Source organism: Cervus canadensis, chromosome 1 (genome assembly GCF_019320065.1).
Source record: "Cervus canadensis isolate Bull #8, Minnesota chromosome 1, ASM1932006v1, whole genome shotgun sequence".
NCBI classification, from domain to species: domain Eukaryota; kingdom Metazoa; phylum Chordata; class Mammalia; order Artiodactyla; family Cervidae; genus Cervus; species Cervus canadensis.
This window is the reverse complement of record NC_057386.1, coordinates 26,426,748-26,543,176: the sequence shown is the minus strand read 5'-3', so window position 1 is coordinate 26,543,176 and position 116,429 is coordinate 26,426,748. Positions and strand designations below refer to the sequence as shown.

General features: G+C 54.9%; 6 protein-coding genes and 1 long non-coding RNA gene across 12 annotated transcripts; 4 read left to right on the top strand and 3 right to left on the bottom strand.

Moving 5' to 3' along the window:
• Window positions 1-3,315: 3,315 nt before the first annotated feature.
• LOC122445269 lies at window positions 3,316-15,878 on the top strand. Its single transcript, XR_006270502.1, has 3 exons — window positions 3,316-3,335; window positions 14,473-14,475; window positions 15,822-15,878. It is a non-coding gene; the product is annotated as an uncharacterized LOC122445269 (long non-coding RNA).
• Window positions 15,879-21,986: 6,108 nt separating this feature from the next.
• SHMT1 (serine hydroxymethyltransferase 1) lies at window positions 21,987-48,210 on the top strand. Of its 2 annotated transcripts, none has more exons than XM_043472835.1 (12): window positions 21,987-22,135; window positions 39,201-39,315; window positions 40,173-40,318; window positions 41,829-41,944; window positions 42,253-42,413; window positions 42,796-42,877; window positions 43,275-43,487; window positions 44,452-44,568; window positions 45,393-45,515; window positions 46,382-46,498; window positions 46,964-47,074; window positions 47,291-48,210. In XM_043472835.1, the coding sequence occupies exons 2-12, from the start codon at window positions 39,220-39,222 to the stop codon at window positions 47,461-47,463; spliced, it is 1,455 nt and encodes a 484-aa protein (XP_043328770.1). In that variant the 5' UTR covers window positions 21,987-22,135; window positions 39,201-39,219; the 3' UTR covers window positions 47,464-48,210. The 2 variants fall into 2 exon arrangements, with proteins under 2 accessions (XP_043328770.1, XP_043328763.1); XM_043472828.1 differs by lacking the exon at window positions 21,987-22,135 and adding an exon at window positions 33,397-33,546.
• On the bottom strand, window positions 48,026-57,088 carry SMCR8 (SMCR8-C9orf72 complex subunit). The gene is made up of 2 exons (XM_043472818.1): window positions 54,225-57,088; window positions 48,026-51,927 (listed from the first exon to the last, which is right to left on the bottom strand). The coding sequence occupies exons 1-2, from the start codon at window positions 56,582-56,584 to the stop codon at window positions 51,474-51,476; spliced, it is 2,814 nt and encodes a 937-aa protein (XP_043328753.1). The 5' UTR covers window positions 56,585-57,088; the 3' UTR covers window positions 48,026-51,473.
• A 91-nt stretch (window positions 57,089-57,179) lies between these two features.
• TOP3A (DNA topoisomerase III alpha) lies at window positions 57,180-77,022 on the top strand. Its single transcript, XM_043472813.1, has 19 exons — window positions 57,180-57,518; window positions 63,220-63,279; window positions 64,298-64,371; window positions 65,198-65,273; window positions 65,976-66,084; window positions 66,592-66,735; window positions 66,837-67,007; window positions 67,163-67,263; window positions 67,668-67,742; window positions 68,828-68,910; window positions 69,433-69,640; window positions 70,487-70,672; window positions 70,752-70,881; window positions 71,809-71,922; window positions 71,998-72,163; window positions 72,798-72,938; window positions 73,524-73,646; window positions 74,193-74,881; window positions 75,915-77,022. Exons 1-19 carry the CDS (start codon window positions 57,339-57,341, stop codon window positions 76,091-76,093), a joined length of 3,009 nt encoding a protein of 1,002 aa, XP_043328748.1. The 5' UTR covers window positions 57,180-57,338; the 3' UTR covers window positions 76,094-77,022.
• A 2,422-nt stretch (window positions 77,023-79,444) lies between these two features.
• On the bottom strand, window positions 79,445-83,681 carry MIEF2 (mitochondrial elongation factor 2). The gene is made up of 4 exons (XM_043472841.1): window positions 83,550-83,681; window positions 81,863-82,020; window positions 81,529-81,709; window positions 79,445-81,140 (listed from the first exon to the last, which is right to left on the bottom strand). The coding sequence occupies exons 2-4, from the start codon at window positions 82,007-82,009 to the stop codon at window positions 80,086-80,088; spliced, it is 1,383 nt and encodes a 460-aa protein (XP_043328776.1). The 5' UTR covers window positions 82,010-82,020; window positions 83,550-83,681; the 3' UTR covers window positions 79,445-80,085.
• Window positions 83,682-84,209: 528 nt separating this feature from the next.
• FLII (FLII actin remodeling protein) lies at window positions 84,210-96,172 on the top strand. 2 transcript variants are annotated; one of them, XM_043472782.1, is made up of 30 exons: window positions 84,210-84,416; window positions 85,894-86,004; window positions 86,345-86,416; window positions 87,499-87,579; window positions 87,897-87,982; window positions 88,065-88,226; window positions 88,380-88,483; window positions 88,722-88,897; window positions 88,983-89,140; window positions 89,697-89,781; window positions 90,123-90,270; window positions 90,432-90,568; window positions 90,715-90,927; window positions 91,063-91,242; window positions 91,843-91,925; window positions 92,019-92,093; window positions 92,308-92,391; window positions 92,496-92,667; window positions 93,161-93,265; window positions 93,354-93,545; window positions 93,812-94,000; window positions 94,077-94,216; window positions 94,299-94,530; window positions 94,652-94,806; window positions 94,900-94,960; window positions 95,039-95,167; window positions 95,283-95,389; window positions 95,483-95,588; window positions 95,682-95,747; window positions 95,830-96,172. In XM_043472782.1, the coding sequence occupies exons 1-30, from the start codon at window positions 84,354-84,356 to the stop codon at window positions 95,962-95,964; spliced, it is 3,807 nt and encodes a 1,268-aa protein (XP_043328717.1). In that variant the 5' UTR covers window positions 84,210-84,353; the 3' UTR covers window positions 95,965-96,172. The 2 variants fall into 2 exon arrangements, with proteins under 2 accessions (XP_043328717.1, XP_043328724.1); XM_043472789.1 differs by lacking the exon at window positions 84,210-84,416 and adding an exon at window positions 84,781-84,805.
• LLGL1 (LLGL scribble cell polarity complex component 1) lies at window positions 96,133-111,067 on the bottom strand. Of its 4 annotated transcripts, none has more exons than XM_043472810.1 (23): window positions 110,901-111,067; window positions 107,637-107,734; window positions 105,749-105,830; window positions 105,528-105,658; window positions 104,335-104,493; window positions 104,072-104,234; window positions 103,859-103,994; window positions 103,511-103,565; window positions 103,266-103,420; window positions 102,961-103,184; window positions 102,734-102,801; window positions 101,625-101,778; window positions 101,438-101,542; window positions 100,775-101,067; window positions 100,493-100,637; window positions 100,264-100,417; window positions 98,638-98,933; window positions 97,983-98,247; window positions 97,787-97,901; window positions 97,474-97,577; window positions 97,164-97,284; window positions 96,932-97,018; window positions 96,133-96,698 (listed from the first exon to the last, which is right to left on the bottom strand). In XM_043472810.1, exons 1-22 carry the CDS (start codon window positions 110,979-110,981, stop codon window positions 96,940-96,942), a joined length of 3,183 nt encoding a protein of 1,060 aa, XP_043328745.1. In that variant the 5' UTR covers window positions 110,982-111,067; the 3' UTR covers window positions 96,133-96,698; window positions 96,932-96,939. The 4 variants fall into 4 exon arrangements, with proteins under 4 accessions (XP_043328745.1, XP_043328742.1, XP_043328740.1 ...); XM_043472807.1 differs by having other exon boundaries at window positions 97,474-97,583; window positions 103,859-103,991; XM_043472805.1 differs by having other exon boundaries at window positions 97,474-97,583; window positions 110,901-111,066.
• Between the last annotated feature and the right edge of the window lie 5,362 nt (window positions 111,068-116,429).

The window sequence follows — 116,429 nt, the reverse complement described above, 5'->3', positions numbered from 1 at the left end:
CCTCACAGTCCAACCTTCTAATTTACAGTGTGGAATACAAGCATCTCTATTTACGAACTATAAATTAAGTATAAAATGCTTTCTGATATGGAGTCATTTCCTTTGCCTGACAGCTTTACAGGGTCTTACCTCTGTGAGCAACAAGGCTGGTGAGCCCACAGACATATTTGCATACAAAACTGAATCCCCTTCTAGGGTGCTTTCGGTTCGCCCACTGCCTCTGCACTGACCCAACCCTGATGCATCTCACCTCCTGGTTTGGGTCTGCATTGGCTCCACCCAGCATTCCACGGTCCAAGTGACTGGATCTGACCAATCAGGGCCACTCATCCCTCTTAGATCCATGATCCTCTCCAAGGGCAGGCCTTTGAGCCAATCAGTTCAGTTCAGTTCAGTGGCTCAGTCATATCCGACTCTTTGCAACCCCGTGGACTGCAGCACGCCAGGCTTCCCTGTCCATCACCAACTCCCGGAGTCTGCTCAAACTCTTGTCCATGGAGTTGGTGATGCCATCCAACCATCTCATCCTCTGTTGTCCCCTTCTCCTCCTGCCTTCAATCTTTCCCAGCATCAGGGTCTTTTCCAAGGAGTCAGTTCTTCGCATCAGGTGGCCAAAGTATTGGAGTTTCAGCTTCAGCATCAGTCCTTTCAATGAACACCTAGGACTGATCTCCTTTAGGATGGACTGGTTGGATCTCCTTGCAGTCCAAAGGACTCTCAAGAATCTTCTCCAACACCACAGTTCAAAAGAATCAATTCTTCGGCGCTCAGCTTTCTTTCTAATCCAGCTCTCACATCCATACACGACTACTGGAAAAACTATAGCTTTGACTAGATGGACCTTTGTTGGCAAAGTAATGTCTTTGCTTTTTAATATGCTGTCTAGATTGGTCATAGTTTTTCTTCCAAGGAGCAAGCATCTTTTAATTTCGTGGCTGCAGTCACCATCTGCAGTGATTTTGGAGCCCCCCAAAATAAAGGCTGTTACTGTTTCTACTGTTTCCCCATCTATTTGCCATGAAGTGATGGGACCAGATGACATGATCTTAGTTTTCTGAATGTTGAGTTTTAAGCCAACTTTTTTACTCTCCTCTTTCACTTTCATCAGGAGGCTCTTTAGTTCTTCACTTTCTGACATAAGGGTGGTGTCATCTGCATACTATATGTCATCTGCATGCCATAAGGTTGGTGTCTTCTGCATCTGAGCCAATGGGAGCGCAGAAGATGCTCGAGCCGCAGTGGGCTACCTCTCCAGTTGATGCAGTAAGAATAACTAGAGGATCCTGAATATGTAACACTGAATTCCTTCCCTCCATCCCTGAAGTCAGTGTGGACTCGGTTTCCATCATCACAGGGGCCTGGGTGTTCTCCCCTGTTTACTTCTTATTGTTCTTTCCCACCAGCCTGTTCCCCTATCCCTGAAATACAGGGCCTTTGCATATGCTGTTTCTGCCTCTGGGGACAGGTTCCCTCCTGCTGCCCTCTCCTCCATCAACTCCTATTTAAACTACATCTCAGTGCAATTGTCATTTTTAAGCCTTTCCTAAACCACTCATCTTCTCAAAGAAAAAAAAATTCGTGCACTTTTCCATCCTCAGGCTTATCATGATTGCTAATTGTGTATTTGTGTGTATGGTCATTTTATAAATATTCCCATCCCAGACCCTGCAGGCAAGTTCTTGTCTCTTCTGTTGATCACTGTTTCCCAGTACCCAGCACAGTGTTTGGCACAAGTGTGGTACTCGAGGAATGTCTGAGAGTGACCTCAGAATTACCTCCACCCCTGATGGAAAGGAGGTGGGCAATAGCACCACACAGGGACAATATTCCTGATAATTTAAAAATTGTCTCTGCTGAGTCAGTATGAGCTAGCTCCCACATATCGTGCTTCCAGGATTTGGCAATGAAATTGCCAGTTTCTCATCAGCTTCTCCTCATTGCAGGCATGTAGTTTTCAGTTTCCTTTGCTCTGTTATATCAGATACCACTTATCCATCCACTTTCCATTCTCCAAGCTCTTTTGAAATCCCTCATAGGCTGATGCCTTATTTCCCCCTCCTTCTTTATCCTTGGGGTTTAGGCCATGGGAGAGAGCCACGATGGACATCCAGCCCAGATGACCCACTAGTGACTGCAGCCCCAGTCACGACCTGACTTCAACTATATGAGAGACCCCAAATGAGAACCAATCAGCTGAGCAAACTCAAGCCACAAAAAAATTGAGAGATAATAATAAAACTTTGTACTAAGTTGCTGCGTTTGGTGGTGTCTTTTTGTGACTGTGTGTCTTTTTTTTTTTTTTTTTCCTCTCAATGTCTTGACACACATCTATGGGTAATGAGCAAGAAAGGAGCAGAACCAGAATCTAAAGGTTATGGTCAGTTTTACTCTAATGAAGTTTTGGTTAGTCTATTTCTGAGCTTGATAATCGCTTGCAGAGCCTGCACATGATGGATGCTCAGTTTGCCTGCATCATGTCACTGACCACATTCAAGGGCACAGAGAATATGAATCAAGACACTCAATCCTAAGACATTGCCCTTCAACATTTTTTAAAGGAAAGAAAAGCATCTTTGCTAAAGTTTTATAGAAGGTTTTCAGCAGGGTGGTAAACCAGAAAACACAGACTTCTTCAAATGACTATTGAAACAAAAACAGAGGGACTTGACTGTCAGTCATTTTGACCAGGGTCTGTACCTAGCTTCCTCCACAGAAATGACCTCAGCCAGAGAGCTGAAGGCTCCTCTCTCAGCTAAAGTTTCCTCATCTGAAAAATGGGCGCTAAGATTAGCAGCCACATGGATTCCAGGTGGAGGATGACTTTTCCATGGAGTCAGAGAATGGAAAGGCCACCAGAGGAAGCTGTTGTGCAGCTGTCTCCCCACCCTCATATCTCTGGCTATCAGGAATGAACAAACGAAGCTTCAGTTTTTCCGCAAGTGGAGGAGGATGGCAGCTTGTTCAGCCGGGGGAGGCTGCAGAGGCCAGGGGCCTGGTTACTAGATAAGGGAAACTTGGAAGTTTCCATCTTTGTGTCCTTTCCTTCATCCTCTGGATTTTCTCCTTTTTAATACACAACCCCCCATGGTGGGGGGGGGAAAGGCTTCATTATCTTTCATGATGATTAATATTTACATATTATAAACAATTCAAACAAACCAGAAGAAAAAATTAAACAGATCTTTGTCATTATCTCATCATGGAGAGATAAGCACTTGACTTTTTTTTAACCCCCCTTTTCCCCTTAACGGTCCCTGGTCAGGGAATTAAAATCCTACAAGCCATGAGGTGCAGCCAGAAGAGAGAAGGAGACTGCAGACTGTGTGATTCCCTTTGTGGGGATTCCCTGGAAAACTAATCCATGGTGACAGGAGGCAGGTCAGGGAGGCCTGCAAAGGGACAAGAAGGAATTTTTCACAAAGATGCAAAAGTTCTATCACATCATATAGCATGACAGCAGTCCACACAATTGTAATACTGTATTTTATGTAGAGTTATTGTTTGCTGTGGTTTAGTCGGTCAGTCATGTTGGACTCTTTGCAACGCCATGGACTGTAGCCCTCTAGGCTCCTCTGTCCATGGAATTTCCCAGGCAGGAATACTGGAGTGGGTTGCCATTTCCTTCTCCAGGATGTCTTCCCAACCCACTGATGGAACCCGAGTCTCTTGTGGCTCCTGAATTGGCAGGCAGGTTTTTTTTTTTTTAACCACTGGGCCACCAGGGAAGTCTTTTTGTAGAGTAGTTGCTGTTCAGTCGCCAAGTCAAGTCTGACTCTTTGTGACCCGATGGACTACAGCATGCCAGACTTCCTTGTTATTCACAATCACCCTGAATTTGCTCAAACTCATGTCCATTCAGTTGGTGATGTCATCCAACCATCTCATCCTTCTCCTCCTGCATTCAGTCTTGTCCAGCATCAGGGTCTTTTCCAATGAGTCACCTCTTTGCATTGTATGGCCAAATTATCAGCTTCAGCATCAGTAGAGTATGCCTCCATAAAGTGTATCTAGAGAAACCTGCTGGCCCCAAGGGCAGACCCTCTGTCCTACATGCTAGTCCCAGTGCACTTGTCCCCATGCATTTCCTGCCTGTTCCTTCCACACATACACCCCACCCCTCCACCGCTGGCTTCCATGGCCTCTGTGGCTTTCCCTCTGCTATTCTTGTTTATGCTCATCCCCTCCCTGCTCTGCTCTCCAGGGGGTCTTCCTGACTGAGAGACTGAACCCAACCCCACTGCGAAACCAGGTCTTCAGTGCTTCCTCATCCCACATGACTTCCCTGTCATGTGACTTTCACTTCTCTCCGGGCACTTAGAGGCATAACCTGCCAGCCAGGCCACCACGGTGAGTCAGTGGACTGGGCAGGAGAGGGAGGCCTTAGCTGAGGAGAGGCTGGGCTACAAGGGACCCAGAGCCAGGTGCATGGAGGGACAGGGCAGTAAGCATCCTGTCCTCCTCCCCAGAAAAGCTGCAAGCTACCGGACAATCAGGTGCTCACGAGGAGCAGGTTTGTGTCCAGAGGCGCTCTCCCAGCCCTCCCTCCTGAGTGTGGTGTCCGGTGGCATCCACAGGATGCCTTCAGCTCCATCACTAAGGGTGACATACAAGTCTAGAAGGACCTATCTGCCTGCACTGAGCTGTCTGGTGGGACCACCGTGTACATCGGCATCATGGACTGGATGCAGAGGGAGATCAGGGCCCTGGCCCCAGGCACGATGGAGATCACGACCCCCACTCCTCCGGACACAAGTACGTGGTGGGGAGTGGGCTGCACCCCAGCCTCACAATCCATCTTCCAGCAGATGTGGGTGGACCAGCAGGACTGGCCTCTCCACAAACGTTTCTCAATAGACTGTGAGCAGATGCATAGCACTTGCTGTGTAAGTTCATTCAGGATAAATTTGCCACACACCTTTGCCAGGCTCCTGAAACTGGAATAAGTCTTTGAAAATAAATTTGTCCTTGAAACTTGTATCTGAGACTGTAGAACTTACTGCTGATTTTGACGTTGTATTCAACACTTCCCCTGGTGTATCTTTTGTTTGTTTGTTTTTGGCTGGGCTGGGTCTTTGTTGCTGCACGCAGGCTTTTTTCTAGTTGTGGCAAGAGGAGGCTGCTCTCCAGTTTTGGTGCTCAGGCTTCTCACTGCAGTGGCTTCTCTTGTTGTGGAGCACTGGCTCTAGGCTTCTCAGGCTTCAGTAGTTGCAGCCCACAGGCTCTGGACCACAGGCTTAGTAGTTGTGGTCCACAGGCTTAGTTGCTCGGCAGCATGCGGGATCTTCCCGGATGAGGGATCGAACTCATGTGTCTTGCATTGGCAGGTGGATTCTTTACCAGTGAGCCACCAGGGAAGCCCCCCTTGGTATACGTTTAACACCTTCTGTAGATCTTTAGTTTAAGCCCCTAGTTACATATGATTCTGTCACTTCGTGGCTGAAATGAAAACATGTTTCTGGAAGAAATATCGTTGGCTGGATGAGAATCTGTGAGACCTCGAATCTCTCTACCTGTGTAGAGGATTAATATGTCAGAACTGCCGATCCCAGGGACTTCCTTCGTTGTCCAGTGGCTAAGACTCTGCGCTCCCAATGCAGGAGGCCTGGGATAGATTCCTGATTGGGGAACTAGATCCCACATGCCGCAATAAAGACCCAGTGTAACCAAGTAAATAATTTTCCTTCTTTCTTTTTTTCTAAAGCCTCTTATTCCAGGATTTCTCTAGAGGCTGGCAAGAGTCCTGAGCCAATCACTACTTCTCTCCTGCTGGCCTGACGATGTCCAGGAAGGTCTGAGCCTCGGGACCCGCTTTCCTTTCACACCTGCTCTTTTCCCTCCAGGGCACCATGGACTGTACCTTCCTTCACTTGGAAAATGGTTTTCATTTACCACTGTAAACTTATTCACCCTTTTAACTTAGGCAAGATTTTTGTACTCAATCCTCAGTTCTTAAGAAATGACAAGAAATTTTGGTGTTATATAGTCGTGTGAGAACATGAGGTCCAGCAACATGTTACTGTGAGGACAAGTGCTGCAGTAAACAAACAAAAGACTTTCTTTCAAGGCTTTCCCTTTGGACATTTGCTCCACATCCGCTATTAAATATGTAAAAGTCACCCACATATTGCAGAACATATAACCCTTTGCTGCAAAATAAAATTTGAAAGGATTTTTATGGTTTTGCTTCCTAAATCATTTGGCACAAGTGGTCCAATCAACCTATGACTGACTGTGATTTCTTTTTCTTTTTTTTTTTTGACTGTAATTTCTAAGGAAACATCTTTCATCTTATTTTATGAGGAATTCTGGCAATGTGAGAAAATCTAAGCCACATGTTTTTCACTGTCCTGAAAGTTTTATGAATATGAGATTTAATGATGAGAAAATTGACAATAATGTTATATTTTATAGGCATTTAATTAAACATTTATTAATCTTGGTTTTGCAGTTTTTTAAAAAAAATTCATATGTGTTAATTTTTTTAGATATCAAATATAAATAAAAGCTCTGAAACAGTCATTAAGTCCTGGACTGTGTGCCAGAAGAGCTTGCCAGATGAAGTGGGAGCTCTTCCCGAAAGCAGACAGAGGGTGTGGACCATGCAGAGGCTCCTTCGTCTATACATCATTGCAGGGCAATCCCACGGGAGGGAACAGCTGGGCCCTATTCATGGCCAGGGCTGGAGCTGGGGCCAAGGCAGAGACTTCAGGGAAACAGGTTCTGTCTCAGCCTCAGGAAGGTGGTCACAGCAGCCAACAGAAGGCTTTTCCTGTCGAGGAGGCACCACTGGGATGGAAATGAAGATTTCTGTCTAGGTCAGGAAGGGCTGGGCTCTGCTGCAGAAGCAAATAAGCCCCAAACCACTGTTGGTTTCTACCAAGATTCCTTCCTTCCCCACACTCTGAGTCCTTCATGAGTCACCTGGGAGCTGAATCCACATCACCTACACTCAGTGCCTAGTCTGAAGGAGCAGTGCCTGTGCGGGGCACAGTCCCTGGTACAGTGGAGGGAAAAAGAGAGAACTGTTGCTAGTTGTGTGTCAACCAGTAGAGCTTCTGCTGGGAAGTGATGCATGTCACATTTGCTCACATCTGACAAAGATTCTCCCCTTAACCAAATTCTGCTCAGATTCCTCTGAGTTCTTTTTCTACTAGGTTTTGATTTTTGGACTTCCATGTTCATCTCTGCATTGTCCAGTTGTAGCAAGAATCTTGCTTAAGTCAATTTAGCCAGAATTCCCCATCCTCCATATATGACTACCCTCCACATCTAATCAAGTTCTTCATCCTCCACCAGACCCCAGGTGATGTGCAATCTCCATGACCTGGCTCCAACAAAAATCTTGTTTAATCAGAAACCTCCTGTGGGCTTCCCAGGTGGTGCTAGTGGTAAAGAATCTGACTGCCAATGCAGGAGACACAAGAGATAAGGGTTCAACCCCTGGGTCGGGAAAGTCCCCTGAAGTAGGGAATGGCAACCCACTCCAGTATTCTTGCCCGGAAAATTCCATGGACAGAGGAGGCTGGTGGGCTACAGTCCATGGGGTCCCAAAGAGTTGGACATGACTGAGCAACTGAGCACACACACACACAGAATCCTTCGGTACTCCTGTTTCCTTTGATTAATTTTCCATCCAGTGACTCCACCCTGCTCCTCGGTTATAAATGTCCACTTTTCCACTCAATCAGTCCAACCTCTCTCTCCCATTGCAAACCCCCACTTATCCCGAGAACCCCTCTTGAATAAAGCCTGCCTTACCACTCTTTAACAAGAGTCAGAGTGAATCTTTTTTTCTTTAACTCATCTCATCCATTGGCCAGAGGAAGGCAAGTGACTAAGATGGTTGTTAACAGGGCTGGGGAGGAGAGTTTTCCAGAAAGTAGCAGTAGGTGCTTGTGAACAGTAACACAGTCTTTTACCATTTTCCTCTGACAGAGAAACTTGAAGACAAACCTCTGTAAAGCAGGTCTTACCCAAGACAGCTGTCTTGCCTGTTAGATCTCAGGCAACCACATCTTGGGGGATGGGGAGGGGAAGTCACGTGCCGGAGGTCATCAGAAATACTTTCTCCCTCCCCTCCTTGAACCTCTTCATCCACTGTATCATTTCTGATTCACACACCTGACCCTCAAGCTGGTGTGAAAGGTCACCTGACTCAGCTGGGGTCGGGGTGGGGGAAGGCACAAAATCTCTCTTCTGGGGTAGCCTGTTTGCATGAGATGAAGATAAGCTGCCTCAGATTGAACAGACATTTTATGCATGAATCTTGATTAGTTCCTTAAAAAAAAAATCACTGTCACAACTACTGAGCCCACATGTCACAACTACCGAAGCCTGTGCACCTAGAGTCCATGCTCTGCAACAAGAGAAGCCATGGCAAAGGCTACAACTAGCGAGAAGCCTGCGCAGCAACAAAGACCCAGAATAGCAAAAAAATAAGTAGATAAATAAAATTTTTTAAAAATTACTTTCACACGTTTATCATTTATAAGTGACATTTACTTATGTCATTTGTCTACGTAAGAACCTGTAATGGCTTCTAACTGCCAACCTCACAGGTGGAACCTGAACACCTTGTTCCCTCTCCCAGCTGTACTCAAAGGCAGGCTCAATTTCCCTCAGGATACAAAAACCAGGGTAATATTAGGTGGGGGACAATGGGTACTAGGGAAGTGACCAGCAATAGCCATTAATATTCACCACTGTGATTTGTTCTTCCTGCAATAAAAGTGACACCTCCCAAGTGTCCTCACGGGCACTCAGATAAATTACATTTCCCAGTCTCCTTCCAGTGGGACTGTGTGACTGTACTCTGGACAATGGAATGTGAGCAGAAGTAATTTACACCAATTTAGGGTTTGGTCCATAAAACGCTCCAATCTCACAACATCAAAGAAAACCAGAGCCTGCCAGTAGTTAAAGTGGTAAAAGCAGATTTTACTCAGGAACTATTGCAGCAGGGGGAAGGAGGTCTCATCATAAGACTGGGCTCAACTCAGAATATGAAGAGGAAGTCATGGGAACACAAGGGTGGGGGTCAGTGGATGGAGAATTATTAAGGAAACATCAGGGATACAGAAGTATTCTGGCTAAACAAGATTTATGCTGAAGGCAGGCAGGGGTGATCAGGCATCACTTCAGTGGAGAATGAGAAGTTTGGTCAGATAACCAGGGTGATCAAGGGTGGTAAATTCTGGCCAAACTGACCTGGCAGGATTCTTGCTAAAACTAGACTCTTGGAAGACACGCCCAAGGATGGGGCCAAAGAGGACTCAGAGGAGCCTGAGTAAAGTTTGGTCAAGCAGAGAATCTTTGCCAATATTCCTTTGGATCCTTATTTTTAAACAGCAGCTATAATGAATACTTCGGGAACAGTTGTGGAAACTTGAAAATAAACTGGTTGTGAGGTGGTATTCCAGAATTTAAAATTTTCCTACTTGTGATAATGACACTTTGGTTGCGTAGGACATCCTTACATTTAAGAGATGCATGCCCGAGACTTCCCTGGTGGTCCAGTGTTTAAGTGCCTGCCAGTGCACAGACACAGGTTCAATCCCTGCTCTGGGAACTAGATCCCATATGCCATAGGGCAACTAAGCCTATGTGCCACAACCACTGAGCCTTCGCTCTAGAGCCCAAGAACTGCAACTACTGAAGCCCACTTGCCTAGAGCCTGTGCTCCACAACATGTCAAGCCTGCACGCCACAACTAAAGAGTAGCCCTGATCACCACAACTAGAGAAAGCCTGAGCACAGCAACGAAAAGCCAGCCAAAAGAAAAAAGAGAGAGATGCATGCCTAATTAGTTAGAGGTGAAAAGTCACACAAGACCACAGCAGTGGGTTTGATTCAGGGCTGACATCCAAACTCACAATACAAACTGCTCACGCAGCACCTAGCTGTCTTAGAAAGGAAGTACAGCAGCATTCCATACAGCTCTCCACGGCTCTGATGACTGCACATGGGTTAGGTTCTATCCCCAGAGGATTCAGCAAAGAGGACCCACTGGCTCTGTGGCTCCTTGCTGGTCTGGTGGCAACGTGATGGTAAGAGGTCACATGCATTCTTCAGCAGAGCTATGGCCCATACATTACAAGTTGCACCAGTAGCCACCAACAGCAAGCCGAGAGGCAGCCTAAGGTCGGTTGAAGAGCACACGCAGGTCCTACAGGAACGCCATCTGAGTTCAGACTACAAGTCAGCTCCTGGAGGAGGGATTCACAGCTGTGAAAGCTCTCCCTCTAGTCACGGATGTCTGCAACATTCGAAATCACTGGACAAAAAAGTTAAATAAGACAAAACGGCTGACACTTGTTGAAGCCAGATAATGAGTTTATCAAACTATGCTTCAGTGGTTGAAAATTTTTATTATAGAAAATCAAAAGAAATAAAATCTAAAATGGAGGTGTTCACCACCTGCTTTCATTTCCTATGTGGCTTACCGGTGAGTAAATTCCTTCTGTTTAAAGCTCCCTGCTCTCAAGTCAGCGCAAATCTCCCCTCTTTTATGTAGCTCCCCTCCCCCACTCCGACTATAGGATCCGTCCCTCCCTCCAATCCAAGTGCTTATTCTTCTGGACTCTTACTGTTGCCTTCTTTCAGTTGCAGGGCACAGAAAAAGAAAAAAAGGAAACTGTGCCACATAACCAAACAGTCTAGATTCCATGTCAGGCAGGCTTGGACCCAGGGTTCCAAGCAGGCGGTCAGGCCCCGCGGCTGTGGCCCTATCACATGGCTGTTGCTCCTTGGGGGTAGCTTCCCTTTGCAGACACTACACGAGGTAGCACCTCCCAGCTCCTAGGCAGGCTTCCTTCTGGAGGGACTTTTGGAAGCCTTTGCCCCAGCATGCTCAGCAAAAGTCCCAAGGCTTGCTCTCATTGGCCAGGCTTATCACATGCCCACCAATCAGGGAATGTCTGGCCCTGATTGGTGGGTCTGGGTCACATGCTCCACACCTGGCTCTGAGGAGAGTCAGTGATGGCATTGACCCGCGAAGGCTCGGAAGCAGGTGACTCTGGGAGGCAGGTGACTCGCACTGGGGTTCCGGTATCAGTGAGAGACGAGGCCAGAAATGCAGTGGATGGTGGGGGTGGGGGGCGGGGTTGGGGTGGGGGACCTGGTTGGTGACATGGTCCAGCCCACCTCAGAGGCCATTAGGGTGCTCGCTGGTTCTGAGTGGCTTTTCGTCCTGTGAGTCCCCAGAATGATTTTTGGACACCAAGGGGCTGGATTTGTCTTCTCCTGAGAGTTCTGGTGAACGCGCTTCCTTTCGGCTAAGAGAGGCTGTCAGGGGACGATGGAGAGGCGAGAGGCAAGACTCCATTCAGTCCTTTCAGTTCAGTTCAGGTGCTCAGTCGTGTCTTTTCCGGACCCCGTGGACTGCAGCACGCCAGGCTTCCCTGTGCATCACCAAGTCAGTCCTTTGAGTTTTGTGTTTTAACTGTATATGGAAAAGCGCCTCGTGCAGTCGATGAGTCCTCACAAACTGGACGAATCAGCTAGGCCAGCGACCGAGGCCTCCGGAGCCCCCCCCCCCCCCCCCCCGGTGCCGCCCGCGCTCCCCCTCACAGTGTGTCACTTACACTGGCGCCACTCTAGTATGGACTCCTTTGTGAGCTTCCTCTGCGCCGTCGTATGTAGTTGTGTTTCCGTGTGAACACATTTGTTCTCAGGTTCTGTTGGTCCCCGCGTTCATTTGTCTGCTCTTGTGTTGATGGGCATCTGAGTAATTTCTGGTTTGGGCCATTATGAATAAATAATGCCACTGGGAACCTTTCACATATGTTTCGGTGGACACATATATACGCACTTTTGTTGGATACACACCTGTGAATGGGATTGCTGGGCCACAAGTTGTATACATTTTTTAGTGTCAGCGGATACTGATTGCCACACCCTTTCCAACAAGGCTGAGCGGATTTGCACTCAGGGTCCAGTTGCACTGGGTACTCTCTGTCTTTTCCTTGTTAGCCATTCAAGTGCAAACAGGTTTTCTTTGGCGGGGGTGGGCAGTAATATTTATTTGGCCACATTAGGTCTTGTTTGTGACATGTGGGATCTAGTTCCCTGGTCAGGAATCGAACTTGGACCCGCTGCATTGGGAGCCACTGGACCACCAAGGAAGTCCCTCAATAGGTTTTTTAAAAACAGCTTGATTGAGGTATAATTGACATACTGTAAAATTCACCTGTTTTTATGTGTATAAATAAATGCTTTTTAGTAAACTTGTGCAATCACCACAGTGAATCAATTATGGAACATTTCCATCATTCCTAGACCCATTATGCCCTGTTTAGTTTGTTTTTTAACCTCATTTTCTTCAGCAGTCTTTGGGCACTTGTCTGGTGCCAGGCATTTTGCTAGGCGATATGAATAACTGAAAAATGAGGAAAACCTGGTACTTTCAGCCTAGAGAGAGTCAGAAATAACCCAATTGCTGTAATCTTGGGGAGGTACAGAGTAGCGTGGGATGTGCAGTGACCCAGAAAGTGACAAGGGTTTCTGACGCTTTAACTGCAAATGTGGGGAGGGAGCAGGGGCAAGGTGTAAGACAACAGGGAAGGACATCAGCTTGACCACCAGCTGGGAAAATGTCCTTCCAAAGAAGAGCTCATCCTTCTAAACCTTGGTGATTTTCCCAACCACAGAGTTGGTTAGGAGTCTCTGCCCTTTACCCCCAGAACCTCCTGGGCTTCGATACAGGTCTGCCTCTCTCCTGGAGTGAGGGCAGTGAGGACAGGGTCTTGACTTTCTTCACTATGTATCTCAGGCTCTGAGCAGTGTCTCAGAGGCTTTCAAAGTGCCCCAAGCTGGGGGGCCTAAGGTGACAGAAATGTATTCTCTCATAGTGCTAAAGGCTCAAAGTCAGAAGCCAAGGCGTGGGCAAGGCTCTTCTCCCTCTGAAGCCGGCATGGAGGTCCTTTCTTGCCTCTTCTAGCTGTGATGGTACCGGCAGTCCATTGTGATCCTTGACCTGTAGCTGCATCACTCCAGTCTCTACCTTCTCATCACAGGGAGGTTTTGTGTATGCGTCTCTGTGTTTCTGCTGTTCTTCCAAGGAACCAGTCGTATTGGATTTAGGGCTCCCCTACCCCTTAATCTTAACCAAGTACACCTGCAAAGACACTGTTTCCAAGTAAAGTCACATGTGAGGTTTCAGATAAACAGGAATTTGGGGAGGGGCCACTATGTAGCCCAACACAGTGCTCAGAGAGCCTGTTGGAAGATGCCTGCCTTTCCTCGTACTCTGAGCTGGCACTCACTGTGGAGCCTGCTTCTGGCTTTGGTATGAAAATCACCTTAATGGGGTTGGGGTGGGGGTCCAGGAAGTCTGTTAGATCATATCTCCTGGGTGTTCAGTCTGTTTTCTTCTAGAATCAGCTCCTGTGGGTACACCCAGACCAGCCCCCCTTGGGAGGGCCAGGCCCTGGGCACAGAGTCACTACACCCCAGTTCCCCTCGCCTTTTCATTTCAAACATTTTTAAAGTACACTAATAACACATGGTGATTTTTATAAACTCAAAAAACTTTGTTTTCCTTTTCTTTCAAACATTTCATTGTGCATTTACAAATAATGCATGGTGATATTTTTAAAACTTTTTTAAACCTTATTTTTTGTTTCATTTTTCACCTCAAACATTTTTTTTTTTAAATAGTCAAATAATTCATGGTGTTGTAAAATGAAAACAAGTGCAAGGAAATAGCCCCAAAAGAGAGCTGTTGCCAACCCCAGGATCTGTTATTTCCATCTTACATCTCCTGATTTTCAACTAGTCAGTTTGTCACCTGGAGTAGAGGCTACACTTCCCAGTTCCCAGATGGTGAGGGAGGCTACATGACTAAGTTCTGGCCAGTGGGATGCAGTGCAAGTGTTACATGTCAGTTTCTAGAAAGTTCTCTCAAATGACAGCTCATGGATGCCCTTTGCCCTTTCTTGACTGATGCTTAGAAATCAGATGTGGTGCTGGAGTGCCATGAACCATGAAGTTGGACCATGAAGTTAGGGTTGCACCCTGGGGATGAGCGAGCAGAAACTGCTGAGTCAGCCTGAATCGTGGTTATCTGTGGAGATACCATAGCAGCCAGGGCAGCCAGTCCGTACTTGGACTCAGATGTGTGAGACACACCAGCTTCTGTCTGTGGCTGTGTACTGGATTGCCAGGGGTGGACTAAAGCCACATTTGAGTATTATCTCACAGTGCTGGAGGCCAGAAGTTGGAACTCAGCATCGCTGGGCCATGTCGGGGAGTCAGCAGGGCTTCCCTGCCTCCAGAGGCTTTAAGGGAGAATCTGCCCCTGGCCTCTGCCAGCATCTGGGGGCAGCAGCCTTTCTTGGACTGTGATCGCATCACTCTGATCTCTGCCTTGGAGACCCTGATGCTGGGAAAGACTGAGAAGGATGAGAAGGGGGCAGTGGAGGATGAGAAGGTTGGATGGCATCGATGGGCAGGAGTTTGAGCAAACCCAGGGAGATAGTGAAGGACAGGGAAGCCTGGCATGCTGCAGTCCACGGGGTTGCAAAATCAGACACGACTTAGCAACCAAACAACATGTTGCCAATTGTGTGCATATGTGTGTAATCTCCCCCTGGCTCCCACTCAGAAAGATATATTTGACTACATTTAGGGTCCACATACATAATCCAGGAAAATTTCTTCATCTCAATATCCTTGACTTGATCATTTCTGCTGAGACCCTTTTACCAAGTTAGGGAATATTTACAGGCTCCAGGGATGAAGACTTGATGTCTTTGGGGGACAGTGTCCAGCCACTGTTGTTCATATCTCTGTTACTTTGTGCTGAGAGGAAACCCTAGCGAACAGACAAGAATACATGAAAAGAAATGTTTTGGGCAACATTATGTGTTATAACTGAAGAATGGAAATGACATCCATGATCAGCTGACTTTGGAGAATGTAGATTAATGGTCTGGTGTCATGGGACCTTATACAGTAATGAAAAGGAAGCATTTATCAGCATGGCTAAGACCCCTGCAGAACGCTGTGCTGAGCTCCGTGCTGGGGCTTGAGGGCCCAGCCCTTCCCCATATGAGCCCCCAGTCCAGAACCAGTCTTGACAGCATAGAGTAGGCATAGCAGCAGAGTGTCCTGGACCTCTGATTGAGCTGGGAGGTTTGTATATTGGGGGATAATTAGGTTTGCACCAGATGGGCTTGGGGGAGGGGCATTCCAAGTGAGGAGAATTCCAGGTGCAAAGACTTGGCTGTTGGTTGGCCATGGCTGTGTGAGACGAGGGAGGGGAGCAGAGGCGGTGGGGTCCTGACAGTCTCAGGCAACAAAGACCTAACGAGAGGGGCTTCCTGGCCCAAGTGATGGAGTGGTGTGTCAGGCTCACCCCCTTGTGTCAACATCCTCCCTGACCATCGGCAGTCACCAGGGTGACAGCCCTCCTTATTCAGTCCAGGGTGGAAAGACATTTCCGCAGCCAGGGAAAACAGTCCTAGATCTTCCCTGCATGCAGCTGCTCCCCCTCCAGCAGCTCAGTGAACTCCGCACCCTTCTCTGCACCACTCTGCATCCTGGGAGCTACACTGGTGAATTCTTGCATTTTTGGTTTGTAACTCCTGTCCTTTTTATTCTCTGAAAAGACAACTACATCAGGCAATAGCTAGCAATCTATGCAGGTGGGTATATCATGTACAAAGATGCACTTTGTGACAACAACAGCATGAAGGAGGGGGAGGATGCAGCTGTTTAGGAGCAAAGTTTTACTAAACCATTGAAATGAACACTAATCTTGAAAACATTATGTAACATGAAAGAAGACAGATAGGAAAAGCAGCATATTTTATTAATTTAAGTGAAATGTGCAGAATAGGCAAATCCATAGCGATAGAAAGAAGATTAGCGGTTGCTAGATGTTGGGTTTGTGGGTATAGGAGGGGGCGAGGAGTGGGGATAACTACTAACTCCTTTTGGGAATTGTGAAAATGTTCTGAGATTGAATGGTGGTAAGGGTTGCATAACCTTGTGAACCTACTGAAAACCACTGCATTTTATGCTTTAGAATAGTGAGTTTTACAGTATACAGATTATTTCTCAATTTTTTCAAAAAGAAAAACAAAAACTTTACCACCCTGGTATTACTCAGCCATTAAAAAAAAATTGAAATAATGCCATTTGCAGCAACATGGATGGACTTAGAGAGTGTCATACTGAGTGACATAAGTCAGACAGAGGAGAAATATCATATGACATCCCTTATATGTGGAATCTAAAAAGAAGTGATACAAATGAATTTGCTTACAAAGCAGAGACTCACAGACTTAGAAAATGAATTGGTTGCTGGGGGTAGGGAAGGATAGTTAGGGAGTTTGGGAAGGTCATGTACACACCGCTATATTCAAAATGGATAATCAACAAGGACCTATTGAGCACATGAAACTGCTCAATGTTATATGGCAGTCTGGATGGGAGGGGGAGTTTGAGGAAGAACAGATACATGTATATGTATGGCAGTTCATCTGAAACTATCACAACATTGTTAATCAGCTATACCTCAATACAAAATAAAAGCTTTAAAGTTTGGGGGGGAAAAAACCTTACCACCCTGTATGTAGCAATAGGAATGTACTTAGAGGCAAGGAACAGACAAAAACAAATGGAGTTTGTTTGCCCACAAAAAAAGTGAAGCCAGAGCATCTGTGCCCAGGTGTCCACTCCAAGTAATGGCAGGACTGCCTGGAACATGGTATGTAAATGTGACTGGAAGTCAGGCTGCTGTGCAGATTTGGATTCTAAGGGTATAGTTCAGAGAACCTGACTTTCTCATGCTCTTTCAGATGATGCTGGCACTGCTGGTCTTAGGACCAAACTTGCTGTAGCAAGGTAGTTCTGGTTACCTCCTGCTATGTCACCTTCACAAAACCTAGAACCATGAAAAAGAATTGTTTCCGTGTCACGGTTCTGTGAGTTGACTGGGCTCAGCTGGGTGGTTTTTCCATGGAGGATCTCTCTTGCAGTTGTAGTCAGACAGATGGTGAGTGGGGCTGGAATGTTCCTAAGGCTGCTCACCTGTGTTCACCTGTCTGGTGCCCCGGCTGGGTTGGCTACAACCACCAGGGACTAGACAGGATTTGATCTCTCTCTATGCAACCTTTCCACGTGGCTACTTTTCCACATTCCGTGGAATAGTCTGCCCTGTGACATGGCAGAAAGATTTTCCCAGAATAAGTGTTCCAAGACACAGAAAGTGGAAACTTCAGGGTTCTTGTCTCCTGAGCCTAGAAATGGGTACGTTATCATCATTCTTTGGTGTTCTAATGGTTGAAGTAGTCGCAGGACCCACTCAAGTTGAAGGAGAGATCACATAACTCCTCAGTGGGAGGGATTTTAAAGAGATTTGGGGCATTTTTTTTTTACTTCCCTGGTGGTACCGCAGATAAGAATCTGCCTACCAATGCAGAGGACACGGGTTCCATCCTTGGTCAGGGAAGATTCCACATGCCACAGAGCAGCTAAGCCCGAGTGCCACAACTACTGAGCCCGTGCTCTAGAGCCTGTGCTCGGCAACAAGAGAAGCCATTGCTCACCACAAGAGAAAGTCAGAGTGCAGCCACAAAACCCAGCGCAGCCATAAAGAAAGAAAGAGATTTGGGGGCATTTTTAATCCTCCAAAAAGGTTCTGATAGGGTCCCTTGACAAGGGCTCGTAGGTACACTGCGCCCTCTTGAGTCCTTGTACCGTCATGACAGTTTCCCTGCCACCTGGCTTGGTTGTAGCTCTAGGTTGTGAGATTTTGGTGTGCTTTCCTGGTTGAACAGTTTTTATGTAGGAATTTGGGGATATTTAAATACTATTACTAACATTGCCACCATTATCCAGGACTCTTCCCTCTGGGCTTTAATTTGGATCTGCATATTTTTTCATTCCTGATACAGGTCGTCACCCAGTGTGGGAGCCACAGGGCTCATAGAAACTGTAGTAATGTTCTGGCCAGTGAACCCTCATCTGCTTTTGGCTATGTGACCTCAAGTGGTTTGAACTCTCCAAGCTTTTTTCATTAAAAAATGAAAATGCTCACTTTGAGGAGATGTGTTTAGAGATAGCAGATTAAGGCATTCGGCACATATTAGACAGTAAAGAGTAGGTATGAGAAAAATAAAAATAAGACTGTTGCCAACAGATTGTAGAGAAAAACAAAGAAAAATTGGAAGTGTGGGCGGGATGGTAAGTTGAGCCAATCCTTCTGGAGCAACTGTCAATATTTAACAAGAGCTGGGCAGCTGTTCTTTGCTTTAGCCTGGAAATTCCCCATCTGGGAATATATTCCAAAGAAATGATTCCCAAGGGGAAGATATGCAGTTTTTCTGCAGATGTTTTTAATAGTACTATTCATGATAGGAAGTAATTGGAAAGAAAACAAGTGACTAATTTAAAAAGTCTTGAAAAAGCAAAGGAAGAGAGCATGACAGCAACAGAAAATAGAAGTGTAGGGAGTTCAAGGGGTCAGTCCCTCCATGGAGCAACCGTTAGGCAAAAACCAATAGAACTAACTTATTTTGGAACTCTGGAATCCAACCAAGAGCTTACAGCAACCAGGGGAGTGCTTAATGAAGGGGGGGGGAGTTAAGTTTCAGTATGAGGGGATTGTGGTGTTTTGCTTCCCTTACTGCCACAGGTGGCTGTGGAAACCACAGCCCGTGTTCCTGGTGTGGCCTGTTGGGTAAGGGGTCAGTGTGGACTTTGCTCTTAAACACTGTGCTGGAATGTTTTAACCAGTTTGGCAGTTCCCTAAGGCCTTGGTGCCAAGATGTCTCTTGGTTTTACCCCCTTCGGGCTAAATCCATTTTCCAGGAAGAGACAGTCAAAAACATTTAAAGATCTAGAGTCCCCTAAGCCATCTGGTGCAAGGGTGAGTGGACACAGTGGCAGCAGATGGACTGAAAGGCCTGGGAGCAAGAGGGCTGAGAAGAAAGATGGTGGATGGAAGAAGGCTTTGAAGGACTGAGGCATGTATGAGGGTATTTGGACCACAAAGATCACGCCCAGGGCCAGATGCATACACAGAAAAGATCTCCCAGAGTCCTAGGCTTACAAATCTAGCAGCCCCTTGGGCTCTGCAGAAGCAGAAGACGAAGCAGAGTCCTAGGCCTGGCCAAGGTTGTAGACGCGTCCAGCTCAGATCCAATCTGCACAGATTGGGGGGAGGATTGTTTATTTTCCTTGACTCCAGTCATTTATGAAAATCTCTGTCCACTGACATAATAGAACAGAGAGTTCAGTCATGACACATGGCAAAGAATATAGTTTTTACAAAATACCTTGGAAAAGTCACCAAAAACAAGTAAACAGAACATGTCAGTTCTTAGCAATAAATAACAACAAACTCTGGGGAGAGGGAAGAATCTGATTTTCAGAGTTTCTACATTATAATACTAAAAATAGCCAGTTTTCAACAACAACAAAAAATGATGAGCAACGCAAAGGAAAAAAAAATATGTCCCATTCACAGGAAAAAAGGAATTAACAAGAATTGTCCCTGGCAGAGCCCAGATATTCAACTTACTAGACAAATACTTGTAATCAGTTGTCTTAAATGTACTTAAAAAGCTAGAGAAATCCAGGAGAATGATGTATGAACAAATGGAGAATATTACTTAAAAAGTATATATTATGAAAAGCAACACTATGGAAATACTGGAGCTGAATAGTACAATAGTTGAAATAAGAAGTTCGCTGGGGATCAGAACCAGATGTTAACAGGCCAAGGAAAGAATCAAGAATCAGCAGATGTAAAGATGGAGCAAGTGAAATCATTGAGTCTGAGGAGCATAGACAAAAAATCATGAGGAAAAATGAACAGAGCCTAAGGGCTGTGTGGGACATCACCATATATATTAGTAGATGCATGATGAGAACCCAGGAGGGAAAGAGAGAGACACAGAGACAGGGAGAGACACACACACAGAGTTAAGAACATTTAAAGATATTAAGGCCAAACACCTTCCAAATTTGATGAAATAATAACTTGCATATTCAAAACCTCAATGAACTAAAAGTATGACAAATTCAAAAAGATCCACAAAAGGCATATTATATTCAAATTGTCAAAAATCAAATACAAGAATTTGGAAAAGTTAGAGAGGTAGCAGAGCCAGAAATTTGTCACCCCACCTAGAATTGCCCAGGCAAACTTTGTCTCAGGTAACTCGTTTGGAACTCTGGAGTCTATTGGAGGCTTGTAACTTCCACATGAAGGTTTGGACAGAAAAGGGTGGCTAATCAGAGTCAATTTTAGCTCTTAGCAGAATAGCAGTTCCCACCTCCTACCCCCAGTGCTGTGGCAGGCAGCTGTGCATGGGTGTTTAGAGTCGCTTGTATGAGATTGGCAGGAGCCAGGCGGAGGGGAGAACCACATTCTTCAGAAACTGCACATCTGTCCCCTAATCACTGATTGCTGCTTCTGATTACAGACGTGCAGATTCGAGACAGGGTTCTTGTTGCTCCTCCACCTAGTGTTGCAAAGCTACATTTTCTCTGACTAAAGTGACTTTCAGGGAATGGAAAGGACCAGGCCTTTTTTCCCTTCCTTTATTCTCTTTTCCTCATTTTGTGACCCAGACGTTGAAAAATAAGACATCCAGAAGTTCCCTGGTGGCTCAGTGGATGAGAGACCACCTGACAATGCAGAGGACACAGGTTTGATCTGTGATCCAGGAAGATTCCCTCATGCTGCATGGAGCTACTAAGCTGGTGAGCCACAACCACTGAGCCTGTGCTCTAGAGACTGCCAGCCACAACTACTGAAGCCCGTGTGCCTCGAGTCAGTGCTCTGCAACAAGAGAAGCCTGTATACCACATTGAGAAACCTGTACACCACAGTGAAGAATAACCACTGCTCACCTCAACTAGAGAAAGCCCATGCACAGCAACAAAGACCCAGTGTAATTAAAAAAAAAAAAAAAAAGATATCCAAAAACAACTGCAGTACAGAGGAAATTAGAAAGTCATTGTGCATGCCCAAGGGAAAACACAGAGGTGGTCTTAGAGGATGGGGAAGATTTAGACAAGCATATTCCATGGAGCTGATCTTTGGGACTATCTTTAGTTTTTTTACAAAGGTGTTAAGCCCATGGGAACCATCCCATCTTTTTGGGTTTTCATTAAAGTAATGGACTAAAAGGAAAAGCTGTCCTGAGCTTCCCTGGTGTCCAGTGGTTCAGTCTCTGTGTTTCCACTGCAGGGAGCACAGGTTCCATCACTGATTGGGGAAGTCCCGTATGCTGCACAGTGCAGCCAAAACTAAAATAAAGCTGTCTTAATGTCCCTGTCTTCTAGCTTCAGTACCTCTGTCATTCTGCATCTGTTACTAGTCATTAATTTTTTTTTTCCTAGTTGTGGGTTGCCTTTTTCTGCTTCCAGTCATGCCTCCTAATTTTTTATTGGACATTGGACACTGTAGGTGTTACTTATTGAGTATCTGGACTTTGGTGTCTTCCTTTAAAGGGTGTTGGACTTTGCTCTGAAAAGCGGTTAAATTACTCGTGATGCGTTCGATCTCTTTGAGATTTTTAAAAATAGTTTATTTCAAAATAATTATGGATTCAAAGGAAATTTCAAAGATCATGCAGAGTGGGCCCATTGAACCCTTCACCCAGTTTTCTTCCACAACTGTCTGTTGTACAGTATCAAAGTCGGGAAATTTACATTGATACAATGTATGTATAATTTTGTGCCATTTTATCACATGTATAAATTCATATGTGGTTGTCTTCTTTATAATGGTTTTACTTTCTACGGTCCTAAGACACTGAATAGGAAAATTCCCAAAATGACTAATTCATAAGCTTTAAATCGCACACCATTGTGAGCAGAGTGATGGAATCTCTCGCTGTTTTGCCTAGGACGTGAATCACGCCTTTGTCCGGCTTGGTCCATCTGTTAGTCACTTAGTAACTGTGTCAGCTACCAGACCAGCTGCCGCAGTGTCACAGACCTTGTGTTCAAGTGACCCTTTTTTTTCTTAATAACTGCCCCCAAAGTGTGAGAGTAGAGATGCTGCAACTCAGATCTGCCAAAGAGACCCTACAGTGCTTCCTTAAGTGAAAAGGTGAAAATTCTCAACTTAATAAGGAGAGAAAGAAATCATACACTGAGGCTGCTAAGATCTACGGTAAGAAAGACTCCTTTTTTTCAAAATTGAGGTATAGTTGATGTACAATATAAGTTTCAGAAGTACAACATAGTGATTCACAGTTTTTAAAGGTTATATTCTGCTTAGTCATTATAAAATATTGGTGATTTTCCTTGCACTGTACAATATATCCTTGTAGCTTATTTATTTCATATGTAGTAGTTTTCAACCTGTTAATCTTCTACCCATAGCTTGCCCCTCACCTTTTCCCTCTCCCCACTGGTAACCACTTTGTTCTCTGCATCTGTGAGTCTGTTTTAGTTATTGTTGTTATCTTCACTAGTTTTATTTTTTAAAGCCCACATAATTGTTATCATACAATGTTTGTCTTTGTCTAACTTAATTCACTTTGCATGATACTCTCCAAGTCCATTCATGTTGTTGTAAATGGCAAATTTTCATTCTTTTTGTGGCCTAGTGATATTCCACTGTGTATGTATACATCTTCATCCATTCCTCTGTCAATGCGCACTTAGGTTGTTGGAGATTTTATTATTTTCCTGTTATTGACTTCTATTTTGGTTTCATTGTTGTCAGAGAACACACTTTGATTTCAATTCTTTTAAATTTCTTGAAGTTTGTTTTATGGCCCAGGATGTGGTCCACCTTGGTATTTGTCGTCACTTGAAAGCATGTGTAATCTCCTGTTCTGTTGTTAGGTGGCATGTCCTATAAATGTCAGTTGGATTGAGCCGGCTGAGGGTGGCTTTGGGTTCTTAGGTATTGTCTCCGGTTTCTGCCTGAGGCTTGTTTCAAAGTTTTGTTAGAGGAGAGGAGAGTAGCTTCCATCTGGGGTTAGTTTGGATTTACTACTCAGGTATGCTGGCTCCAGACTGTCCACCCCATGCCCCCTGCCATCACTGGGGAAGCTCCTCTGGCTGCTCAGAGTTTGAACATCTTTCCCTGTGAACTCTGGGGATTTGTCAGCTCACAATTCCCTGGCTGTTCTACCTCTTTGAAGAGTTTTTCTCTGTACATGCAAGTCACATACTCAGCAAACTCAAAGGAATTCTATACACAAAGAAATGCCTCATTCTCCCCAGCCCTGACTTCCACCCCTTCCACCCGCCGAGATCACCAGCTTCTGTGCCATCCCCTCATCCAGGATCATCTCCACACACCCAACCAGGGCAGACCCCACTTTTCCCAGAGTGTCTGAACCCCCAACCCCTGGTTGTTCAGTGTCTGCAAGGAGCTCTTTGATAGGTTTTGCCCAGTTCCTAGTTGTTTATCAAGGAAGGTTAAGTGCGATCCTTTCTACTATATCATGCTTAGAGGAGGAAGTCTGTTACGTATTTTTAACTTTCTGAGAATAATGCTTTTACATGGCAACACAGGAAAGTGATGACTGTGGAGTTTTAAGTTCCTTTTTGTTTTAAGTGTTGCTGAATAGGGAGAAAGAAAAAGTTTCAGAGGCAGCCTGATGTCTAGGAGGAAACAGTGGGTGGAACTCCAGCATCCCGCCTGCTCTTCTGTCCTGCCTACCTCCCTTCCACCTCCTTTTGTCCAGAGAAATCAGACCTGTGAGTCTGATGAGACCCTCCTCGGGGCAGGCTTCCTTACCCGCCACAGGCAGAGTTAGTGGGTCTCTTCTCTGCCAGCCCCTCCCACCTTGCGCTCCTCCCCCACCCTAGAGTTTCTCCTCCTTCTCCTCCAACACCTGTGACACTGACTCAGATGTCAACACCACCTGGGAGTAGATGAGCTGGTCTGGGAGAATGTAGGAGAATGAAGACCATAGATCATGTCTGGAGGGCCCATAGCCTAGAGGAAAGCAGAGGAAGAGAGGAGTCCAAAGTGGACGTGATAAAAGCCCAGAGGGGTCAAACTTCTTACTCAAGGCCACACAACACATTCACCTTGCATGCCTCGATGTGCCTTTGCACATGTGCCTTTGCAGCAAAATCAAAGGCGTCCACTCTCACTGAGCTGTGTGGCCTCTCCTAATTGGCTAGCATCCACTCTGAGTAAGACCTTCTCCCCTGGAAGGTGGTATTTTGATCTACTTACGTATGTGTACTCTTGTCACCCAGTGTTGGCTGAGACTCCAGCTCCTTGTTCCACTGTAGCATCAGGAAGAGCCAGCAGAGCAGGCAGAAAGAAGAAAGGTCTTAATTCTTGAGTTTCAAGTCATTTGGGAACTTCCTCACAGAGCAAATGGTTTGAAAGAAAAGAGTTTAGTGGCAGAGAAGAGGCCTTGGGGTTACAAAGGCCTCCTCTCCTTGTGATTTAGAGTAGGGAAGACACTGGTGAGTCAGACGATTTTCCATTCCACCGAGCCTCTAAAACAAGAGGACTTTCTCTGGGCTGGAGAGAGAAGCAATCTGGAGGGGAACAGATGGGCACATCAGTCTCCTGCGAAGGGTTCTGTCCCCCACTGAGCTGTGAGGCAGGCCGGTGTGGGCAGTGGGTGAATGGAGACCCCAGATAGCTTTGGATGGCCCTGGAGCAGGGAGAGGCAAGACCCAGGGGTCTGAGTCTACCCTTGGAGTAGAGATAGTCAGGGGGCTGACACACAGCCAGGGGGCACCGAGGGGGTGGGCACGGGGAGAGGGCACAGGGCATTACACAGCCAAAGAGGTGGGAGGGTACACATGGGGTACACAGAGTAGTCCTCAGGGATCAAGGCCATGAATGCACTGTGGACGCCCATAATGTGTGTAGAAGTGGACACAGGCCCCCGGCCTAGTCCATGCTGGGCACCGCGTGACCCTTGATCGTCGATGAAGCAGTAGTAGTGGACAAGGCTGTGGTTGACTGAGTTCCTAGAACTGCATGGCTTCCCTCTACTTCAATGCCACAGAGTGGAAGCATTCACAGCATTATGTGGCTGTCTGGATTTGTCCACGCAAAAGCAAAGAGGCGTTGGGAGTCTGGGTGCAGAAGAATCCTAAAGAAAGCATCCTTTAGATCTAGCTCTGGGAATCAGTTTACAATAGGTCTAGCTCTGGGAATCAGTTTACAGTCTCTGGAACTTGGTCAATATGGTGTTGTTATTGTTGTTGTTCAGTTGCTAAGTCGCATCCGACTCTTTTTGACTCCATGCAGTGCAGCACACCAGGCTTCCCTGTCCTTCACTATCTCCCAGAGTTTGCCCAAATTCATGTCCATTGAGTTGGTGTTGCTTCAGTATCAGTCCTTCCAATAAATATTTAGGGTTGATTTCCTTCAGGACAAATGTGGCTAAATGGCTAAGTGAAAGTCGCTCAGTTGTGTCCAACTCTTTGCGACCCCATGGACTGTACAGTCCATGGAATTCTCTAGGCCAGAATACTGGAGTGGGTAGCCTTTCCCTTCTCCAGGGAATCTTTCCAACCCAGGGATTGAACCCAGGTCTCCCACATTGCAGGTGGATTCTTTACCAGCTGAGCCACAAGGGGAGTTCCACAAGGGAAATATCAGGTGAACTGGGACTACTGCCTCATTAACTGCCCTTAAAACCAAGCTGGACTCTGTTGGGCTCCCAGGCATGGAGGTCTTTGTGTCCCCAATTTCTTGTAGGTAAGACTTCAGCCTCCCTGACCTTCTTTGAGTTCCAAAAGGCAGATTGGAACAGTTGCTAATTCAGGGAGGAGCAGCCAAGAAACAAGCTAAGGCAAGATTAAAGGAACTCGAGAAGCTCATCAAGATTGGGAGATCCCCAGTCTTGTCAGGCCCCACCTTTGACCCACTGTTATAAACCCTCATCCAGTTCTCTGAAGTAGAGGCACGCAGGTTTTTTGAGGCAGAAGCCTGGTGTGCCTCCCTTTGCCTGGCAAGGTAATAAAGCTATCCTTTTTTACTTCATCCAAAACTCTGTCTCTGGGATTTGTTTCAGCGCTAGTGTACAGAGAGGTTGGGCTTTCAGTAACATCCTCAGGACTTGAACAAACCTGTATTTTCCACTGTTTCTTATAAGCAGAATTGTTGCAGGCAAGGGGACTCCTTCCAGGGCCCGAGAGTGGGCTTTTGTCTAACACAAATGAATTGTCCAAATGGCAGGGTCATAGCCCATATTTTAAGAACTTGGTTATTAGAAGTTGGATACCTTGTTGGGCCTCAGGTATCAGAGTCTCTTGCATGGGTAATCAGCATTGGGTTTAACAGGCTCTGTTAAACTGGGAGCAGATTAGTAGCTTTCCCAGGGACTTCAGCATCCCAGACAGTGGGGTCCACTTGAGAAATAATGTGGGCTGGAATGGAGACCTCCTCTGGTTGGGACTGAGGCAGGTTGCCATGGCTGGGTGCCTTCTCTGTGAGGGTCTCCAGAGTGTAGTATCATTTGGAATAGAGTGAGCAGGTCCCTTCCCAGCAAGCAGCTTCATTCTTTCTGGAGCTATTAGTAATTGTCCTCCTCTCTTCCCCAGTAGCATACTGGACACCTTCCAACATAGAGGGCTCATCTTGTGGTGTCACATCTTTCTGTCTTTTTATACAGTTCATGGTGTTCTCACAGCAAGAATACTGGAGTAGTTTGCCATTCCCTCCTCCAGCGGACCATGTTTTGTCAGAACTCTCCACTATGACCTGTCCATCTTGGGTGGCCCTGCTTGGCATGGCTCATAGCTTCATTGAGTTATGTAAGCCCCTTTGCTATGAGAAGGCAGTGATCCATGAGGTGGGGTGGCACTCAGGCATGAGCAGAAACTGATGTGCAGAGGTAAAATTCCTAACAAGCAGCTGCATGGCGTGGGGAAGAGGGGATTCTGAATCGCTTGGTTTGGGGCCATACATCAATCCTGAGAATCAGACCAGATTGTCCAGGGAAACCAGTCAGCACAGAGCAGGCTGCCCCCATACCTAATAGAAAATAACCTTCCTACCTGCCACATCAAGGGCTACCACAGCTTCTCTGGAAAGTGACCAGGTGTCCTCTGGGAGCCAGGGAGGGTCCTGGGCCCTGTCAGTCTTCTGTCCTATCAGCCATCATTGGTTTGGGAGCCCTGAGTCCCCTCCGGGACTGAGGGTAGTCCTGCTTCCAGTGATCCTCCTGTTTATATTTTGGACAGAGTCCTGGTGGCCCTCTTCCCCGCGGGTGACATTCATCCTTCCAGTGGCCTTTCTGGCTGCACTTCACACACATCCCTTCTCCACAGGGCAGGGCTCCAATCCAGGCTTCCTGGACCCTGTCCTCCCATGAGTTTTTCACAAGGAAATGTAGTCGTGAGGTGATACAGGCATGGGAGCTGCAGTTTATTTTTCTCCCTGATAGCCCACCAGGACTTCCCTGGTGGCTCAGACAGTAAAGAATCTGCCTGCAATGCAGGAGACCTGAGTTAGATCCCTGGGTCTGGAAGATCCCCTGGAGAAGGGAATGGCTACCTATTCCAGTATCCTTGCCTGGAGAATTCCATGGACAGAGGAGCCTGATGGGCTATAGTCCATGGGGTCACAAAGAGTCAGACACATTTACTCTTCACTGATAGCCCAAAATGTAAGAGGAGTGTGCTGCCAGGGACTTTAGTGGATGGGGCTCTTCAAGGGATTGTCACAGGGATAAGTCCTATAGGCAGTTTATTGGCCTGACCCCAGAGTTCCAAAGAATAACAAGGAGAGATAAGAGAGACTTCCTAAGTGATCAATGCAAAGAAATAGAGGAAAACAATAGAATGGGAAAGACTAGAGATATCTTCAAGAAAATTAGAGATACCAAGGGAACATTTCATGCAAAGATGGGCACAATATAGGACAGCAATGGTATGGACCTAACAGAAGCAGAAGGTATTAAGACGAGGTGGCAAGAATACACAGAAGAACTATACAAAAAAGATCTTAATGATCCAGATAATCACAATGGTGTGATCACTCACCTAGAGCCAGACATCCTGGAGTGCGAAGTCAAGTGGGCCTTAGGAAGAATCACTACTAATAAAGCTAGTGGAGATGATGGAATTCCAGCTGAGCTATTTCTAATCCTAAAAGATGATGCTGTGAAAGTGCTGCGCTCAATATGCCAGAAAATTTGGAAAACTCAGCAGTGGCCACAGGACTGGAAACGGTCAGTTTTCATTCCAATCCCAAAGAAAGGCAATGCCAAAGAATGTTCAAACTACCATACAATTGCACTCATCTCACACACTAGCAAAGTAATGCTCAAAATTCTCCAAGCTAGGCTTCAACAGTTCTTGAACAGAGAACTTCCAGATGTTCAAGCTGAATTTAGAAAAGGCAGAGGAACAAGAGATCAAATTGCCAAAATCTGTTGGATCATAGAAAAAGCAGGAGAATTCCAGAAAAACATCTACTTTTGCTTCATTGACTACACCAAAGCCTTTGACTGTGTGGATCACAACAAACTGTGGAAAATTCTTCAAGAGATGGGAATACCAGACCACCTTACCTGTCTCCTGAGAAATCTGTATGCAGGTCAAGAAGCAACAGTTAGAACTGGACATGGAACAACAGACTGGTTCCAAATTGGGAAAGGAGTACGTCAAGGCTGTATATTGTCATCTTCCTTATTTAACTCATATACAGAGTACATCATGTGAAATGCTGGACTGGATGAACCTCTAGGTGGAATCAGGATTGCAGGGAGAAATATCAATAACCTCAGATATGCAGATAACACCACCCTTATGGCAGAAAGCAAAGAGGAATTAAAGAGGCTCTTGACGAAAGTGAAAGAGGAAAGTGAAAAAGCTATCTTAAAACTCAACATTCAAAAAACTAAGATCATAAAAAAAAAAAAAAATTAAGATCATGGCATCTGGTCCCATCACTTCCTGGCAAATAGATGGGAAACAATGGAAACAGTGACAGACTTTATTTTCTTGGACTCTAAAATCACTGCATATGGTGACTACAGCCATGAAATTAAAAGACGCTCCTTGGAAGAAAAGCTATGACAAACCTAGATAGTATATTAAAGAGCAAAGACATTACTTTACCAAAAAAATGTCCTTATAGTCAAAGCTATGATTTTTCCAGTAGTCATGTATGTTAAAGTTGGACCATAAAGACAGCTGAGCACTGAAAAATTGATGCTTTTGAACTGTGGTGTTGAAGAAGACTTGTGAGAGTACTTTGGATAGCAAGGAGATCGAACCAGTCAGCCCTAAAGGAAATCAGTGCTAAATATTCATTGGAAGGACTGATGTTGAAGCTGAAACTCCAGTACTTTGGCCATCTGATGTGAAGAACTGACTCATTGGAAAAGACCCTGATGCTGGGAAAGATTGAAGGCAGGAGGAGAAGGGGATGACAGAGGATGAGGTGGTTGGATGACATCACTGACTCGGTGGACATGAGTTTGAACAAGCTCTGGGAGTTGGTGATGGACAGGGAAGTGCTGTCCAGGACTGGCATGCTGCAGGCCATGGTGCTGCAAAGAGTCGGACATGACTGAGTTACTGAACAAACTGATTAGGTTAGGGGATCAAGGCAGAAGAGGTGTCTAATTAAGCAGGGAAAACTGGGCTTGTAGCCATCAGACCATGAGAAAAGGTTTGTTTTGCAAAGACAACAGTGAGGGCACCCAAAAATCAGTTTGGTGAGCCTGAGGAGACCCCTGGGGTTAGTCAAGGGGAGGAACAAGAGCCAGAAAAAGTGACTAGAGTCCCAAATCCTAAACCCTTCAGGGAGAGAGGAAGGAGACCTAGGCCGTGTCACTAAGCAGATTACCTTCATTTTCAGAGAAAGGAAAAGGTAAGCAAACAGACTTCCCTGGTGGTTCAGACGGTAAAGCGTCTGCCTACAATGCGGGAGACCCAAGTTTTATCCCTGGGTCAGGAAGATCCTCTGGAGAAGGAAATGGCAACCCACTCCAGTACTCTTGCCTGGAGAATCCCATGGATGGAGGAACCTGGTAGGCTACAGTCCATGGGATGGAAAAGAGTTGGACACAACTGAGCAACTTCACTTTCACTTTTCAAACAGAGCTGCAGGGTAGAGCAGAAGCCAGAAGGTAGTAACAAGACAAGGTCAAAGCCCTCCTTGGGAGGTTGTCCTTGTGCTGTTGAGGATGGGCACTTCTTTACATGAGCAGCACATAGATAACACCCCACCCACTGGGAAAGCTGGCAGGGAGGTGCAAGGACCAGTAGACAGGCTAAGAAACCAGGATGGGATGAGAGAAGGAGGATATGAGAGAAATCCAGGGTGAAGAGAGAAGGTGCCCAGCCAGGACGCTTCCTCAGCCAGAGATTCACAGGCCCTCTGCGGAGGGTGCTTGATCACTTCCTTTGCTCAGGGGTTGATAAAGTCTGAGACCCTCACATGTGACCAGGGGTTCAATGAGGCTGTGAGCCCTGAGAGGCACTCAGAGAGGGCTGGGCCACAGATGTAGTGGGAGACTCCCAATGTCTCCTTATTTGGGCCGCCGATGCAGTTCTGACATTCTGGAACCGGGCCAAGACTAAGAACGAGGAGGAAGGGGGAATCAGACTTGAGGAGCCTCGAGGGGAAACTAACCCAGTCAGGTTGCCAATTGCCACAGTCTTAATTTGGAAGTCCAAGTGGTGGACTCTGTGGATCTTCTTAGGTCCAAAGAAACAGAGTGATGGGGGAGAATGACAAACATGAAGAGAAGAGCCTTGGGCTTGGTGGGCTCCTTCGGGGCCAGAGAGCTGGTCTCCACCAGATCTCCCAGGCAGCATTAGCTGCCACCTAAGGGCTACTCAAATCTTCAGGACTAAGTCCCAGCTGTCCTCTGCAGTGGGCAGCCACAGCCTAGTAGATGGATCCAGGTTATGCCCTTTGATGTCCCTTTCGTGGTTGCCACAAAAGATGTTGCAGGAGAAGGGTGAGGAGGAGTGAACAAGGTCTCTAGCGAGTCACCAAGTGAGGCTCCTTGGCTTCATACAGGAAAGAATTTAAGAGTAAAGTGGTTGGAGAAGGGGCAGGGATTTCTAGGAACTGGGCCACTGCCCACTTTTTGCCCTCTTATGGTCAGCTTCAAAACTGTCATGCTGCCTGTGTGTGTGTCATTTAGATGCTAATGCATTACATTGAGCATAGACTGAGGCTCAGGGTCTGCTGGAAGTCGACTCTTCCACTATTTTGGACCTGATTGGTCCCAACTAGCTTTTGTTGTATCCTGAAAGTCTGTTGTTGTTGTTCAGTTGCTAAGTCATGTCCAACTCTGTTACCCCATGAACTGCTTTTAATGGTTGTGCCCTTCCCCTTCCTACCTGTCTCAAGAGGAATAACAATCTTCTCCTATCTTTATGACAGGAAGTAGTTCTGCATCTTAGAAGGAGGTTCTTACCCAGTGACAGACACTTGGAGATATGGCTGCTGGATCCTTCACATTTATGTTTCAAAGTGATGGCTCCCAGGTTCTTGACAAAGACATTCGTGGGTCATCAACTTGACAAAAGGCCTATCTAGTCTTCAAAAGGATTTATATATGTTTCAAAGAGATGTTATTAATATCTATCTATAGCATCATTGGCTCAATGGACATGAATTTGAGCAAACTCTGGAAGATAGTGAAGGACAGGGGATCCTGGTGTGCTGCAGTCCATGGGGTCGCAAAGAGTTAGACATGACTAAGAGACTGAATAGCAACAACAACAGACATTACCAAACCAAGCCTACATCAGTTCACCTGATGCACAGCAAAGTCAACCCCCTGGCACCAAGTGGTACTGAAGGAAAATACAACCTTTACCGCAGGGCCAAGTTTACTGCAGCTCATGCTCAAAAGACCCAACTCCCCAGTGGCTTTTGGGAAGGTTTTCAAAGACAACATTAGGGGTGAGGGTTCAAGGGTGTGTGATCAGCTCGTGATCATTCTTTTTAGTTGTTGGTGGTAACAGGGTGGCGTTTTGGGAATCTCGGTTATCAATTTTTTGGCTTTAACCAGTGTGGTGTCTACATGTTGGTGGTCAGCATGCTGTTAACTTCTTCCACCTTGTGGGGGTTTCAGTATCTGCACCACAGCTCAAGGATATGGCTCAGGATTTTATCTAGAGCCCTTGAAAAGGAACTAAATGTTCTTGACTTTCTTATGGATCCTTACTCTCTCACTGTCTTTCCCTAGACTTTTCTGAATCAATTTTGAATCCATTCACTGTCACATTTTAGCCACATTTGTTACAATATTTTGGAAATTGTTTGACATGGTAAGAGGTAAAGTGTTGTGGGTACACTGAGTACTGAAAAATCCAGAGCTGTTAAAGAAAAAAATATTCAATGACACAGTAAGACAGACCTTATTTGGTGGGGGCAAGGTGGGCACATGATTTCAGTTGGTGTAGGGACCACTGGCATAGAACCTTGCAGTTTGGGAGAGAGGTTATGCTCAACTCTGAATACAGCAGGGGCAGTGGGAATTTATAGCAAGGAGCAGGGTGAGGTGGGTGGATGGAAAATTACTAAGGGAAACATCAGGGAACAGGGAATTCTGGCCAAGCTGACTAGGCCTGGGTGATCAGACATCACCAACCCTGGTAGAAGATGAGGAATCCAATCAGATGTGGAGAAGTGGGGGCGGGCTGTTCTGTTTAAACAGACTTAGCAGGATTCTTGCTGAAATCTGACAACACAGAGACAAGCAGGAAAGTCCAAAAGTCAGCCTTCCTTCAGTTAGAGAATCTTCGTCAGCTTGTTCCCTATATTGTGCAGGCCCTTGGCTTTGTTATTCTTAACAATGGTTTAATGTTAAGATGTTAACGTCTTAACAAACTCCAGGAGATAGTGAAGAACAGGGAAGCCTTCCAGGCCTGCTGCAGTTCAAGGGGTAGCAGAAAGTCGGACACGACTTGGCGACTGAATAACAACAACGTTTTTTTATTTATTGAGCCCTTGCTGTGTGTCAGGCACAATGTCAAGTGTTTTAGATATATCAACAAAACCTCCCCACAGCCCTGTCAGGAAGATATAGTTATCTCCAACTCAAAGATGAGAATATGAAACTCAAAAAGCGAAGCGACTGGTCTAGGGTTCCATATGTGCAGAGTAACAGCGTCGGAGTTGGAACCCCCCTTTGTCCTATTTAAATGTCCACTGTGCTAACCTGTAAGTAGGACAATGCAAAAGACAGATATAAGCAACAGAATTCACCTCTAAACCTCTTGTCTTCCCGGAAACTTCCAGCCCCTGGCCTGCAGTCTCAGGGGGTGGCACCATGCCCCCTGGCCAGGTGAGCAAAGGCACATCCCGTTGTACTGGGCGAGGCCCGACCCGCGGTAGCCAATAGCGCTGGCTCCTCTGGGGGCGGAGCTCTCCTGTCTCCGCGTCTTGATTGGGCTACTCGGGGGGACGGAGCTCTCTGGGATGCGCGCTCTGATTGGGTGTCTCTGGGGCGGGGCCGGGGCGGGGCGGTGCGCGCCAGGTTTGGGAGTGGGTCTCGCGCACGGATCACGTGGAGGCTAGCGCGCGGGTCCCAACTCTGGTGGTGTTAGCAGCAGCCGGGAGCTTGGTGTTTCTGACTGTGCTTCCCCCGCGGCTCCGAGAAGCGGGATCGGGTGAGTGAGGAGCGCCTTACTGGCGCCTGGGGTGAGGGGCCGGCGCGCGCGGCCCCAGGTCAAGACCCGTGCGGTTGGGTTGGCCGCACCTCGAAGGCTCGGTGCAGGTGCCGGCGGCCGCTTTCCTCATGGAACTCTAAATTTCAGTGCAGCGCGTCACCTCGTCCCAGTATCTTCCCGGCGCGGCTGCATCCAAGTGCTTCCCTGTAGCCCCTTTCGCAGACGGGGAAGGGGAGGCTCAGAGAGGGGGCCCGACGGAGCCCGCGCGTTCCCACTGCACTTGCGGCCACCCTGGGGTGGTGGGGGGCGGCGAGCCTGGCCTCCCCAACCCTCACCCCGGCCTAAGAGACAAGCGCTGCCCTGTGGGGTTCGCGGCCCGGGGTGCTGAGTGTCGAGGTCGAGGAAGTTAAGCGACCCTTGGTCACCTGAGGCCAGCACAAACATGCGATTCAATCTGGCAGAGCTGGCGGACTGGAAACACCAGTTCATATTCTTATGGGCTCATAATCTTTTTACTTGACGGAACGGGAAGCGGATGTGGGCGATTATGGTTTTGTTTAGCACCGAATCAGGGAAGAGTTCAGATTCCTTCTGTCACTATTATATGCCACCTAACTTCTGAGCCTGTTTGCTCCTTTGTAAAGTAGGGCACACACACAGACAGTAATTTCCTCAGCACCAACAAGGGGCTGATCCCATTGTGTGACAAAGACCCAGGAAAGATCTGGGGGTATGGGAAAGATGGTAACCCTGGGAAGTGAATTCGCTTACTCGGATTGTTTCCCTGGGCTTGAGGTGATGATCATGGACAGTGTCATAGGTGACGTTTCTCCAACAGAAACACCAACAGCATGACACAGTGACAGCTGCAGTGGGTTGTGTTTCCCGGGGTGCTTAGAGGTAGTAAAGATGGCCCTGAGGTACCTATGTCTCTTTAATAATAATAGTAGGTGCTCTCTCTCTCTCTCTCTCTCTCTCTCTTTAAATCTCTTGACCACACCACATGGCATGTGGGATCTTAGTTCCCCAACCAGGGATGGGACTCGTGGCCCCTGCAGTGGAAGCACGGAGTCTTAACCACTGGACCACTGGTGACGTCCCGTAGCTGCTGATTGTTGAGTAGTCACTCTGCCTGGTCCTGTCTGAGTGCTCTGTGTCTTACACCTCATTTAACTCCAACCAGCTCAGGACTGTCGTCATCCCTGTGTCATGCACAAGGAGACTGAGAAACAGGTGTCAGCAGCCAGGGGGAAGTGGAGAGTGGGAGTCAAACTCTGCAGGCTGGCTCTGCAGTGAGTTCAGCACAGCTCCCTTGGATGTGGCCTTCACTGATGGGAAGTGGGGCATGGCAGGGGTCGAACCCGTGGAACGTCCACTGCTCTCACGAAAGGAACCTTGATCTTCTCCAGTCAGGTTTCTCTAGTTGTTAGTTTCAGACAGGTATTTCTCAAACAGGTACATTGGGAAACGACATGAGACCTAGGTCCTTGAGCACAGTTTGAAACCTGTGAGCTCTATTCTGCCAAGGTGAGGATCTTCTCATCCCTGCACTGGCCTTTAGGCCCTCGAATCTCATCTCGTCTTTGTTGTGTTCCTCATTTCTGACCCTTGACAACTGAAACCTCTTCCCATTGTTGGGCCTTTGGACTGGTGTTTGCTGTTGCCCCACGGCTCACAAGCTTGGCTCCTTTCCACAGTTCCCACCTCAGCTCAGGCGCCTTCCATGGCATGTCTGAACAAGCCCTCTGACTGTTTATTGCCCTTCTAACAGTCATCACTCCCTGATGTTATCTCTCATGAACTTATTTACTTTTTTAGATCCTGCTTTTCATAATGGCAGGGCCTCTGTCTTGTTGACCCTTGTATTCTGAGCTCCTAACTCAGTGCCTCAGACACAGGTGTCACTTAATAAATATTTGTGAAAGGAACGAATGAATCCATTGTAGGTTAATGATAGTGAAGTAAAGCTCCTAAATATCAAAAGCTTATTTCTCATTAAATGTAGAATTACTATATGACCCGGAAATTCCACTTCTGGGTGTAAACCCAAAAGAATTGACAGTAGGGACTGGATATTTGTGCACCTGTGTTCACGGCAGCATTCTTTGCAATAGCCAGGAAGTGGGAGTAGCAGGATGGATAAACAAGAGGTAGTCTCTCCGAACAGTGGACTATTATCCAGCCTTTAAAAGGAAGGGAACTCTGACACGTGTGCCAACACAGTTGAACTTTGGTGCCATTGTGCTGTGTGAAATAAGCCAGCTACAAAAGGACAAATATTGTGTGACCTCATTTACAGGAGGTCCCTGAAATAGTCAAATTTATAGAGATAGAAACTAGCATAGTTGCTACCCTATGCTGGAAGGGAAGGGAATAGAGCGTGTTAAATGGGGACACAGTTTCAGTTTAGGAAGGTGGAAGCATTCTGAAGATGATGGTGGTGGAGCTGCATGACAGTGTGGATGTTTTTAATGTCACTGAGCTGTGCACTTCTGTCACAGTTCAAAAAAAAAGTGGAGAAAAGTGCAAGGTGTCCTGTTTCTCAGCCAACATCCAGACCTGAAGGATAGAGAGATGTTCAGTGTATCTTCCTGTCTTCCCTCCTATATAAAAGAGGACAGTCTAGGGATCTTTGTCTCACTTGTTTGCCAGCTGTCAGGGCGTCCCCCACAGGCCCTGCCAGGTTGATGTGTGAGCTAACCATCACATTCAGGATCTCTGCCTTTCTTACTGTAATTTAGAATGCAACAAGATATACATTATACTGTAATAGATATTACAGATTTAAGTTATTGTTTTAGTAAAGAATTCAGACTTCTTTGACTTTTTGTTTTTAAGAACTTTAAAGAGAACTCAGCTTGGGTGGATTTAATAAGAGTGTGAACTGAGCACTCCATTTGGCCGGTGGGGGTGACTTGACCTGAGTGGTAACAGCATGCAGGGTGGGAAACACCCCCAGAGAGCGGCAGCAGGAGCAGGGGGGCCCTGCTAGCCTTGGAGGGGGGCTGACCACACAGACAGCCCTCACCTAGGGGTTGAGAAGGAACTGGGACTCTGAGTTCGCATCTTAGATGAGAGGAGGGTTTGTTGGCACCTCCCGGGTGGTCCAGTGGTTAAAACTCTGTGCTCCCAAAGCAGGGGCACGGGATTGATTCCGAAAGATCCCACATGTTTTGCGGTGTGACCATAAAAGAAAGAGTTTGCTATGAGGGCAAAGGGCTGCGGGTGGCAATGCTACAGGAGATGCTGAGACCACAGGTGGAGGTAGAGCAGAGCGGATCTGAGTGCCTCTAGGAGCTGATGCAGATCTAACTTTCCTGGGAGAGGGGGGAGAAGGCATTCCAAAGGGACTTTAGTTATTTATTTGGTGGTTGAGAAATACTTGCTCTGTGTTTCTCGAATCCTTTTTAACACTGAGCAGTTGGAATTTCAAAGAAACTTTTCTCTTTGAAAAGACTGTAGGATGAGTGTACCCGTTTGGTCTCTGGTTTTCTGTGGGTTTGCCACCACCTGCTGAGGGCATGTGGGAAGCAGCCATTGAGTTCAGAGGAGCCATCAGCCAGGTGCCCAGACCACCTCGTCTCCCTGCAACTCTGGGGGAGTGTGGCGGAGGCCCTGGCACCGGGGCTGGAGCCACTTCTGCCTCAGATGCATTTGTGGCCTAAGTTCTGCACTCACTGCTGGTTTTGTGGGAGTGGCTGTGTTTCTGATTCCATTGTGCTCATGTTAAAATAATGGCTGCTTAAAAAACCCCAGTTTGGGATTTCCTGGTTAAAGCTTCCTGCTGGTAGATATTTGCTTCTCCAGAGAGTAAGGAGGATACTGTGACTGGGGATTGTGTGGCTCATTTATTTAGCGGGTATATGTGTCTAACAAGTGATACTGCATGTGCACTTGTGCAGGAGAACCATGCTTTTCCTGCTGTGTCTGCTCTTCACTCTCCCAACTGCTGTTGATGGCACCTGTGACACCAGACGACCAGGTGGCTTTCCCTCACCCAGCAGTTCTGCCCCACCAGGTGGTGTTGCTCATTTCAGCTCAGTTCTGATGTGAGCCAGAGTGAGCACAGACCCCGCAGGTTAGTCTTACCAGACAGCTGCCCCTCCCCACTGCAGATGCCAGTCACAAGTATCAGTCCCCAGGAGACCCACAGCTCCTGTCAGACTTGGCTCCCAGGACCCTCCTTGGACTCGAACATGTTCTAGAAGATCTCTCAGAATCCAGGCAGACACTAACTTATGTTCACCAGTTCATTAAAGGATATGACAAAGGACACAGATAAGCAGCCAGAGGAAGAGAGAGATGTTCAGGGAAAGGGCTGGGAGGGTTCCCGTGGAGTTGGGGTGCACCACCCGGAAGCTTCCTGAACCCTGTGAGGGAGTCATTAACTCCATTTCCAGCCCCCTTCCCTCTCTGGAGGAGTTGAGGCGGCTGAAAATGCTTCTCATCATGGCCTGGTCTTTCTGGGAACAGCCCCAACTTGGGAGCCTCCCACCCTGAGTTGCATCATTGGAACAAGAGATGCTCCTGTCACTAGGAAATCGCAGGGACCTGTGTGTGTGTATAATTATTTATATTCTCACGGTGCTCTCGGGAGACTGCGTCTGATGGGCCCCTTCTCAGCCTAGTGTCCTCTCCTCTAGTCACCACCCTCCAAGTCGACCTGCCCCCAGCGCTTGTCCTTGTCGGCCTGGTTATCTGTCTGCATTTAGTGTGCTCACTGTTTCCTGCTCACCTTCCCCCAGGAAGCTCCATGAAGGTTCGGTCTGTTTGGGTCCCACTGTGTTCCCAGTCCCGATCTGTGGCTGCTGAAGGGAAGGGCCTCGATAAGTAACTGTTAAGGGAATGAATTTGAAATGAAAGCTTATCTAATTAATAGAAAGTACTGAAAAGTTGCCAACCATCGATTAAAGGAGGTCAGTTCCTGTAAACATTTACGCTGTCCCTTTAGCTGAGATACCACTGAGCTCAGACTCTTGTTCTTTGTGGGCACGTATGTGGAGACACGAGCCTGCTGTATTGTGATGATGCCGAGTCCAGGCGTGTACCTCTGCCCGTGGTCCTTACCAGAGGCCCAGGGTCAACCCAGAGCATGCAGTTTACCTGCAGCCCCAGCCACGGGACACCAGGTGGTGGAGCCTGTGCGTGGTTTGAGGCTCTCCTCCAAGGCCGGTGGGCTGTGCAGCTCTCCACTAAGATACTTTTCTGAGTCTCATTTTCATTACTTGAGAAATAGAAAAAGTAATACATAAGTCAGCAATTTACTTGTTCATTTGGCAAATATTACTCTCATATGGCTGTGCCGGGTACTGTGGGAAATTTTTAAAAAAGTAACCACCAGCCCTTGCCTTCAGGAAGCTGGCTTAGTTGGAAAGCTAAGCCACAACCAGGAGAAGTTCAGGTAGGAAGAGGGGGTGCTGGGTTCCCCGAGGCTGGAGCAGCCTCGAGGCAAGGAGGGTGGGTCTCCTGCGGAGCCAGTGACCTGCAGGGATCCACAGGTGGTCCCACGTGGTCGATCTGCAGCAGAGCCCTCATGCCCTCCAGGCGGTTCTGGGACAAGGCCCACATGTGTGTCAGTACTTCAGCAACTTGGGAACTGACAGGTGGCTATGAGCTGTGACTGAGTTTAATATTTGAAGTTTTTCCATTTTTAGGCTCCTCTGAACCAGCACAATGGCAGCTCAAGTCAACAGGGCACCCAGGGATGCCGATTTGTGGTCCTCGCATGAGAAGATGCTGGCACAGCCCCTGAAGGACAGCGATGTTGAGGTGAGGCTGTGGGTGTTCTCGCAAGTTCGGCTGTTGGAAGTCCTTGTTCAGGCCTTTGATTCTCACCAGAAATGAGCTGTGTTTGGGACAGCCTTGTGGTTTGGATACAGGACAGGTTTATAGGCAGTGGCTGCAAAGTGGCTGAAAGTCCTTTGAGGGTGCATTTAAATCTGAGTTTCTGTGAAGAGCAGTGTGCTGGCTGCTGCTGAGGAAAGGGGAAAGGGTGGGGTCACTGAGACTTGACCGTCTCCTTACAGTTCAGGGGAGCATTTCTAGAAACATCTTTTATTTACGTATTTTCACAACAGCTTTACACATGAGATAAGTGAATGCACTTAACATACAAGTTGCCCATTTAAAGTACACAATTCAGTGATTTTTAGTGTATTCATGATCGCTTTTAGAACATTTTAATCCCCCCAAAAGAAACCTCAAACCCATTAGCAATTGCCCCCCATCCCCCAGATTCCCAACCCAAACTGGTCTATTTTCTGTCTCTGTGGATTCATCTAGGTATCTGTTATTTTAAGGAAAGGAATAAGGAACAAGGTTCAGGAGGGAAAATAACAAGATGGCGCAGAATTTTAAAATTTTGTGGTATGTTTTAAGGATCATCTTCTCTTCCATCGTTTTGTTCTCCTTAATTCACTTTCTATTAATTCCTTCCCATGTGCTAAAAGCTTTGAGGAGGATTTCCTCTGTTCCTTAGGTGCTGTGGGAGTCATCTTAGTCTGGTTACACTTGGCTTCTGAGGGCAAAATATGAAAGTATAAGCGTCTCTTCTCTTTACTCGGTTATTGCTCGGATCAGAGCAGATGTTAAACTGCAGTGTCCCCATGCCTGTTTTCTTTTGTCAGGTTTACAACATCATTAAGAAGGAGAGTAACCGGCAGAGGGTTGGACTGGAGCTGATCGCCTCTGAGAACTTCGCCAGCCGGGCTGTTCTGGAGGCCCTAGGGTCTTGCCTGAACAACAAGTACTCTGAGGGGTACCCAGGCCAGAGGTATGTGAGTGTCATCCAGGCCTGCCTCCCAGGAAGGGAGTGGACATTTCAGAAAACAATCAGGTTCTCAGTGGCAGGGCCTCCTGTCCCCTCCTCTCTTGTGATTCCTAGCGGGTGGTGGCACCCATGTTCTGGGGGCAAGATACTTGGGGTCACTTGCACAGTCCCCCTGGGCCTTCCTAGAATAACAGCCAGGCCCGAAGGAGCAGCTGCTGGCTGTGGCTGAGCCTCCAGGGGAAGGTTGTGCGAGCAGGGACCCCAAGGTGAGGCTGACCTGACACACTGGAAGCCGTGTCAGCGTTTTAAATGCTGGGTTTACCTACAAGAGACTTCGGTCAGCTCCTCCTCCTGAGAACCAGGAGTCATATTCATTTGTGTTTTTTACAGTTGTCATCAGGCAGAGATGGTGGTGACAGAGTTTAACATGTGGTTTTTGCAAAATTGCTCACTTGTGTCCCCAGAGGACATGGAAAAGGGAGGGTCACCTGCCGTTCTACACTGATTAGAGGGTCATAATTTTTGGACCCCCACACCCATCCCCCTGGAAGGGGGTTGTAGGGTCACAAGCCCTCCTGAACCTTGTCCTGTTCACAAATTGAGTCCTTCACAATAGACCAGGGATCACGAGTGAGGCGCTTTCCTGAGTCTTGAGTTTTTCAAGTGAATTACTGAAACTGAGGGGATCATTTGTAGCCAACTGGGGTAGCAGTGCTGGTGGCCCAGTGACCAGGGACTTGCCTTTGGCATCTGAAGTGGGGGGCGGTCTTGTGGGCCTGAGCCCTCAGCATGTGGGCCCGCACTGACTCTGGGTGGTCAGTATGGGAACCAAGTGGAATTGTGGGACACCCAGCTTGTGTTCAAACCCCAGGCTTCCCGGGGTCCTAGTGTTTCTAGTTGACCTTGGAGGAGATACTTTGGTGCCTCTGTTCAGAGATGTGGTGCTGCAGTCTTGCTGCTTCTTGCTGGGACTGAGGGCATGGTGACCATGGCACACCACCCCTGCCCCCAGCTCTGTTCCCATGACAACGGCAGGAGAGAGGGGCACCCATTCTCTGGCAGGTCAAGTCGACTTGAAGAGCATGGCTTCCGTCCCAGGCCAAAACTAGTCACAAATAATAAAAAAACATAAATGCATGATACATTGTGATATGCAATTATTAAATAAGAAATAAAATTTTATTAGAAATGCAAAGTAAATCCCCCCAAACCAGTAACTCCCTCTCCCAGCTTCTGGCAATCGCTGTCCTGCTCCACATGCTATGAACTGACCCCTGGGCAGCTGGCACAGGCCATCACATGGCTGTGACAGTGTCCTCAGGGTTCATCCGAGATACGGGGCCAGACCTCCCCACGGATGGCGAGACACGGCCACCTGGGCCTGGTGGAAGCCATCTCGTGGGTTCAGGGTGCGTGTTCTCACCCTTGCTCCTTCATCCCACCAGGAGCCTGGCCTCTGTCCTGCACGCAGAGGTGGCGCCAGTGGGCCCATACCTCCTACCTTCCTTCGCAGGTACTACGGTGGGACGGAGTTCATCGATGAGCTAGAGGTCCTCTGTCAGAAGCGAGCGCTGCAGGTCTATGGCCTGGACCCCCAGTGCTGGGGGGTCAACGTCCAGCCTTACTCAGGTAATGGCCAGGTCCAGACAGGCCTGGGTGGCCCCCTTCCTGCCAGCCTCCTGGGGCTCCCTGAAAGGGAGAGTATAAGCAGGACACCCTGCCAGATGGGGGAGATGAGGTCTCACCCCCATCCCCCTCAACTGCCTACTGCACGCATGCCTCCTGGGCACCCCACCCCTATTCTGAATGTCCCTGCCACTTACTCAGGGACACCAGGGTCCAGGAGAGGGCACGGCAGCAGCCAGGCTGTTGCAGCCGCTTGTGATCGATGGCCTTGTGGGCAGGAGTAATTGTGCCTCCCGGTCTGTCCCCTCCAGGCTCCCCAGCAAACTTCGCAGTGTACACGGCCCTGGTGGAGCCCCATGGCCGCATCATGGGCCTGGACCTGCCGGATGGGGGCCACCTGACCCATGGGTTCATGACCGACAAGAAGAAGATTTCTGCTACGTCCATCTTTTTTGAATCTATGCCCTACAAGGTACGGGCGTGTGTCTCTCCGTTCTGTGGCTTGTTTCTCAAAGCTTCCTCACGGGCTGTGCCTGTAGGAATAAGGAGCTTCATTTCCAAGTGACCTCAGGAAGTCCCACCATCACTGTCTCTCCTCTCCCTGCTCTGGGGACCCTCGGGTGTTCACGGCTCGCTGGGACCCCGCAGGGCATCCTGTCCAAGAGTGACAATACCTGACTGTCTTAAACACTTGTGCCTGTCTTGCCCTCAAGTCCTGGTCAGGGGCGAGGGCAGCAGAGGGGTCTAGGCAAGGGGAGGAAGTCCTCTTACCCTCATCAGCTGGGCGTGCTCCGGCGGAGCGGCCCGTGTGGCTGGAGGGAGCAACGTGAGCCCGGTCTCCGTGACATCCTCAGGTGAATCCCGATACCGGCTACATCAACTACGACCAGCTGGAGGAGAACGCCCGCCTCTTCCACCCAAAGCTGATCATCGCAGGTGAGAGCCGGGCAGGGCCCCAGCCCCCCACACGGGAGGTTTGCTCTTCCAGCGTGTGCTGGTCCCTGCGGCTCTGCTGCACAGCCGAGCTGCTCCGATCTGAGTATCTCTGTCTCTCTCGGGACTGTTAGACCTGCCCTGCTCTCCAGAAGCATCTGGACACATTGGCCCCTGTGAAGCTGGGGTGGTACCAGTGGGGAACCTGTCCCCCCGACCCTGTGGCACAGGGGCAGAGGGCAGGGGTTGCCTTTGGTACAGATGGAATTTCTCGAACCTTAGAGGGAGCAGCCCCGGCTTTCAGGCAGGCACACCGGGTGGGCGGGGCGGGGGCTCTGCTCTGCACTGGAGCTGACTGCCGGCCAAGGTCTCTGACTCCACATCACCCTTGCCATCTCAGGGACTAGCTGCTACTCCCGGAACCTGGACTATGCCCGGCTGCGCAAGATCGCTGATGACAACGGGGCGTACCTCATGGCCGACATGGCACATGTCAGCGGGCTGGTGGCGGCCGGCGTGGTGCCTTCCCCCTTCGAGCACTGCCACGTGGTGTCCACCACCACCCACAAGACCCTGCGGGGCTGCCGCGCCGGCATGATCTTCTACAGGAAGGGTGTGCTTATCCCTGGGGGATGTCAGGGTCCCGTGAAGAGCAGGGGGTGAGAGCACAGCAGTCCAGGTCATGGGGCAGGAGGGTAGGGAGGGGTCTGGATGATGGAGCCCTTGTTTGGGGTTTCCGTTCCAGAGAAGCCAGATGAGGGTCCCACGGTCCTTCAACCGTGGTACCGGTGACTAAGCTCTGTCAACAGAAACAACCTCCTCTGGGGACCAAGTCTCTTTGACCCCTGCAAGACCCCCTTGCCCAGCCCCTGGCTAGGGCTGGACACACCAACACCCACTGGGCCTCCAGGGCCCTGCTTCTCCTTGGAGGCCCCTCCCCAGCTGCTTTAAGCTTTCCAAGGCCAGCAGCCTTTCCCACCCACCTGGGAGACATTTGTTTTCCCTGCTGTATGTTGGTGGTATTTGAGTGACTCAGTCACAGAGCAAGGCCTGGCTCTGCCACGGAAGCGCTGTGTGATCTTGGGCTAGTTGTGCAGCTCCTCTGTGCCTTGTTTCCTCACCTCCAGATCATCACAATAGCACCTGTCCCTTGGGATTGCTGTTGTGAGGATTAAATGAATGAATTTAGGGAAACTGCTCAGAGCAGTTCCCGGCTCACAAGAAGCTCTGTGGAGATGCTGGCAGCTCTCATCCCTGATCCCTAACTTTTCTCAGAAAGGAAGCTTCTTTCCCGTTTCTGGCCCAGTGAGCCCCATCTCCTCCAGAGGCATCATCTTGGACGGCTCTTTGAGAAACTGCCCAAGGCATACTCCTTGTTCCTGTCTTGCTGGAGGGACATTTTCATCCTTCCTTTCATCTCTAAAGCGTGGTTCCCCCTCCCCTAATCCCTCGGGAGCAAGCACCCTCCCTGGTCCGCAGTGTCAGCTCCAGGAGTGGGAGCCGGGCCAGGTCTGTGTCCAGGCAGGGAGAAGACAGAAGGGAAGTCTGTCCCATGTCCCATGTTGTCCTTCATCCAGGAGTGCGCAGTGTGGACCCCAAGACAGGCAAAGAGACTCGCTACAACCTGGAGTCGCTCATCAACTCTGCTGTGTTTCCAGGCCTGCAAGGGGGACCCCACAACCATGCCATTGCTGGTAATGCACCCTGCCCCATGGCTTCCCTGCTGTTACCCCCCGGCAGCCCGATCCCCACCTTGCTCGCGACCCCACCCCACCCCAGGCAGAAGCAGTTCTCTGGTGGTACACAAGCCTTAGAGAATCTGTGATGATCTCAGAGTTACTTCTCCATCTTTGGAGAAAGGCAGTTGGTGGAAGAGCTGGGGTCAAGGTGTCACTTCCCTTTCAACCGGTGTTTGCCAAGGAGGGATGTGGAGGAAGCAGTGAAGCGCGAGTTTTAGGTTTTGGGCTGGGCGGGGTGGCTCCCTTTACACCCCCAGCTCAGCGCCCAGGTGCTCTAGCTCTGCGATGGTGGGGTGCCTATCCACTGGCCACTCCAGCCCTTTCCACATGCTGACTGGAGGCTCCTATGCCAGGACTCAGGCAGGTAGCTTGCATCCTCCTTCATCTTCAGTGCCCCCTTAAGCAGCCCTTGGGGTGGAATAAATACAGAGGAGCCTGGATGAACTGGTGGATCGGCCACTCCTCTCCTCAGCTCTGAAAACTGCCTCACTTTGCATCAAAGCAGTGGCAGCTAAGTGAAGCATGTCCCACGTCCACCTTGCTGGGGACAGGGAGCAGCTCTCCCGTGGCGATCTTAGCCCAGAACTTCATGCTGGACAGGGGCTGCCTGAAAAACTCTTGCTCAGAGAGGTCTGGAGGGCCAGCCAGGGAATGGCCGGGTTAAAATGGGATTATTTAGGAGGAGATGTAACCCTGCCTTGATGACACTGAGAAGCTTGGATGCCCGAGTGGAGACAGGTGTTTCTTGGACTCACGGTCTGCCTTTCTTCTCCTGCCAGGGGTCGCGGTTGCTCTGAAGCAGGCCATGACTCCAGAGTTCAGAGCCTACCAGCACCAGGTGGTGGCCAACTGCAGGGCTCTGTCCGAGGCCTTGATGGGACTGGGCTACAGAGTGGTCACAGGTACAGCAGGAAGTGAGCCCATGGGGTGGCCCTGCTCCTCGTCCCATCTCCGTCAGGGTGTGGCAGTAGGTCGTGGCCTGCGCAGGTGGCCACAGCTCTGGAGTGACTCAGGATTCCCAGCTCTGGACACATGACCTCTGGATTCAAACCTTGAAACAGCCTTGCGAATCACTGGTCTTATTTTACAAATGGGCATCTGAGGTTCCTAAAGCCACATGACTACTGGAGTTGGGGGCAGTGAGGGTAGGGTTGGGAGGATGGGTCGAGGGCCAAGGGTCAGCTTAGGCCATGAGCATCTTTGAAGTCAATGTCTGGGGATTAAGCAGGGTTCATTCACAGGAAGATCAGGTGCTTGAGAGATGCCTGGGAGGCCAGGGGCTGTTCCAGAAAGTTCTTCCATATCCTCACCTGCACCACTTGGAAGATACAGTCACCTTGGCAGGATTAGGGGTAATGTGCCAGTTACCCTGGCACCTCCATCGCCCCCTGCCCACTGCCCTGAGGCCCCTTAGAGGGAGCCTTGAAGATGGATCTAGAGACAAGTGGGAAGTTCCCAAGGGGGGTCGTCACCCCGATAGGCTTCTGGGAGCTGGTGGGTTGGGATGCAGCCATGGGCCTTCTGGGCTGGCCATATGCCCTCAGCCCCCTCTGCATTCTCAGGTTCCCTTTCTAAACTCCTCTGTGCATCATCTCAAACCCTGAGGCCCTGGGTCTTCAGCAGGTGATGAAGGACACACAGGACACGTGGTGGGGTCACCTTCCTGACCTCACCTGCTGTAGCCCCCTTGCACCCTGCCAGTTCTTTGGAAGAGGGATCCCTGTGCTCAGCAGAGGATCACCTTCCATGTCTCCCACCTGATTTCCAGGGGGTTCTGACAACCACTTGATCCTCGTGGACCTCAGCTCCAAAGGCACGGATGGCGGCAGGGCAGAGAAGGTGCTGGAAGCCTGCTCCATCGCCTGCAACAAGAATACCTGCCCAGGTGAGCATCCTTGGTCCTCTCCTGTCTGGACCTCTTGGGGCTGATGGTGACTTGCTCTGGGGACAAGATGTGCTGTGTGGGACAGGAGCCAGGCTTTTCCCCACTGCCTGCCCCTTGATGAGACACTTGACCCTGCCCAGGACAGAGCAGGAGTGGGTGCGGGAGGGGGGGGCCCTCTGGAAAACTGGATTTCTCAGCAGCTCATGAATAAGATGTGGGAGATGCATCTCAAATGCAGACATGAACGCCTGGTGTCAGGAGCAAGGACCACATCCAGGAGGCCACTTCCTCGAATTTAACGTAGTGCAGCTGACACCTGGCTCCACCTCCTGGCTTCTGCCTTCCGCTCTGGCCCGCTTGGGCTGTGCCCACTTGAGCTGGTATCTTCAGGCCCATTTCTTTTGCCCATGCATCCCTTTTCAGTTCAGGGGGATCAGTGGGGGATAGAGCCTGTTTATCTTGAAGGTGACAAAAGCGCACTACGGCCCAGTGGGCTGCGCCTGGGGACCCCAGCACTGACCTCCCGAGGGCTCTTGGAAGAAGATTTCCAAAAGGTCGCCCACTTCATTCACAGAGGTGAGGGGAGGCATGGCTGCTGGCCACGCCAGGCTGTGGGATGAGGGAAGGACTGCTCTGCGTCAGGGCTGGTGATGGGCCAGGGGACAGAGCCTTGCCCAGAATACGTGGGCAGAGAGGGTGGTGGGCATGGGTGGGAGGCACACTGGGGCCTGGACGGCAGAGCAGTTGGCCGGCTGCTGGGCACGTGGGCAGTCGTGTCTCTCGCTGGCACAGGCATAGAGCTGACCCTGCAGATCCAGGATGCCGTAGGGGTGAAGGCCACCCTGAAGGAGTTCATGGAGAAGCTGGCAGGGGCCGAGGAGCACCAGCGGGCCGTGGCGGCCCTCAGGGCAGAGGTGGAGAGCTTCGCCACCCTATTCCCGCTGCCTGGCCTGCCTGGCTTCTAGAGGAGCGCCCGCCCACCCAGGGACCCAGCGCCCTGGGGGCCCCACACAGGCCCTCCCAGAGGCCTCTTTTCAGAATTTGCTACCTTTTTTACCTTCTTTACAAATCAACATTTAAAGCTTCTGGGACAAGTTATGAAGGAGTATAAATCTGAACCTCACCTTCTTGCAGCTGCAAATACAGTTATCATGGGAAAATGGAATACAATTTAGCCATTCCACCTTAATTATCCAGACGAGTATGGGCACAGCTGCTGGGAAGACACTGCGACCTTTACCCCCTCTTGATCCCCTGGGCTTCCCCCCGACACTGTGACAAACAGAAGCACTGAGCTGCAGCTGGGAGAAGCTGCTGTGACGCCAGACAAGGGCTCAGCCCTGATGTCGTGGGCGAGGAGGGAGCGTCCTGGCCTGTGCTTTCGACCAGAATCCCAAGTTAGATGATTTTGTTCAGGTGCCACCTAGCTAGGTGGGAGTCTGGCTGGACGTGTGTGGTTTCCTCTCCCAGTCTGGAGCCACCAAGGTCCAGACAACCATCTCCCTCCCCTGATCAGGAAACCAGAGGTCACCTTCCCAGAGAAACTTTATTTTCCACAAATCTCAAGTGCAAAACATAGATGACCATTTTTAATAAGCACAGTCAAATTTTTAACCACAGGATGTCTACAAGAATTATAGTTTTAAAAAATACAACCAATTTTTATATTTCAAAAATATCTCAACTCAAATAAATTAATTTCTTAAAAAGTACACGTCTCATACTATTTGTTTGGCATGACTGGTTAAACTGGTGCAGCCACACCGAGAGCTGCGGGCACATGCATGTGCAGCGTGCTCTCGCCCTGCAGTGCCCAGCTCACCCCGGGGACCCACGCTCACACACGACAAGGAACATGCAATAATAAAATAGCCTTTAAAAAAGTGACAAATACGACTTTGTCACACCCTATGCTTCTCACTGTGGCCTGAACGCAGCTGTGGGTGGGGGCTCCAGCGCAGTGGGCAGGGCAGCCGCCACCTCTGGAGGCTGTGGGGTCGTCACACTGCCCAGCCTGAGACAAAGGGGCGTCCCCAGGCTGCCGCACGCCCATCCCACAGCCTGCTCCCTCCTCCCCACAGCAGTGGTAACCAAACCTCCTCAGTTAGGGCCAGTGTGCTCAAACCCTAGCTGAAGCTGGTTTTCCTTCTGGGCAGAAGTAGAGATTTGATGCTTTTCCTTTTTGCAGTCTGTTAATGCCGTCTCTCTCTTAAAAATTCCAGTTTTAGCAGTTTCTATCACAACACTGGGGAAAAGCCAGAAAGCCAGTTGGTTTGCTTCACAGCACAAGCCAAGGCACTTTCTCAAGCCTCTAGGGAGGTGGGAAAGGCTGTCCACTAGCCGAGGGCCCCTGTCTATGTGGAGACCACGTGGCAGCGGCAGCATCATGGGCTGAGGGGAGCAGCTGGCCGGGCAGGTGACATCAGGCTGGGGAGGGGGCAGCAAGCTGCGTGCAGGGTCGTCTGGACTGCTAGGCTTCTGGGGACAGGTCACGAGCTGCAGCCGCCCTGGCACTTGGGGGAGAATCTACCAGCCTTCCTGCAACTTGTCACTAGTTTGGGGGTGAAATTTACAATCTCTGCAAGTGGTAACTGACCTAAAACAAGATGTTAAAGAACCAACTGGGAAATGACCCGGGATCAGATTCTACTGAAGGAGCAAGACCCCCAGGGGCTGTAAAAGGGTTCGGCGGGTGTGGAGCTTCTGGAAATCTCTTAACTGCCAGCTTGAGTAGGTTCTTCATAACCTGGACTGCTTTAAAAGGGGGGCGGGGGCGCAGTGCACATAACAGACTGGAAGTGAAGCTGAAACCAACCTCAAGGTTTCAGTGCCTGGGCCTCCAAGGTGACACTAGGACTGAAGAAGTACTAGGGGCGCTGACATCCCGATTTCTTAAGTGTCTTGGTGTTTGAACACTTAATATTACAGGGAAAACAAGACAGGCTGCTGCACAGGCCACCACTGCTCAGACTGCGGGTACGTCTGACACTTCCGGCAGGTTCCGGAACTGTGGCCGGGCAGGGAGGGCCTGGTTCCCCTTCAAGATCCTCTGAAGAGAAACATACTTGCCATCAAGCAAGCCTGTGAAACAGCCACACTGCAGAGCTGGATTTTAACCAAAATTTAAATGCTGGAGTTCAACCACTAGTTAGCAAAGGCTACTTCTCAGTGAAGACACAGCTCAAAGGACTGGCTCCTGAGTGCCCACTCTGTGGCTGCCTCGTGGCCAGGCCTGCTCACACCAGCCAGGCTTGCCCTCCACACCCTGCGGGTCTCCTGACCACTTAAGGTGTAGCTTCTGCACAAATAACTCTCCAGAGTTGGACTTTTGCTTCAAGGAGGCCAGTGTGACTGACCTGCTGCCCCTCCCAGCTTCCCAAGTAAGAGGTATGAACTGCTGAGTCCATGCTGATGGCCCAGGAACAAAACAGGTGGGCCAGTGGTCACCTTGTATCTGGTCACTGGGGCCCCATGGCCTGCCGATCTTCCCTGGACATAAGCTGTCACAAAAGCTCATGTCCCAGGAGGCCCAAGTAGACACAATCAGCCACCTACCTCAAAGCAGCCTCAGAACACGAGGAGGGGGAGTGGGGAGTAACAGGAGAGCAGCCTTCCTGCCAGTGCCCACAATGCACATTTAAAAGCTGCCGGGCCATCCCCAGAGACGCCTCTGGGGGAACACAGGTGACAGCACAGGTACACAGAGCCGAGAAAACAAGGCGACACAATGCCCCCAAGGGGCCTTAGTCATAGACTCTGGAGCAGGATCAGCCCTCCAGTGGGAATGGAGACCCTGAGCAGAAGCCCAGGCAGGGAGAAGCCACCAGACTGAGGTGACACGGAGCCAACAACAACACGGAATGCGGCCCCAGCAGACTTGCACACACGTGCTCAGGAGCAACCATTGTGGCTGGTTCAGGTGTGTTTATCACAATTTGGGGAAACGTAAAGCAGTAACACCAAGAGTTCTAACAGCATAAGGAAAAAAAGGTACGAAAGTCTCAAGGTTGCAAAAACCATCCATATATATACATCAGGGGTAACTGTCAGAGCCTCGGGGGTCCTGGTGGGTGAAGGTGTGGGGGACTCGGGGGCAGGGCGGTGCAGCAGAGCAAGCTGCCGTAAGGTGCCCACGCTCCAGGCCGGCACAGCCCCTGAGGCAGATCACTGAGACTGCCACACAGCCTTCCTGGAGACCCCAGCCTGGCAGTTAGCTGAATATGACCCAGCGGCTGCCAGGCCCGCGACACCCCACGAGGTAGTGAAGTGGTTGCGAAGGTTTGCTGTGGGTGTGAGGACTGGAGTGACCTCTGCCAACTGAGTTCCAGCCTGTCGGCAGACCCTTTCAAAAGACAGAGTAGAATCACCCGGCCAGGGAAGGGTGGACAGGGCTGGCTCTTCCTTGAGGAACCCCGTGGCTTTGTCTCCAGGACTCTCCACCCCCGAGAACAGACCTGAAAATGGGGTGCCAGTGATTCCGCACATTCCTGCTGAGCTGGGGAGCCCAGCGACAGGTGCCTCCATGCCTGGTCAGGAGGTGAGGACTGGGCAGTGCCTTCATGGGCCTCCCTGAGAGGGCAGCTCCACGAAGCCGAGTGAAGGGCCTCGTCCTGCTTCCCACCATGTCCTCCAGGCAACAGCTGACCCCCTGACCTTGCTTGTCTGAGTGTCCAGAGAAGCTGCCTGAGACCAGTGTGGTCCTCCACATGGGCTCTGCCCCGCTGCCCTCATCCACCACAGAGACTTTCTTCTGTCCCAGCCTCTGGGCCCGACCCCAACCACTCTCCTCCAAGGAACACTGCCAGAGGGCCAGGCCCTCCACCCTTGCCCAGAGACACCTGGGAACCATGCCTGCTGCCTTGCTGTCCTTCCCGCTGACAACAGCAGGAGTCTGACAGCTCAGAGGACCGCCCAGTCATGCCAACCCCTCCCCAACCCTGGGTCACAGTTCTCAGTCACCGAGGCCGGGCTGGACTCAGATCTTGTACAGAAAGCTGGGCACGTAGTCGAACCTGAGGGCAGGCTGGCTGGTCCCGCGCAGCTCCTGCGTGTAGTGCAGCCGCAGCAGCTCTGCCAGGTACCGCACCACCTTGACGTCCTCGTGCACTAGACCCAGCGTCAGCTGCAGGAAGCTGGCCTGGCGACTGGAAGCCAGCTCCGGGGCCTCGCTGCCATGCGCAGGCAGGTGCAGGTGGTGGCAGAAGGTATAGAGGAAGGCCTTGGCACACAGCTGCGCAAGCATGCTCTGCACGTGCAGGAAGTAGGTGCTGCCCCGCCGGATGTGTGTGCGGTGGTCCGCCAGCCGTGGCACCAGGGTGCCCCTGTAGAGCGGGCAGCGCAAGGTCTTCCGGTCCAGGTCAAGGATGCTCGTGTAGCGGCTATAACGGCTCAGGGCGTGCAGGGCACCGGCACTGGCGGGGGATGCCACCCTGAAACACACAGATCAAGGTCAAGGGGTAGAAGCTGGGGTGGGGCCCCCTCTCAAGAGGCCAGCCCCGGCCAGCACCGGCCAGCCCCACTCGCTAATGCTCTTTGGAAGGCAAATGTGGTCATGACGATCTTCACGGCTCCTCAGCCCTCACAATGGAAGTCAAATCCTAGTGTGGCCCATGAAGCCCTGATGACCCGCTTTCTGCTGGTCTCTGAGGCCCAGCTGTTACTTCCCTGGGGACTCCCCTGAAGCCATGCCAAGCTTTCCAGTGGGGGGCAGGTTCTGCTCTGCATGAATACCAGGTCCTCTCTGCTGTGCCTGGCTTATGCCAACTCAAACCTCACCCAGCCTCCCTGACCCCTGTGTGCACCATCATTTCTTCCTCTGTGACTTAGTCAAGTTCCTTCACTTCTGAGTCTTGTCTTGTCTGTAAGACAGACGCTGGTCCTAGCTACTGGGTCACCACAAAGGCCGAGTCCGGGGTGCTCAGGACAGCACCTGGCCCTCACCCCCAGCCTGGTGCTGACCAGTATGGTGCCAGGAGCTTCTGCACACTTGGATCTGTAACCCATGCGGTACCCTGCATGTCAGAGGCGGGAAGGCGGGTCGGATTCGCTCAGCGAGGGAAGGAGTGCCAGGGGAGGGGGGCAGGGACTGTCCTGGGTCCAGCTCAGATTCCAGACCAACTTAGCACATGGGACCAAGCCCCGTGGACACAGAGAGGCACCCTCTGCTTGGACCCTCTAGCACTGACCCTCAGGGGCCTTGATCTGCCTCCCGTCTCAGTGTCCGACCTGCCTGCCGGGTTGGCTCACCACCCACCTCAGCTCTGAGCACCCCTGGGGCCCAGGTTCAACGTGCATCCCAGGAGGCAGCCCCTTCCTGCTCCGAAGGGCAGCTGCAGGACCCCTGCCCTAGCCTTGGTTCATCCCCTCAGAGTGCCCCTCACCTTGTCGCGGCTCACTGCCCGGAACACCTTCAGAGAAGCCACAGCAAGGCCAGTCCCTACTCTCCTCCTGGTCTTTGGGTCAACCCTCCAGCGACAGGTGCCCTGGAGGGCAAGGGCCCCAGCCTGTCCACTGTGGCTCACCCCCAAGCAGGACCCTCTGGGGGCACATGTCCCAATTCTTAACCCCTGTGCACTCAGGAGCTTTGGGAGGGAGGACTCATGGCACGAGTCATCAGACAATCTCCAAGGTCTCAGCTGTCACTGCTGACGGGCCTCCCACTTTCCCGGAGGGACCCTCCATGGCTCCAAGGCCAGGGCCCAGGGCCTGGCTCCGCTCCTGCCACCCAGCCTGCCTACCTCAGGGCAGGTCGTCACCCCGTGGGGACATGAAAGCAGCAGATGGGGATCAGACACAATTGGCCCAACACCCAGCCCACAGAGAGGTCACAGCCGGGGCAGGAGCAGGGCAGCCTGTCACAGGGACGCCCCACTGCAGACACATCTATAATCCAGTCTTGGGCACAGCAGCTGCCACTTAACAGCCTCAGTAAACATCTGGCAAATGACTGCGTAGTGACGCAACCCTCCTATTTCCCCAGAAGGGAGGAGGGCCCTGCCTGGGTGCCCACTGCAGGAGAGCAACTCAAGCATGCCCTTCTCTATGGTCCCAGGACTGAACTCCAGCTATTGCCCTCCTCGACACCCACATGTCGCAGGTGAGCAAAGGCAGGTGTGGGGACAGGAGCGAGGAGGCTGAGCCCAGAGCACACTCAAGGGCAGGAGTCCCTCAAGCCAGACAAACAGAGTGGAAAACCCCAAAAGGAACTGCTAAAGCACAAGGGAGGAAAGTGGAGACAGAAAGCTTTCAAGAGGTGAAGGAATAGGCTCCCACAGCCGACAGGACAGTGGAGGGGGGAGCCAGGAAGGCTGCCTCTCCCAGCACCACTACCCTCCTCAGACCCAGACCTCACCTCAGTCATCTACACTACAGTGTGAACTAGAGACTCAGCAGGGACCTGAGATCCAGAAGTCCAGTCATTCCCAAACCTTGCTGCAAACCACGTGACTCCACTTCATCCCACCAAGCCAACCTGATCAGAATCTCTGCAGGTGGGGCCAAGGAGCAAGTGATTCTAGAAAATGCTCCCAAACAATTCTGATACAAGGTACAGACCAGGGTTGGGAAACACTTCGGAACTGAAGTCCCTTTGGAAAGGATCTGCTAAAAGTGACACAGTGAGTTGGTGTGGGGCCCCCCACAGGACCCGTGAACCTCACTCCAAGGGACGGCCACCCAACACCTCATCTCTCACGGCCAGGGCCCGTCCCACCCCATAACCAGTTACCTCTGCAGGCCAATAAGCTTCCACTTCTGGAAGTCCGTGATGTGCAAAGGGGAGGACAGCCAGTGCTTCACGGGTTTGCCATGGCGGCCGTAGCCAGGGACAAAGATGGAGAGTGCAGTCACCAGCTTCCTGACCATGGCCTCCTCTTCCCCCAGGACCACCAGCGTCCTCCCGCTGAGCAAGGAGTAGATGGCTGGGTGGGCAAACGGGTACTGGCGGATGAACTTTAAGGCGTTCTGGCCCGCCCTCTTCTTGTGCCTCTCGGAAAAGGGGCCAGCAGGAGGCACAGAGGAGGGAGTCCTGTCAGAGCTGGTGGAGGCTATGCTGCTCCCATAGCTGGTGGCGTCGGAGTGATCATCCAGGCTGGTCTTACTGCCATCTCGGCTGGTCAGCAGGTGGCTCGGGTCTAGCTCGTAAGCAGGGAAGCCTTCACAACTGTTGTCTCGGGAAGGACTGGCATTTTCCACTGAGAAGTCCACGTGGAACCCTTGGTCCTTCTGCCGGTAGCGCTGTGGGGGAACGCTCACGACCCCGTCCTCATCAGAGACTGTGTGGCCTGGGGTGGAGAGCGGCACCAGCAGAGCACCAGCTTCCCTCCCGATGCAGCAGGAAGCGTCTGTCTGTAGCGAAGCAAGGCCCGAGCTGCCCTCCTCGGCCTCCCCCAACTCCAGAGGGCTGATGCCTGCCTGGAAGAGGATGGCCCCCTGGCCGCCCTCTGCGTAGGACTCCTCCTCATTAATGGCACTTGGATAGCTGGCCTTGAAGTCGTCCGGAATGAGGGCCTCAGAGGGGCAGGTGCTGAGGACTTCGATGCTGTCCCCGCTGATGGTCCTGTGGCTGACCGCCTTGCTCCGGACCACCTGGGGGCTCAAGGGCACCGTGAGGCTGGACTGGCTCTCAGACTTCGACAGCACAGAGGTGGGTTTCTCTGTGCCCAGAACCTCGATGCTCTCTCCACTACTAACGCTCCCTTTCATGTCCATCTCCAGGTAGTCCAAGTTCTCCTGGGGGTCAAAACTGCTTGATTCCGTCACTGCCGCTTCCCTTGATGCCTCATCCCCAAGGTCCTGCTCCATCTTGATGAGCACGGACTCCACGCTGGATTTGTAGGAGCCCACGCTGATTAACACTTGAGGAACCAAACAGTCTTCTGGAAACTCAGAAGGTGGCCCATAGAGATGGGGCTTAGAGACTGTGCTCTGCTGTTTCTCCACCGGTCTGTCGCCAACCTCCACCAAATCTTCAAAGAGGAAGCTGGTGATGTGCTGCTGCTTCAGGAGTGCTCTGTCAATCTGACTGGTCAGGAGGTAACAAAGGTCCCCTCTGAACATGTGCTCAACGTGGCGGAGCTGCGCCAGGGTCTGGGTGAAGTACTCGGTGTCACAGAGCTCCTCCAAGGTCTTGAGCTTCTTGTCGAAACACTTGGTGGACTTTGCTTTGATGAGTTTCGGGGTGTAGGAGGGTCTGCAGGCGTAATGGTCGGTGTCAGCAGACTCTTCAAGGTCAGAGGTAGCGGCTGCCTGGCTGGGCAGATCCTGGGTGTGCTCCGATTCCCTAGGACACAAATTGGACCCTCTCAACTTGCGATGAGGGTATGAGCGGATCTGCCTCAGAAGGTCTTGATGTTCGATGATGGACTTCTCCACGCTGGCCAGCTCATTGGCCTTCTCGATAGCCTGAGATGAGTAAAAGCCTTTGTCGTTGGCTTTCTTCTGGATCTCTGTCTCCGTGTGTAGCACTGTCCTGGTGTAATCCAAATCTTTCAGTTTTTTTTCAAGTTCCCCGGCAAAAGCCTTCCTGTTGCCTGTCTTCAAGCACTCTGATGCTTTGGAAAATTCAGCTGAGAGCTCCTGGAACTGCTGCATAATTTTGTGCTGGTCTGCCGAGATATAAGCCATACAAAAGGGCCTCACGAAGCCACGGGCCTCCAGGTCGTACAGGGTAAGATGGTGCACGTAGGCAAAGGCCCCTTCCTTGGAGTCTCCCAGCACCACCTTGGAGTCCTCCACGAAGTTCAGTTTGGGGTAGGCAGAGCCAGGAGGATGACCCACGAAGGAGGCCTGATAATCCACAGACATGATCCGCAAAGAGAAGTAATTAAGATCAAAAGTACCGAAAACTTTGGTGTCATTGGGGATGGTCAGTAAGGGCTGGGGTCCCACCTGCTCAGAGAATTCGGAAATAAGGATGAAGTCCCGAGAGAACTTGGCCCCGGACAGTTTGGACCATGGATTGGCTCCTTGGCTGGCGAAGGGGAAGAGCGGCACCGAGTACTCCTCGGGCAGTGCCGGTTCATTGTAAGGCTCCTCCTCGTACTCGTCCTCTTTGGTGAAGGCCACCACGTCAGGGGCGCTGATCATATTTCCAGGTATATGGGAAGAACATTGAGAAGAAGTAGGACACACTGCGGAGGGACCCAGGCCTCTGGAGGAGGAAGCAGAGTCCCTGCGGGGCAGTCTTCTTTGCGCCCTCAGGGGGTCCGAGGCTGCGAGTCACAAACCGGAGGTTCAAGCTCCCGCAGCCCCTCAAAGGTGTGGCTCCTTCAAGGCTTCCGGAGGCCTCAGGAACTCCGCAGATCAGGAAGACCCAGGAGACTGGTTGCCCTTCGCCTCCTCCCGCGGCCGCGGCGGGCGCAGGGCACCCGCAGCGAGGTCACCGGCGCTCCCCCGAGCACACCGCCACGGCAACAGCCCCACCTCTGGACGGGTGCCCAGTGCGGGGCTACGGGCTGCAGCACGGACCAGCCAAGCGTGGCGACTCCCACGCCGCGAAGGCAGAAACCGTCGCGGCTCCTCGGACGCCACAACCCGGATCCAGCTACCGCGGCGCCGCCATCTTGGTATCACATGACTCGAGCTGTCGTGCCGCGTGACCCGGAAGCGTCCGCGTCAACTTCCGAACCGGAGAGCGGCGTCTCCCGAGAGCGGAGCGGGTAGGCAGGGAAGTGAGGCGGCCGCGCGGGACGGCCTGGGAGTTGTAGTTCACGGGGCTGTGCTGCTGTCGCTGGCGGAAGCGGCTGGAAGGCGGGCGGAAGCAGGCTGTGCGCGGGATCGCGGACCAGCTGGAGATTCGCCTGTTCCCGGGGCGGGCACTGCAGATGCGCTGGGCCCGGGTATGATCTTTCCGGCCGCCCGCTGCGCTCTCCGGTGGCTGCCGCGGCCCGGTGCTCGGGCCCTGACTCGCGCCGCCATGGAGGTGGCCCTGCGAGGCGTCCGGAAAATCCTTTGCGTGGCCGAGAAGAACGACGCGGCCAAGGGCATAGCCGACCTGCTCTCCGGCGGCCGCATGCGGCGGGTGAGGAGGTCCCCAGGCGGGCGGGACGGGGATGAGCGGCCGCTGCTCCCTCCGGGCGTCCCCTGCTGTCGGGCAGGGCGTCCGGGCGCCTGCTGCGACCGACGGGCGCTTAGAAACGGAGTTAGTGTCTCTAGTTTGTTTGGAGACCTTGCGAGGCGGCGGGTCCCAAGCCGGTCTGAGACGCGGAACCGCCGGCCGAACTCCCCCAGCTTGCTCTGGAACCTGCGGGGTCGTCCGTCTGGGTGCATCCGATGGGGCGACCCGCCCAAGCCCCTGTCCCGCCGGGCTAGGTGGAGATCGGGTCTGTTCTGGACCATGGGAGGCGCAGAGGAGAGAGACAGTGAAAAGGTTTGGGAAGGGGGTGACCGGAGGCCTTACAAGTTGTTCAAGACGCTCTCAGTTACAAAAGTGGGCCCCGAAATGGTTTTCTGGACATTTCTCAGTGCGCGGGTGGAAGTCCCCTGCTCTCTTTTCTTTCACATCTCAGGGTCCTCCCTCAGGCCTCTGCTTCCCGCCTATAGGTGGTGGGAACTGGAGCAGAGGTTGTACGGGTGCTGGCTGACAGTATCACCTTTTCCCAGAGCTGAGCGTCCTGGTGACCAGCCCCAGGCTATGCCCAGGGGCTCCTAGGGCTCCAGGCTCCTTGAGACTGGCCTGTCTACACAGCTAACTTCTGTATCCTTTGGCCTTCGTTTAAGTGTCTCTTTTTCCGGGAACCTTTTCCTCACGTTTCTCTTCCCCTGAGGGGTCAGGGTGCAGTGTGATAAACTGTCACTGTGTCCCTTTCTACTTGGAAGGCGCCTCCTGGTTACAGTTCCATAATGTGCTGTGCGAGTTGCTCATCTCATCTGAGTCCCTGCCGCCCTTCCATGGACCCTCAGCTCCGAAGGAAAGAGCTGTGGCTGTTGGGTCCCCTGCTGTATCCCTCGTACCCAATATGTGTGTGGAGTACAGCACTTCTGGGTGCACGTTTGACCTCAGTCTTGAAGTTTCACCAGGCAGTGAGAACCACATGTAGAAAGGGCAACCCGCTGGCTTAAAACAGCTTGGCAAGTTCAAAATTGGGAAGTTGAGAGTGTGGGGTGCTGGGGGAAGGAGCCAGTGGGCATAGCAAGAGAGGATGAGAGAGCCACGTGTTTCATGGGTGAGTATCAACTGTCTTGAAGGTACAGTTCATCAGTGTTCACTACATCCCCAATGTTGTCCTCTATTTAGTTCCAGGTTTTATCACACCAAGAGGAAATGCCGTAGCCATTAAACAGTCACCCTCCTTTCCCCACTCTTTCCAGCCGCTGGGAGCCACTAATCTACCTTGTGTCCCCAAATATGTGTCTGTTCTGGATATGTCGGACGAAGAGATTCACGTGATATGTGGCCTTTTGTGTCAGGCTTTTTCTACTTAGCGTTTTTGGAAGCTTCACATTGTAGCGTGTGTTAGCACTGCATCCCTTTTTACAGCTGAATAATATCCCATTGTATAGACAGATCATATTTTGTTTATCCTTTCATCAGTTGGTGGGCATTTGGTTTGGTTCCACCTTTGGCTCTTGGGAATAGAGCTGCTGTAAACGTTCACTCACACACAAATTTTCATTTGAATATCCAGTTTTCAGTTCTTTGAGGTAAATTCCTAGCAGTGGTATTGCTAGGTCATAAGTTAATTCTATCTTCAACTGTTTGAGGAACTGCCAAACTATTTTCCACAGTGGCTGAAACCTAATATAGTTTCTTCATTGATGGTCTAGTTTTTTCATATTATGTCAACACTTTTTCTTTTTTAATTATCACTATTCTGTTTGCATGCTAAGTTGCTTCAGTTGTGTTGTGTCTGAGTCTTTGCAAGTCCTTGAACCAGAGCCCTCCAGGCTCCTCTGTCCATGGGATTCTCCTGGCAAGAATACTGGAGTGGGTTGCTGTGCTCTCCTCCAGAGGTTCTTCCCAACGCAGGGTTTGAACTCCTTCTCTTAAGTTTCTTGCATTGGTAGGCGGGTTCTTTACCACTGGCACCACCTGGGAAGCCCAGTTATCACCACCCTCAGTCAGTCCAGTCACTCAGTTGTGTCCGACTCTTTGCGACCCCATGGACTGCAGCACACCAGGCCTCTCTGTCCATCACCAACTCCCAGAGTTTACTCAAACTCATTTCCATTGAATCAGCATCCTCTGTCATCCCCTTCTCCTCCCACCTTGAATCTTTCCCAGCATCACGGTCTTTACAAGTGAGTCAGTTCGTCGCATCAGGTGGCCAAAGGATTGGAGTTTCGGCTTCAGCATCAGTCCTTCGAATGAATATTCAGGACTGATTTTCTTTAGGATGGACTGGTTGGATCTCCTTGCTGTCCAAGGGGTGGTACTCAGCTTCTTTATAGGCGAACTCTCAGTCCGTACATGACTACTGGAAAAACAATAGCTTTGACTAGATGGACCTTTGTTGGCAAAGTAATGTTTCTGCTTTTTAATATGCTGTCTAGGTTGGCCATAACTTTTCTTCCAAGGAGCAAGCATCTTTTAATTTCATGGCTGCAGTCATCTTCAGTGTGATTTTGGAGCCCCAAAATATAAAGTCTGTCACTGTTTCCCCTGTTTCCCCATCTGTTCGCCATGAAGTGATGGGAACAGATGCCATGATCTTAGTTTTCTGAATGTTGAGTTTTAAGCCAACTTTTTCACTCTCCTATTTCACTTTCATCAAGAGGCTCTTTAGTTCTTCTTTGCTTTCTGCCATAAGGGTGGTGTAATCTGCATATCTGAGGTTATTGATTTCTGCTGGCAATCTTAATTCTAGCTTGTGCTTCATCCAGTCCAGCATTTCTCATGATGTACTCTGTGTATAAGTTAAATAAGCAGGGTGACAATATACAGCCTTGACGTACTCCTTTCCTGATCCAGTCTGTTGTTCCATGTCCAGTTCTAACTGTTGCTTCTTGTCCTGCATACAGATTTCTCAGTAAGCGGGTCAGGTGGTCTGATATTGCCATCTCTTGAATTTTCCACAGTTTGTTGTGATCCACACAGTCAAAGGCTTTGGCATAGTCAAAACCATTACCATACTAGTGGGTGTGAAATATATTGTGGTTTTAGTTTGTGCTTCCCAAGTGACTGATGACACTGAGCATCTTTTCATATGCTTGTTGGCCACTGTGTCGCCTTTGAAGAAATGTCTATCCATGTCTTTTGCCCAGATTTGAATTGTCTTTTTGTTATTGAGTTGTGACTTCTTACTATACTCAGGATACTAGGTCCTCCTTAGATGTATGACTTGCAGATGTTCTAATCTATTCTATGGGTTGTTTTCTCTCTTGATAGTGTTACTTGATACAGAAAAGTTTAATTTTGATGACATCCAGTTTATCTAATGTTCCTTTTGTTGGTTATACTTTTAATATCATGTCTAAGAAACCATAGCCAAACCGAAGATCGTGAAGGTTTGCCCCTGTGTTTTCTTCTAAGAGTTTTAGCTCTTATATTCAGGTCATTGATCCATTTTGGGTCAATTTTTCTGTGTGATGTAAAGTAACCTGTTTTGTGAAGTCTTTCCTCAGGCTCCTCTCCATCCATTTCCGTCTCGGTTTCCAGATGCGTTTTCACAGCTCTTGGTGCTGGGGATCTCTGTCATGGGTCACGTCCTCCAGCTCCTTGTCCCTCTCTCCCATGTGTGTCACTCTCTAAGACAGAGATGGGTCTGTTCACTTACTTAGCCCTCACACAGGGGTTGCTTCCCATGACATAATTACCCTGCCTTTCAGGGACGTAAATTCTGAAGGAGGAGCCAAGACATCCACACGCAGAGCTCAGAATCAGGGGATGGCCTTTGCAGCTTAGTAATAGAAAAGAATGGAAGTAACAAGTAACAGCAACGGGCAGGGGTAAAATCAAGCTGTAGTTATGATAGGTAATTAGATACTCCTCATGGAAAAGACTCGTATGTAGAAACATATGTACATTTGAGAGAAGTTCACTATTAACTTAAGATAAAATCTTTTTTTTCCTTAACAGTAGTGCTTAAACGGTAGTAACTACTGCAGATAGTTCAGAGAACATAGATGTATATAAGCAGAGCAGCCCCACTTTGGACAGTGACCACTGTTAGTAGCTCATAGATCTTTGAGGATTTTACATTCAGAAGAAGTCCTATAAATTCAGTGGCAGCAACATGATCACTCCCTGCTGAGTGCTTGGAACAGGGACTGCTCTGGCATCTGGGGGGAGTTTGTTTGTTTTCTCTAATTTTGACGGCATGGATGGCTCTGCCGAGAGATCACTGAAGCCACCTTTTTGGTCTGTATACTCGGTTTTCTTCTTTTTCTAGGCTCCAGAACTCTGCTGGAATTTAAGCAGCCCACTCCCAAGCACCTCACCTAGGCAGTGGAATCATGCATAATTGAGTGCTGTCCTCAGTTGGGAACTTGGGGGCAAGTTTGAAATGTCAGAAAAATGTTTTAGTTCCTCAGGACTGTCCACTGGCAGAGACTGCCTGGGAGAGCCTTGCCCTGGGGTGCACACATGTTGTTAGACAGGTCATCCCCTGAAGAGGATTAGAACACAGTTTCCAGACTGTTCCCAGGGGGGTGGGGACCATGGACACATGCCACGGCGGCTGGGCTGGGGCAAGGCTGTTGGTTGGACTCAGCCTGTGGCAGCCAGAGAGCCTGGGCCTTGGTATGTATCAGAGCAGGAGTTTGTCTGAGAAGCTTTAATGCGTTCTTAGAAAGAGGTAGAAATGCTGCTGATTCAACTATTTATTTTCTCTGGACTAAAAGGGCTTAACCAGCAGTTGCAGTTTGTAGGAAGTGGCAACCCACTCCAGTATTCTTGACTGGAGAATCCCAGGGACAGAGGAGCCTGGTGGGCTGCCGTCCATGGGGTCGCACAGAGTCAGACACGACTGAAGCGACGTGGCAGGAGCAGCAGCACTAGACCCAGTGAACTCGTGTATCAGATACGAAAATAAATTCCCACTTTAAGTTTGCCATTGTGCCTTGAAGGGGTCTGCACTCATTGTTCCACACAGAAAATTTGTGTGAGGCTGGGGGAGAATGTTCTGGACACAATCCTTCTTGGTGCTTGCAGGTTCCCAGAATCCCACTTTGCCTGTGTCATGTCTTCTGTGCTGTGTTGGTGTGAAACTCACACATGTAGTTACTTCAGCACCTTTTTGAAGGATGGGATCTTCTCTGAGAGGGTCTCATTCACAGAAAAGTACAGCTAAGGAGGCAGGTGTAGGCTGGTTCCCAGGTCTGACCGGGACTCACAGCTTCACTGGATTTCAGAGCCAGAGGGACCTTATAGATGACTTTACTCAGAATAAAGTGAAGTTCAGAAAGGTGAATGACTTGCCTGTGGTCCCCAGTTTATTGGTGCAGTTGTGTGGCTGGGAAGTAGAGATGTGTGTGAAGAACAGAGAACTGGTGAGACTCGTCATAATCCTCTCTGGAGTAATTGTCACATGATCTTGCACAAGTCCTGTCTCACCTGTAGAAACATGTTCGCTGACCACAGTGGACATGACCAGGTCCCTGCTTTTCCCTGAGTGTGGAGGGGCCACTTCACAAATGTGCCTAGTGATCTCGCCTCGTATTATCTGTAGGAAGTTTTGTTGCATTTTTAATATCCTGCAGGAGTTTGCTTGATCCTTATGTGAGGACTCAGTTTGTCTTTTATGTGCTTTATATATTTTTTCTATTTTTGTTTTGCTTTCTAGAGGGAAGGACTTTCAAGATTCAACAAGATCTATGAGTTTGATTATCATCTGTGTGGCCAGGTAGGTGCTGTAGGCCTTCTATCCTGTGGCTGAAGGGTGCTTTTGGATCCATCTTGCTGTGCATTCCTTGGGGTGGTAGTGATGGCTGAAGAGAGAGCTTGTGTTTTAGAATTATTTAATCAAGAATTAGCCTGGCCATTGTCGACAATACAGTGTCTTTTAAGAAGAACTGTTTCTATGACCTAAAGATCACTGGTGACAGGTTATCATTTTATAATTCATAAGGAAGTCTATTTTTTATAAAATGTGGTCCCAATGTCAGCTGTCTATGACAAGAGACAAGCTAGTATACCATAGTTTAAATATAAAAGGCATCATGGAGCCAGAATTAGAATGGTATTAATATCACTATGGCTTTGGCCTTAAAGAGCTATATTTGTTTATTTCTTTTCAATCTGCTGGTTTGGGGAGGTTTTGTGAGTGTGTGTGTTTCTAGCTTCACAGCAGAACTGAGAGGAGGGTACAGAGATTTCCCACACACACACCCTGCCTCAACACAGCCCCGCAACAGCCCCCTCAGATGGTACCTTTGTTATAGTTGACGGGATACATGAGATCAACTTTACCCAGAGTCCCAAGTTGACATTAGGGTTCACCCCAATCTTGTGCATTCTGTGGGTTTGCGTGAATGTGTACCTGTACCCACTATTAAGACCCCATGCAGAATATTCTCACTGCCGCCAAAGCCCCTGACAACCACTTTTTTTCTCTTTGATAGAAGTTATAGAAGTTCCCTACTTTGACTTGGCAAAATCTAATTGCTAAAAGGCTGATGTAAAGTGGATTACCAACAAAGACCTATTGTGTATCATGTAGAACTCTACCCAATGTTATGTGCCAGCCTGCATGGGATGGGGGTTTGGGGGGGAAATGGATACATGTCTGTGTGTGGCTGAGTCCCTTCCCCATTCACCTGAAATTGTCACAACATTGTTAAATTGGCTGTACCCCAATACAAAATAAAAAACTTTGAAGTTTAAAGAAAAACAAGGCTAACGTGAATTTTGTCCTCATTCAGAACGTCACCATGGTAATGACCTCAGTCTCAGGACACTTGCTGGCCCATGATTTCCGGATGCAGTTTCGCAAATGGTTAGTTCAATCCCTGGGGGCAGAACATTCTGATTATTACAGTGACCTGTAAAGCATCACGGGAAGTCTGAGGCATGTCAGTGTTAGGTAACTTACAGCAGTAAGATGACTTGAGTCCATTCGGCTACTGTAGCAAAACACAGGCGCTGGGTGTCTTGTGCGGGACAGAAACGCATTTCTCCCACTTACAGAGGCCAGAGGTCAGAGCACCGACTTGGTCCCAGGAGGCCCTCTTCCTGTCTGTAGCCGGCTGACGTCTCACGTGCTGGATGGTCTCGAGAGCCGGCCAGGGTCTCTTATAAAAGCTCAAGTGGCCTCCAGGAGGCCCACCTTCTGGCACCATCCCACAGTTGTTGGGATTCCAGCCTGTGAATCTAGGAAGACACAAACTGCAGATACCATGGCAGTGACCTAGGATTAACTTGTTTGCTGTGAATTTTCACCACATGCTTAGAATAAATACACACTTTCAGGTGTGTTCCCCAAAATAACCCAGACCCCTGACCTAGCAGGGATTGAACCAGGGCCATACAGTGAAAATGCCAAGTCCTAGCCACTGGACAACTAGGGAACTCCCCACCCAGACCTTTGCTTGCAGTCATTGGGTTGCATTTACCCTGTTGCAGATATGCAGGAAAGGGCTCCAGAATTTCTTCTCAGCAGCTCCTGTTAATCCCCAGGGGAAGTGCCTCTCGGAAGGTCACAGTCTCACTCGTGTCCTCTGTCTTTTTCTCGGGGCCTGTGTCTGGTGGGGACGCACCACCAGGGCACTGGGACGGCGTTCTCCCTCCTGCTCTGAGTTAGGATTTTGTGTTTTCTTTTCCAGGCAGAGCTGCAATCCTCTTGTCCTCTTTGAAGCGGAAATTGAAAAGTACTGCCCAGAGAATTTTGTAGACATCAAGGTAGGATCTTGGGAGACATGTGGCCCTGCAGTTGAACAACCACCACATAATTAAATGGAGAGATTTCTGTATTTCGATGGCATTAGAACTGAGGTTTTCCACTAAACAAGGCACCACGGTTTAAAACATTCCCATCCATTCTGTAGAAGTGAGGCCACTTCAGCTAAGTGGCTGAGGGACTGGGTGAGTGTGTTTATGAACTGTGGCCGCCTGAGGAGATCTTGGGAATAAGTGCTTTTGTTGTCAGAGCACCTCCCGCTGCCCTCACTGGAGGGAGAACCTGCAGCCTATGAGTGGCCGTCTGGCCCTGAGCTCTGGATTCTCAGGCTTTTGGGGTCCCTGTCCTTGGTTCACTGCTGACTGGGGGCCCTTCTTGGGATGAATCTCAATTCAGGGTTGATTTTTTTTTTTTTTTTTAAACCCAGGACATGGTCAGAACTCCTAAAGCTGAAAGTGTGTGTTAGAGCCAAGTTTTAGGGCTCCTCGCATGGGTGTCATGGTATAAACCCCATCTTCTAGGAGCTCCCGGGCAGGCTGGCTGCTCTGGTGACCTAGCCTCCTCAATTCACCCGGTGGGGACAGGCCTCACCGAGCTGACGTCTCAAGGAGCCTCGCCAGCACTGGGCAGGTCCAGTGCAGAGCTGTTGGGCGGTTGCTCTGCAGGTCCTGCTCTTACGCTCTTATCCCAACTGGGCGTTTCAGAAAACTCTGGAGCGAGAGGCCCGGCAATGCCAGGCCCTGGTGATCTGGACCGACTGTGACAGAGAGGGTGAAAACATCGGGTTTGAGGTCATCCACGTGTGCAAGGCTGGTGAGTATCTGAGGCCATAGTGGGTGGTGCTCAGCCTGGGTCTCCCTACCAGACTCACCAGCCGTGTGTCAGGGGCTCGGCCCCCACAGCCCAGGGCTTGTTGCCTGTTTGATCCAAGCTGTACGATGCCTGGACATTAAATAACTATTGGCGTCTGCTGAATGATTTCAGGTAAGTGAGAGGGTGACTTGAAGGCCATTGTTGGGCTTCAGAGAGTGAGGGTGCTTTTCCCTAAAGGCCCAAGACAGCAAGGGACATAGGCGTTCTCACGAGGCTTACCAGGCTGCTTCGGCGGGTGGCTGAGATGCATTCAGCCCCTGTTTCTGACAGTTCTCAGCCTGCCACCACAAGGCTTCCCTCTTAGGCAGCACGTGGCTAATTTAACTGAACCAGTGAAGCTGGATGCCTCACAGCCTCTTGGACTGGTTCACCCCCCAGGGTTCAGGGTGGTTTGGGAGCAGTGAGCCCGTGTGACCAGCCCTGCCCCGTGCCTCCTCTCTTGCACAGTGAAGCCCAGCCTGCAGGTGCTGCGAGCCCGTTTCTCCGAGATCACTGCCCGCGCCGTCCGGACGGCATGTGAAAACCTGACGGAGCCCGACCAGAGAGTGAGCGATGCCGTGGATGTGAGGCAGGAGTTGGACCTGCGGATTGGTGAGGAGGGGGCTGTGGGGGTGGGGGGCCGGGGCTTGGGCGCGCATCCAGCTGTGACCTTGCCATCTGTGGTGTCTCCTTCCGCCCGTCCTCTCTGCCAGGGGCGGCCTTCACCAGGTTTCAGACGCTGCGGCTGCAGAAGATCTTCCCTGAGGTGCTGGCGGAGCAGCTTATTAGCTACGGCAGCTGCCAGTTCCCCACACTGGGGTTCGTGGTGGAGAGGTTCAAAGCCATTCAGGCTTTTGTGCCGGAAGTCTTCCACAAGATCCGAGGTGTGTGCCGGTGCCTGTGGGGCAGCCCAAGTGCTGGTCCAAGGGGTGGTTTGTGCCCCGCTGTCCTCGCCCCCTCGTCATGTGTCCGAGGTGGCTCTTGTCTCCCTGTGATGGGCCTCTCTTCCTGAGTCACGGCCTTCCTGTGTCCCTGACAGTGACTCATGACCACATCGATGGTGTGGTGGAGTTCAGCTGGAAAAGGCATCGTCTCTTCAACCACACGGCATGTCTTGTCCTCTATCAGCTGTGCATGGAGGTGAGAAAGTCTCAGAAGGTGGTGATCTGGGAAGACTGTCCTGGGACTTCCCAAGCTGCCCCTCTCTGTTGCATGTCCCATGGGACTGCAGTTTTCAGCATGCATCTCAGGACATCAGCTTTCGGCACCAGTAAGACCACATCAAAACAGTTTTGACTGTGGAAGGAAAGACTTATAGAACTTTCAGGTGAAACCAGGAGTGTTAATAAATGTGTAGCTGGAATCTGTCCCAAAACAGTGCACTCTCGTCAGAGGCAGATAAGGACCCGCTGGGGCAGCCAGGAACCGCAGATCCTGGAGCTGAAAGCTGGGGAACTGGGTAGAAGCAGGTCTTCTGCAGGCCCTGATAGCTGGGGAAGATGCTTGGCTGGTCACGGTGACCTCAGCTTTCCCTGTCTTCCCAGGATCCCAGGGCGACGGTGGTGGAGGTCAGGTCCAAAGCCAAGAGCAAGTGGAGGCCTCAAGCTCTGGACACTGTGGTATGTTTTGGATGGGAGTTGGTGGGGGGAGTTGTGCCAGCCCCAAGGAGCCCTGGTGTCCGTAGGGGGCACCGGCTTCTGCTGCAGAAGGTGCCCAGGGGCATCTGTCTTCCCGGTGCCACGCAGGAAGGAAAACAGACCCCAGAGCAGGACCTGCTCGAGCAGCTAATAAACATGACATTAACTGCTCCATGCGGGGTGTGGGACACGAGCAGGGAGAGAAGTCACCGACGCTTCCCATCCTTAGATGGTTGCTGCTGCAGTTTTGGTGTCGTTTTCTGTTTTCCCTGTCATTCTTAACGGTGTTGTTATTGGAGTAGCTAGTTTTTCCAACCGAAGTGGAAAGCAGTTTCTTTGTTTCTGCATAATCTGTGTAAACCTCATTTTGCATACCCAGTTTATGAACCTGCCCCGAATAGGGCTTCTCAAATTTTGTGACCCCAGGAAAAGCCACCCAGCAGGACACTGTAGGGTGCCACTTCCCAGTCCCTACTCTTCAGGAGAGTTCAGGGTGTGTTCACTCTGAAGGTGGAGCCTGTGGGACGGCCAGGGTAGTGGGGGTTACAGGCTGTATGCAGTGGACCTAAGTGAATCATCCCTTGCTGGTTGACATGTTCAGAAGTGTAGCCAGCAGCATTTTCAGAGGCCTCCCCCCACCCCCACCAAGGGAAGGGGTAGCTGGTGACCCCCTGAATGCCTGCACAGATGTTTGTCACCAGGGGATGCCCCGAGGTCTGGATGGTATCCCCAAAGTGCAGGTCTCAGACTGCCGGCACTGGAAAAAGTTCTTTAGACCCTTGTTAGAAATGCAGTTCCTGGCCCCACCCCTGTCCAGCCCTCCTTGTCAGATCCCCTAGTGCCTGTGCCCAGGAGTGTGTCCACTCCTGTCCCCACTCATTCTGGCTTCTGCACTCAGAATCTGACACCCCCTGGGCTGTGGCCTGACTTCCCAACAGGCCCAGAATCCTTCCCCTGCCCACCCTTTTACACGTGTGTGATGCAGCCAGGGTGATGGCCAAGGGGTGCTGAAGAAGAGGGTGTGGATGTTGTGTTCGCTGACTCATGCTCCGTCACACGTCCAACAGGAGCTGGAGAAACTGGCATCTCGGAAGTTGAGGATAAATGCTAAAGAAACCATGAGGATTGCAGAAAGGCTGTATACCCAAGGGTAAGCCTGAGTCCTTATTTGGGAAGAGAGTTTGATGCGTCTAAATAAGGGTGAAGCATCTTAGAACTTGAGCTCATGGGGAAACCAGGCTGTTTAGATGTCACCAGCTTCCCATGGAGAGATTTTGGCCTTGACTCCTTTTCTGATGGAAAAGGCACGTCAGAGTCACTTACAACCTAAAACAAGAACCCACAGAGTACACTCAGAGCCCACTGTTAACCTCTCACAGGCAGGGCGTGGGGACCCTGGCAGGGGCAGGTGTCACCTTTGGCACTTGTGTGCCTGTGGCAGGGCGGGGCTAGGGTGGGTGGCCTGGAACCAACTCTGGCCCCTGGGAGTGACCCACAGGAGTGCCTGCTGCTCCTCCCCCTGGGGTCTCGTCTCGGGACTTCCCCAGCGTTGGGGACCACAGTGTCCTGGATCAGACGGGCTGCTACTGGGGTTACCAGTGTTCCTAGGTCAGTTCAGTCGTTTCTCGACCACTTCAGCCATTTTTCACTCTGTGTGTTTGGCCTTGTTTAGGTACATCAGCTATCCTCGAACTGAAACGAACATTTTCCCCAAAGATTTAGACCTGGCGGCGCTGGTGGAACTGCAGACCCCGGATCCACGCTGGGGGGCCTTTGCTCGAAACATTCTAGAGCGCGGTGGCCCCACCCCACGCAATGGAAATAAGTCTGACCAAGCACACCCTCCCATCCACCCCACCAAATACACTGACAGCCTGCAGGTGGGTATTCCTGGCTGCGCTGCTGAGGACCCACAAGGAAGTCAGGGCTCAGGCCTGGGATGAATCTGCTCTGTGGGCTCTGACTTCAGGAACAACGTGACTAAAAATTTCTCTTCCATTGCGGGGAAGAGATGTCACATCAACACTCGCCTCCCACGGTCTGCGCTTGGCTTCCCCGACGGATCCCACAGGGGCTGTGCCGTGCCCAGGCCCCGCCCCGCGCTGTCCCCTCCCTCCACTGCTCTCCTGACCCTCCCGCAGACTGAGCGGCCCCTTCGCCGAGCCCTCACACAGCCCGCACCTTCTCCCGAGACCGGGCTTTTCATGCAGCATGACGTCTAACCATTGTGTGCTTGTGCTATATTTGCTGGGTCTGGCTTTGAAGGATTGTATTCGATATTGTTTGCACAGTGGCTGTGTGTGTGGATGTCACGTCTCCCTTGTAGACATTCTTAGAGGAGGATTTGGGATCTGAGTGTGAACGTCTTACAGGCTCCTGCCAGGGGGCCTCACAGTGTCCCTAGTTACTGAAAGGGGAGAGGTTGCCGTGAACCCTGTGTTTGTGGTAGGTCTGAGGCTGCTTGAGTGTCTTCACTCTGCATGTCCTGCATACATGGGCCCTCTTGGAAACTTGCTTTCACCTTTTTTCCTGCTCAGACTGGCTTTACGTCAGAGGAGTTGCTTTCCAGTCTTGAGGGAAGGGGACTCCACTTGTGAAGTTTATGGGCCTGAACCCACAAGCATCAGGGATTTGCCTGCCCTGCACATGGGTGCGGAGCTCTGGGCTGGGAGGCAGCACTGGCCGGACAGCATCTGGAGGCGCTCAGGCTCCTCTTCTGCCCGCAGGGAGATGAGCAGCGGCTGTACGAGCTCATCGTCCGCCACTTCCTGGCCTGCTGCTCGCAGGACGCCCAGGGCCAGGAGACCACCGTGGAGATTGACATTGCACAGGAGCGCTTTGTGGCCCAAGGCCTCATGATCCTGGCCCGGAACTATCTGGATGTGTACCCGTATGATCGCTGGAGCGACAAGGTGACACTTTGGGTTGGGGGGCCGTCCTGTTTCTGCCCAGGGGCCAGGTGGGCTAACTGCTGTGTCTCTGCCCCTGTAGACCCTCCCCGTCTACGAGCAAGGCACCTGCTTTCAGCCCAGCACTGTGGAGATGGTGGATGGGGAGACCAGTCCCCCGCAGCTGCTCACTGAGGCCGACCTCATTGCCCTCATGGAGAAGCACGGCATCGGTCAGTAGCTGGTCGTCATGGTAACTGGTACTTCTTGGCTGAAGGGAGGCTCAGGAGCAGTGAAGAACTCGCCTCAGGGCACAGACTGTGTGAACTGTGAACCCCTGGGTCTAGGTGACACCGCAGTTGGCACCCTTGGCCGTGGCCCTGTGCATCCGCATGTAGACACAGGTGCTACCCATCATTCAGGCTCCCCTGGGCCACACTGACCAGTGTTCTTGGCCCTCACAGGGATTTGTTGTTTTTGTTTTATATTTAGCAAGGTACCAACATTTGAAACTGTCGAGACCCATGTAAAAATGGGTACCTTCCTCTTTAGGAGCATCAGGGGTTGGCAGCCGAGAGTGGCGGTTGTTTTCTGGCGCTCACGCTTGGCTTTGTTCACCTGCTCAGCACATGCAGGGTCCCTGTGTGATCTGAGTCTGCCTCTCGGGTTCTCCATGGATGACCACGTGCTTAGCTTCTGTTAAAGCATTTCCCATAGTTGTTTAAGAATCAGAATTTTTTTTTTTTTTTTTTTTAAAGAATCTGGGCCAGAATACTTTTTCCCATTAGTCTTGTGGCCCTGGCTTTACAGGTAGGTCCCTTGTGATTTACCTGCTGCCCCTCAGTTTTCACCAGAGCTCTAAGGGCAGCCAAGTCCAGGGTGACCAGCGCCACAAGGGGTTGGGGGATGGGGAGTGGGTGGAGCAGGGCAGGGCCCCAGCCCTCACTGCAGAGGGAGGTGGGGGGAGGAGCTTACAGAAGGATTTACAGCGGGACGTGACCACTGGAGTGAGTGGGTGTGAGGGAGAGGTGCGGTTGCTGACGAGGCCTCTGCACAACTGGCTGAGTGGTGTGTCCCCTGGAGTAGGAAGTCTAGGCAGAGGAAGGGGCCTGTGGGGCTGGGGGCTAAGGATGAGCCTGAGTGATGGGAGTGGCCTGTAGGTACGGACGCCACGCATGCCGAGCACATCGAGACCATCAAGGCCCGGATGTACGTTGGGCTCACGCCAGACAAGCGCTTTCTCCCTGGACACCTGGGCATGGGGCTCGTGGAAGGTGAGGAGCTGGGGGCTTTGGGGGTGGTGGTCATGAAGCCCCACAGTGGCCACACGACGCCACTGTTGTCCACAGGCTATGACTCCATGGGTTATGAGATGTCCAAGCCTGATCTGCGGGCCGAGCTGGAGGCTGACCTGAAGCTCATCTGCGAGGGGAAGAAGGACAAGCTGGTGGTCCTGCATCAGCAGGTGCAGAAGTACAAGCAGGTGTTCATCGAAGCCGTGGCCAAAGCCAGGAAGTGAGTGCCTGGCTAAGCAGGCACTGCTGGGCGGCCTGCTAGGCCCTGGGGATGGCTGCTTCGTGCACTGTGGCCTTGCTGGGCACCTCACCCCTGCCTGCAGTCTCTCCTCTCTCCTCCCCTGTTTGTTTGGCTCCTCACCCCAGAGCCTTGTCAGCCTAGCCACCGTAACCAGGAGGGTCTGGTCCAGTCATTCTGGGCTTTAGAAACACCGTTTCCATCCCATCCTGAGTTAGCAGGCGGCAGTGTGTGCCTGTGGGTTCACCATGTGTCGGCATGTGCCCCGTTGTTTTCTTGGGCCTTTGGGGGTGACCATAGCCGGTAGCATGTCTATGTATTCTGTTGGAAATAACACATTTTTTTACCCCGTGCAAATTTTGAAAAGAAATGCACGAGCCATTTAGACTTGATTCCAGACCAACTCGAGTGTGTGTGTGGCCTAAGGTCTGCTTGCTGTGGGGCAGGTGGTGAGGCAGGGGCACCTGCCTGCAGCTGGATCACTCCCGGGAGTGGCCACCTTGGGAGCAGGCCGCGTGGCCCACACGGCCCCGTTTGTGGGAGAATGCTGTGTGAGTCACACGTGCAGGGTGGGCTCCTGACTTGAGAATGCTGTGAATGCTCTCCATTTCCTCAGGTTGGACGAGGCCTTGTCCCAGTACTTCGGGGCGGCTGCAGAGGTGGCCCCACAGGAAGCCCTCCCGGCTGTGCCCGAGCCCATCAGGAAGTGTCCGCAGTGCGGCCAGGACATGGTTCTCAAGACCAGGAAGAGCGGCGGGTCGGTGTCTGGCTGTGCCCCACCCCCACCCACACCCCTGAGACCCAGCACTGCTGTGCAGGCCCGTCCTCTGGTTCTGTGTCCTGTTTAAAAGCAGGCCTGCTTCACCAGTTCCCGGACTGGGTGTTGGTGCTGAAGTGGTGGCCTCAGGGGTGTGAGGCCTCGTGGGAATTGAGGGCTGGTGGGGGCAGGGCTTGTCCCCCGGGGATGGACAATGTTCCATGTGTGGGCGGTGGCGCAGGCCTCCTGATCAGTGACGCACTGAGCCCGTCTGCTCCTCACAGAGCTGCAGGAGGGTGAGGCCTGTGTTTCCTGAGGCGCGTCCAGCTGGGGGCTCAGAGTGCAGCTGGGCCCCACTTCAGTCTGGGCGCTGGTGGCGGCTTGGTGGTTTCTCATCAGGAGACAGCATCACCAGTGATTGAGGGGGTTTCAGGGACACAAGTGCAGGCTGGGGCTCTCGTCACTTGGTGTCACGGACCGTGTCTCCAGAAGCTCGAGTATCACCTGTGATCAGACAGAAGCGTCTCCACCGATGCCACCGTCCCAGGGTCGGGGACGCCCATCTGACCCAGCCTTGCTCCCCAGGTTTTACCTCAGTTGCACGGGCTTCCCCGAGTGTCGGTCGGCCGTCTGGTTCCCGGACAGCGTGCTAGAGGCCAGCAGGGATGAGAGCGTGTGTCCAGTGTGCCAGCCACACCCTGTTTACAGGTGAGCTGGACGCCCAGGACAGTCCTTGGACCTTTGGTCACATATCAGAAATCACAAGGATCTCAGAGAACTTATGTTTATGAGGATTTACCGCATTCTCAAAGTGAAAGCAGGTTTTTAAATGCTTGTTAGTTTGTAACAATTGCATCCTAACAGTAGGTCTTTAGGATAAGTTTATTTTCAAAGCAAAAAAATGAGAACAGGTTGTGTTGCAGTGTTGCCAGTGTAACATCTGGCTTAACAGTAGAGCAGAGCCCGCCTTGCTACTGGGCGCCATTACCAAGCCACACACCAAGGGGCCCTGGACCTTGCTGCACTGGGGCCCGAGGACAGGCACTTTTCAGAGGCACCTGGGTGTGGGCGGTTACCTGGGTCCTAGAGCTCACCCCGCCCAGCCCCCTCCTCCCTCTTGTGACGACTGGAGGGCCAGGTAGCTGTGGGTTGTGTGGCTTCCCTGGGGTGGGGGTGGCGGGAGAGCCCCCTGTGGACCCAGGAGAAGACTCTTCACCCAAGGGTTGAGTGTCTTGTCATCTTCTGTCCTCACAGGTTGAAGTTCAAGTTTAAACGAGGCAGCTTGCCCCCAACCATGCCCCTAGAATTTGTCGGCTGCATCGGCGGGTGTGACGAGACCCTGAGGGAGATCCTGGCCCTCAGGTTCTCACGGGGCGCCCCCAGAGTCGGCCAGCCCGCCAGCCAGACCTCCGGCCACCTGCAGGCTAGCCAGTCCCTGAATAGAATGGACAGTGGCCAGCAGGGCCAGCCCCGGCCCCCCGTCACCAAGCCCTCGAAGGCTTTGACCAGGACTCTGCCTCCACCCGCTGTTGAGAGTGAGGGCAACTCGGTGACCTGCAACTGTGGCCAGGAGGCCTTGCTGCTCACCGTCCGGAAGGAGGGGCCCAACCAGGGCCGCCAGTTCTACAAGTGCGGCGGTGGCGGCTGCAGCTTCTTTCTGTGGGCTGACAGCGGCCACCCAGGAGCCGGGCCTCCCTCCTCAGCATCCAGACCCCCGGGCGGCCCCCTGGGACGCCCTCCGGGCTCAGGGACTCTTCCGGGCGGGTCCGGCAGGCCCGGCAATGGTGGCAGCGGTGGCGCATCCTGCCTGTGTGGCCAGCCGGCCGTCACACGCACCGTGCAGAAGGATGGGCCCAACCAGGGGCGCCAGTTCCACACGTGCGCCCAGCCCCGTGAGCAGCAGTGCGGCTTCTTCCAGTGGGTGGACGAGAACGTGGCCCCAGGTGAGGCAGCGGGGCTGCCCTCCCTGCCCGTCACTTCACACCTGCAAGGTCACGGGCACTCTGCTCTGCCCCTGGCACTGCGCAATACTCCATGTACAGCTGCTCTTGTCTCCGTTGGGTGGTGGTTGTGATCATGCCTCCCAGACGGGGACCGTAAGGCCCACACTGGCCACGTGGCCTGTTTGGATCCCCACAGCCTGGCCTAACGTGGGAGCCCCTCTCACCTTTGTGAAGCTGGCAGGGTCTGTGTTGGGGCCTCGTGTAGTAAGACGGGAGCACTGGCCCTGATGTTTGGAACCTGCCCTGGGTGACGCGGTTTGGGTGGCCCCCTGCAGATGGATGTGGGGAGAACTCCTGCCCGGATGTGGGGTCAAGGTAGATGAGGTACCTGAAGGTACCTGGCCATCTTGGGACACAGCAGATACCTGATCATGTATCTGAGAGACCGAATGGCCTTGTGGGCCTGGCTATATGTCCTTAAGCCATTTGGTGTGGTTTCTCAGCCTGTTTCCTCAGTAAGATGGGGCACCTCCTCCCTTTTTCTTGTTCCTGTTAATCTGCAGCTGTGATCCTGACACACACGTGACAGGTCTGCACACACAGGAAGAGCCCAGAGCCTGGGTGCAGGCCAGGGGTCAGAGACACCACTGCCCCAAGGGACCCACGTCTGCCTTGTAGGAGGCAGTCTGTCTGTGGGAGGCATCAGGGCTGGACCACCTCCTGCATGGCGGGAGTCAGGGTTTCCTGTTGGGAGGAGGTGGTGTCTTTGGTCCTGGGTGATGGGGCGGTTCATGCTGTGAGGCTCCTGAGGGACGGCGAGTGTCCAGAGCTCGGGCTTCTCACACGGCAGGTGGGAGCGAGTGTTGGTCACAGCCGGCTTGTCTTTGTCACATCCACACGCGATCAGGCAGCTTGCCTAATAGGTCCCCGTCTCTGCATATGAGGTGACATGGGCTCCTGACCCAGGCCATCGTGGCAAGGCTCTTGGAGGGCATTCCCGTCTGCACTCAGCAACCTCCCATTCTCCCCACAGGGACCTTCGGAGGCACCCTCTGGCCAGGAAGTAGAGGAGGAACCCAGGGACTGGAGGCCAGAAGCAAGAGGGCTCGGGCCGGCTCTTCAGACATGGGGTCTGCAGCCAAGAAACCCCGGAAGTGCAGCCTTTGCCACCAGCCTGGACATACCCGTCCCTTCTGTCCTCAGAACAGATGAGGCAGCATTGGGCTGAGGGGACCACCTGCCCTTCTTCCCTGCCCTCATGTCTTAGGAAGCAAGTTGTTTCTCAGGTGCCACCAGCAGCTCTCGGGGTTTGGCCTGTGTGTTGAGTCCGGGTCCAGATCTTTCTCTCTGCTGGACAGTGGCCCTGTGTGCGGGACCCAGGAATAGCCATGTCCATGGCTGAGAAGTCACAGAGGCTGCCTTCTGCGATTCACAGGGCCTGTGCTGTCAGCGCCTTAGTGGAGATTGGCCCTATCTGCAAGGGGCTTCCATCCACAGATGGTCTGAAAAAGGATGGGATGCCAGGGAGAGGCTCCTGTTTGGAGGTTGTGTCTGCGGAAGGTTTTTGCCTCTTTATTAAGCTGTAGCCAGGACGCCCCACAGCTCAGGTGCCTCAGTAAAGAATACAGCTCCCTGACCCTGGCAGGTGATGGTGTAGCGCCTGGGGAAGTTTGGCAGGACACTGGGCAGTGCTGACCTGCCTGGCCTCCCCCAGCCCCACCGTTGTCCTTTGGGGCAAAGAAGAACTGGTGCAGATACTGCTGTGCTGGCCTCCCAAGAGGAGCCGAGTGGGAATCAGTGGACTTCGCTCTGCAATTCAGATGACGAGCAGGAGTAGGCTGGGTGTGACTGAGTTGCATGGCTGGTGAAGAAGCGAACTGTTCTGGGACTCCTGGCCCCAAACCCTTCCCTCAGACCAGCCTTTGCACCTGGACTGGACAGCAGGCTGCCCAGAATTGCTCCTGGAGCATCTGGTCAGTGGGTGTTGGTCTTAGCCCAGTGGCCCAGTCCACTTGGTCCCTTTGGTTTTTACCTGTGCTGAGCATCTCACATAAACAGCCGCACAGCCGTGGCCCGCCTCTGCTCTCTGAGTGCCTTGTCTCCTGGGGTGGCTCTCATGGTCACTCATCAGCGCTTTGTGTTTTTTTCTGACTGAGCTAGTCCGCCGTGTTCACTTGTCATCAGTTGATGGGCACGGGGGTGTTTCCACCCCCTGGCTGTTGGGAGCAGTATAGCTGTAAGCTTCGGTGTGCAAGTTACTTGAACAACTGTATTTTTATGGATCCACACCTAGGAGTGGGTTTGCTCGGTCATTTAATTCTATGCACTAAACTCTCCACAGCAGCTGCATCTTACCTTCTCACCAGAGAGTTCCCCTTTCTCCACGTCCTTGCCAACGTGTCCTTGCCCGTATTGCTGTCCTCGTGGGCCTGAGGTGGTATCTCATGGCTTTGACTTGCATATTCCCAGTGACCACTGAAGTTGGGCATGCTTTCACTGCTCACATGCCTTTCATGTTTCTTTGGAGAAATGAAAGGTCTTTTCAAGACCTTTGCCCGTTTTTCAGTGGGATTGTTTGTGCTCTTGCTGTTGAATTGAAGGATGCTACCTTCAACACATCTGTGGGTTGCAGTCTCTCCACAGGGAGCCCCCATGCCCACCAGGATCAGAATTGCCAGGTGGGACTAGGGGTCCTGCCGACAACCACTTGCTGGGCTCCCTGGGCTGGGCCTTCACAGGGCCTGGTGGGAGTTCTGGGGACAGGGTTGCTGTCAGCCCAGGTGGTGAGACCATTGCACATAGATGGGTGGACACTGTGAGGGAGCTTTCCACACAGGCTTCCCAGGATGCTAGGCGGAGGCCCCGCTGCCCTGGTGGTGCATCGACCACCTTTCCCCCCGGACCTCCGTTTTGGGTTCCTGAGCTGCGTCTGTGTTCAGCTCACAGGTGGGAGGGGCTTGCTCCGCAGGGCAGGGGCGTACTGCCCTGTCTCCACCAATATTCACGCTGGTCAGGGGTGCAGGGTCGGCCTGGAAATTTCCCTGAGGTCATACAGGGGGGCGAGCCTGAGGCCCACAAGCTGAACTGCTGGCTCAGGAAGTGGTTGGCTTTGCTGAGAACACTCAGAGCAGCATCCAGGCCCCATGCTGGCCTTGGGAACACTGCGCTGTCGACACCACCTTTGGTCTCTGTCCTCAGTGAACGGAGTGTCACCAAACGGTCATGTTACTGGGGTTTCAACTTTTTAATTTTTTTTAATTTGTAGAGTATTTAAAAGACTATCCTCATTGTAAAAGAATACGCTTAAAAATGCAAATGCATCAGATGCACGTGACTTGAAACAAGCTGAAGGCTGCTCATCCTGGAGGGGACCGGGCTGGGGGCAGCATTGGTCCTGGATTAGAGCCGAGGGCTTCCCTCTCCCATCCCACTCCAGCCCTGCCCATCAGGGCCCTTGGACCTTAACTACAACCCCGTCAGGAGGCTTGGTGAGATCCCCAGGGACCTGAGTGTGGGTGTGCCCAGCAGGCCCCCAGTCTGCAGCCTCAGCGAGAGAGCTCCCAGGCAGACTTTAATTGGGCCTTTTTCTGTTTAATAATAGCACGGCCTGAAACCACTGGCTGGGTCAGCTCTGGATGTGATGCACTGTCCTGAGGGGTCCTGCTCATGAGTGAATCCTTTAAAGGACTTGTCTCGTCTGGACAGACTTTCCAGAAGACCCCAACTTTGGCAGATGCTGGACTGTCTGTCTTGGTCACTGGTTCAGGGGCACCTTGCTCTGTGCCAGCACTGGGTTAACACCCCACCCCTACCTGTGAAGTAGGTATTCTGGAACCCTCATCTTGCAGAGAGGAGGCCAAGGCTGCCCCACCCTCAGCCTGTCCCCTTGCTACCATCACAGCTGCTCACCACCGAGGGCACTCAGGCCAGACAGCTCCCGAACCAGGTGACCTAACAGCCCTTGGGGAAGCCAGTCTCCGGCCCTCTGCCCCTCTGCAGAGCCAGAGCCCATGGGAACACCCAGGAGGCAAGCCCCTCCTGATCCGCAGAGGCCACTGGCCCTGCAACCAGTGCTCAAGAGCACCTCCTCCAGCCTTGTCCCCACATCCCAGCTGGGAGGGGGTTGCCTCAGGACACATGGGACAGGAAGGAGGGGCCTGATACAGCTGTGAGGGCCTCACCCCAAGCCCATGTGGCCCCAAGCCCTCCCCGGCTTGTCTGCCACATGGGGTTACATGGGAGCCACAGCTCCCACGGGGACACCTAGATACGCCTGCATCCCTGTCTGTACAAAGCAGGGAGCCTGTCCTCCACTTGAGGGTCCATGACTGCATGTGGACCACTGCTGGCCAGAGGGCCCCCTGGCAGCCCTGCCCGTCCAGATTACAGGGCTCCAGGGGTCACGCTTTTTGGAAGAAAGGAAACCCTGACCAGTTGGTGCCCGTTACTAAAGCTAGATGCCACTCCAGGTCAGTCTCCTGCTTCCAGGGTGAGCCCAAGCCCCTCTGGCCAAGCTCACAGAGCCTCAAATGGCTGCATGTAAGAGCCCAACACGCGTCTCACTGACATTTGAGTTTTTTTTATTCTCATCCACAGTCCTTGCGGCATAGCTTTACTTCAGCAGGAAGGATACCAGAGACAGGAGAGATGCCTGGGAGGGGAGGCAGACAACACCCCCCGCCCCAGCCCCCACCAGCTCCAGGGAGAGCACAGGGTCAGCTAGGACAGCTGGTGTTGGCACAGTGGGGGCTGGGCTGGCAGCAGCCAGGGGTACCCTAGACTCTGAGCCAGGTGAGCAGCACAGAGAGCCTTGGCTCCCCCAGTGAGGACAGAGCCCTCCCAGGGCCTCCGTGGCTAGAGGGGAAGGGCCTTCCCCCAGGTTAGCCCCCACTAGTCCAGGCTAGAGAGCAAACCAGGCACACAGCACGGAAAACACAGGCCTGAGGGTCAGCCAAAAGCTATGTTCTGAGGGTCCCAGGTGACTCCAGCCCCAGGGGGACCAAACACTGTCCACCACCAAGCACCAGCAGCCTGGAGATGCCCGCACCCAAGGGAAGCATGACTCACCCTCAGGACAGAAAAAGACAGTGGCCTCATCCCTGCCTGGGACTCACGGCAGCTCCTGCAGGCCAAGAGGGCCGCCCACACCCCCTCGTTCCAGCTAAAAGCAGCGGTGTCGGGTGTTGCCCAGCTGCGTCCACCCTCTAGAGCAGTCCCTCGGGGGCCTGTAGGCCACGGTACAGCGCAAAGCCCAGGTCGTCGATCTCTTCCTCCCGCAGGCCATCCAGGAGGTTCACGCCACGGTTGAAGTGGCTGGGCAGGCTGGCCCGCTCCACACTGCCGAGCAGCAGCTCCAGGGCCTGCAGGAAGTGCTCCCCCAGGGCCTCCTCGGCCCAGTCAGCCTCCTGCTCACCCAGGTGCAGAACCACCTGAGCCAGGCGGTCCCGGCCCAACCGCCACAGAGCTGGGTGACCTCGGCAGACAGTGCAGAGCAGCAGCAGCAGCCGACGGCGGGTCCCAGCGTCCTGCTCATCGAGGGCCCGCAGCCGGGCAGCCTCAGCTGGGTACCAGTCCTGCAGCCAGAGGTTCCCGGCCAGCCCTTCCAGGGGCCAGGCCAGCAAGAGGTCTCCATCCTGGGCTCCGGCCACAGTCAGCAGCACAGCCACGGTGAGCTCCAGGCACTCGTGCTGCACCTCCAGCAGCAGCTCATCCGAGGCCACACGTGGCCGAATCAAACACCCGAGGAGGCTGCCGATGGCTGGCCAGTTGACGGAGGCGGTCAGGGCCTTGCGGAGCAGCTCCAGCAGGACCCGGGAGGAGAGGTAGCCACCCACCAGAAAGCGGTCCCAGGGGCTGCTCCCACGGGGACGGAACTCCAGCTGAGTCCTACGCACAGCCCAGCAGCGAGGGTCTTGGGCTACAGTGTCCAAGCCAGCCACCAGGCTCCACAGGCCTGGCTCCAGTGCCAGGGGCACCAGGAGCCGCACAGGGTCGGCAGCCCCCGCCTGCAGCCCCTCATAGAGCGGCCCGCCGGGCACGAGCGCCCCAAAGGGCAGGTCTGGGAACTTGTTCCGCAGGTAGGCCTGCAGTTCCAGGGCAATGTCACCTGCCAACTGCTTGGCCAGAGACATGTGAGCCCCTGGCATGGTCACGTGGTCCCGCTCAAAAGCCAGCAGCTTCTCCTGGAACGTCAGACACAGCGGCGGTGCCGGCGAGCTGAGCTGAGGTGATGTCTGGGGCCCTGTGTCAGCGGGCCCTTCTGAAGAGGGAAGGGACCGGAGGCTGGTCTGAGGGGTTGTAATGGGACCACCTGAGATGGTACTGAGCTCAGTGATGAATTCTCACTATCTGAGACCCCTCCCAACACCCTGAGGCTGAAACCCCAGGTCTCGGTTCCCCAGGTGAGGGCCCCCACCATCACAATGCTGCCACCTCGCTCTGGGGCCAGCCCCCATGGTCTCACGTCCTGGGGGCTGGAGCCTCAGCATCACGTAGGAGGGAGAAGGCATCCAACACACAAGGAGCCCACAGGGAGCAGGGACCCGAGCAGGTCACACGGTCACCAGGGCAGGGCCTGGGCTACACCTCCCGAATGTGACCACCGAAACAGGACCCACCCAGGTCAGAGAGGAAGGGGCACCGCTCACCTGGGGCAGAGAGTGAGGGGGCCGGAGGCGGCACCGGCTGGCTGAGGGCAGCGGGCGGGGGCCGGGACTGGAGGCGTGGCGTGGCCTTGAGCAGGCTCAGGTCCTGCCAGCTGTCCTCCAGGCATGGGGCATCCCCCTTGGCGTCGTCCTCGTCCCGGGGGCTGGTGGCCCTGTCGATGAGCTGCAGGCAGAGGGACACAGGTGAGGGCATCTGAGGCCTGGGCGGCCATGGCAGAGCCAACCAGGTGAGGGGCAGAGGCAGGTGCGGTCTCAGGCAGTCCCACCTCCCCAGCCCTGCTGTGAAGTCCATGTCAGCGGGCCAGCCCAGCCTTACCCGCTTCACGGCCAGGGTGGCAATGCCCAGCACCGCAGCCCCACCCACTCCCAGCACCAGGCGGGCATTGGCCAGGAGGAAGTCTACAGCGCCGCCCAGCACCTCGCCGTCACGCCGCTTGCTCCGATTCTGGGAGAATTCCGCCATGGTCAGTCTGCCTGTAAGGGAGCCAGGGTGCAGGGGCCACTCAGTGAGGGGCCGGCCTGGCATCCAGGCAGGTGCCCTATGGTCAGAGTTGGGGTCACAAGGGGGCTTCCAGAGAATTTCTGATGAGAAAGGGGCTGCCTGCAGGTTTTCTTGGGAGGAGACTGGGAGCTGGCCCAGAGACTTCCCTCCACCAAAACCTGCAAACAACCCATCTGTATGACAAGGGGCTCACAGAGAAAGACCCTAAGGCCCATGGCAGGTCAGAGAAGGGAGACAATCTCCCCGATCCCACCTTCCAGGCCCCCTGATGTTGCCAAAGATCATGAGGTCGGTCTTATCAGCACCATCCCTATTTACAAAGAAACAGGTTGCTGACCACAAAGTGAGTGGTGGGGACTCGGACCCCCCCATGACCAGGTCCCAGGAGCAGCCTTATCCAGGTTCCTAACCAGGCCCTGTAGGAGAAAACTAAGGCCCAGAGAAGACCATGGCTTGGGGACCCAGGCAACCTGCACTGGACAGCCTCTCAGGCCTTTGAGGGAACCTCAGTGAAATTCAGGTGGCCACAGTTACCCCCAAATCTCAGCAGGGCAGCCACCAGAGGCAGGGCCACAAAATCAGAGAACAGGACAGGTGAGATGGCCCAGGACACCCCGGGGGTCAAGGGCTGGCTGTCAACAGGTATGTGTCAGACAAGGCTGAAGGCCCCGCTGTGGGGACAGGGTGTAAGGGGCCTCTAAAGACCACAATAAGGCCGGTCCAGTGCCCTGGACAAGGGCCTCTGAGGCTAGGGACAACAGTGGGTGGGGAGGGATCTCAGCTGCTGAGAGCCCAGGCCACAGCAGGTGAGCTGAGGGCCTGAGTGTGCCAGATACTCTTAGCTCGTCTGTAAGATGGAGCAGGTGCCATGAGAAACCGTTAGACATGTGGAACCCAGAAGTACCAGTGGCTGGGACCTCAGGCATCTCTCCAGTCCTGGCAGGCTGAGCCCCAGCCCTCAGGTCCTGAGCACTGACGGGGTGTGTGACCAAGGGACAAGCCCAGGGGACCAGTCAGATGGCCAGGCAGAACTGTTACCCTGAGGATGCCTGAACAGATGACCCTGAGCTCAGAGCCAACTCAGCCCCAAGGACTTCTGCTTGCCCTGCTCCCAGCGGGTGCCGGAGCCCGGTTGCCAGGTGGGGCCTGCAGCCCCGCACCCGCCCCCCTTTCCCAAGCTAAAAATAGGAAAGACGACGGAGAGGGTTGACCCAGCGTGGCCCTGCGGCGGCTTCCTTCATCAGGACTGACAACCGCCTCCAAACTGTAAAGTGCTCAAAGCCCCCGCCTGTCTGACCCAGGGCGCGCAGACCCTAACCAGGGAAGGGAGAGGGAAAGACCAGGCCTCCCCTAGCCTCCTCCAAGTCCCGGCCGCGAGGACACCGAGGCTGGGGGAACGCCGGGATGGGCCCAAGAAGCGACCAGAGATCGGCCCGATCCGACTCACTCCCGGCCGTATCCGCGCGGCCGGTGGAGGCCACGCCCCGCGCCCCGGCCGTACCTGCGTCGCGGCTTCGGCGCCCCGGCCCGGGGACGCAGGGGGCCGCTCGGGCCGCGTCCCGGGGCCGCCTGGGAATAGAACGTGCAGGACCCGGGAGTCGAACGCCGAAGCCTGGGGCGGGCGCGGGTCCCCCGCTCGCAGACGGACAGGCCCCGAATCCAATCAGAGTGCTCAAGGCCCGTGCCCACGTGCTGTTCTGTGGCGGCCTCGGCCAATGGCGGCCGAGCGCCCTTCGGGGCGGGGCTCCTCGGCGAGCACCGCCTTAAAGGCGCAGGGCTGTGCTCGCGGACTCCGCCGGTGGGAACGCGAGCTCCTTCCCAGCTAAGGAAGCATCAGGTGGAGCTCCTGGTCACTGTAGTCTGCGGCCGCCTCTCCCGTGAAGGGGATACTGGTCCTGTCACCTACTGGGACCGTCATGTGCCGGCCCAGGGACGCCTCCCTCGAGGGGCAAGCGGGCACGTAACCGCGCACCCGGGCTCTCCTCCGAGCCCGGAAGGCTAGGAGTGTGGGTACTGGCCCCGGAGCGTCTCTCGGAGAGAGGCTCGTGGCTCCGGACGAGAACCCGGGCGTCCTACTACCACTGCCGCCCGAACCACCCGGGTCCCCGGCGTTGACCAGCGCAGGGACAGCCGCGGGCCGAGAAGGCCCTTCGGGCCACTGCGGCCCCGGGCTGGCCCGGGGCGCGTCCGGAGCGGCCCGGGCTGAGGGGCGGGGCCGGCGCGCTCCCCGCCCCGCCGGCTCCACGGTCCCCGCCCCGAGCGCCAGGCCCCGCCCGCGGTCCGCTCCCCTCAGCCCAGCGCCGCCATGGAGGGCACCGGGGTGCTGCCGTTCGTTCGCGGCGTGGATCTCAGCGGCAACGACTTCAAGGTGAGCCTTGGGGCGGCGGCCGGGACCCCCAGCCCGCCCCTCCGCTTCCTGCGCGTCCGGGACCGTAGACGGCCTTGCCCAGACCCCGCCCCGGGCCGACGTCCCAGGCCTCCGCCCGGCGCCCGCGTAGACAGCCCAGGCCGGGCGGGGCGGGCGGGCGCGCGCAGGGTCCCGGAGCTGCGCCGGGGCGCGCGGGGTCTGCCCACCGGGCCCGGTCCTGGCGCCTGGCCCGGGCAGGCCGGCCGGGGGTCCTGGTCGGAGCTCGAGCTCGCGCCTCCCCAGCCCTCCCCGCCCCTGTGAGGTCACAGCCCAAGCCGGGCCCTGACTCATGGTTGCGCCGCCGGCTCTGCGCTACCGGCACCCGCCACCCGCATCCTGTGTGGTCTTAGGCAAGTCACTTCCCTCTCGGAGCCTTGTTTTTTCTTCCGGTGGAGGGGCTTACATTGAAACCCCTGGAGGCAGGGATTAGTTGTGGAGGGCGTGTTGGGCAGGTGTGCGAGGCCCTGGGTGCCAGTTGTCTGAGCAGCTGCCAAACTGCTGGACCAGGGCCGCTGGGTACACCAGCCCAGCCTCGGGGCGGGGCAGTGGTTCTTGAGAACTGAGAATGAGGCTGCAGGGCTGGTGACCAGAGAGAAGGCCCTGAGAGATGGCCTGGTTCCAGGAGGATCCTCAGGGCTGCAGGTAGAATGAGTGGGCCGACCCCAGCCTGGGTCTGCAGGGTCCAGTGGTCCAGGCAGTGGCTGGGGTCCGGGCAGAGGAGACAGGCCCTTTCTTCTTGTATGTACTTACACTTGACGCCATGCACACTCCTCTGCCTCTGTCCCCACCGTCCTCACCTGGAGTCCCCAAGTGTCCTCTCCAGTCTAGGAGAGTGAGTCACCAGCAGGGAATGTGGCCGTAGGGAGAAGGGGCACCAGCCTCCCCAGGCTTCTGGCCACAGGGCAGGGGTCCTGAGGTGGGCATTGGAGTCTGGGGGACAAATGGGTGAGTGAACTAATGAATAAGTTATGCCTGTGTGGGAGAGGGTGGGGAGCTGGGGCCTCATGCAGGGGGTGGCTGGCAGGGCACAGGTGGGACCTTGGCAGAGGCACAGGGTGCATGCAGTTCGACAGATTGCACAGGCAGGGCTTGGATGCAAGGCAAAGACATTGAGTTGGTCCAACCGCACAGCTGACTGTGGGGTGGCACCTAGAATAAGCCTTTCTGGGCCGAGAATCCAGCAGGAGAGGCAGGTCTTAGGTCAGCAGCCATCCTGATCACCAGTGGGTTCTCAGGACGCTTTTGTCATCAGGGGGCTTTCATCAGCCCCATTCTATGGGTGAGAAAACTGAGACAGAGTGGCTAAGTGATGTGTCTGGGGTCACACCAACTAGAGGTGACTATTGCCCCCCAAAGGCTCCCACGGGCAGTGGGGGCCACAGGGTGGCAGAGCAAGGGTACCATGACCCAGACCAGCCTCACTGTGACATACCCCCAGGGTGGCTACTTCCCTGAGAATGTCAAGGCCATGACTAGCCTGCGATGGCTGAAGCTAAACCGCACCGGCCTTTGCTACCTGCCAGAGGAGTTGGCGTCCCTGCAGAAGCTGGTAAGAGGCTTTGGGCAGGCAGGGGAGGGTCCTGGTGGATGGGGCTGGCCAGGTGGGCAGAGCCTGTGCAGGACATTGCCTGTCACAAGCAGAACTGGTGGGGAGGGGATGAGCACCCTATCCTGGGAGGTATACAAGAAGAGGCTAGGTCTGTGAAGGAGGAAAGGTGCAAGAGTGGACTGGACCTGGGTTGCTGAGGGTGCCTGGGTGGGGCAAGGCTGTGGTGGTGTTTGGGGGCTCTGTGGGAGGGTCCCTAGACAGGGGAAGGCTGTGGTGCCAGTGGGGGCTCTGAGGACGCCCAGCCCACCCTGCTGAGCCTCTGCACCTTGTGCCGGCCCAGGAACACCTGTCGGTGAGCCACAACAACCTAACCACGCTGCACGGGGAGCTGTCCAGCCTGCCATCGCTGCGGGTGAGTGCCGCCCAAGACTGCAGAACTCAGGGTGGGGCCTGGGGGCCAGGCCAGCCCCTCTGTACACCCCGGTGTCAGGGGGGTTGGGGGGAGAGAGCATGCAGTAATGACCTGAGTTGAGTAACGCATAGGAGAAAAGGTGAAAAAACCTAAGTCTGATCCATTTTGAACTGCTATGATAGCTGATCCTGGCCAAGCAGCACTCTAGCTATTTCTCAGGGGTCTCTCATGTGATCCCAACCTCCACCAAGTTCACAGATGAGGATACTGAGCACGGAGGCAGGTCACTTGCCTGTGGTTTATCCCCAGTGATAAAGCTGGGGCAGGGCAGGGGAGGTCCTCTGGGTGGGTCAGTCCCCCTGCTGTTCTCCATGGAACCTCCCATCCCAGATCTTCAGGCCATTCCAATGGTCATTCCCATTTAAGGTTGGAGCCCTGAGATGCGAAGGGCACACCTCTGGACTCGGGTTAAACCTGAGTTCTGCACTTTCCGAGATGGCCCGTCAGTGACCACCATGAAGTGGCAGGGTGTCACCACGCAGACGTTGGGCAGAGGGAGCCGCAGTGGTGGCTCCTGTTTCTCCTTCTGTCTCCTGTGGTCATGGTGCCATCCCCTGGTCCGTTCCCTCCCCCGTGGCCATCCTACACTGATGTCCTGCACCATGAGAGCCTGAGCAGGTTTCAGCCCTAAGGGCACAGAAAACAGGCTTGCTGTGAGTCTATACGCTGATGCTTTTGGTCCAACCTTCTTCCATCTGTGCCAGAAACTCTGACTCAGAGCTCCATCCCTATCTTGCCCTATGGAACTGGGAGGAAGAGGGGTTATTCCATCAGAAAAATTCCCCTGTGTTTCTGTGTGCTGGGCTGTGGGGCACATTTGAGTTGGGCTTTGAAGTGTGAATAGGAGTTCACTGGTAGAGTAGGAAGGGCTTGCTAAGTAGAGGGACCACAAGCAAAGGCCAGAGTGGGAGAGCACTCAGGACTGGCCTCCCGTGGGCTTATGGAGAAGGTATCCTTCCCTGACCTCTGCTTCTCCTTGGAGTGGAAGCCAGGACTCATGGACTCTCGTGGTTTATCCCCAGGCCATTGTGGCTCGAGCCAACAGTCTGAAGAACTCAGGAGTCCCTGATGATATCTTCAAGCTGGATGATCTCTCAGTCCTGGTCAGTGGTCACCCACCACCTGGTAGTGAACCCTACTATTCAGTGACCCTCCCCCCACTGCGCTGGTCCCTGGGGCCGTGGTTTTCCTGTTGTACAAATGAAGTAACTGGAGACGTCCAATGGACAATGCCTTGCCCAAGGGTGCTCAGTTCCCTGACTTAGGCCCCTTCCTCCCAGGGTCCCACTGGCTCCCTTTGGCGTGGAAACCTCCTCCTCTGCTGCCCTCTCAGCACCCATTCCAACCCTTGAGCATGGTGCAGGCCTGGCGGGGTGGGGCCAGCCCTGCCACCCCTGACCCGGCCTCACCCCCTCCCCAGGACTTGAGCTACAACCAGCTGACGGAGTGCCCGCGGGAGCTGGAGAACGCCAAGAACATGCTGGTGCTGAACCTCAGCCACAACAGGTGCCGCGTGCCGGGCTGGGCCGGGGAGGTGGCTGACCCCAGAAGCGGAGCACAGCCCTGACTGCCGGCCCTCTGCCCACAGCATCGACACCATCCCCAACCAGCTCTTCATCAACCTCACTGACCTGCTGTACCTGGACCTCAGCGAGAACCGCCTGGAGAGCCTACCCCCACAGATGCGCCGGCTCGTGCACCTGCAGACGCTCGTGCTCAACGGGAACCCGTTGCTGCATGCCCAGCTCCGGTGGGTGCCTACCCTCCCCACCAGGCCTGGCCTAGTTGGGTCAACACCCACCTGCCTCGCTGGGCGACACCAGGCATCCCGCCTGCCCTGCCCACACCCACCCTCAGGCCCTGCCCCTGGCCTGAGGCAGTGTCTCCCCGCGTCCCCCCACAGGCAGCTCCCGGCACTGACTGCCTTGCAGACCTTGCACCTGCGGAACACACAGCGCACCCAGAGCAACCTTCCCACCAGCCTGGAGGGCCTGAGCCACCTCGCAGGTGGGCGGTTCCCAGGAGCCCTCAGCCCCTTCCTTCCTCATGGAGGAGGCAGCTGGACACTGCTTCCCTAAAAGCCTCTGGGGGAGGGGTGCCCTCAGGAGGAGGGGTGTGGTTCTGACATGACCCTGTTCCATCACGTGTCTGAGGCCACAGAGCCTGGAGGGGTAGCTAGGCTACACATAGCGTGCTGCCTTGGAGCTCTCTAGGGGCCCTGGCTGACATGCTCTCCTGTGCCCAGATGTGGACCTGTCCTGCAACGACCTGTCGCGGGTGCCCGAGTGCCTGTACGCCCTGCCCGGCTTACGGCGCCTCAACCTCAGCAGCAACCAGATCACGGAGCTATCCCTGTGCATTGACCAGTGGGTGCACCTGGAGACCTTGAACCTGTCTCGGAACCAGCTGACCTCGCTGCCCGTGTGTGCGGGTCTGGGGAGGGTGGGGCGGCCACAGGCCACGTTGGCGCCCACCTCTGACCCCGCATCTGCTGTGTCCCCTGCAGTCAGCCATCTGCAAACTGACCAAGCTGAAGAGGCTGTACCTGAACTCCAACATGCTGGACTTTGACGGGCTACCCTCAGGCATCGGCAAGCTGTCCAACCTGGAGGAGTTCATGGCCGCCAACAACAAGCTGGAGCTGATCCCCGAGAGCCTCTGCAGGTACTGGGCTGAGGCGGGGCCTCCCCCGCCCCCATGGTCTCTGTGCATTGTACAGAACACGAGGGGTTGAGTTGAGTTTGTGGATAAAGACCCCGGGCTCATGCCAATGGGTTCCCCGAGCGCCCTTCAGGGACAAGGGGCAAGGCCAGAGGGACTGCGCTGCTGCCTCCTTTGGGACGCTGTGCTGCCTTTGCTCCCCAAGGTCACAGCATCCACTAGCATGGTCCCCGGCACTGAGAACAGAGGACCCCCAGCAGCTTCTGAGCTAATTTGAGGGCAGAGTGTGTTTTTTTATGCCCTTTTGCTCATGTCCAGGGGTCTCTGGTTCTCGGAAGGCCATAGTGGAGGATGCTGCCCTGTAGGAGCCACAGAAAGGGCCTCCAGTCACTCAGCCACAAGGAAACTCGCCCTACCCCCACCCTTCTGGGTGCTTTGGAGCCAGGTGGTTTCTTAACTGGCCGGGCTGCTCAGGCCCTCTGGTCCTACCTGCCTCCCCAAGCCACGACTGGAAGGCCCCCCGTCTGCCCACTCCTGAGGCCTGACTATGTCCTCACAGGTGCACAAAGCTGAGGAAGCTGGTCCTGAACAAGAACCGCCTGGTGACCCTCCCGGAGGCCATCCACTTCCTGACAGAGATTGAGGTCAGGTGGGCAGCTGGTGCTGGGGGTGGTGACAGACCCCCAGGAAAGACCGAGCAATGGGGTCCTGGGGAGAGGGCAGCAGGGGCTCCTGGAGGGGTGGCCAGTGCCAGGGTGGGGAGGGGTGACCCACATCTGGTATCCACATCACACTCAGCATTGTCACTTAAGCCTCACAGCCAGCCTGTGAGGCCACTCTTTGCAGGTGGGGAAGCCAGGTCCACGAGGGCGGCAGGGTTGGGACCTGGGCCCTTTGGCCCTGGTGGTGCAGAGGTAGAGATGGGGTTTGGGGGCACTGAGGGAGAACCAGGGCTCAGTGCTGGCTCTGCTTACCCACGAGGCAGGTCCTGGACGTGCGGGAGAACCCCAGCCTGGTCATGCCCCCCAAGCCTGTGGACCGTGCCGCTGAGTGGTACAACATCGACTTCTCACTGCAGAACCAGCTGCGGCTGGCGGGTGCCTCCCCTGCCACAGTGGCCGCGGCGGCCGCTGGTGAGCATGGGATGCCTCTCTGGGCCTCAACTTACTCATCTGTAAATTGGGTGGGATGTTCTCTCTGGATAGGGGGTGTGGGTTTGGCCCCTGGTTGGCTGGATACCCCGGGGATGAAGGGGTCGAAGCCAGCCGGGTCAGCCGTGTGCCCCTCCCCTCAGCAGGGAGTGGGCCCAAGGACCCCCTGGCTCGCAAGATGCGGCTTCGGAGGCGCAAGGACTCGGCCCAGGATGACCAGGCCAAGCAGGTGCTGAAGGGCATGTCAGACGTGGCCCAGGAGAAAAACAGAAAGCAGGAGGTAATCCGGCTGGACCAGGGCTCAGCTCTTCTTGGCAGCGACCTAGGCCCAGTGGGAGAGGGGACAAGGGACAGGGCAGAAGGGCTCCGCTCCACCAGAGCTGGGCATGGGCAGAGTCAAGCCAACGTTGTGCCTGCCCTCACCAGGAAAGCACAGAGGCTGGAGCGCCTGGGGGCAAGGTGCGGCGCTGGGACCAGGGCCTGGAGAAGCCGCGCCTTGACTACTCGGAGTTCTTCACTGAGGACGTGGGCCAGCTGCCTGGCCTGACCATCTGGCAGATCGAGAACTTCGTGCCTGTGCTGGTGGAGGAGGACCTCCATGGCAAGTTCTATGAGGCAGACTGCTACATTGTGCTCAAGGTGCGAGTCTGGATGCTACCAGGGGCCCTGGGGCCGTTTCCTGGATCGCTCTGCATGGAGTGGGAGGGGAGAGCTCTGCAGGGCGTGGCGGTGCCACTGGCCAGTGGCTGACCCAGACGCTGCCCCGGCCTCCAGACCTTTCTGGATGACAGCGGTTCCCTGAACTGGGAGATCTACTACTGGATCGGCGGGGAGGCCACACTCGACAAGAAGGCTTGCTCTGCCATCCATGCCGTCAACCTGCGCAACTACCTGGGTGCCGAGTGCCGCACGGTGCGCGAGGAGATGGGCGACGAGAGCGAGGAGTTCCTGCAGGTGCGGGGCCGGGGCAGGGCTGACAGGGATGTGTCCAGTGCAGGGACAGATGGGGTGAGGTCAGAGGAGCGACATGAGACCACCGGTTGGGAGCTGGGTCAGGTGAAGATGAGGGGGCCAGGCTAGTTTGGAAGTCCGCTTGGTGGGGGTGTAGCCAGGAGAGACAGGAAGTTGAAGTAAGAGTTGCAAAGGGACTGGATACCAAGGAGGTGGGGCCAAGGGCAGGGCCAGAGTCATCCAGCGACCTGGGTCAGTGAGAGATGCTGGTCTGCCACCAGCTGGTTACATGCAGACACCTACACAAGATTTTGGGTACATTTACCTAAGTTTGCCTTGTTCTGTAAACCTGCTTTGTCCTGTCCCCTGATATACTTGTATCTTACGATGCTGTGTCTTGCATGGGAGCAGATGGGTTCATGGTTGTGTGTATACTTACACCCCAAGTGTGTTTTTGTCTGCAGGCATAGATCTTATATTTTTTAACATTGGCATGGATTCATAGCATCTGATCCATCTGTACACAACTCTGCTTCTCCTGACAGGTGGCATTTGGTGGGGGTAGGGGGGCAGCTCAGTGAAAGGTCATACACCCTCTCACAGGTATTTGACAACGACATCTCCTACATTGAGGGTGGAACAGCCAGTGGCTTCTACACTGTGGAGGACACGCACTACGTGACCAGGTGAGGCTTGTGTGTGAGCAGCACCGACCTGGACTTAGTCGGGAAGGAAGGGGGAGGGCATTGGGGTAAATCTGCCCTTGCTCTGGCCCCTAGGATGTACCGTGTGTATGGGAAGAAGAACATCAAGCTGGAGCCGGTGCCTCTCAAGGGGGCCTCCCTGGACCCAAGGTGAGCCCCATGATGTGAGGTGGCGTGCTTGACCCCGTACCTTCTCCCCACCAGTGTTGGGGGACAGAGCTGGGCTCAAGACAAGAGGCCGCCCAGCCCTTGTCCCACATTGCTTGGCAGGAGACCAGCAAGGAGGGATTTGGGGTGAGGTCAGAGGCACTGGGGGAGTTATTGCATGTGGCCCATTGCAGCCCCTCCCACCCCTTCTGTTCAGGTTTGTTTTCCTGCTGGACAGAGGGCTGAACATCTACGTGTGGCGAGGGGCCCAGGCCACGCTGAGCAGCACTACCAAGGCCAGGTAAGAGGACTGCACCCTGCCCAGACATCCTGGGTGCTTCGTGAAAAGGAATATGGTCACCTGAGGAGGTATGGGCCTCACTAAGGCTTTGCATCTGCTCTCAGGCTCTTTGCGGAGAAAATTAACAAGAATGAGCGAAAAGGGAAGGCAGAGATCTTGCTGCTGGTACAGGGCCAGGAGCCCCCAGAGTTCTGGGAGGCACTGGGTGGGGAGCCCTCTGAGATCAAGAAGCATGTGCCTGATGACTTTTGGCCACCCCAGCCCAAACTGTATAAGGTGAGCTTCACCAGTGGTCGGTCAGGATATGGGCGGGCCTTGGCACCACTGTGGTGGCTGTAGTCTCATTCTGGACTTTGGTGGGAGAGGGTGCCACCTCCTGGGCAGGAAATGCCAGGGTCTGAGTGGGGCCCTGGAAACTAGCATCAGGCTCTGTGGTTCCAGGAAGATGGGGCTGGAGAGGAAGGCCGAGAAGCACATGGGTGCCTGGCCTGAGGACCTGGTCTTGACTCTGTGGGTGACAGGAAGATGGGGGTGTTGTGGGTGGGAAAAGGACCAGTTAGAAAATCCGTAAGGACCCAGAGAGGGAAGGCAGGTTTAACAACCTTTCTGCCGGTAGGATTTCCTGGAAAGGAGGTTGGGGTACAGGGAGACTAGTCTGGAGAGGAGTAGGCTGTGGACTTGAACGCAGTGGCCAGCCTGACTAGGGGCTGCTGTGGGTTGGTCTTGTGTTCCCCAGACCCACCCTAGTTAAACCCACCTCTTGCTCCAGGTGGGCCTGGGCCTGGGCTACCTGGAGCTGCCACAGATCAACTACAAGCTCTCCGTGGAACATAAGAAGCGGCCCAAAGTGGAACTGATGCCTCGGATGCGACTGGTGAGACACAGGGAGGAGGGCCCCTGGGCCAAGATCCCTCCCTGCTGGCTGACCCTGGCCTTGACCTCCAGCCTCTGGGGCCCCGCAGCTGCAGAGCCTGCTGGACACTCGCTGCGTGTACATCCTGGACTGTTGGTCCGACGTGTTCATCTGGCTTGGCCGCAAGTCCCCACGCCTGGTGCGTGCCGCAGCCCTCAAGCTGGGCCAGGAACTGTGCGGGATGCTCCACCGACCACGCCACGCCATGGTCAGCCGGAGCCTCGAGGGCACCGAGGCGCAGGTGCGGATGAATGCAGCCGCCCTTGGAGGCTTCCTCCCCGAGGTCCTGCAACAGTGTTCTTGCCCTGACGCCCCATGAACGGGTTACAGACTACATACAGCCCTGCACAGCTTCCAGGACTGCTGCCAGCCCAGCCCTGTTCCTACCCGCCCCTCCCACTCCTAGGCCACACCCCTCCAGCCCGCCCCTCCCGGTCCCGCCCCGTTCCAGCTCCCAGGCCCCAACCTGCTTCGCAGACCCCGCCTCCTCCGGCTGTGATTTCTCAGGTGTTCAAGGCCAAGTTCAAGAACTGGGATGACGTGTTGAGTGTAGACTACACGCGCAACGCAGAGGCCGTGCTGCAGGGCCCAGGGCTCGCGGGGAAGGTGAAGCGTGACGCCGAGAAGAAGGACCAGATGAAGGCAGACCTCACAGCCCTCTTCCTGCCGCGGCAGCCGCCCATGGCTCTGGCCGAGGTGGGCGTGAGCCCCGGGCCGCAGGGCGGGAGGGCCGGCTGTGCGGTCCCACCGTGACGGGCGGGGTCGTACGCAGGCCGAGCAGCTGATGGAGGAGTGGAATGAGGACCTGGACGGCATGGAGGGCTTCGTGCTCGAGGGCAAGAAGTTCGCTCGGCTGCCAGAGGAGGAGTTCGGCCACTTCTACACGCAGGATTGCTACGTCTTCCTCTGCAGGTGCCCTGCACCCCCCTTACCCGGCCCTCCCCCGGTGCTGGGGCCTCGGTTCAGCCCTGCCCACTGCCTTATGACCTTGCAGGTACTGGGTCCCCGTGGAGTACGAGGAGGAGGAGAAGAAGGAGGAGAAGGCAGGGGCCGAGGACAAGGAGGGTGAGGAGGCAGCAGCCGAGGCGGAGGAGAAGCAGCCTGAGGAGGACTTCCAATGCATCGTGTACTTCTGGCAGGGCCGCGAGGCCTCCAACATGGGCTGGCTGACCTTCACCTTCAGCCTGCAGAAGAAGTTTGAGAGCCTCTTCCCTGGCAAGCTGGAGGTGTGGGGGCCCTGCCCCAGAGCCGTAGCAGGGTTGGGGGGGGTGTTCCTGGGGAGGCTTGCCCCATTGGGAGCAGGGTGGGGGGTCCATGGAGCTGCCCCTGACGCTTCCACACCTGCAGGTGGTGCGCATGACGCAGCAGCAGGAGAATCCCAAGTTCCTGTCCCATTTCAAGAGGAAGTTCATTATCCACCGTGGCAAGAGGAAGGCTGCCCAGGGCGCCCTGCAGCCCAGCCTGTACCAGATCCGCACCAACGGCAGCGCCCTCTGCACCCGGTGCCTGGCTGTGGGGCGGGGCGCACGTGCGCAGGGGGTGGGCCTGGCTGCTCCCTGCTGACTCCTCCCTCACTTTCCCTTCCCCTCTCCCAGGTGCATCCAAATCAACACCGACTCCAGCCTTCTCAACTCGGAGTTCTGCTTCATCCTCAAGGTGGGGTCTCGTGTGGCTGGGACCGAGGGGCAGGGTGGGGAGCAGGGTGGGCCTGACCTGACCTCCTGACACACCCAGGTTCCCTTTGAGAGTGAGGACAACCAGGGAATTGTGTACGCGTGGGTGGGCCGGGCGTCGGACCCCGAAGAGGCCAAGCTGGCAGAGGACATCCTGAACAGCATGTTTGAGGCCTCCTACAGCAAGCAGGTGACCAGGGTTGGGGCGGGTGGTCAGGTGACAGGGGCTCGGGGGACCAGGCAGGGGGTGGTGACCAGGTCGGGGCAAGCAGTGGGCCCTGAGCTGACCAGCCTTCTACCCCCAGGTCATCAACGAGGGCGAGGAGCCAGAGAACTTCTTCTGGGTGGGCATCGGTGCACAAAAGCCCTATGACGATGACGCTGAGTACATGAAGCACACGCGGCTCTTCCGGTGAGGTCGCCCCGCCACAGCTCCCTGGCCCTCCTTCATCCTGGCCCTGCTGCCATGACCCTCAGCCTCTCCCTGACCCTTGACCTTCCCCAGATGCTCCAACGAGAAGGGTTACTTCGCGGTGACTGAGAAGTGCTCTGACTTCTGCCAAGATGACCTGGCAGATGACGACATCATGCTCTTAGACAACGGCCAAGAGGTGAGACCCCCAACCCTGCCCACGCTGGGATCCCAACTGTCCCTCAAGAGGCATTCTGAGGCTGGGAGACCATGTCCCCTGCTGTCCCCACAGGTCTACATGTGGGTGGGGTCCCAGACCAGCCAGGTGGAGATCAAGCTGAGCCTGAAGGCCTGCCAGGTGAGCAGGGAGGGGCCGGGGCTGGGCCTGGGGGAGGGGCCGAGGCTGGGGCCGCCCTCACCAACCCCCTGCCCGCCCCCAGGTGTACATCCAGCACATGCGCTCCAAGGAGCACGAGCGGCCCCGCCGCCTGCGCCTCGTGCGCAAGGGCAACGAGCAGCACGCCTTCACCCGCTGCTTCCATGCCTGGAGCACCTTCCGCCAGGCCCTGGCCTAAGGCCACCGCCACTGCACTCCACCCCTATGGAAAGATAAGTGCTCCTGCACCACCAGTGGGGTGATCCTGACCAGTGTCTCCAGGGGTCTGGCAAAGCAGTCTCCCTTCACTCTGAGCTCACGTGTGACTCCCCCTCTTCTGCCAGGGATAAAGCAGGTGTGGCTGCCCTTTAAGAGATATTAAATGCTTTTATTTTCAATATTAAAAATCAGTATTTTTAATTTTAAAACACTAATTTTAACAAAAATGACAGAAAAAAAGTCCCCTAGAGTACAATCTACAGGAAACCCATCCTGACCCCCCCCACACACACATACACACGCACACACAGCCAGGCCTCAGTCCTGGTTGCCGAGTGGAGCTCTTACACACACACTCGCACCCAGCAGGGGGGTTAAGGGGGTGCTGGCCCAGAAGCAAGTACCAAAATAGTTTTAGAAATGACTGTGGTGCCTGGCACAGGCGTTAGAAAAATACTCTTTGCAAAAGGAGAGGGGGAGGATGGCACATGGCCTGGGAGGTGGTAGCCGTGGGCCCTGCGGCCTCCCCTGTGGCGCCTGACCTCCCGGGTGACCTCTGCCTGCAGGCTGGGCCCGGTGGAGTCCCTGAGGCTCAGGACCAGGCCGGCAGGCCCCACAGGAGCCTGAAGTTAGCAGGTGCAGGTCTACATGGTGGACTGGGCCCCTGGCTCCAGCTCCGAGCAGGGTGGGGGTGACCTGGCAGTTCTGGCCTCCCTAGCAGAGAGAAACAAGATCAGCAGAAGGCCAGGGAGGTCCAACGGGGCAGGCGGCCTGGCCACGTGTGCCACCACTCAGTCTCCAGGATGGGGGGCTAGAGTCCTGCAGTGACAGCCTGAACCGCGAAGCTAGGGAGGGGGCAGCAGTGACCCCAGCAACAGAAGGAGCCACAGCATCTTTGTTGGGAGAGGTTGGGGGAGGTACTGACTCAAGGGCACCAGGCCACACACCTGCAGCCTCATTTGATCAGGATGGCGCAGGCTCGAGCCTCCTCTTCTGACAGGTTCCGCAGGTTCTTCTCAGATTCCTCTGAGGAGCTACAGGGAGGGGCAGCGGTCAGCAGATCTGGGGTCAGGCCCTCCTTGGTCCTTCGTGCCCAGCTCGGGTATGAGGTTGGCTGAAGGGTCAGGGAGGGAAGTTGGGAGTGACCAGACCCTCCTGTGGACCCAGCTGGCTCCTCACCCCAGGAAATCCTTTACATCCTCCACCGTCATGTCCCCTGTTGTGTCCAGTGTGGTGTCAGCACTGGTGGCCGAGTCAATGGACATAGGTGAGAGCATAGCCTCAGCTGGCTCTGGGGTGTCTGCAGGGAGGAAGTGAACAGGGTCCTTCTAGGGCTCCGAGGCCCCGTCCACACTTGACCTGGTCCCACACCAACCCACGGTGGACCATGGCACTGACCAACCCCTCCCCAGACCCTCTGGGCAGCTGCCTCCTGCGGAGCACCCCCACCACCACAAGACGAGCTGCCCAGCTAATGCGGCCTCCTTACCAGCCCCCTTGCAGATGGGATCGGGGCTTCCATCACAACTCTGTGGGGCCAGGATGATGCCCGGGGTCCCGTTAGCCTGGTTCAGCTTGGGCGACTCTCGGGACCTGTGGCTGCAGAGATGGGCTGTGCTGCAGACCGTGGGCAGGCATCTCATGGCTCGAGGGCCAGACCCCCGCCCTGCCATTCCGGAGCCCTGGGTCCAGAGGGATGACCAGAGAGGGCCACCCTGCTCCTTGCTGAGTTGGGGAATGGAATGAGCCCAGCCTTGGTCCCAGTGCTGCAACCCCTGGCCAGGGACTACCCCTTTATGCACCTGACACGTGTGGCATCTCGGGGCCAACGGATGTCCAGACAGCAGAGCGGCTCGGTGACGTTTCTGGCGCTCAAGGAGAAGCGCTCAAACTCCGAGGGGGAAATCAGGTAAAACCCTAGGAGGGGGCAGGAAGCACAGTAAGGGGCCACGTCCCTACCTCCCAGAAGCCCTGACTGCAGCCGCCGGCCCGCCTCACCCTGGCCGTGCCGCGTGAACACGCAGGAGGCGATGCCGCTGATGTCCTCCTTGCGGATGCAGGCATAGTGCACCTGGGGCCGCAGGCCCGGCACCGAGAACACGTGCACGTCACCCAGGTTAGTGAGGCAGGCCAGGCAGGTCTCCGCGTAGTCCTCGCAGGCAACACTGGCAAAGGTAGCCAGGGCCACCTTGCGCACGCGGCAGCCCTCGTGGGCTGTCAGCTTGAACTTGGTCTTGGCGCTCACTTTGGGTAGCGTGAACACCTAGAGGTGGGTTGGGAGTGGGTGCTAAGCGGAGCCTGGGCCAGTCCACACCCCAGTGCCCCCAGTCTAGCCCGGCCCCACCACCTCCTCCACCCAGCACCACCCACCCTGACCACAGCTCCACAGCCCAGAAACCTCCGAGGCCCCTCCACCTGTGGCAAAGCCAGTTACACTGGGTGGTCAAGTTGGAAGCCAGTACCCCACACCACAAGCTCCTGCAGACCACCCAAGGGAGCGCTCAAGGGTCCTGAGGGGCACCAGGGTTCCCCAAGGTGCCTCTGCGACGGCTGGAGGCACTCAGGAGGTCCCAGTGAGCAGGGATGGATGCAGGCCAAGGGTCCAATGGCATCCAGGAGGCAAGAGCTCCAAGGGGTCTCAGAGACTGCTCACCTTGAACTGCTCCTCAGATGCAATGAGCACGGCGTGGCCGCCCTGCATGTCGGGCGCCTGCGCCAGGTCCCGTGAGGCCTCGTAGGGCTCCGGCAGGGGACGGCCGCGCCCATCCAGCACCGCAATGGCCACCACGGGGGCACGGTGCATCAGCTGCACCTCCTTGCCCAGCACGGCCTCCACCGCCCGCTCTGGCCGCTTCTCACCGCCCGCTGCTGCCGCTGGCACCTCCAGTGCATAGGCGAACACGGAGCCTGAGTTGGTGCCTGCCCACATGGTGGGGCCGTGGTGGGCCGCTGCGGGGAGACAGGATGGTGAGGAGGGTGTGTGCCATCCCTCCCCTCTGGTGCCCTGGGACCCTGGACTGGGTCTCTCCTCCTACATCCCCTGGAGACCCCTGCAGGCACAGGAGTGACGTCTAGGGTCCCTCCACAGGCACATCAAACTGGACCCTGACCTCTCAGACCTCTCCCAGCATCCCAGTGACTCGGCCCATCACTAGTCCCAACAAAGACTTGGACTCAGGCCCCACCCGCAGGGCACCCAGGCACCAAGTCCCGGGCTCATCCGGGATGCACACCACACAGTCCGACTCCCTTAGGAAGGGGAAGGCCCTTGAGTCGACAGTGAGCTAAAAAACACTGGGGTGTGGATGGATTGGGCGGTCATACTGTGCGCCCTCAATGGCCTGGTGACCTCAGTAACAATTTTAGTTGGGGGGGGAGGGGATAACCGAGCAACAAACAAGTGAGCAACAAGAAGCCACGCTTCTAATGGAGACAGTGGAACCAGGTCATGCCCAGCCCCCCCGGGCTGCCAGATGCAGACAGTGGGAAGATCCCCCAGACAAAGGGACCCTCAACAAATGACATCAGAAGTAGGGGGCTCCCCTCCCAGATAAAGAAGGAAAGACGCAGAGATACCACGTGCACATGAGCTGGACGCTGACCCCACCCCAACTCTGAGAAGACATTTCTGAGATGAATGGGGTCACCTGTGGGCCAAGGGTGACAGGGAACCCCAGCCATCAGTATCCACATTCCGGGTTTTGACACAGGCCCTGTGCCAGAAGTGACGTCCACCAGACACCTGAGCTGCCCAGTGACCTTTGTTTCAAATTGTGTTTAAATCGTGTTTAAAAGATACACGATGTATGGAGAACAGCTGGGGAGTCAGTGAAGGGCTGAAATGCCCCATTACCAAGTTAAATTGATCAGCGGTTCCATCCATAAACCCCAACACGCCACTGCCCTGGGCAGTACCTGCCAGGGCTCTGCCCACTTGGGGTCAAAACCGGCTCCTCCCAGGCCTGTCCTCTGCTCCAGTCACACTGCCCGGGCGACTCACGTCCGTCTAGGCCTTGGCACTGTGGTCTGTACTTCCCCAAGATCCTGGGCTCCCTTCTCTGCCCAGGTCTAAGGCCTGCCCCACCCACTCACCGAGCCTCACCATCGGGTTGTTCCAGAAGCTGCTGGGGGCCAGGGCGCCCTGGTGCCAGCACAGGCTGGCACTCCGTAGGCACACAGTGCTTTCCAGCCTTCCAGAAGGCACGGGTCCACCCTATCACCCATTTCCCAGAAGACCAAGGACACACCGCCCCTGGCTGCCCACCCTGCCCAGTCTCACCATCTCTAAGGAAGGTGTCTGCAAAGTAGAGACAGCGCACAACACCCGAGAGGGAGTCGTCAGCCGAGCGGGGCTCGATGCGGCGCTGTACGGGCGTCACCTCCACATCCTGGGGACCAGCCTGCTCCGCCAGCTGCGCGTTGGCCTCCTGCAACTGGAGGGGCGCAAGGTCGGGCCACCATCCTGCCCCCCGCCCCCATCACCCTGCCCGCCTTGCCTGCCGCCCCACCTTGCTGCCGGCAACCGTGCGCTTCTTGCCCGACGCACGGCTCTTGCGGATGCGCCGGAAGGACTGGCGCAGCGACTTCTTGAGCGACTTCACGCGGGACAGTGGTCCCTCCATGGCCAGGGAGTCGCTAGGGTGCAGGGTGCACCTGGGGACGCAGGCCAGCCATCAGGGAAGCACGGGTCCAGCGGCCAAGGGGCAGACCTCCCCCAGCGGGGTCCTGCGAGGCCGGCAGTGCCCCCACCTGCACCCCATGAACCTCGGGAGGGGCTCGCTCACACCCACCTGGCCAGCACGGGGCTCCTTCGCAGGTAGTCAAAGAGGCCAAAGCCGTGACTGGTCCCGAAGGCTACGAGGCCCCACTCAGCGTGGAGCGTGACGGCCGTAACAGCGGCTGGTGGCAGGCACTGGATGAGCGTGCGGGGCTGGAAGCCGGCTGGCCAGGGCAGGGGTCCCAGGCGCGGGCTCAGCCGCTCGTGGCCTTTCCACGTGAAGCCCTCGCGGTCCTGCAGCAGGTCCAGGCTGGCCACGCCCACCGCCTGCTCCGCCGGTGCATCACTCAACTCCAGCACCAGCACCTGGGGGGGTGGGTGGGCAGTCAGCTTGGAGGACAGGGCGCCCCCACCCGAGCCAGTGACACCTCTGCCAAGGTGCTTCTAGGAGCATCTGGAGAGCATCCTCTGAATAAGCACTGACTGGTGCCCACTGTATACCAGGGCCCTCAGTGAGCAACACCGTGGCAACCAAGACACGCAGGCCCTGCCCTCCCAGGGTCCACATAACATGGGTGCTCCCGCCCAGGGCCCCAACCCTGTGAGGGTCCCCAAGGCCCCAGCTGGCCTCCCCCATTCCCATCTGTGGGTTTCTGCTGGGCCGACCCCTCTAGCACCCTACTGGACCTGCCAGAAGCCCTTGAGCCCCGCAGCCCTGGTGACACCTCGGCCCCACCTGACCAGCGGTGCCGGCCACCACCATCTGGGCCGTGTACTTGCAGAGCGCCACCTTCTGCACGCCGAGCCGCGGGTCATCACTGTAGGGGTCAAAGCAGCCCACCTGAGGGGGTGGGAGAGGAACTGGTCACAGGGCAGATCCCAGACCAGGCTCCCTGGGCCGGGAAGGGGTGGGGGGCTCGCACCTTGCGGAAGGGCGGCCAGTCATCCTCGGCAGCCTGGGCCAGGCTGTCGGCATGCTCACAGTCCGTCTGGAAGAGGCCGGCGGTGCTCAGCTTGTAGAGCGGTCGCAGGGCCACACCAGAGGCATCCCAGAAGCGCACCGTGCCGTCCTCGTGGCTGCGGAGAGGCAACATCAGGCCCCAGGCCCCCACCAAACCCCCCCACATCCTTTCAGCCAGCAACCACTCACTGGGCACCCAGCACCTAGGCCAAACACTGACTGGACTCCTACTGCATACAGCAAACAGAAAGCATCAACTATATAGGGCAAGCAAGTACTGAGCACCTTACTGTATGCCAGGGCACTGGACCCGGGCCCTTCACTGGGGAGGGTGAGAAGGTGCAGGGATATCACCGGAAATGAGAAGAGGTGTGGAACAGTGACAGGGAACAGAGGACCACAGGGATTCTACCCCTGGGGGCCTCCAGAACACGTGATCAGAGATGCCCCCAGAACAGAGGGGCGTGCTGGGGCAGGAGCAGGAAACCTGGGGAGGCCAGGAGGAAGCAGAGAGGGGGAGCAGATGAATCTGGGGTGCAGCCCAGGACACAGCTACAGAGCCCAGGTCAGGGCCCCTGGGCGGCGGTGGCAGCCCAGAGCCAGGGCGGGAGAAGCTGAGAATCTGCAGGCTGGTTGGGACACCTCCAGAGGCCTGAGGGTCCCGGCACAGGCAGACGGCAGGGGCTGGGCAAGAAGGTGGGGCCTGAGTCACCGGGCACGTCGGCGCCCGCCAGGCCCAGGCCGGGCTCTCCGGCACCTGCCCTGGGCAGCTCGGCGTGGGCTGGCCCAGATTTTCCGGTCCCGGGGCAGGCTGAGTGGGTGGAGCTCAGTTTCATCAAGAAGGAGGGCTGGGCCTTAAAGCAGAGTCTAGGGAGGCTTTACCTGGTGCACCCGGTGGAAGAAGGTGACCTGGTCCCACCAGGGGCCAGGCCTGAGTCAGTGGGCAGGTCAGCACCCGCCAGGCCCAGGACAGCCCTTCTCGCACCTGCGCAGGTGGCACCAGACCCTGCTCGCCCACACACACACATGCTTACACGCCCGTCACAACTGGGCTGAAGAGGTGTCACCTACCCGGTCAGCAGCAGGCCTCGCTGGGATGGCTCCTGAGCCAGGTTCCGGCCCCCAGTGATGGGCCAGCTCTGGGGGATGGAGAGGGGTGTAAGCAGAAGCCACGCCAGGCGCCATGTGCAGGACGCAAAGGCCTTGCAGGTGTCCCACCCACACCTGCCACGTCCCCTCCTTGGGCGCAGCCTGTAGTGCACCCCCGGGGGACCACCTCCTCCGCCCCTGGCACACACCGATGCCCCGGAGGCTGGCTGGGGGCTCTGCTGCTCGCCGGCGCTCAGGATGCGGGCCCACAGCTTGGCAGGGACATTGGCGACGTGGGCTGAGCAGGTGATGGCAGACGAGTGCAGGGGGGCCAGGTATGGGGCGGGTACAGCTGGCCAGCCGGGCGTCTGCAGGTCCAGCACCACCAGCTCCTCTTCGAGCAGCACTGCAAGGGCCTGCGGCTCGTCGAACTCTGTGGGACGGGGTGGGTGAGTGCAGCCAGAGACGCACGGGGGCCAGGTCAGGGGGCGATGGGGGCATGGCGGAAACACACCATCCTCGGGCCGCGTGCTATGCACCGTGAAGAAGTCGATGACACGGGAGGTGAAGTCCAGCGTCACCAGGGTTTCGGCCTGGAGCACGCTCACGCAGTGGCGGTCACCATAGCTGGCGCGGGGCATGCCACCGCTGAAGATGACGAAGTGCTTGCTGCTCAGGGTGAGGAAGCCGCGTGAGCAGCTGTTGGGGCTCCAGGAGAGCCTCCCCCCACAACCCTGCCCCCGGGCAGGCCCCACCTACCCAGACGCACAGCTTCGCCACAGGACCTTGTTGATGGCTTTGCAGGGGAAGGGTCCTGCGGGGGGACAGTGTTTGTTGGCCTCACTTGCAGGCTCTCAGGCAGGGACCTGAGGGCCCTGGATCGCATTTCTCGCCACTGCCCCATCCCCCTCCTGCCTCCATCGTCCCCACAGGGCGGCTGTTGCCTGCATCCCAAGGGGAAGGCATGCTACCCAATGTGGGGCAGGGGGGTGGTCTCACCTTTGGCCTGGCCCTGCCACCTTCCACACATCCCCCGTGAAGTTCCCCCACTGAGGCCAGTCAGAGTTTGGGGTCACAGCCAACCTTACACAGGTCCCCCACACTCACCATAGGGCGTGGTGGCCACCGTGGGCTGCGCTGTTGGGGAGTCGCCGGTGTCCGCGGCCCAGATGGCATAGCTGCCATCGCTGTGCGAGCTGACCACCGTGTGGCCACTGCGCTCCCAGCACACACTCTCCAGCTGCTGTGGGGCGGGGGACAGGCGTGAGCTTGGCGGCTGTGAGCAGAGGCCCCGGGTGGCCACCAGCTGCACCCACACACCTGGTTCCCCAGGAAGATGCGCTCAGCACAGCGAGCGGCCTGGTTCCAGATGACCAGCAGGCCCCGGCTGTAGCCGATGAGGATCTTGGTGGGGTCCCGCAGGTGTCCCTGGAGTGACTCCACAGGGCCCAGCGCCTTCCCACACCGGTAGTCATCAGGCACGCTGCGGACAGCAGAGGGAGAAAGCGGGCGGGGTGGCTGGTGGCATGGGCGGGGGCGGGGGGCTGGTGGAGGGGGCACAGGGAAGCCGGGTGGCCTCTCACCTTCGCAGAACCTCGTCTGGGCCCAGGGTCTGCCCCTCGAGCAGTGTCAGGGTGGGAACATCCAGGAAGAAGATGCTTCCGCCCTCCGTGCCCAGGGCAGCCATGTCACCCGCAGCTACCAGCAGGACCACTGTGATGTGGGAGAGGCTGGGCAGGCCGCTGTGGGCCCGAGGGGAAGCAGGTGAGGGGGGGAGCCCACACACCTGCCGGGGAGGGCACGGGGGCCCAAGAGTGTCAGCTCACTACAGCCCCTCTGGTCTTGCTGGACCCTGGTCATGAAGGGGGCTGGCGCCCCGGAAGGCCACGGTGGTGGCTGCAGACACCGTAACCAGCTCACTCAATTATTCACCAGATGCCGGTGGGGAGAGGGATAAAAATAGGTCCCCAGGTCTTGGAGACAGGCCCTGGAGCTCCTCCCCCCACCCAGAGGGGATGGCGGCAGGAACCAGGCTCCGACTGGGCAGGGACCACAAGCCCCAGGACTCTGCCTCTGAACCCCGCCAGGAAGCCCCATGCCTTAAGACATCTCCCTGACCCTGAAGGGGGCCCCCAATCACTCCCCGACAGGATCTCGAACACCCTGGATCCACGCTGCGTCCAAGCCCAAGCGGGACAAGCCTGTTTCTGAGCTGGATGGACGTCTTGTGACTTGGTCAGACTTGCCGCAGCCATTCCAACAAGGGCTTGCGGGCCAGGAACCGCAAGGCCCCTTACTCTCCCCCTGAGGGCTGAAGCCCATGCTGTTGCCCCTGGGGTGTCCTGCCAGCACCTCACAGCCCAGGGAGACCCTCCTTGTTCTGACCTGCCCTCTCCTCCCCGCACAGTAGGGCTTATCGTCCCGCCCCTGTTCAAGGGTCTGGAGGACTGGTGCTGAGGTCAGTTCCTGCTCCAGATGCCCCCCTCGCTGCAGGGGCACAGGGCCACTCTCCAGGCTCTGGGACACACCCTCCCCACCCCGGGCCTCCCGGGCCCCGGCAGTGCCATGGCACAGACCCTCCCTGCTGACCCTGGGCTCACCTGGGACTCCCGTCTGACGCCCACAAAGTCCACAGAGCAGCTCTCTGGACCCAGGCCCAGCCCGACGTGCACCACCCCGCCCCGAGTCCCAGCCCCGGGGTAGCTTCCGTCCCCACTGCACCTTCACAGGCCCCCCACTACATCTGGCAGCCACAGCCGGCCAAGCCCCTCGGTACCTGGCACCGTCAAAGCCAGGCCGACTGGGTGCCTGGAATCGTAGGGCTTCCTCCAGGTGGGCGCAGCCGTCATGGTGGATGATCTCCCACAGGTGGAGGCTGTCATCATCCAGCAGGGTCAGGACTCGACCCTGGCGGGTGAGTAAGACCAGGACTGAGCTGACTGGGGTCAGGGGCGGGGCAGGGGGTTTCTGGGGGCCGGCAGCGGGGCCGAGGCTCACCTGACCAGGCAGGAAATGCATCTGGGTGACAGTGGCTGCATCTCGGTGCAGGCCCGTGAACTCCACGCCAGGGGCACCGTAACTGAGGGTGACGAGTCAAGGGTGGAAAGCAGGCACGGGCCAAGACACCAACACCAGGGATCACCTAGCCCCTCCTCCCCAGGACCACTGCATCAGGCCCCTGGTGACACGGGGAGGGGTGTCACCCAGCCCTGTCCAGGGGCCCTCACAGGTCTGGGGACTCGTCTTCGGAAGAAGCACTGTACTTAGGATGCAGACCCATTCGGTCCTGCAAGTCAGTGCTCCGTGTGGCCTTCCCTTCCTCATCTGTAAAACCAGCCAGTGACTTGCTTGCCTGCCTCCTGAGGCAGACACAGGACACCCAAGAACGCAAGCTGTCCCGGCACACCCAGCCCAGGCCCAGTTCATGGCTCTATGTCAGGCTCACGGGTCTGTGGGCGCAAGAGCTGGCCCGGCACATCGGCATCATGGGCAGAGATGCCAGGCCAGGCTCAGGAAGCCCGCGGCAGAGCAGAGTCCAGGCTGCCTCTCCAGAACCACAGGCCGCTGCCAGCCGAAGGCCAGAAAACCCATGTCCTTGTGGGGCTGGCAGCCCCCACTGAGTGGGGAGAGGCCCCAGGGGCTTGGAGAGGTGGATGCCTGGCTACAAGTGCCTGGTGTGAGTGCCAGCGTCCAAGCAACCTCAGGCTTCACCGTGGACAGCAGGCTGAGGGGCCCCAGGGGGGGAGGACAAGGCTGGGGTCAGCAACGTTGCTGGGAGACAAGGCAGGAGCCGTTGCCTGGAGCTGGAGCCGGGAGAACACAGACGAGGGGACAAAAGAGGGGCAGGAGTGCTGGGCGGGAACCAGGTCGCCAGGGAGACAGGCCAGACTGGGGGGTGGGATGGCCCCTGTGGCCAGCCTCAGTTTCCTAGCCCAGGGCATGGGTAGGAGTGGTCTGGGGGGCGGGGGGCTCGTCCTCCTCTGAGGCCGTCTGGCCACCCATCCTTTGTCAGCATGAGGGGCTGGTGCACAAGAAAGACTCTGCCACCGGCAGAGACACTGTGCCGGGGAGAAGGGGCCATGGGACCACGGCTCCCACAGGCAGCCAGAGGCAGGAGCAGCAGGCAGGGAGGGGACTCCTGGGCAGGCAGCAGCCTGAGGCAGACGACCAGGGCACCGTCCCCTCTCTGTCTCACCGATGCCTCAGGGTCCACGGAAGAGGAGGGGGCACCTAGACCCAGCCCCTCTCCCTGGTCCCTGGCACTGGCAAACTCAAAATTGCCCGGCCAGTGCCCTGAGTCCCGGATGGGGAGACCCCATCCGCCCCTGTGGTGGCCAGCCAGACCCTGCACCTGGGCCCCACCTGGGGGGCTCACCTCATGCAGTGGGGGTGGGCTGCTCCACAGCAGGAAGAAGGCATCCAGCTGCCAGCCTCCCCCCACCCCCCCCGCCCCCCACCCCCCCCAGCCAGAGCTCTCAGGAAAATGGCCCTTTGTGTGGCTCACAGGCCCATTGTGCGGGGCCAGCATCCAGGTGGGGGCCGCGCCACGCTCGCCACGCCGAGCCTGGCACTGCCCCCAACCCTCGGCTGGACACACATGTCTTTAGGCCGGCACACGTGTGTGCACCCGGTTCCCAGGGCAAGGTCTGCTGTGACCCTGGTCCTCCCGCCACCCTTGCTAGGGACCGTGTGCTGCCAGTCCTGGCCCACCTCCCCAGTCACAGCTGCTGGGACAACGGGAGGGTTGCCGAGGTAACTGGCTGCAGCGATAGGCAGCTGTGTACCCCTTCGTCTCTGAGGCTCTGCCTCAGGGCAGCAGCTGCACAGCCGCCACCAGGGGCCCGGCCCAGGCGCCCCGCACATTAGCCACGACCCCAAAGGATACATCTTGACGGCCCCAGACCGGGTGCCGATTGCCATGATACGAAGCTCAGGGTCAAAGGCCAGCGCACTGGGCTGGTTGGGGAAGCCATGCTCCACAGTCTGCAGGGAGGCGGGGGTATCTACAAGGCACAACTCCCACCCGAGGCCCACCCAAGGCAGTCTCCAGCTCTGTCCCTGCTGCACGCCCAGCCCCCTGACCTCAACGTCCTCAGCTGCGAGATGGATGATCACACCTCCAGCGGGTGAGGAAGGGCCTGAGCCCTGGCCCCACCAGAGGCCTTCCCAGTCAAGGCCCGTCCCACTTGACACTTGGGTCCATGACAACAAACAGAACGGGGCTCACAAGGGAGGATGCATGGGCACAGATGCAAACCCCAGCTGTCCCATGGGGTGGGCTCCGCACCCCACTCACCCAGGCAGACTGAAGCAGGGTGCAGTCCGTGGTACCCCCCACACACAGGTTCCGCATGGCGGTCAGAGACCAACACCCAAGGTTGGCTAGGCAGAGGCTCTGGACTCCCCCTAACTAGGGCTGCTCCCCACTCCCAGCCAGAGACAGGAAGAGGGGGGCCCAGACAGAGGGTGCTTCCTGCCCAGTCCCTGAAGGTGTCATGCACCTCCCAGACTCAGGTTCCGACCTGGAAACTGGGGGACATGGTTCCCACCCATCCCTGGTCAGGGTAGTAGGCGGTGCTACACACTGAGGGTGTCAGTGGAACAGTTCCCACCGAGTCCCCTGCTCCTGGCAAAGCCCTAGTTCCCCCACCCGCTCACTGACACAAGGAGCCCCTAGTCAACCCCGAGGCCTGGTTGGGAGCCCTCCCTGGAAGCCTGCACCCCTGGGCCCCCAGCCCCCAATACCAAGGTGGGATACCACATGTGGCTGCCAGTTCCTCCTGACCACTGTGTCATCAACACACAGGTTTTATAAGAACACCTAGTCCCCTGAGGCCTGTGTCTTTCTCCAGCCCCAGCCCATCCAGACAAGGACTGAGTCGCCTGAGCAGCTGGCTCGGCCTTGGGCAAGTCACAGCACTGTCCGAGCCTCAGCTTCCCATCCAGGCACCGGGGAGCCCACCTGAGGACAGAGTGGACCACTGGACTGGGGGGGATGGCAAACACTGGCACCGCTGTGCCCACACTGGACCTGACAAGGTCCTGCGGCCTGCTCCTCTGTTCAGGACCCTCGGGGACCCCCAGCTCACTCCAAGTCAAAGCCTAGTCCTTACCACCTGGCCCTCTCTGACCTCCCTTCCATGGACCCCTGGCTGCTGGCCTTCCGCTCTCCTCCAGTCCACCATGGAAGCTTCCTGCCTCAGGACCTGCACACCCACCACAGTCCCTCTACCTGGCATGTGCCCTCCCCACTGTGAAGCCTTCCCCCAGCTCAGGAGACAACCGCTGGCTCAGCAGCTGCCCCTCTACACCCTCACCTGCCTGCCTTCCTCCACAGCACTGATCACCAGCCCAGCTACTGCCAGCTGCACACCCTACTCCGTTTCGTCTTCTCACTGTCTCCCCAGCTAGGACACTGGCCCCCCAAGGCAGTGTGTGTGAAGATGACACAGAGTGGACACACAACAGGCAACCAGGGGCAGGGATGGGATTTGGACCCAAGACAGCCCAAAGTCCTCACTCACCCTGACCACCCTCCACCCCCGGCCACTTGGGAATCTGAGGCTTTTTGTTTTTGCTTGTTGGTGTTGCCACACAGCATGTGGGATCTTAGTTCCTGGACCAGGGATCGAACCCGAGCCCCAGGAAGTGGAAGCACAGTCTTCACCACTGGACCACCAGGGAAGTCCCTGGGACCTATTTTCTAGTGATCACCTGCCAGTCCCTCTAGTGACCCTCTGCCTAAGTCCACCCCCCTCCTACCACTGCTGCCCACTCAGAATGTGGCCTTGCCCGCCTTAGCAGGGAGCCCAGCTTCTGCCACCAGAGGCCAGATGGGGGAGCACCTCCCCTCCACCTTTCTGGGGCCCCCGCTTCACACCTCGACTCCCTGGCTGAGGAAGTGACACCTTAGCAAGACACCTGCCCCACAACGCTGTCCTCTCACCTCGAGGGGCTCACCCTCAGTCACTCAGCATAGGAAAGGGCCACCTGGGAACCCCTGGGCACTAGCCTCCCCTCTGGGCCCCTTGGCCACCAAGCCCGAGGATCCTGGCACCCTCTATTGGCACCTGGGAAACCCTGCCTGCCCTGAGAAATGTCCCGGCCTCGGCCAGTGCAGGAGCAGCGCCCAAAGAGTGTCTCCCTGGACCAGGGTCTCCTGGCTGCCGCTCGAGACCTACAGCAGCCCCTCCAAGGGGCCCTGGCTTCTCAAGGCTGAAGTCAAATCCCACTGACAAGGGTACACAGAGACCAAGCGCCCACTCACTCTGTCTCTGGCCAGCTCGGCAGAGCTGAACCTCAGTTTTCTCACCCGCATGTGAGCATAACGACTCGAAGCCCCAAGAGCAGCAAGGGGGCATGTGATCAGAGGGCTTGGGTGTAAAACTGAGGCCAGAAGTGACACCCCTGGGGGTAGTTAGCAGGGGGCAGGCCGGGCCTCTCTCAAACACACACCAGCGCAGGGAGGCGGGGCTGAAGGCAGCCCCTTTCCCGTGGCCCCTCTGGCCCTACCCAGGAAAGAAAGGAAGAAGCAGCCCTCCGCCCCCACCTCCGCCAAGTCTCCAGAAGCGGTGGGTCTGCTGCCCCCCGCGACAGAGTCCGCAGCAGGGAAGACAGTAGCCCCATTTCATCGCAAGGGAAACTGAGACCCCAGGATTCGAAGTGCAGTTGGTTACACGGCCAGGCATCCCCCCTGGAGCCCCGGGCAGGCCGGGCACAGCTCAGGCGGGAGTCCCAGGCAGAGGGGGAAGGGAGGAGAGGAACCGGGAAGGGATTTCCCAGCCCCACCCCCCAACATCTTCCCCCACTCAGCACTCCTCCCCACCGGCCTGGGTACGAAAGCAAAACAAATCGGGCCCTAGGGCTGCGCAGGGGCGCCGAGGTCCCCAAGAAAGAGATAAACAGGCAGCGAGTGGAGCCAGAGCGAGAGTTGAGAGCCGCACGGAGGCGGAGAGGCCCCTCGGGGAGACGGCAGCGAACTCCGAGGCGCGGAGACAGGAGCAGAGGAGCGGAGGGCAGGGATGCAGGCGCGCGGCTCCAGCAGAGCTGAGCTTGGCGGCCCGGCCCGGCGTGCGCCCCCTCCCCCGGCCCGACGTGGCTCCGGCCAGGCCCCCGCCCCCAGCCAGCTGCCCCCGGCCCGCCGCCGCACCTTATGGAAGGCGAAGAGCTCCTGCTTGAGCTTCTCGCGCTGCGGGTCTGCGCCCTGCCTGCGGAACCGAAACTTCATCATCTTGCGCCCGGCCGCCCGCCGCCGCCCGCAGGATGCGCCGCGCGGCCCCGCCGGTCCTGAGGCGCGGGCGGGCGGGAGCCAGGCGCGGGCGCGGCGGGGCGGGGCCTGCACGGGGCGGGGCCGTCCGACGGACGCGCCGCTCGGCCAATGGACGACCCTCACGCCGCCCGCCCCCGCCCCTGCCTGGCACTCAGTGGGCGCCCGCGAGCACGCCCCGCCGCGCGTGCGCTGCGGCGCGGGGCCTGCCGGGACTTGTAGTCCGCAAAGCGGGGCTTCGGCGTGGACTGCTGGGGACTGGTTTTTGAGCGGCAGCGCGCGTTCCCCAACGCGGAGGAGGTTTTTCCCTTCCTGCCAGGAACTAGCGATGAGCACACCCAGGTTATGAGGCAGCCCTGTCCCGAAAGCCAGGAAAGCTCTGACCCGGGCGACTCCCTAGCCCCCAGCCTCAGTTTCCCCATCTGCGCTGTTGGCCCGGTGATTGCTCAGTTGTATTATGTTTGACGGCTTTCCCGGGACCCCACGTGGACCATACCCCAGCGGGCCAGAGTACCGCCCACGCCACGCTCCTGTCCCAGCTGGGTGGTCGGTCGGGAATGGCCTCCTCCGCCCCCAGCCCCTGGGGAACTCCTGCACCTCGAGGATCCTACATTAAGAAGCTCTGGTGGTAAAAATAAATGGGGGGGTGGGTGGGGGGGAAAGAAGCTCTGGTGGCCTCACGGGGGATTCTTAGGCGCTCCACGAGCTGAAGAGAAGGACGGAGACCCATTTGGGAGAAGAGACCTTTCCTCGGGAGCTGGCATTTGGTCCTGAGATTGGATCCGGCCGTCTCCGAGATGGAGGGAGGGCCTCCCTGCGCAGAGAACTGTGTATAAACAAAGCTGCACCCCCTCCACTCTGAGAGAGGATGGCCTATCCCCACCCACCTCCCAGGCTTCCTTTTCTCGTCTGGACAATGGCCTGAAGGCTGAACCTTTCCTTCCAAGGCGGAGAATAGGCTGCTCTGGGCTCAGGGTCCCAGAAGCTTAGGTGGGGCTGACGGACTTGGCCCAGACCCCACCAGCTGTGTCAAGGGAGGCACGCCTGACTTGTGACCCCAGGCAGCTGCCAAGCCACAGGCCCAGCCCCCGCACCCCACCCATGTCAGCCCTGCTCAGCCCTTCCTTGGGGTTGGATCTGGAAAAAGGGTGAGCTGGAGAGCAGGGAGGTGAGAGGAGAGAAGATGATAAGAACAAGGCTTGAGTGTCTGCAGGTGTGGCAAGCACTGTTCACAACCCTCTCCTGGTTTCAGCTGATTAAGTGCCCTCAACAGTCCTGGGAGGGAGGAAAGCCCAGTGTTCTAGACGAGGAAGCTAAGACAGATGGTCACAGGCAAAGGGGCAAGCTGGCTGCACTGAGAAGCATCAGGCCTCTCCGGCCACTGCCCGCACTCAACTCGGGTGCTCTGAGGCTGGGTTCTGGCACCTGCCCTCCCAACCGTGGCTGATTTTGACTGCCTGAGCCCTAAGTGGCCTCTTCTGCAAAGTGAAGGCCTCACACAGGGAAGTGTTAGGAAGGTGTTAATTCACATCCTTAGTCGCCTTTAGAAGCTGTGCGACCTAGAGAAAGACATTTAAGCTCTGTGTCTCAGGTTTCCTCGTTTGTAAAAAACGTGGGTAATCCTAGTACCTGCCTTTGTTTTTGTTGTTCAGTGGCTCAGTCTTGTCCGACTTTTTGCAACCCCATGGACTGCAGCATGCCAGGCTGCCCTGTCCTTCACCGTCTCCTGGAGCCTGCTCAAACTCATGTCCATTGAGTTGGTAATGTCATCCAACCATCTCGTACTCTGTCGTCCTCTTCTTCTCCTGCCTTCAATCTTTCCTAGCATCAGGGTCTTTTCTAATGAGACGGCTCTTCACATCAAGTGGCCAAAGGATTGGAGCTTCAGCATCAGTCCTTCCGATGAATATTCAGGGTTGATTTCCTTTAGGATTGACTGGTTTGATCTCCTTGCAGTCCAAGGAACTGTCAAGTCTTCTCCAACACCACAGTTCAAAAGCATCAATTCTGTGGTGCTCAGCCTCTACCTGCCTTAGAGGGTCATTATGAACAAGAAGTGAATTAGTATTTGTAAAGCCCTGAGACCAGACTGTGCCAAGCAGACAGGAAGTGTCATGTGGGAGTCAGCTGTCATTAGAGTTCTTGGTAATTGCTGTTTGAGCTCCGCCCCTCTGTCACCCTGGTCCTTGCCCTTTCTCAGTCTCCATTTCTGTCTTTGAAAGGGCAGCCATGCCTCCCCCTCCACACAGTCTAGAGGGACACAGAACTGACTGGAGACCACAGCAACCTGGAGTTTGCTGTGCTATACTGGGGATGCCTGGGGGTGTTGGGAGCCCAGAAGAGGCATCTGACCCGGGGTAGGTGTCCTGGAGAGGGGCAGTTCAACAGTAGAGAAGGCAAGAGGGAGAGAGAGGAGGGCCCCAGGCAAGCAGGGGTTCCCAGAGTGCCAGAGCTCCCCGACACCTGTGTGAATGCCTGTGGAGTGGTGCCCGAGTCTGGACTTTAAAATAGCCCTTTACCAGATGACTCTGAGGCCCCAGCTTGGCCCCATTCAATCAGGTTGAAAGAGGTTAAATGGGTAAACTGAGACATGGGGCAGGGTTAGGAGAGGCACAGGGCAGGTCTGGGCACCAAGGACTGCTTGTGCCTCCCCTACCCCAAGAGCCTGGGCCCAGCCTGTGATCACCATGGTTGCCCTGGGGCATCAGGGCCAAGCCTGCTCAGAGCAGGAAGCAGACTCAGGGGAGCCCAGGCAAGGGCATGCACACAGGGTCTTCTTGACCTCGGATGACCCCCATACCTGTTCTGGAGGTGGGGGAGCAGGAGGGTGCCTGAGTCAGCACCGGAAGGGAAAGCTGGTCTGTCCTGCAGCCTCCCAGCCTCAGGTCAGCCTCAGGCCAGGGACGGGCTGGGACTTCCCGGCATTTCCTGGGTGGGGTGGCCTCTCCCTACATCCTCCTCCTCCTCCTTGGCCACCCCAGGGCCCCGCCCAGCTCTGAGGTGGGACCCAGGTCTGGCTTCAGATCCCAAGACATACCCTTGCTCGCTGAGTACCCTCTGGTAAGCCATCTTACCTGGCCATCAGTTTCCCCATCTGTAAAATGCATTAAGGACTCAATGAGATGATTTAAGCAGGAGTGGAGCCCAAGGCTGGGCAGGATCTGTCCCTGGTGAGCCAGCTCAGAACTGGCCGCCTCTCCAGTCTTCACAGGTACCAGGCACGCTTCTTCCTCAGGGGCCCTGCACTTGCTGTTTCCTTGCCTGAGATGCTTTGCCAAATCCCTCCCCTCCTTTTAAGTCTTCCCTGGTGGCTCAGATGGTAAAGATTATGCCTGCAGTGTAAGACACTTGGGTTCTAGTCCTGCGTCGGGAAGATCCCCAGGAGAAGGGAATGGCAACTCACTCCAGTATTCTTGCCTGGAGAATTCCATGGACAGAGAAACCAGGCAGACTACAGTCCATGGGGCTGCAAAGAGTTGGACATGACTGAGTGACTTTCACTTTACTTTTCTCCTCTCAGTCCTGACTTAATGACAGTTGTTCAAGGAACCCACTCCCTGCCTCACGCCACCAAGCCCTCTAGATTTCCAATGCTTCCCCAGCCTGTTCCTCTCTGCCTGCCTCTTCTTACCCACCGTCTATATATATTATTTGTCTCCTAGTTTAAGAATGAGCTCCCTGAGGGCTTGGTTTTGAAGCTGTGTCCCCAGTGCCTAGAACAGTGCCTGGCACGCAGCAGATACTCAACACATTTAAAAAATAATATATGAATTAATCTTAGAATGTCAGAAAGCAAGTATGACAAAACTGTTAACACGTGTGGGTGGTAATGTGGCTTCTCTTAAGTATTTTTTCGTGTGGTTGAAATGTTGCATTAAAAAGATAAAATGCAAATAATAACCCACACTGGGAGTCAAAGGTCATAGGACTTGGTGGTTGATGGATGTGGGGAGAGTAGGGGTGTCCCAGAGCCAGGCTGGCGTGCATCCAGGATGTCCTGAGAAGCAGGCACCCCAATAGATTCTGCATTTGTGCTTTATCTGCTCGGATCTTTGCGGTGACACTGGAGGTAGGCACAAGGACAACCCTCTTTACAGACAGGAAATGGAAGCTAAGGTCCAAGGCCACCTGCTGAGGGACGGCAGGGAGAAGGGGTGGTGAGAAAGCCCCCCAGGGAGGCTGAACAGGGGCGGCCCAGGATGGGAGGAAGGTCTGGAGAGCCTGGCTGCAGGAGGCGGGCCGCCTTCCAGGAGCTGGCCCAGATCCCAGCTGAGGCCGCGACCCTCCTCCGCTGCCCAAACCACACAAGCAGCTTCTTCCTGGCGGCTCCCCCAGGGGCCTGGCAGGCCCCAGGATTCCAGGAGTGGAATCTGGGCTGGGGGTGGGGCGGGCAGGCGGGGCCGGAGGTAGATGATGAGGGTTCTAGCGGGGTTGGAGGGCTGACTGGGTGCTGGGAGCCCAAGCTGGGGTAGCCCTCATCCTTTATGGTGGGTTTGAGCCCGGATAGGGGAGGAGCAGCGGCTCTGGGCCCGTCAGCCCACAGAGGGTGAGCAGTGTGCGGGGGCCCCAGGGAAGGAAGGCCTGGAAGGGGAGGTGGGGGCAGACCCAGCCTGTCCTCCTTTTACAGGGGAGTGACCCCCCAAGGTCATGTAGGGGACCACACAAGGGTCTTCAGACCTCCAGCCCAGGGCTCCCTCCAGCCCTGACACTGGCCCTGAGCCAGGTCTGCCCTGTGCTTTTGTCGGCTCAGCTGGGTCATAGGACCTGGGGGATTGGGTGTACCTGCCCTCTCCCTGTAGGAGTGTCAGGTTTGAGGTTCCAGGGGCCTGTCACAGACCTGTTGGAAGGTGGAGTTCTGTGCTTTGTCTCTGTGGCTCCAAGTTCTAATCCTGCTCTGCCACTTCATCTTTCTGGGCCTCAGTTTACTCATCTGCAAGATGGGGGCCAATGTTAACTGCTACCATTTATTAACACTGAACACTTGATCTGTGTCAGGCACCATAGTCATTCTTTTCATCCTATGCCTGTTTTACATAGAAAGAAACCAAGATCAGAGAGGTTAAGAAATCTGCCCAGAGTCACACAGCTAGTACATGGCAATGTCAGGATTTGAGCCTAGGCCCCAAGTGAGATATATCAGAGGTTGAGATGAGAAATAAATGAGGTAGATCATAAAGGGCCTCAATCACAATGAGTCTAGAGAGGGTGGGAGTTAGGGAGTTGGGTCTGGGTCCCAGCCTGGAGTGGCAGCACTGGGTCACACAGAACTCTCTGGAGGTCCATGGAGCTGGGATAGCCCTGACCCACAAGCCCTTGGGCCACCCTGCATACCCACCCCCTGGGACCTTGGCTGAGCCAGGCAGCAGCAGCAGGGAGCCCTTGTCCTTCCCTTGGGGCCTCAGCTCCCCTTCT

Bases quoted from the DNA above. Each gene is read 5' to 3' on its own strand.
- SHMT1 (XM_043472835.1), top strand. From the start codon at position 39,220: ATGGCAGCTCAAGTCAACAGGGCACCCAGGGATGCCGATTTGTGGTCC. The intron at 39,316-40,172 runs GTGAGGCTGTGG...TTCTTTTGTCAG, and splicing joins TGAAGGACAGCGATGTTGAG to GTTTACAACATCATTAAGAA. The intron at 45,516-46,381 runs GTACAGCAGGAA...CCTGATTTCCAG, and splicing joins GGGCTACAGAGTGGTCACAG to GGGGTTCTGACAACCACTTG.
- SMCR8 (XM_043472818.1), bottom strand. From the start codon at position 56,584: ATGATCAGCGCCCCTGACGTGGTGGCCTTCACCAAAGAGGACGAGTAC. The intron at 51,928-54,224 runs GTAACTGGTTAT...TGTGTGTTTCAG, and splicing joins AAGCTTATTGGCCTGCAGAG to GGTGGCATCCCCCGCCAGTG.
- TOP3A (XM_043472813.1), top strand. From the start codon at position 57,339: ATGATCTTTCCGGCCGCCCGCTGCGCTCTCCGGTGGCTGCCGCGGCCC. The intron at 67,743-68,827 runs GTATGTTTTGGA...CACGTCCAACAG, and splicing joins CTCAAGCTCTGGACACTGTG to GAGCTGGAGAAACTGGCATC. The intron at 69,641-70,486 runs GTGGGTATTCCT...TTCTGCCCGCAG, and splicing joins AATACACTGACAGCCTGCAG to GGAGATGAGCAGCGGCTGTA.
- MIEF2 (XM_043472841.1), bottom strand. From the start codon at position 82,009: ATGGCGGAATTCTCCCAGAATCGGAGCAAGCGGCGTGACGGCGAGGTG. The intron at 81,710-81,862 runs GTAAGGCTGGGC...CTCTGCCTGCAG, and splicing joins CCACCCTGGCCGTGAAGCGG to CTCATCGACAGGGCCACCAG. The intron at 81,141-81,528 runs GTGAGCGGTGCC...TTCCCTCTTCAG, and splicing joins CCCCTCACTCTCTGCCCCAG to AAGGGCCCGCTGACACAGGG.
- FLII (XM_043472782.1), top strand. From the start codon at position 84,354: ATGGAGGGCACCGGGGTGCTGCCGTTCGTTCGCGGCGTGGATCTCAGC. The intron at 94,001-94,076 runs GTGGGCGTGAGC...GGTCGTACGCAG, and splicing joins CGCCCATGGCTCTGGCCGAG to GCCGAGCAGCTGATGGAGGA. The intron at 94,531-94,651 runs GTGTGGGGGCCC...CCACACCTGCAG, and splicing joins TCTTCCCTGGCAAGCTGGAG to GTGGTGCGCATGACGCAGCA.
- LLGL1 (XM_043472801.1), bottom strand. From the start codon at position 110,981: ATGATGAAGTTTCGGTTCCGCAGGCAGGGCGCAGACCCGCAGCGCGAG. The intron at 104,235-104,334 runs GTGAGAGGCCAC...TGCTGTCCGCAG, and splicing joins CCAGACGAGGTTCTGCGAAG to CGTGCCTGATGACTACCGGT. The intron at 103,995-104,071 runs GTGTGTGGGTGC...CCCGCCCCACAG, and splicing joins GCATCTTCCTGGGGAACCAG to CAGCTGGAGAGTGTGTGCTG.